Here is a 127802-nt window from a genome sequence, read left to right on the forward strand (position 1 = left end):
GCCCAAGATGAGGCAGAACATCGGGGCAGAAGGGCGTGATGGAGAAAGGCTGCTCAGGACATAGCAATTGGGAAGCAGAGGGAGCTCCACTCCCCAGGATCAAAATGCAGACCCCAGAGGCGTGCCCCCAGGGATGCACCTCCTCCAGCCACCCTCCACCTGCCTGCAGTCACCACCGGGTAAATCCATATCGGGGGTTAGTCCTGTGATTAGGTTACACCTGACAATCAGATCTCTTTACTCTGAACATTCCTGCATTAACTCATACATAAGGTTGTGGGTGATACCTCATGTCTAAAAAACAACAGTTGCTCTGTTGCTGAGCTTTCTTTGCCCACCCTGGGTTTCTCCTCAATCTCCTCTCCAGACTGGAAACTGGCCAAACACAAGCAGAATAATCCTATGCATTCTATATGTACAAACTCCTTGAATCTTCCCCACGACCTTTGGAGAACAAAACCATGCATATTCTCCCTTGAACAATGCGCAACTGAGGCTCACAGAGGTCTTTGCCCCCCTGACCAGCCACCAGGAAGAGCTGCCCCACACGCTGCACCCAGCCCTGAACCAAGGCTCACCACCACATCCTCAGATGATATTCTTGGCTTCCCCAAGTTGTAGATGGGGAGTTCGAGGCTCCAGAGGGCTTGCTGACTTCCCCGGCTCCTCAGTGATTGGCGTGAGGCATTTGGCATCAGCCCTGGGACTCCATGCTCCTAGCCATTCTGCCTCCCCTTGTCATGGACGTGCAGGATTCTCACTTTAAAGTAAGGACCTAGTAAGTGGCTAGCAGATCTCTCTATCACGCTGCATTGGCACCATGGCAGCCAAGGCTGTGGGAGGGCAGCTCTGCCCTGAAAAGAGGCTCCGCCTTGTTCCCTGGGGCTCCTGGGGAGTCAGCTCCCTCTGATGCTGGGAAAGCATCCCTGGATATGGCAGCCAGCCCTGTGGGCTCCGCCGAGCTGGAGCTGTAGGTGCTTTGGTGGGAGTGGGACAATGCTGGACAGTGCTGGTTGGACACTGGATAGGGTCACAGTGTGGGACTCTGGTGGCTGCTGCCTCTGGTGCCTCAGGTAGCTTCTCAGCAGGTGAGTCGAAAGTCATGACTTCCATGAAGCAGCTGCCTGGTGGGGACGCTGGGTCCTAGCTCTCCCTCCCTAGTGAGATGTGGGCCGGGGCGTCTGAGGAGGGAGCACCGAGGCTCCAACTTGATGGCTCCTGTGATCTCCAGGTTCCTGGCATTTTCCTCCTGGTGCCCATTGGCCTCAGCCAGGCTTGGCCCAGGCCCTGCTTGCACAGCCCCCTCTGGCTGTCCTCTGGCCACAGGAGACGTCCACAGTGAAGACTGGGGGCCAAGGTGGTGGACCTTCTGGATCCAGTGCACACAGCTTCTAGAAAATTCTGCAGAGACTTGGGGTCCCAGAACTCCCTGCCCAAACAGCCTTGCTCTGCTTCCAGAGTTCCTCCCAGGACCCCATCACCATGGGGAGGATCTCGAGCTCCTGCAGCCGGGCTGGTGAGAGGTGGCAGCCTGCAGGAAGACGACTGCCCCTGCAGGGGGAGGGGGCAGGCGACTGGGAGGTGAAACTCAAGCCAGGCCCTAATGGAGCCATTTATTCCTCCTCATCCAACCCCAGAAGGGACCTTCCATGTCCCCAGGTCAGAGACACCAGGGCCAGGAGCCTCACCAGAGAACACACATGGCCCACAGAATTTGTGTGCGGTCTGCCTGACCCCAAAGACCATTTCCTAGTCATTTCACAGTGAGGTTAGAAAAATGCTTCTAGATGCCATAAATCTGTAAGACTTGCTAGTGAACTAATTTGTGAAGCAAGAAAAGAAGAAAAATTAAAATGAAACCTGAAAAATCATTCGATGTACAAAAATATGAGTGTGAAGACTAAGTGCAGTCATCTGATCCCAGACACAGGCGCTAAAAACATACAATGGGGAAAAGACAGCTTTTTAAACAAACATTCCTGGGAAAACAGGATGTGTATGTAGAAGATTGGAACTAGCTATCCCCCACCCTGCACAGAAGTCAGATCAAAGTGGATCAAGACTTAGGAATCAGACTGTAATACTGCAGCTGCCAGGAGAGCCGTAGGGCCAACACTCCCAGGTCTTGGAGCAAGATCCCTAGAGCTCACGAATGAAACCAGGAGTCAGTAGGTGGTGGCGTCAAATCAAAGAGCTTCTGTACAGCAAACGACTAAAAGTATGAAGAAAGAGCCTACAGAGTGGGAGGAAAGTCCGTGCAGCTAGTTTCATGTCAAGGAGCACATACAGAACAAAAAACTCAACCAAAAAAGAATCAATAAATGGACAAAAGAAATAGACATTTCCCAAAAGAAGAAATGCAAATGACCAATGAATACCTTTAAAAAAATGTTCAAAATCCTTAACAATGAGGGAAATGCAAATTAGCACTACACTGAGGTTTCATCTCAGATCAGTTGGAAGGGCAGTCATCAGGAATACAAATAATAACAGATGCTGGCGAGGGTGTGGGGGGAAGACACACTTGGATACTGTTGGTAGAACTGCAAAGGAATACAACCTTTCTGAAAAGCAGTCTAGAGATTCATCAAAAGACTAAGAACAGGGCCTCTGCATGACAGGGCAGCTCTTCCGCCCTCGGTATTATCCAAATAACTAAAATCAGTGCACTACAGTGATATATGCATAGCCATGTTTATAGCAGCACAATTCACAATAGCCAAGTAATGGAACCAGTCTAGGTGCCCATCACCAAATGAGTGGATGAAGAAAATGTGGGCATGTGTTCACAATGGAGTTTTACTTAGCCATAAAAAAGAATGAAATTATGTCAGTGGCTGGTAAAAGGATGGGACATCATGTTGAATGAAATAAGCCAGACTCGAAAGTCAAGGGTCAAACGTCATTGTTCTTATGAAGAAGCAAGGGAGAGAGAAAAATATGTAAATCAAAGTGGGATCTCACGAAAATCGAAGAGAAAGTGGAAGAAGATGATTGAGAGAGAGGGAGGAGGGAGTACCATAGTACCACGGGAAAGTAGCCGGGAACGAAACCTGCCACATTGTGCCACGCCCTGCTTACATAATTACAATGCATTAACTGAAATAATAATAACCGAAGGGAGATCAGTAGAGTAGAACAAGCTGACGTGGGAGGGAGGATGGTAGGGAAAAGGAAGGTACTGGGGAAGGGAATCAATCAAACTGCGCGCTGTATGAATATGCACCCTGAAGCCCACTATTACGTGTAAGTATAATGCACCAACAAAATGTGCTTTAAAAGTTAAAGTACCAAAGTGGGAGGTTTCTTGGAGGGTCCTTGGGGGGGAAATATCATCTTCTCAGCACTAGGCAGAAGGACTTCATGACGAAGAGGAGCCAGGACAGACCATCCACAGGGACGCTACACGTCTCCACGGTTCAGGAAGTGATGTGAATTCAGGACCAGGGAGAGTGTTGGGAGCAGCACAGTCAAGTCATGGGCAGCCCAGGGCAGGGTCTGGGAGACAAAGGGAGATTAAGGAAGAGGAGGGGTCCACAGTGCCAAGGGCCTCAGGGGTCAGTACAATTTAAAAAGAACATCCTCAGTTTTGTTCCCAGCGTGCTCTCTGTCTGCACTGTCCCTCAGCCAACAGGCTCACCCCACAGCACCCCGTTTTCTGAATAGGGGTAGACTCTGAGATGTACTTCCGAACAACAGAGTATGGAAGGGGGAAAGTGGGTGCACAAGAGCTCCAGCACACCCCTTGCCTGTGCCCCTGTCTTTGGGGAGGTTTCTTCCCACAGGTGAGCCAAACAGGGCCCACGCTTGGTAGGCAGGCTGAGGCCACCTGCCTTTCACGTGGGAACCTGCTGGAGTGCTTCATGCCTTCCAAAGAGAGAGCATCCCAGAACCAGGGGTCTCCTCCGCGTACCCATCAGCCCCCCGGAGACTGACAGACAGAGCCATGTAGCCAGAGCGCAGTCTCACTGAACTAAGACCAACCAAACAAGCACATGCCAATGAAAACACAGATGGTCAGAAAGCAGCGCTCGGCTGCCGGCACGTTCCCAGACAGGGAACCAGACCAGATAAGGAGTCTTGGCAGCCTCCCGGCATGCAAAGAAATCCCATCTCCTGCTGTACCAGAACATCCCTCCCTGCCGCGGTCCACTGCAGCCACGTCAGAAAACAGTAACAGATGGTCCCGGCGCCCTCACTCACTGCAGAATTGCCAGCTGTTTGCTGAATGGGGGTTCAACTCTGCCGTTCTGGCGACCTTAAACCAATGGCTTTGGGATACCTCCTCTGGGGCAGAGCTGAGTCCTTCCTTTCTGAGCGCTCCACAACATTTGTGCATGTCAAGAGGTAAGTCACAAAAGACTTCTTGGCCTGCTTCTCGCGGGCCTTCCGTGTTTCTCCTTGCATGAGAGAGTGAGACCTGAAGAGAGATCTCGGGCAAGTAGAAGACGCTGGCATGGAGTCAGCAAGCCCTGGGTGGAGTCTTGCGTGCTCTCCACAGCCTGACTTGGGTCAGTGGTGCCATAAGAGCACATACTTTTCTGAGGCCATTCCCTCACCTGGGAGCAAATACGGGAAATGACACCTTGCGCTTGCAGCTCTCCCCACATCCATGGGACGTGGCAGAATCCAGCAGAGACTCTGCCACACACCATGCCTAGTCCCAGCGGCCACAGGAAGGGAAGAAGTTGTGCAAACCAAGCTAGAGGCTGGAAGACTTGGCAACGGCCTCCAGACCCAGGGCAGGAGGCCGGTGTGCAGCGACCTCTGAGGTTCTAAGTGTCTGGCTAGTCACCTTGTTCATTCAAACAACCATTTTCTAGGCTTGTCTGTCACGAAAATCACCTGGGAAGTCTATGAATTCTGGACTCCAGGCTGTGGTTCAGTCCTCTGGCATCACCAGAGACCTTGAGACTGCACGACTTTGGACAGCTAAGTGTGGCCTTGTATCTGCAGCCGTGACTGGCATGCTGAAGATCGGTACTGCAGACCTCGCTGCTGTGGCTGAAGATGTTTGTCCCTCCAAAACTCAGGTTGGAGTTTATCTGCCATGGGCTCAGGGTTAAGTGTGGGGCCTCTGAGAGGGACCAGGCCGAGAGAATTCTGCCCTTGTGGATGGATTAATGCTGCCATGGGGGCATGGTTTCGGTGTAAAAGGGCAGGTGAGGCCTCTCCCTTTCCTTCTCCTCCCTCCTCTCTCCCCTTCCTGCTTCCCACCACGTGAAGAAGCTGTAAGAAAGCTGTCACTGGGTGCAGGTGCCTTGGTCTTGAAGCCCAAGTCCAGAAGAGAGAAAGTGCTGTCTTCTTATGAATCACCGTCTGTGGCGCTCTGTTGTCACGTACAGAATGGACCAAATGTTCCCTGAGGCCTAGCTCCACCTGTCATTGTGGCTGACCTTGAATAGGTATAAAACGCACCTATCTGGAGTACAGAATAGAACCTACCACCTGCTCCTGGCGTTCATGTGTACGAGATCCTGTGTGGCCCTGTGCTGGGCTGCCCCCAGCATCCAGAGAACCTGGAGCCAGGTGTGGCGATGAAGGCGTGGCCAAGATGGAGAAGAACCAGACCAGGTGTATGGGGCCCAGGAAAGGAGCTTGCGGCCCCCGGGCCACAGCTAGACCCTCCCACAGCATAGGCCCGCCCTTCCTTCCTTCCTTCCTTCCTCCCTCCCTCCCTCCCTCCCTCCCTCTCTCCCTTCCTTCCCACAGGACTGTTCTCCTGCAAAGGATGGTCCAGTAGGATCAATGGAACTACCTCTGTTTGATCATTCTGATTCATTCAGAGAATACACACCACATTCCCCTCTGCCCTAGACTCTACCAGATACAGGAGAAGCACAGGGAGCAGAATATCCATCATGCTTGGCCCACGGAGTTCTGCTCCATCAGGAGGGACACTCACTGGACGACCCTTGTGCACTCACTTGATATGACACAACAGCAGGAGGGGACAGGAGAAGCTGCCCAGTCCTGATTCAGGAGTCTCCAAGCCCCAGCGTGAAGCTGAGGGGTGGGGAGCAGGCAGGGAGTGGGGAGGGCTGGAGCCTTCCTGGCAGGAAGACCGCATTGGGAAGTCTCCAGTGGACATCCATTGTCCAGACTAAACGTCGCACACTGATATTAAAAGTTTGTACGCAGCGTCAGTGAAATCTGCTTTGTGGTTCTCTTCCTCTTCCCACAGTAACTCAAAGCCTTTGGAATCTCAGTGTCTGGGTTTTGCAGAGCTAAGAGCCCAATCCAGAGGATGTCTGAGTCTGGCCCTCTCTTGTCACCCCTCTGCCAGATTCTTAATGAAGACTTTTCTCATTGTCAAAAATGTAGAAAACACAAACAAACCAAGAAAACTTAAAATTAAAATTAAAGCTAGCCATTGCTGATAAGTGCTGAGTCTGGCCTTGAGGGTTTCCCACACATTATCTCATTTTGTCCTCTCATTAGTTCTGTGGAACAGAGAGGTCAAAGAACTTGCCCAGGGCTGCACAACTGGAAAGTAACCAGGCCAGTATGGACCAGGCTGCAGCACTGGGCTCTGCCTTTCTGCTCCCCAGATTTGGTCCTACCTCCTAGACAGAACCGCCATCAGCACGTCACATGCAGACACTCTTCAGCCTTCTCTGTGGGGTGTCCACATGTGTTCAACGAAAATGGGGTCTCACGTAGGCGCTTCAAAACATGTTTGAGGTGACACTCGCATAGTAAACTTGATGGTTTTAAGGTGAATGTTCCATGGCATTTATACACTCCAGGCTGCTGCCACCTCCATCTCCTTCCAAAGCACTTCCATCATTCAGTCCCAATAAGTCCCTTCGCCATCAAGCGGTTCCTTACCGTCCATCCCCCAGGCTTCTGCAGCTGCGGCCTGGGCTCTGTCTCCAGGGATCCACCCAGCCCGACTCGTCCGCGAGAGTGCAGTCGTCAGCATCACGTGACCCTTGGCGTCAGTCTTCCCTCACTGGATAACCTTTCCTAGGCTCAGCGATGCTGTGTCCTGGGCTGGAGCTTCATTCCATTCTGCAGTTTCGTGACACAGCATCGTGTGCATCTTCCACCGTCTCTCTGTCCATCTGTTGATGGGCATTTGGGCTGTCTCCATCTTCTGGCTATTGCTCATGTACTCTTGGCTTTGACCATGGACTTGTTGAGTACTTGTTTTCAATTCCTTTGAGTATTTACCTAGAAGGGTAATTGCCAGGTTATATGGTTATTCCAGCTGCAGCTTTTGGAGGAGCTGCCAAGCTGATCTCAACAGGGGCTGAATCAGATTTTCTTCCAGTCATTGGTGTGCAAGTGTTCCAGCGTCTCCACATCTTCCCCAACACTTGTTATTTTCCTTTATGAAATTAATTTTAACACTACCTAGGCATCTCATTGTGATCTCGATTTGCATTCCCTGATGAACAAGGATGCTGAACACCTCTTCATGTGCTTTTATGGACATCCGTATGTCTTATTTAGAGTAATGCCCATCTTTTAGTTTATCTGTCCTCTGCTGTTGAGTTTGAAGTGTTTTTATGTGTTCTGGACACTAGGTTCTCCTCAGACAGGTGACATACGAATATCGCCTTCCACTCTGCACATTGCCTTTGCCCTCATTCAAGATGTCCTTCGATGTTTTAATTTTGGAGAAGACTGGCCTATTTTTTTCTTTGGCTCTTACTTCTGGTACGTGTCTGAGAATCCACTGCCAAGTCCAAGGTTCTGGAGATTCGCCCCGTGCTTTCCTTTAATGGCTTTATGGCTTTAGCTTTGGCGTTCAGGTTGCTCATCCGTTTTGCATTAGTTTTGCACAGGCTGTGAGGTAGGGCCCTACTTCATTCTTCTACGCATGGATGCTGCTGTCCCAGCACCACGTATTGGCAAGATTACTAATTCCACATCCAGTGGCGTTGGCACCCTTTTGAAAATCAGTTAACCACAAACATACGGGGTTGCTTCTGGACTCCCAGTCCTACTTCATTGGCCATGTGTCTAGATTTTTGCATTTTTGATCGCTGTGGCTGCACACATTCGTTCTAAACCTTTTTGGTTTGACATAATAAATGGAAGAACTTCTGTATGACTTGATATCACAATAAGTCATACTGCTCTGTTTAGTTTTTTCATATTCCTTTATTATCGAGACCACCATTGTACACATACTTGTGGCTTAATGAATGAGCTGGCCCACAGGTAATTCCTCGGGATATCACCTGGAGCTGTGAACATCAGGTCCAAGAATACAAAATTCCTAGGCTTTTGTAGCTATTACCCAACCCCCTCCAGAGGAGCTCTGTTGGTTTGTCCTCTGTCCAGCCTGAAAGACCTGCTCTGCTCCTGCTGTCCACTCCCTTCTCACCCCTGAAGATGATTATCCCCTTCCTCTGTCATCAATTTGTTGAGTGCCAACTCTCCTTTTTACAGCTTTAAAATTAATCACAAATTAGAAATTTCAATGCTCCCATTTTCTTTCTTTGGTTCAAAGGTTTAAAAGACCAGATTTCTTAAAAAGATCAGAAATCCCTGTTCCTGATGTCATGGTCCATCGGGACTATGGTACGTGTCATATGTGCCTCCTGGCTGTTAACCAAGTCCTACTGAGAGGCAACGGTGCCCTTAGTAATCAATCTCTCAGTAGTTATCCCAGAATAGACATGATGTGGGAGTGAAGAACAGTGGAACCCATTCAGCATTAGTGAAGTTACGAGTCTCCAAGATGAACCAGGTTGGTAAGCAAAGTCCTGCCTAGCCCCCTGGGTAAGGGACACCAGGGAGAGCCGATGCCTCCTTAGAGATAGGAAGCAGTCCTTTCTCTCTGTGCTCCTGCGGAGAAGCCATTCAGGAAATCCCTCCACCAAAACCTCAGGGGCTGTGAAGTTTCACTGAGGTGTGACCAGCTCCCTCTGCCAATGAGCTCCCAGTGGTGAATAAGACCATAAACTCTCTCAGCTTTCATCATTGCCCTGTGTACATGTATGATTACACAGATGGTATGAATCTGCATTGTGCACAACCATAGAAACGAAATTATGTACCCCATTTGTGTACAACGAATCAAAATGCAGTCTGTAAAAAATTAAAAGCCAAATAAAAATAATTTTAAAAAAATACAAAAAAAAAAAAAATCTCTCAGCTTTAAATGGCTGCTCCTGGGCTGCTGACGCTTGGGGTTGACCAACAAAGCTTCCTCACCCAGGTCTTTTCACAGAATGAGAGCACTCGAAACTACTTCTCTCTTGAGCATTAAAGCACAAAAGTGTAAAAATTAAATAACTTCGAAGAAGAACCAACAGAGCTGGCTGAGCAGGGAGCCTGGAATTCAGGGGTGCCTGCCATTACACCCCACCAGCCCTTGGGCAGAAGGAGCCATCCACAGGCAGATGCCTTTGTGCTGAACCAGCGCTTTCCCACAGTGCTCCAGGGCGCCAGCTGCCTTTCTGAGTGGATGGAAAGGCAGCCCAGTGGGCCAGGCTAGGCTAAATGCTGCCCTCTGCAGGCCAGAAGGAATGAACTGCTCTTTTTACTCCTCTTGACTTTTCCAGGAAGGAAGATACGAGAATGAGAGGAAAGAAGATAGGTGGGACATCTCGGTGTATTTTCTGGGCACAATTCCCCCGCTAGGAACAGAGCAGGAGACTAGAGAGGACATTCTCCCATTTAGAAGGAATGCATTTCCCTCTCGTAGAGCAAGGTGGACACTTTTGCTCCAGAAGTCTTGGTTAGAGCCAGGACGTCAGCATCAGGGACACTTTGGGGGAGGACTCTGGAGTTGGCGTGTACTTCCATGTTACATGACAGCATACTGAACATGTGAGACTGGAAATGAGGGGAAATGGGAAGATTCTAGGATGGGACAAAGAAAGCCTGCTAGAGAGAGAGGGCCTGTTTCCCCCTGTGGAGCAGCTTGACGAAGCTCGAGAACTATCAGCTCATACTGTGACCAGCCTCTCGGTGCCCAGATGGAGCGGTACTGGGCCCACACAGAGAGCATCACACCTGGCACAGCATCCCTCTGCAGGTAGCCCTCTTGGACCTGCAATTCATCTGTTCCCTGTTCCCATCGAGGCCAGGCACAGAGGTCCGAAGGTAATGAGCCCGTCTTATTCTGTCTGACCCAGGGGTTCTCGGGCAGGGATGATGTTGCCTCTCCAGGGCACATCTGGCATGTCTGCAGAGACATCAGGACTGGACAGAGCCACAGCAGTGCTGTTAGCATCTGGTGTGTGGAGGCCAGGGGTGCTGCTAACAGCCTGGGGTGCACAGGACGGCCCTGGGGATTCCTGTCAGGCCAAGCGTCCTCCAGCAGAGGTCGGGAAGCCAGATGGGGATAATCAGCTATTCTGTGCCGCCTCTGACGCAGGAACTCCTTGCCACTCCTGAGGTCTGCCTGCTTTCCCAGCAGCAGGATTCCAGCATGCACGGAGTACAGGAGGCCGGGTGAGGCAGGCTTGCTGTTGCCAGTGCATCGAGTCACCATCTTCACAGTCAAGACCCTGCCAGTGGATAAGTCAGCCATGGGCACGATGGTGCGGGGCGCAGGACTGTTCCAGAACTCCATGGAGGCGGTAAAGATGGAGACGGTTGGCAAGTCACCGGAGAAGTCCGCTTTATTACAAGATGAGGCTTACATATATACTCTTGGGGCTTCCGGGTTAAGGGAGAAAGTGACGTGTGGGTTTCTGATTGGTCCGACTTGCCGCCGGCGGGAAAATAGGTGGCGGGAAGCCGAGACTTATGGGAAGAAGAAGCCGCTCAGGGGCCATCTTTGGTGTGGATCGAACTGCATATGGAACCTTACATTCCCCCCTCTTTGGTTTATGGGAATTCGGGACGTTGATTTTCAATCTGGCTGCTTCCTGCTGATCAGGGGCGTCGTCAAGGGGCCCGGGGCAGGGGGGTTGGTTGTGAGGGGAGAACAAAGCGTTGGCTATTATATTGCATAATAAGCCATGTCAGATCAGAGTAATATATTACTTTGTCCCCCGTAAAGTCCATAAAACTCCCTTGGAGCCATAAGTCCTCAATTTGGTCTAGGAATTCATTGTAGTCATTAGTCGGGTGGAGGAGCCATGCATCAGTGTCCAAGGTCCGTAGAAAGGATATTAGCCTTGGAAGAAGTTGGGGGAAGTCCATCATAGCAGGACGTCACCAGGCGTTGTTCCCAGTAGGTAGCAGTTGATAGTTCCTGAGGAGAAGCTGGTTAAAGGCTTGGTTAGAAATGTTTTGTACTTGGTCTCTAACAAACCTTATGAGACAGGGGAGGAAGAAAATGATGCAAAGAACTCCAATAAGTGGACCTAATAGAGGGAGGGACAGGTGGACCAAATCCAGCTAGGGTCAGGGAAAAGAAGGGGAAAAAAGCAGAAAGGTAGGAAGTTATCATTCCTCCTAAAAGGGTGAGAGGCGCGAGAGACGGAGTTTCAAAGGATTAGAGGGATCCACGGAACTGGTGTAGATGTTCGGCTTGCCCGTATTTATAGGGTCAGGATCCAGAGGAGTAGGAGGTGAGTCTCCTTGGTCAGCTGGGCAGGGTTTTAACCTGGAAATATGGATCCAAGGAGTGGTCTCGTTAGAAGGCAGGATGAGTTTAGCTGCGGTGGGGGTACTAAGGATTACTGGGTATGGTCCCAGCCATTTAGGAGATAAGGGTTCAGATGTGGTTGGTGGAGTATAATAGGCAAGATCCCCTGGGTTCAAGGAGGGAGGAGGGGAGGTTGCAAGAGGACGGGGAAGTAACCAGTCTTGATGTTTCCAAAGTTCAGCTCTAAGGTGAGAAAGGAGAGGGAGGCTGAGGGTATTTGGGATGTTTAGGGAGGTAGGAACGATTCCGGGGGGTACAGGAGATCTTCCATACATCACCTCAAAAGGGGACAAATTGGTAGGTTTCTTTGGAAGTAAGCGTAGTTTAAAAAGTGCCAGAGGGAGGAGGCGAATCCAGTCTAAGTGGAGTTCTAGGGAAAGTTTGGTGAGAGTCTCCTTTATGGATCGATTTGCTCTTTCAACCTTACCTGAGGCCTGGGGACGATATGGGCAGTGTAGATGCCAGGGTAAGGCTAGAGATTGAGAGAGAGATTGGATTACTTGAGCTGTGAATTCCGGTCCGTTGTCCGATTGAAGGGAGGTAGGCATCCCAAAGCGTGGGATGATGGAGGTAAGGAGGTGATTGGCGACAGTGGAGGCCCTTTTGTTGGTAGTAGGAAATGCCTCAATCCAGCCACCAAAGGTATCTAGGAAAACTAGGAGGTACCGGTGTCGGCGAACAGGAGGCATGTGTGTGAAATCAACTTGCCAGTCTGCCGCCGGAATGGAACCGCGGGCTTGATGTGAGGGATATGGGTAAGGAACTGTAGTGGTGTTAGGGTTGGTTCTTTGGCATATAACACAAGTTTGAGAAAGTTGTTTTAGCATTTCTCTATCTTGGGATGTGAGAGGAAAGAAGGATTGTAAGAAACGAGACAGGCTTTGAGGACTGGAGTGAAACAGGTCATGCAGCATTTGAAAGAGAAGTTTCTTGTCTGGGATTGGACTGGGAGAGGACACGTGAAGAATGGGGGGTGGGGTCTCAGATGACTTGCTAAATGCTGCGTTCTTGGCAGCAGCATCAGCTAATCGGTTTCCTTGTGTAGAAGGAGAGTTGTCCTTCTTATGGGCTTTACAGTGGATAATTCCGAGCCGCGTGGGTAGTTGGGACGCTTGTAATAGCTTGTGAATTAGGTCAGAATTGGTAATGGTGTTCCCACGAGTTGTCATAAATCCTTTCTCTTTCCATATTGCCGAATGGGAGAGGAGTGTGTGGAACACATATTTAGAGTCGGTGTATAAGTTTAGGGTTTTCCCTTCGGCCAGAATGCATGCTCGGGTTGCCGCGATAAGTTCAGCTTGCTGATTGGTGGTACCCGGAGGGAGAGGTTGGGCTTCTATAGTGGCTGTTAGGGAGACTATGGCATAACCAGCTTTGGGGGCTGTTGGACTTATATGAGGATCCATCCGTGAACCAATTGTGATCCGCATGGGGTAAGGGGCCCTCGACAATGGTAGAGGGAGAATGAGTTAAGGATTGTAATGTTTCTAGACAGTTGTGAAGTGGAGGCTCTGGGGTAGGGTGAACAGGAAGAAGAGTGGCTGGGTTGAGAGGAGAACAGGATTGGAAGGATATAGAAGGGTTTTCTAAAAAGGAAGTAATTAGGGCTAAAACTCATGAGGGGGGTAAAGTATGCAGGGACTTGTAAGCTAGGAGATCCTTTAGATGGTGTGGAGAGCATATAGTTAAGGGGGCTCCAAAAGTAAGTTTAAAAGTTTCCTGCTGTAGTTTTTGGACAGCTGCAAGGACCCTGAGACAAGGGGCCCATCCCCTTACTGTGGGGTCAAGTTGTTTTGATAAATAGGCTACTGGGGCAAATGTGGGGCCCTGCATTTGTCCCAGTACCCCTAGGGCCTGTCCCTGATTTTCATGAACATAGAGAAGAAAGGACCTTGTTAAATCTGGTAAGAGTAATGCAGGGGCGGATAGGAGTTTGAGACGTAGGTTATTAAAAGGCGTTTTAGGGGAGGAGGGGAGTGGTTCATTTGGGTCTCCTTTAGAGAGATCGTAAAGGGGTTTGGCTAAAAGAGAAAAGTTAGGGATCCAAGCACGGAAATACCCTGCTAAGCCCAAAAAAGAGAGAATTTCAGCCTTGGTTTTAGGTACGGGCCAGGACGAAAGGGCTTGTTTCCTGTCAGTTGTAATGGATTTATGTTGTGGTGTGAGTAAGAACCCTAGGTAAGTGACTTGGGAGGCTGAGATTTGAGCTTTAGAAGGTGTCACTTTGTATCCATGTTGGGCCAAAAAGTTAAGCAAGGCAGCCGTGTCCCGTTGAGAGATATCCCAAGAAGGGCTACAGAGAAGGAGATCATCAACATACTGCAAAAGTGTGGAAAGAGGACAAGTGGGGTAGAAATTTTTGAGGTCATGGGAGAGGGTCTGTCCAAATAGATGTGGGCTGTCCCTAAAACCCTGAGGAAGAACCGTCCAAGTGAGCTGTTCGGAGTGTCGTGTGTGGGGGTCGGTCCATGTGAAGGCAAAAAGGTCCTGTGAGGAAGGGTCTAGAGGTACGGAAAAGAAGGCATCCTTCAAGTCCAGAACTGAGAAGTGAGTGGAAGAAGCTGGGGTGAGAGAGAGTAGAGTGTAGGGATTGGGAACAAGAGGGTGGATGGGTATGACAGCGGCATTTATGGAGCGGAGGTCCTGTACCAAACGGTAGGAACCATTGGGTTTTTTTATACCCAGAATGGGGGTGTTATAGGGGGACTGAGTGGGACGTAGATATCCTTTGCGAAGAAGGTCAGAAATAATGGGAGAAAGTCCGAGAAGGGTAGAGGTGGTTAAGGGATACTGAGGCTGATGAATAAATTTGGTAGGGTCCCGTCATTGGATGGAGACTGGGGGGCACTGAGCTATGGAGGGATTGTCCGTGTCCCAAACTGAGGGGTTAACAGGGTGGGAGATACGTGGATGTGAGGAGGTAGGATCCTGCAATAGGGCCATAAAAAAGGAAGTGGAGGCATCGAAAAGTGGGAAGGAAATAGACGCCTTGAATTGGGAAAGAATGTCCCGTCCCAACAAGGGAATTGGGCATTGAGGCATGACTAAAAAGGAGTGGATACAATGTGAAGAGGAATTCTTAAGGCGACACAGAAGTGGGGGAGTTCTGAGTGGATGTATGCGTTTCCCTCCTACCCCGACAATAGGAGTGGAACCAGGAGTGGTGGCACCATGGAACTCTGTCAAAAGTGAGAAGGTTGCTCCTGTATCTAATAAAAAGGTGACAGACCGGCCATCCACTACAAGGGTTACCCTAGGCTCGCGAGTGGGGATATTGAGGGTCGGGTCTGGCCCAGGGCTCCGTCAGTCCTCTTCAGCCAATCCCACTATCGGAGGACAAGAGGGGGGCATTCTAGCGATTGGCCCTTCACCCCTTCGGGAGAAGGGGCAATCGGAGCCCCAATGTCCTGTTTGTTTACATTTGGGACAGGGTTTATTGGGGGGCCGCGGCTGAGGACAGGAGCGTGACCAACGACCCTCTTTTCCACATTTAAAGCAAGCTCCAGGAGGGGCCCTTGTAGGGATCGGGAATTTCTGTGAATGGGGAACAGGATGAGGAGTCCCCCTGATCATTTGAGCAACCATTAGTAAATCAGTTTGCCTGGCCTTATGCCTTAGGTGTTCTTTTTCGTCATCTCGTCCATGGAAAACCTTAAAGGCCAGCGACAGAATCTCACTTTGAGGAGTTGCCAGTCCATGTTCCAATTTTTTTAATTTGGCCTTAATGTCGGGGTAGGACTGAGCTAGGAAACTGGTCATAAGGATATGACGGCCCTCATCTGTATCCGGGTCCAGTGTGGTATATTGCCTGAGGGCCTGAGTAAGCCTCTCTAGAAACTCAGTGGGGGTTTCATCCTTTTTTTGGATAATTTCCTGGACCTTCTGAAAATTAACTACTTTGTGGGCTGCCTTCTTTAGGCCCACAACGAGACACGAGGCAAACCTATCTCGGGCTTGTATGCCTTGATTTGTATTGTAGTCCCATTGTGGATCGATTTCTGGGACTGCTTCAGGCCCTAGAGGGAAAGTAGGGTCTATGTGATGTGTTTCATTCGCATGAGTTTGAGCTGCATCCCAAACTCGTCGCCGTTCCTCGGTCAGGAGGGTGTTGGCGAGGAGCATAAATATATCTTTAAAAGTTAAGCTGTAGGCTTGTAAAATCCATTGGAATTCCTTTATGTAAGTGGTAGGATCGGAGGAATAGGAGCCCAATTTGCGCTCCATCTGAGATAAATCAGCCAGGGAGAAGGGGACATGGACACGGACAATACCTTCAGCTCCAGCTACCTCCCTTAATGGGGCCATAAAAGTGGGAGGGGCCGGAGGGGGTCCATGGGAGCGCGGGAGCGGCGGGCTGAAGGAAATAGGCGGAGCGGTGGGTGTAGGAGCTATGGGCGCCGGAGCCAAGGCGGCGGGGGGGAGAGAGGGGAGGAAGGTGGCTCCAGGAGTATAGGGTTGAGAGGAGGGGCCCTATAAGGGGGAGGCTCATCGGCCGGGTCAAAAGAATCAAGAGAGGAGGATGGGGGAGGGGAGGACAATGGGGAAGCAATCTTACATGCCAGAAGAGCCTGGGAGGGCGAGCAAGTAGTGCAAAGTGAGGGGTTTTGGGATAGTAACCTAAAAGCTTCGACATAAGGGATCTCCTTCCACTTGTTCAGGCGCTGGCAATAGTTGAAAAGGTCCCTTAAAAGATTTGGATCTAAAGAGCCTTCAGGGGGCCATTTGTTCTGGTTATCTAGAGGGTAATGGGGCCAATCCTGAGTGCAGAATTTTGTCAATAATTTGGGTTTGATGTCAGGCTTAAGGGAAAGAGGTCCTAAATTTTTGAGGAGACACTGGAGGGGCGTGTCTGCCACCGGGGAAGATGGGGAGGTCCCCATGGTTAGAGGGAAGAAGGGTGTAGGGAGCGGAAGACCTCGGGCGAGGAGGGAGCAGTCTGCGAGGTAAAGGGCGTCCCCAATGCCTCGAGAGAGACCCGGAGGGGGATCAATCTACAAGGTAAAGGGCGTCCCCAATGCCTTGAGAAGGATCCGGAGGTTCCGGAGACAGAACGGAAGGGAAAGCGCGATGGAGATCGTCACCTCGATCGCAATTCCCAAAGGGGTAAGGAACCCGGATGGCCACGAGGTTACCAGTACTGGATTTAGGCAGTTGGAGAGGAAAGGTGACTGGGGTTCCCCGGGGGTAGATTAAGCTCCTCACTCCTCATAAAGTGTCTTCTATTGGCCTCTTTTGTGTTCTGATGGAAGGGCACAGGGGTCCACTGTGACCATGAAGGTCGTGGTGGGAGGTTGTCCCCCCTTAACTCAGCATCGGGAGGCTACGGGACGGTCACGGCTAGTACTCCCGCGTATAGCTGAGGTAAGGTGTGCTCTTCCAGGGGGAAACTTACGAATTTTCGAAGCCGGTGTTGAGTGTCGAGAGCTAGTGCCAGAGCAAGAGGACGAGGGTGGCCTGCCAACAGAAGAACGGAGTGCCGTTGAAGGCTAACTCTGTCCCGGGTTTCGGCACCAATAAAGATGGAGACGGTTGGCAAGTCACCGGAGAAGTCCGCTTTATTACAAGATGAGGCTTACATATATACTCTTGGGGCTTCCGGGTTAAGGGAGAAAGTGACGTGTGGGTTTCTGATTGGTCCGGCTTGCCGCCGGCGGGAAAATAGGTGGCGGGAAGCCGAGACTTATGGGAAGAAGAAGCCGCTCAGGGGCCATCTTTGGTGTGGATCGGACTGCATATGGAACCTTACAGGCGGGGGAAGGTAAACGGCAAGAGAACATGAGCAGAGTGTCCCAAGCCAGCTTCCACCCAGGAATTCAGGAGACCTGCCCTCTTGCACGTCTCGTTTGATGCTTGACTGACAGACGTTGGAGGCTTTCTGGCTAATTTTTCCTTTCAGTACAGGATCTAGTCAAAAAGGACCCTAGAAAATTAAAGGTCATTCTGTAATCCTGAACAAGAGCCTACAGAGAAAGTGGACCCTGTTCTATGCTTAGCAAAGGGAGCTTTATATTTTTAAAATTTTGTGGCAAAAATCACCAAAAAATAAAAGCGTTTATAAAAGTAGATAGATCCCAATGGACCAAAGGTGGAGACGACCAAGTGTTCCTCAACCAATGATCGGATAAACAAAATGAGGTCCAACCACATACGGGATATGATTTGGCTACAGCAAGGGATGAAGCACTGGTAGGTGCTGCGCCGTGAGCAAAACCTGACATTATGCGAAGGAAGGAAGCAGACACGAAGGAGCGGCTATGGTTTGGACGTGTGGAGTCCCCCAAAGCTCACATGTGACCAACACCAGAATGTTCGGGGGTGATGATCAGATTCTGAACTGGATTAATTGGGTGCTAAGTGCAGGCTGGGGTGTGACTGGAGGAAGTAAGTCACTGGGCACGTTACCTAGGCGACTGTATTTTGTCTCTGGCCAGCAGGGCTTCCTCTCTGTTGCCTGGCTGCTTCTGCACGCCCTTCTGCCATGATGTTCTTCCTTCTCAGGCCCAGGGTGATGGAGTCAGCCGAGCATGGACTGAACCTCTGCAACCATGAACCAAAATAAGCTTTTCCTCCCCTACACGGCTCTTCTCAGGTCTTCTGGCCACAGTAACTAGACAGGTGTCTGAAGCAGAAGTGGCTGCGGAGAGGCACAGGGTTTGACATCAGTGATGGAATGTTGTGGGACTAAGCCACTAGGATTGCAGGTGTGTGCGCTCATGCCCAACTACAACTATCTCTTAGTAAGTGGCTCCCTTTTCTCCTTCCCCCGCAGTGCTGGGTGTGGAACCAGGGCTTCTTTACCATGGAGCTACATTTGCAGCCCTTTTTATTTTTTATGTTGAGATGAGTTGCCCAGGCTGGCTTTGAACGTGCCATCCTCCTGCCTCAGCCTCTCGAGTTACGGGAATTATGGGCGTATGCCACAACTCCAGATCTAGCCATTCTGAAAAGCAGGTGGTTTTAAACCAAAGGAGCACAGGAATAGACTTGGGCATTTCCAAACAGAGGTGGTAGAATCCCAGGACCAGTTCACATCTGTTCACAAGCCCTGCCTGGAGATTTCCACTCAGCCTGCCCAGTCCTCCATCACCATGTGACATGAACCGAACTTTGTCTACACCAGTATCTCCCTTCTTTTCAGATGCCACCAGGAAGGGCAGATTCCAGGCTTCCAGAATGTTCCAGCTACATGCCAACCCTGCAATCACTTAAGAGGGTGAGGGCAGTGCAGAGATGTGAGCACACTCTCTTCACAAGAAGACAGGCCTGTCCGGGAAGTCCACCTAAAGTAGCCTCTCTGCTGTGGTGAGGTTGGATCGCCTGTAGGTGTTCCTGGCTCTTGGCAGGCGGAGCTGCTTTCTTCTTTGTTTTGAGGCAGAACATAAAACTCACTGTGGCCAAGTCAAAGCTATCCAACCATGAGGAAAAACCAATTCACCTCTTAAGGTCTTAGCTACTTGGATAGATTGGGTTTTCCAGGTTCAAACACAACAAGAAAACAAACCAATAGGTAAAGTTCCAAGTAACATAAATGGCGTCCCAGGCTTCTCTGGCACACAGCCACATACTTATGTGGAGCAGCAGGCAGCCCACAGAGGGACAGCACGTGGCCCAGGCTGTGGGTGGTCACAGTGCCACACACAGAGACAGCTGGCTTGTGGAAACCTGGCCCTGCCCTTAAGGGAACACAGCAAGAGGGCCCATGCATTGCACACACCCTCCCGCTGATCATGCTGGGGCGAAATCCCTCCCCAGGGCCCTCACTTCCTCCTTAGGAACCTGAACTGCTCTTACGACTGGGGACATACATTAGATTCTTAACTGATGGACGGATGGTCAGAGGGTCTTCACGAGGCCTCGGACGGCACAACCTCACAAGCAGGTCCTCGATGGGGTGTGAGCCTCTCCTACCAGTGCTCTCACTGCAGAAGGTACGGGAGGATGGAAAGCAGGCAGAGGGCGAAAGCTGGTCTCCTCCAGTGAGACACGAAGGAGAGAGAGAGGGGTCAGGTGGAGGCTGGGCCGGGCACTGATCCCAGACTGCTCTGGGCCTACCAAGAGGAGACCTCCTTCTGTCACTGAGGACGGTGGATACACATGAGCCCAGGTGAGGAGGGACGCGTCTCGTCTTGCTCAAAAGAACACTCAGGAGACTCAGGTTGGGGGAATTGGAGCTGGACCGCAGTGGACTTGGATGCCCGGCTGGTTCTCCCACATCCAAGTGTGACGTCTTTCTTCCATTTGTCTTTGTCAGCTGCATCCAAAGGCCAAGGACAGCTGAATGAAAAGCAAGTTCTTTTTATTATGGTCTGAAAAGCCACCGCAGGGGTGCCTGGAACCCTTCCTGGTTGGAAAGCCAGATGGAGGTCCCTCTGCCTCCACCGCCAATCTTAAAGTGTGCTCCTCCCCGCAGCGTTCCTGTGTGCACGGTAAGCGTTCATCCTGAGGAAGGTGTTATGGTCCGATGTGACTCGTCCCCCAAAGCTTACAATGCAGGAAGGTTCAGAGGGAAAATGATCGGTTGTGAGAGTCTTAACCCAGTCAGGGAACTAATCCGAGAGGGATTAATTGGAGTGGTGGGTGTGGCTGGAGGAGGTGGGAATTGGGGCGTGGCTATGGGGTGTGGATTTGTATCTGGTCTCTCTCTCTCTCTCTCTCTCTCTCTGCTTCCTGAGGATGCCAGCTGCTTCCCTCTGCCACTCTCTTCTTCGATGATGTTCTACCTCACTTGAGCCCCGAGGAATGGAGCCCAACTTCTGTGGACTAAGGCCTCTGAAACCCCGAGTCCTCAGATAAACCTTTCCTCCTCTATAATTGTGCTGTTCGGGTCATTTAGTCACAGCTGTGAAATAGCCGACTAAGAAGTAAGCACACGCCAGCTCAGGAACAAGGGGTAGAGAGGCCAGAACGCCAAGGGGGGAACCAGACCCATCCCACCTCCTGTTTTTAAATGAGGATTTTAAAAATAGTACTATTAAATTAATTATTTTTAAACCAACAGATAATACTGTACGTGACCCTGTTCAGTTGCTTACACACTGTGAGCAGTCTGCTTTCCCACAGCTGTGCTGGGCAGTTCGAGGGGACTGTGGTCTGCAAGCCCTGACCGACTCACTACCTGACCTCGGCAGCTCAGCCCGGGTCCTGGATGGAGGAGTGATGCGGGAGGCCTGTGCCATTACACGTGGAAATTGGCGGGAATGAGCTGCGCTCGCCAGGTCTCAGAGCTGGTGTGGGTTTCTTAAAGCACTTGAGCTTAATTTCACATCCTCTAAGCAAGTATAACAACACTTACTTCTTTGGTTTTTACGAAAAGGACATGCAGTAGTCAATACCACAGTGCAGCCCACTAGGCCAGTTGTCACTGGGCACGGCTTCTGCGTGGGTTTGTCACTGTGACTAAAGTACCTGATGTGGACAACTGAGAGGAGGACACATTTACTTTGGCTTACACTTTCAGAGGTCTCAGGTGTGGCCAGGCAGAGCCATTGCTCTAGGCCTGAGTTGAAGCAAAGGTCATGGCAGAAGGGCTGGTCGAGGGGAGTTCCTCAGTTCATGGCAGCCAGGAAATGGAGTGGGAGAGAAGGGAAGGGTCCAGGTGTGAGATATAGTCCCCGAGGGCAGGCCCCAGGGACCCACTCCCTTCAACATGGGCCCACCTCCCAGAGCCTGCACCAGCTCCCAGGGTCCACCCAACACGAGGGAGTCCATGCACTGACGAGGTGAGAGTCTTACAGATCCAATCACCTCCCGAAGCCCCACCTCTGGGCACTGCTGTATTGGAGGCCAAGCCTTCAACATGGACTTCTGGGAAACATTCCAGATCCAAACCACAACAGCATCCAATATTAATTAGCTTTCTTTATCTAGGGGCCTTTCCTCCGTTCTAAGAATTCTCCAAGTTCAAAGTTCTAATGGAATTTTGTTCATGGGTGACTCATACTAGTAATTCATCTATAGACAGCTATTTTTCCAATAATGACTTTATTGTATCAAAATTAGAGTTAAGCACGGCATGACATAAATGATAAATTGTGCTTTTTCTTTTGCTATTATTAACTATTTAGGACTAAGTGCTAAAATTTTAAACATCATTTAGTGCTACGCCTTTAAACCATCAGTGAGCCTATGACTCAGAGCCAGGCTGGTCGGCACAACCAACCCTGGCTTTCCGTACCACCTGTGACAGGCGCCACATCTGTGGCATGGCCTGTCTGTGCTCCTGGAGATCCCAGAAGAACTTCCACAGATCCCAGGCCCTGCTCTCTGATCACTCCACAGCTGTAGACAGCTCCCATCAGCCAGGAGTCTCCGAGCACCTGCTCACAGCCCACAGGCCTTCACAGAGAAAGCCCCCTCCAGAGAAGCACTGGATGCAAATGAAGTCAGAGCTGGGCCTCTGTTTTCCTGGGTGTAAATGGGAGGGAATATGCCAGAACTCACCTCCTTCTACTTGAAGTCCATGGTTCCAAGAGTGCTGAGGTGTCTTCCAGATCACCTCAGAAGCCATGATAGTGCACAATACACTTGTAAATCATCCATACAGCATTTTTGACTATTTGAAAGTAATATTGGATGCTGGTATTTTGCAAAACTGTTCCAGTGGTTACTAGTGAGCTATTAGAATATGAAACAGAAAGTATGTTCTGCCCAGATGTTTCCCCAGAACACAATCTGCACCTGCTGTGTGTCTGCAAAGGCTTGGGGTCAAGTCCTTAATCTAATCAGATTGTTATGGTGGAGTCTGGAATGTCCCGCACAACCCTGGATGTGGAAGCTTGGTCCTGAGTCTAGTAAGGTCCAGAGCTGGGGCTCTGGGGAAGTGGTTGCATCGTGAGACTCTGAACTCACCAGTTGGTTAATACATGGACAGATAACTGGACCACTGGGGGTGGTGAAACTGGGCAGGCGGGGCTTGGTGGAGGAAGCAGGTCAACAGGACTGTGGCCGTGAGGACCCCCTTGTCCGTCGTTGCTTCCTCTCTTTTGCTCTGTCTCTGCTTTCCTGGCTGTCTTGTGCTGAAGAGTTGTCCTTGCCACACCGTTCCACCATGATGCTCTGCCTCACCTCAGGTTCAAAGCAATGGAGTCAGCCGACCATGGACTGAGACCTCTGAAACTGCGAGCCCACATAAATCTTTCCTGCTCTAAGTTGTGAGGTACTTTATCCACGGCAAGGAAAAGCTGACACATACACAGGTAAAACAGCTATTCGTACATTGTATATGTGTGTGTGTGTGTGTGTGTGTGTGTATACAGAGAGAGACAAAGGTCAAGGCCGACTGTCAGAATTGACTCAGTCAGAGACTGGTGTGTCTGGCACCCGCGGGGTAGGCTGGCAGGATGCAGCCCAAGCTGATGCTGCTCTCGAGTCCATTTGATGTCTGCAGAATCCCTTCTTCCTCAGGAAACATGTCTTACTTTTTAAGACCTTCAACGGATTGAATGAGGACCAATTGCATTAAAAAAGTCATCTGCTACTCAATATTTACTGATTTAATTCTAATATAATTCCAATTTATAAATCACAATTGATATATTTATGGATTGTGTGTGTATTTGTGTGTATGCATATAAATGTGGAATGATTAGATGGAACTAATATACCCACTGCCTCTTTTACTTATCATTTTTTAATTAATTTTTTCTAATTAGTTATACATGACAATAGAATGCATTTATGCATTTTGGTAAATCATTCATAAATGAAGTGTGATTTTTCATTCTTCTGATTGTACGTGCTGTAGGCTCACATGGGTCATGCAGTCATACATGTACATGAGGTCATAATGTCTGTCTCACTCTACTGTCCTCCCTACCCCATACCCCTTCTCCTCCCTTCACTCCCCTCTACCTAATATAAAGTAACTCTATTCTTCCCTAGCGCCCCATCGCCACTGCCACTTACAGTGAATTAGCATCCACATATCAGAGAAAACATTGGGTTTTCTTTGTTTTTTTAGGGTTTGGCTTATTTCACTCAGCATGATATTCTCTGACTCCATCCATTTACCAGCAAATCATATACAATGTGATACTACTCAGCTTTAAAGAAGAATGAAATTATGGCATTTGCTGGTGAATGAATGGAGTTGGAAAATATCATACTTATCTTTTTTATGGTAAGATGTGTGATTTACTTGTGGCTATTTTTTATATACTATATATTACTGTTGGCAGTAGTCACCCTGCTGGGCAATTGATCCCAAGAACCTATTACTCCAGCCTAACAGAAAGTGTGCCCTGTTTGACTGACATCTCCCCTTCCATGAGCTCCACCTTTTCTCCACCTTGGGAAACCACTGTTCTACTCTCCTTCTGTGAGTTCAGCTTTCTCAGATTCCACATTCAGAACAGATCATGCAGTATATGTCTTCCTGGACTGTTTTGCTTAGTATACTATTCACCAGTTTCATCTATGGCATTCCAAATGACAGAATTTCTTTCTTTTCCAAGGGTAAATAGTGTTCCATTATCTATATAATACTGTATTTTCCTTATCCATTCATCTGTCAATAAACACTTATTTTGATTTCATGCTATGGCTATTGTGAGTAGTACTAAAATAAGCACTGGAGCCGAGACGTCTCAGACTTACTGTTTTCAATTCCTTTGACTATGTACCCAGAAGTAGAATTGCTGGCTTACATAATAGTTCTGCTTGTAACTTCTTGAGGAACCTGCATGCTATTCTCAATGATGGTGACACTAATTCACATCCCACCAACAGTGAGCCAGGATTCCCTTTTCTCTACATTCTCACCATGCTTCCTTCTTTCCTTTCTTTCTCTTTCTTTCTCTTTCTTTCTCTTTCTTTCTCTTTCTTTCTTTCTCTTTCTTTCTTTCTTTCTTTCTTTCTTTCTTTCTTTCTTTCTTTCTTTCTTTCTTTCTTTCTTTCTTTCTTTCTTTCTTTCTTTTTTTGATGATAGTTAATCTGATAGTTATGAGATGAAGTCTCATTGTGGTTTAATCTGAATTTCCCTAATGACTAGTAATGCCGAATACTTTTTCATGGACATATTGGCCATCTGTATGTCTTTCTTGAGAAACATCTATGTAGGACTTTTGCTCACTTTGTTGAGCTATTTCCTCAGTATTGTTTGCGTTCTTATGTCGTCTGTGGATCAACCCCTCACCAGAACGTGCTTCACAGACATTCTCTCCTGTGATGTCTACCATCTCTCTAAGTTACTCGCTGTTCCCTTTGCTGTGCAGAAGCTTTTCAGTTTGATTCAGTACCACTTGTCTCTTTTTACTTTATGACCTCTGCTTTTGGGGTGAGACTCAACAATTCATTGCCTGGACCAATTTCATGAAGATTTTCCAAGATTTTTATGCTTTATGGTTTCAAATGTATTGATTAAATATTAATCACATATAAAATAGAGCTTCACAGTCACTTATCGACTGGTGTTTGACTAAACTCTGGACACCCTGGCTTAGCCAAGTTGACACATAGAATTGACCATCACATATATACATGAAGACAGAGGAAAAAATTATCTAGGTAGTGTGAATCCCTCCTTCTAGGCAAAAGAACCCACCAAGCAAAAGAAAAACATAGTAAAGAAAGTCTGTGAAAGGTACTGCTTATCTCCCTGTGAGTGACAATATATTTGATTTCTTCCACTGAAGTTCTATTAAACTTAAAAATAAGAGATTTGCTGACGCGCTTCATCTCCTCATGCGTGGGACTGAATCCTTCCTTGTGCCTAAGCTGCCTTTTCTGGAGACCGGGGAGATTCTCTTTGCACAGATTGTAGGCAAAGCAGTGGTGCACGGCTCAGAAGCACAGGGGTTGGAGACGCCCACCTGGGTTCACACCTGGCCACCCAGGGGCTCCCTGTGTGACCTGGGGAACCCAGTCCCTCTCCTTGAGCCGTCTCCTCACCTGCAACGCGGGCGTAGAGACCTGAAATTGCCCACTGAGCAATTGAGGGGAGCAATTGAGGCTAAACGGAGAGTGTTTAATGACAGTCAGGCGCACCTCAGTGGCCCTCAGGTGACGGATGTGCCAGTGAACCAGGAAGGTTTCAAATCACGCTCTGCTGCACAAACTGTAAGAAAGGTGGACTCTGGTGGGCACCACGATGACCCTGAGCAATGAAAGCCAGCTTCCAGGAGGAGGGGGCCAGGGCACAGGGTGTCCTGGGCAGGCGGGGACACGAGGAGAGCAGCCAGGTGGCCTGGCACAGGTCAAGGGGGCCAGTCTCCATGCCGACCTCACAGGCCACTACTGTTAGACACCCATCAAGGCAGAGGCAGGTCTAGGTGCCACGGACATTTCAGAGAAGAGGACGGCAGTCCTGACCTGAGAGCTGTCTCTGTTGGCGTGATGGCAGCCGTCAGGGAGAGCCAGGCTGAGCCTCAGTGAGCGGGGGCCCAGTTCCGTCCTGTGCGCTGCGAACAGTGTGGTACTGAGGAAGATTCGTGTGATAGGTGGTTAAGACATTGCTATGCAGATGAGTTCCAGCCCCCGCTGATGACAGACTGGTCTCCCCAGTGCGAACAAGAAAGTATTGTTTGAATGTGTTCAAAGTTGTCAACTTAAAAAAAAAATCAGAGAACAAATATTTGAGAGAAAAGTAAAAATCAGAGACCCAAGTCTGGCATCTGGGCCCATTTCATGCCTGAAATCTTCTCCCTTTTCTGAAGCAAAGTGCAGAGGTAAAGATGAGCAAAGCCTTTGACAGTCCACCAGACGGGGTCGGAGACTGGAAGTCAGGGCACCGCCTGTATGGAGGGTGGCTCGGGAACGTCAAAGGTTACAACCTAGGTATTCCTGGAGTGAGTAGAAATACATCGACCCTCCGGGAAAAACAGTGCCAATCCTGAGGAGTCCAAGGAAGCCCCACATTCAAGCTCCCCTAACCGGGTTACCACCAGAGCCAGCAGACGCCCTCTGTGGGGGAGGCAGCGTGTCCAGAGCCTCGGGTCATCTCTGCAGTACGTCTGTGCCTAGTCTGAGATTCTCATGCCATTCCCAACGAAGGCAAGGCTGATCTCAGAGTTGGAGGTCACCGGCGGATTCTGATATGAGTGGTTCACAGTAGATTCTGTCTGTGGCTCCTGAGCTCGGTGTTCTAAAAGAAAAAGCAAAAACAACTATGAAACAAGTAAGTGAAACTTTGAGCAGAGACAGTATTGCTGTTTGGAGGGAGTAGAAGAACAGGCTGCTGGAGGGCCCTGCTTGAAGTCGCTCACCACAGGCCTGCGCACCTTGATCAGGGACAGGCGTGTCTTTTGATCCAGAAACTAGCACTGGTAAGAGGATCCTAGATGCTTCAGAAATTTGGATTCTCTCTTGGCCTCTGCTGGAAAAGGACCATGTTGATTGATGCACACACACACACACACACACACACACACACACACACACTCACACACACACTCTCACACACTCTCACACACTCTCACACACACGCACACTCACACACACACTCTCTCACACACACACTCACACACTCACACACACACTCACACACTCACACACACTCTCACACACACACACTCACACACCACACTACACACACTCACACACACTCACTCACACACTCACACACACTCTCACACACACTCACACACACTCACACACACTCACACACTCTCACACACACACTCACACACACACACACTCACACACACTCTCACACACACTCTCACACTCACACACACACTCACACACTCTCATACACACACACTCACACACACCACACTACACACACACTCACACACACACTCACTCACACTCACACACACATGAAACTTCCATGTAGTACGCAAATTAAAAAGACCACAGTTTAGACCCAATACAACTATTAAATTGTTATTTTAGCAGTGATTTTAATCTGCAAGATAAAAAATAGAGACTTTATCCTCAAAAGCATGAAATGTTATAGTTACAGGGCTTTATTTTTATAAATGTAATGAAATATAGATGGTTTATGATGAGAATTTCCACTGGAGATGGAAGTGGATGGATCATAAAAAGCAAGGATCTGGTGAGAGATCAGGAGGGCCCAGCTCTGCCCAGGGCGTTGCTGCAGATCAGGCATCTCTGCAATCTCAGGACGGAGGCCTGCAGAGACACAGCAGGAGGCCCGGGGCCTCCCTCAGCTCCAGGTTCTGAGAATGAGCGTGCAGGGCTGTCGTGCTGAGGGTACTGCAGAGCTTAGTCGAGCTTGGGCCTCTTTCTCCCTGGCCTGTCAGGAGAAGCTCTGCCCAGTGCAAGAAACAGTGGCATTGTGGTCCACAGTCATTTTCCTGCCCCCATTCACATTCAAAGCCACCTTACTCTGAAAGGCATAGGCACTGCGGTGCTTCTAGTGAAGGTTCTGGCATTAAGTCTGTCTCAACCTCCGCCCCTGGAAAGGTCGTGGCATAGGGAGAGTATCTTGACTTCAACGCCACACATGCAGGGACAGGTCCACAGCAGGGAGGACCCTCCTAAGAGGACATATAATGGTTTTTCCAAAACAGTTGTCTCAATAAGGAGATTCCACCAAGGAGATTCACCAAGTCTGTGAAATCGGGCCAATAATAGTAACTATATCTCAGGACTTGAAGCTGAAACTAGAGTGGGCACCTGAGAGAGTGAGCTCTCCAAGTGTTAGCCATGACCACTGCCACCATCACCACCTTCACCATCGTCACCTTCACCACCATCACCTTCACCACCACCATCACCTTCACCATCACCACCTTCACCACCACCACCACCTTCACCACCACCATCACCTTCACCATCACCACCTTCACCATCGTCACCTTCACCACCATCACCTTCACCATCACCACCTTCACCACCACCACCACCTTCACCACCATCACCTTCACCATCACCACCGTCACCTTCACTATCACCACCTTCACCACCACCACCACCTTCACCACCATCATCTTCACCATCACCACCTTCACCTTCACCATCACCACCGTCACCTTCACCATCACCACCATCATCTTCACCATCACCACCTTCACCACCACCACCACCTTCACCACCATAACCTTCACCATCACCACCTTCACCTTCACTATCACCACCTTTACCACCATCACCACCTTCACCACCATCACCTTCACCATCACCACCTTCACCACCACCACCACCTTCACCACCGTCACCTTCACCATCACCACCGTCACCTTCACTATCACCACCTTCACCACCACCACCACCTTCACCACCATCATCTTCACCATCACCACCTTCACCTTCACCATCACCACCGTCACCTTCACCATCACCACCATCATCTTCACCATCACCACCTTCACCACCACCACCACCTTCACCACCATAACCTTCACCATCACCACCTTCACCTTCACTATCACCACCTTTACCACCATCACCACCTTCACCACCATCACCTTCACCATCACCACCTTCACCACCACCACCACCTTCACCACCGTCACCTTCACCATCACCACCTTCACCTTCACCATCACCACCGTCACCTTCACCATCACCACCATCATCTTCACCATCACCACCTTCACCACCACCACCACCTTCACCACCATAACCTTCACCATCACCACCTTCACCTTCACTATCACCACCTTTACCACCATCACCACCTTCACCACCATCACCTTCACCATCACCACCTTCACCACCACCACCACCTTCACCACCATCATCTTCACCATCACCACCTTCACCTTCACCATCACCACCGTCACCTTCACCATCACCACCATCATCTTCACCATCACCACCTTCACCACCACCACCACCTTCACCACCATAACCTTCACCATCACCACCTTCACCTTCACTATCACCACCTTTACCACCATCACCACCTTCACCACCATCACCTTCACCATCACCACCTTCACCACCACCACCACCTTCACCACCGTCACCTTCACCATCACCAGCACCATCATCACCTTCACCACCACCACCATCACCATCACCACCATCCCTGAACTACTGTCATCATCACTGGCACCATCAGCAGCTCCATCACCCTCAGCATCAACACCACCATCATTAATCATCAACATCATTCTGAAATTCGTAGATTGCTTCTATGTTTTTATTTTTATTTTTTGGTTTGGTTTTAGTGTCATTCCTACACCACTGAGTACTCCACTTGGGACATCAGGATCTGAATGTACTAACCATGCCCACCACAGAGGTACTGGTAAAGTGACTATTCTCCTCATCCAAAGGAAGATGGCAGGGACACACACTGACAGTGAACTGTGCACAACATGAGTCAGACACGTTTGGACAAACCTGGATGCCTGTCTATGGGCTCGATAGATGCAGAGCAAGAGGGCTTCCAACCCCAGGAGGCATCTGACCAAGTGGATGAGAATTAAGATGAGAAGAAGCTGCCCGCCTGTGATCTTGAAAGTGCAACCGCTTGCTGTGGCAGGAGCCTTTCGGAGACTTGCCTTCATGCTCAGAATGAAGCTCATTGTGATGCCTGCCTGTTCTGCTTATTGACAGTGACGAGTGAGATGAAGCCCAGGTGAGTTCTTTGGCAGCAGGGAATGCTGCTGTTTTTAATCAAAGCAAACAAAAGACAATCTTTTTATTGAAAAGCTGTATCCTCAAGGCCTTTTACAGGCTGCAGATGTATGCCTCTTCATCTTACATTCCTTTGAACACTCTTGAAAAGCAATCTATATGTTCCTAATTTCACAATAAAATACTTGAATAGTTTTGAGTTCACAGAGAAGAGAAAGGTCATAACTAAGCCTCTGTGCACAGGAACCCACCATTCCGTGGGATAAAAGACCCTGGAAGGTGAAGTCAGGGATAGTGCATCCAAGGTCACCAAGCCTTAAGGCTGGCAAGGGGTAAACTTGGTTATGCAATATGGACGTTAGAAGTCAAGACGACTGCAAGACAGGAAGACAAAAGAATGAGTGGAATAGGAAACTGTGTCTGAGGAGGCCATTACTGCAGATTTACCTTCTGCTCTAAATGGCTTCCTGCCCCCTTGGAGACTAAGTCACACACCACCAAGTGTATCCTACTCACAAACAATGCAAGCTAGAGGGAAATAGATGGTGCTGGAAAGGCACTGGGAAGCACCCACCCCATGACCTCAGCAGGGGCCTGAGAAGACAAAAGCTTCCTCTGGGAGCAGTGGACAAGAGCCAGCTCATTCCTCCTACCAAGCAGGAGAGGGGTTAGCATTTGGTGACATTGCTACAGAAAGATAGCCAAGATTTTTAAATACCCAGGTTTCATGACTTGATAGAAGACAAAGAGTGCATACAAAATAGATATTGGCAAGGGTTTGTAACATGATTTCTCCACCCAACTATCACAGAAAAAATAAACCATATTTCCAAGTTACCAATTGTTCAGGTATTACTTAATTTTCTCAAGACTGGTGTGTGAGGTGCAGCTATAACTTGGTTATTTTATTACTTGCATGACTTGCATGACTCTTTCCATGAGATCCATTAATACCTTGGGAAATCTTCACTGTAAGACAGATGAGGGACAAAATGAGCAGAGCGAGGGGCAGTGGGACGCGGAGCGTGCACTTGCCAATGTCCCCAGAAGATCTCTCCTAGACTGAGGCATGTCTCTCGCAAATCCATGTCCATCCTGAACCTCTGAACATGACCTTATTTGAAAACAGGGACTCTGAAGATGCAATTAGTTAAATGAGTTCACACTAGATTCGACTGGGTTCTAACCCAATGACTGAAGTCCTGATAAAAAGAAAATAGAGACGCAGAGAGGAACGAGGAAAAGAGACGTGGAGACAGAGGCAGAGCCACGTGCCTGCCACCCCAGTGTGCTAAGAACAGCCAGTGACCTGCAAAGATAGAGAGGCAAAGAGGGATTCCGAAATGACTCGTGGGACTTCCGATCTCCAGGACGGTAAGAGAACAAATGTCTGAGGTGTTAAACCCGCGAGTCTGTGGAACTTGGTTAAAGCAGTCCTAGAAACGCCACAAGGTCCCTTGGTCCTCTCGAGACCAGATTCCATGGATAAGCACCCTTCATGAGTCTGCAGCCCCTGGGCATCCGAGTGCCTTTGAGAGCTGAGGAGGGCAGAATCCGTTGCAGTCGCCGATGTGAGTAAGGACTCCAGAGCCGCCCCAGAGGGAGCCTGTCCTTCTGCACATGCCACCAGGACTTCCGTTAATGCCTGTGCTGCTCCGTCGTTTTATTCTTGGTCAGCCTCATGGAAAACTAGTCCTCTTCAATCATGTAACTTGACATTTTCAAAGGCCTCGCTGGCTTTTTGGATGATAAATGGTATGTAGCTGAAGTCCGGGGATTTTGATCCTGTCGTTGAGGCCAGCCCTGCTCTGGTTATTTGCTCTGTGCCCATCCTTTCTTCTCCTCTGTCTTCTTTCCTGCTGGCTCTGTCCCCTCAGTCTGACATGTGCTGACAGATCATCATGGCATGGGTGGCTTCCTTGGCTGTTGGTATCTTCCTCCTTCCTGACCCTCTCCTTGTACTTCATGGCCAGGGGCTCTAGTGTCTCAGGGTGTCTGGGACAAAGCTCCACAGATGGGGGTGTAGACCCCAGATGGTACTCTGAGTTCTGGAGCACTGAAGTCTGAGAGCATGGCATGTGCAGAGGCCCAGGCCCTGGGGAAGAACCCTAACCTCTCCCTGGTGTCCAGTCCTCCCAGCTGCCGGCTGGGACTTGGCTAGAAGCTGCCCTGTGCTGGCCTCCATCTGTGCGTCCTCCCCTCTTGTTCATCTCTGTGTTTCTCTCCTTACAAGGACACCAGTCGTGGGATTGAGACCACCCTGAACCAGGGTGACCTCATCTTAACTTGATCGAACCTCAAAGACCAGATTTCCAAACAAGGTCAAATTCACACAGGACTGGGGGCTAGGACTCGAACAGATCTCCCTGACAGAACCATGTCCCTGAGGCAGTGGGAGGGACACTGGATGGTCTGCCTTTCCTCTCGCACAGTCTCGCCTTGGACTGGGCTCTGCATCCCCCATGCAGGGCTCTGGCCCAGGTCCGCCTGCTGGGCCTGGTTCTGCCTTTCCCACGTTCCCGCCTTGGCTGGGGTACTGAGGGTTGCTCGGTCCCCGCTCCCCCAGTTGCAGCTGGAGGCTCTCTCACACAGAGTTCTCCTTGCAGCCCCGTCTGCTCATGGTCTGCACTGACCTCTGCGGAGAGGAGAAAGCCCAGGAATTGGAGTCTGACCCTCCGCCTGAGCCCTGACCCTTCCCGCTCAATCCCCCTGCTCGATCCACTCCTAGTCCAGGACAGAGTGATGGATGGGTTCAGTTGCACATTTCATTTGGTGCAGTTCTTTCTCTCTGTGGGGAGCTGGTGCCTTAGTTCTCTGTCCCCTCTCCATTTCTGGTTAATGTCATCATCGTTGAAGACTGAGTACTAGGCTGGTCCTCAGGAAGGAAGCCTCTCTTCACTCCGCCCAGGCCTGGCCAGGCCTGGCCAGGCTGCTCACTGCCCCTGGGTCCCCAGGACCTTGTGCCCCCTCCTTGTGGCCACGCACCATTCAGGGCAGGGTTTGCCGGCACACCCAGCCTCACAGGGCCTCCTCACTCTGTGTGCACCGCTGACCCCTCTCTGGGCCCCAGCCTCTTTATGCATGAAATGAAGAGGTGAGGTGGTGTCAGGTTTAGGGACATTGTGGTTGCATTAGGTTTTTAACAGTACAACAGCCTTACTGTAAGGTCCGTAGCTTAACATCTGTGCAAACATTTTAAGTCCTTATTGCCATTTTATAAGGTAAGTTTCATCTTCCTGCCATCCAGAGGTACTCCCAAAGAAAACAAAAGTTAGCAGGTAGCTTCTCATCCAAATTTTGCTTTCTTGCCTTAGAGAGGCGTTTGCAGAGAAAACAAAAGTTAGCAGATGGCCCCTTGTCCCCTCATCACTGTTAACCAGCTTAGCTGAAGCCTCCCCTTGTCCTCCTCGGAGCTACCGCAAGACTTGACACATGAACCTCATACGAGGAACAGCTCACCGCAGGCTCCACACGGGTGGTTCCTGGGAATTGCACACCTGGAGCTGTTAGGAAAAGACCACCGCCGGGCTTCACGTGGACAGCTCATGCAAGCCTACGCAAACAACCCTGTAAAATGCCCCAGAGTGAGATTTTCCCTGCCCCCTCTCATCTGTGATGGCCTTTGTCAGACTTTGCCTGGCAGATGAACTTTCTGCGTGTGGATCTCTGCCTGGTTTCTGAGTTGCCTGCGTTTCACTTTCCTTTCACTTACGACCAAAGCAGGCTTGTTTCCAGTGGAAAGACAGATGGGAGCCAGGCACAGAGTCCACGGCCAGCTGCAGTCACTGCACAGCCTGGGGAGGGATGCAGGGCCTTTGTTCCGACAGGAGAGCTGAGTTCCCCTGAGGGCACGGGCTGGTACCCACAGCCTCAGCTTGGGTCAGGTCCCTTTCCCTTGGCCACTGGTTTCTAGAAGGTGGACCCTTGGCCACCCACTGTGGATCATCCCCTGGGGTGAGAAGCACAGCAGGCCTGGGGATCAGGTGTCCACACTTAACAGCCTGGGTTTATTTCACTTCTCCGTGTGTGAACTTGACTCTGGAGTGGCAGCTCTGGACAGTGCATGGAGCAGGGAGGCGGGAGGGGAAGAAACTCTCCAGCTGCGGGGCTTTGTAGCCTCTTCCCTCACCGCCGGGCACTCCCTGGGCCCAGTGCAGTCCCGGCACAGTGGAGAGCCAGTCTTCAGTCACCCAGAGAAAGGTCGTGGGGGGCTCTCCATGCCAGTGGGAAAGGCAGGTAACAAAGGGCATGAACCATGGAAACCATCCATGTTCTACAGGAGAGACGGACACCGGAGGTTGGGGAATTCTCTGCTGGGGAGGGCCAGTGGATGCGCGGCAACCCAGGGAGAGTGTCCTGGGCACAGCTGAGCTGAGCAAAGGTCCCCAGCCTGGTAGGGAGGCTGGTGTGGCTGGCGGAGAGCCAGGCCAGGAAACCCAGGAGGGCACAGGCGCAGTGCTGAGGAGCGAGCAGCCCAGCTGAGGGACGTCTGCTTTCCCTGCAAGGGCAGCGAGAGTCGCCAGGAGTTGGTCCACAGAGGAAGGCCGCAGCGGGGTCCTGGGGTCCAGGTTGCTGCTCTGAAAGTGTGTGGGCAGCAGGAGCCACAGAGACGTCAGAGGGCACTGCTGCACACTGTGGTGGGAAAGAAGCTGTTCTGACCAGGCCAGTTGGCTGAGATCCGAGGGGCGCAGCAGGACTTGGGACATGTAGAAAGGACACGGCCATCCGGATGTGCTAAAGGGGGGACACCGAGGACAAGAGGAAGCGGAGAGCAGCCCCCAGACCTGAGGCTGGCGGTGGGAGGATGCAGCTCCCACACTGTGCCAAAAGGAGCAGGGCCGCATCGCAAGGCCAGGGTCAGGTTCTGGACATGCTGCAGGTCAGGTGCCAGTGAGGCTTCAGTCGTGCTGATCTAGAGTTGAGGACATTGCCTTGGCCAGAGATGCAGCTGGGAACCTCCTGGGAACCTGTGATATTCAAACCGAGAGAGAAGAGAGGGTGTCAGGAGGCAGACCAAGTTCTGCAGGGCAGGGGACGGGTGCACCGCAGAGGGGACCTAGGGAGCACCCGGCGGCAGGAAAGCCCGCTGTGTTCCGGAGCAGACCTCACAGAGGTGCAGGAGGGTTTCTCAGGAAGGAGCACCAGCTGAGAGCACTGCTCAGAGAGGAACCTCGGAACTAACCCCTGGCTGCGGCCCTGGGGCCATCGCCTGTGACGGTGACCAGAGACCCCTGCAGCAGCGGGGCCAAGGCCTGATCTGAGTCACGTCGAGAGCCGCTGCTGCTGGAGGGAAAGGTGTTTGAGCGGTGCCAGAATTACAGTGTGCCCTCGTGCTGACCGAAATGACCCATCGGGTAGTGCAAAGCTCATTGCAAGGGATTGTCCTGGAGAGCCAGAAGGGGATGGGTCCTAAGTGACAGGTGATGCAGGAGGTGGGCTGCGCATCGGAGGTGCACCAGGACTGAGCAAATCCGCGGTGACCCTCTCTGGTCACTCCCACTGTCGCCGACTCTAAAGAAGCCACGAAATCAGCTGAAATAACAAGGGAGAAAGAGCCGGTGCAGCCTGCAGTGGAGACAGGGTTAGGGCGAGACGTGGGTGCGTGTAAGGCCAGGCAGCTTTGGGACTGCCTCAAGTCCACAGCCGTGGGCCTCATGGGGAAGAGGCTGCACAATTGTGCTTTCTCCAGCCTCATTCTGCTGCATTCTGGGAAAGAGGTGCAGGAAGAGAAGAGCGAGGGAATTCACTGGGTAAGTATTATTCTTTCCTTAAAACAATAAAATGAGGTCAGTGAGTTGCCCAAGGTCACTAGTAGTGAGAAACTCCCTTGTGATTTAAATCCAGGTCTAGGTGACTTGAAAATTCTTGGGCTTTCCACCACTCTGCTCTCTCCCTACTTGACAGAGAATCCCATGGTGGTTACAGCCGTCCACTCTGGGGCCTGCTCTGGATTCTCTGCCCTTTGCCTCATTCATGCCACGTTGCCCACATTATTTTCTTATCATTCAGTATTGCTTCTTTCTTTTCCAGAGTTCTTTACAATTTTCACATTTAACTCTAGTGTGGCAGAAAGGAAAATCAGGGTCGAGAGGCGTCCAGCTCGGTGAGTATCACAAAGCGATGACTATCGATGAGCTTCTGTGCCTCTGGATGGCTGTCTTTCGCTGGCCTGGGGTCATTCTCAGCCCTCTGCCTCTTGAGTCTGCCCGATCCCTTCTGCCTTCTCGCCTTCGAGGGCACTCATTCTGAGGGTCAGAACTTTCGGCCAACACTCTCCTTTCTCTTTGCTGTATTTTCCATCATTTATTCTTCTGTGATACATTATGGATTTTTTTTGCCTATTCTCTGGTTGTCTGGTGAGATTCCTCGACTCGACTTTTACTTCTGGAACACGAGCGTCCCTGTCGTTTCCGAGTCTGGTCCGGTCAAGGCCTGGGTGCTTGTCCCGTTTCCTGTCTTCCTCCTTGCTTTGGTGCGCTCTCACTTGTTTTCATCTCTGTCACGTAACCGCATCTGGGAGCCCGTCTGAGCTCCTGGGGTGCATTGCTGCTCTGCAGGAAGGGCTTCCTGGGGTGCACGGGCATTCAGGGCAGGGCTAGACCTTACTCCAGTGCAGGATGGCACTGACTTGCAGCTCCATCTGTGACTGACCCTCCCTCTTGGGAGTTACCCTAGGAGATGGCACCTCTCCTTGCTGCTGGTCCAAGACCTCTGGTCATATCCTCCTGGGCTGGGATGCTGCTCAGGTTCTCAGACCGGGGGCTACTACAGGTTTCCCCAGGGGAAAAGGGGGTGCCTGGCGTGAGGGCTTCTCCAAGGCTGCCCCCTTTCCCAGGGTCCTGGTCACGGGGCCCCGGCTGCCTCAGCAGCACTGGGATGTCGGATGTCGTGCTCCTTGTCCAGGGTTCAGTTTATCCTTAAAAGGCGGTCTGCGTTATCTAGTTTTGCGTCAGTGGTGGTGGGATCAGAAGTCTCTTCACTGCTTACGGCGACTTGGGGGGATTCCTCTGCACGCGCTCACAGCTGTCAGTGGCAGACACCCGCCAGAAACCAGAAGGACACCCTTCATGCGGTGCCCACAGATTCAGGGACATGTGGCTTGGCACAGGGCATTGTTAGTACTTTGCTCTTCTTTCAGGTGGTTTCCCTAACAATACGCCTCCCCTCCCCTCCCCCTCCCCCCTCTTTCCCCTCCCCTTCTCCTCCCTCCTCTTTCCCCTCCTCCTCCCCTCTTTCCTCTCCTCTTCCCCCTTCCTCCTCTTTCCCCTCCCCCTCCCCCTCCCCCCTCTTCCCCCTCTTTCCCCTCCCCCTCCCCTCTCTCTTTTCCCTCCTCCCCCCTTTCCCCTCCTCCTCCCCTCCCCCCTCTTTCCCCTCCTCCTGCCCCCTGGCCCCCCCACCTCCCCCCCCCCCCTCTTTCCCCTCCCCCCCCTATCCCCCCCTTTCCCCTCCCCTCCCCCTCCCCCCTCTTTCCCCTCCTCCTCCCCCTCCTCCTCATGTTCCTCCCTCTCCCCCTCCCTCCTCTTTCCCCTCCACCTCCCTATCCCCCTCTCTCTGCCCCTCCCCCCATTCCTCCCCCTGCACCTCCTTCTCTTGTCAGAAGGGACCTGAAGGGTTACTTTCTATTTAACTGGGAAGCCTCTCAAAGGACCAAGTCACATTATGGTCTTAGGAAATTTGCTGGGTTACTTAATTATAAGTTTCCAAGTAGTGGTTGGGGCCGAGTAAAGAGTTTCACCATGTACAACTGAACCTCGAACCTAAGAATATGTTTTCAGGGGGAAGAAGGAACTTTAATTAAGAAAGCGAAACGACAGATGAGAGAAGTGTAATCAAGCAAGTCAGCCTTACAGCTCCTTACTATCCATTTCCTCCTGAGCCCCTGTCCACACGCCCCACTCAGGTGACACCCACCGTCTGGACCCTGTCCACTTGCCAGAATGACAGGGCTTCATGTTCAGGACTGTGGAATGGAGGCCAGAGAGGCCGGGCCTCCCTGCAGTGCTCACAGAGGTGCCCAGGGAAGAGGAGCCCCATACTCTCCTCTGACCAGGGTTTAGCTCCATCCCGTGGGCTCTCTCTCCTGTCTCTGGAAAAGCATGTGTTCTAAGACAAAGTCAAGTCATCTGCCAAATCTGATCGCTGGGCACCGTGTTCAGAAAGTCGCTCAGTCTGAATCTGAGTCAGGGAGAGAGGGCGCTGACAAGTGGCATCAGCCACAGGCTTGGGGCCTGTCTGGCCTTTAGCTCCTCATTAGAGCACTGTACCGTCAGAATCATCCCACCTGTTCCGGGCAGCCAAGGCACATCGCCATTTCCTCACTGGCTTCTCAAACAACCCCGTGACGCAGGCAAGAGCGATAGTGTGAACGCCATTTCATAGCTAAGAAAATGGCAGCAGGGACATGACAGGGTCCGAGCACACTGTCCAAAACACAATGACTACTCCCTACAGAATAGTAAGTGATTTTGTCCACTCCTGTTAAAAAATTAAACACCTAACTCAAGATATTTTTATAAGAAAAATATAAACATGATGAATAAGCAGGCATAAAGACTTATTTCACACTAGCAATGAAATAATGTAAGTAGTTAAGGTTGCAGCATTTAAGGAGGTAGAAAAGATGCCTCCACGATTGAAAACTTTACCAGTAGTCACTCTGAATACCCAACAAGGCAGGACAAAAGCCACTCAATTCATCTACACACATATTTACTTGGGCCAGATGCCAACTGCATAGAATGTAATCCATGAGCAGATGTCCTGGCACAATCTAGCAGGGCTAGGTGAGTGCCTGTGTAATGTACTCCAAGGCAAGGTGTGATAGTGCCATTGGAGAGACACAAAGGGATTTTTGTGAGAGATTTGGAAATTGCCGTTCAGAAGGATAACTGAAGGAAAATAATTTTCATGTCTTAAATATTTAGAATTTATTCACAATTTTTAAATATTTGTTTTAAGTATTTAAAATTCACTCATGAAGAAAGATAGTGGAAGGGGGACCCTCTTCCATATCTGTGGCTTCCAAATCTGTGGATTCAATCAAGGTTCAAAATATTTGGAAAAAACATTGCATCTGTACTAAACATGCATAGATATTTTTTTTCTTATTATTTCCTAAAATGAGACCGTTAAACAATTTACATAGTGTTTACATTGCATCAGGCATCACAGGTACTCTAGGGAAGATTTAAAGAGTGCAGGAGGATGTGCGTAGCTTCTATGCAAATGTCTCTTATGGAAAGGACTTGAGCAGGCACACATTCCAGAACCTGCCGGAGTCCCGGAACCCAGCCTCCCAGGAGCCGGACAACCGCACTTCTTCCAGTGCTGTGTACTGACTGTCATCCTGCTTGTCACTTTCCCCTGAAAGCCTCAGACGGATTGAGCACATCCTGTATAGAAGGCACAGAGTCCATTTCCTGGAACCTTTCTAGGATCCATATTCTGAGCCTTGACGGTAAATCAGTCCATCTCAGGCTCCTGGTGTGGATTTTAATTTCTGCTTATAAATCCTCAAAGATTAGGAAAAGGGCAAGGTCCATCGCGGCCCTGTAGCTCACACAGGGTCTGGGGCGCTCACTGCTGGAATTCTCAGAACACAGCACCCTGAAGCGAGGAGCCCAGAGCCAAGGAGAGGCCACGTGTAGGCACCTGCTCCACCGCCCCAGCGGGGCCTGCCTTCTGGCCATCCCAGCCACAGCGCCCACAGCGTGTCTGCGCAAAGACACTTCCTGATGGTTCTGGTCATGAGCCCAGGACACACGCAACTTGAGTCTTTCTGAATGAGACCCAGACCTCCCTCTGTGCCCGGGACAACCTCCCGATCCGCAGAGGGTGTGAGCACAGCGAAGCCAGGCTGCCTCCGCTGCTGAGGTGAACACTGGTGCAGCGCTCAATCACCACGGCGCTCAGGCACACCCAGGGGCCCACGGCTGGGCCTCCACCCGCCCTGCCGCCTCGGTCCTCAGCAAACTGTCCGTCTCGCCACTCCTCTACTCCAAACTAATATTTTCTCACTGGAATATTTTCTTTTCGTGTATTTCCTTCCATTTTCAAAACCACGTCTTTATTATTGGACTGTTATGGGACATTTAGGTTCTTTTCCACATGGGGCGATTATGAATAATGCTGTCTTTCATATCTGTAGGCGTATTTCTGTGCTCAAGTTTGGGCTTCATTTTATGGGGTAGACTTCAGAAGTTCAATTACTGGGTTAAAGAGGATTAATGACTTGAGCCTCTGAGGATCTTTGCCACATTCATTTCCAGAGGTGTAGGAATTCAAGTGACACCAATAACAGATGAGCATGCCTGACTCGCTGCAGCCTCTCCAGCTAAATTTAGTTTTGTAATTAAGAAACTATTACTTCAGAGCATAAAACTCAGAGTTTGATTTATCTCACAAACACATGTAGAAAGACACGGACACATATAGCAAGGGCCAGGAACAGATGAAGGACGACCTGAAGAGGAGAGAAATCAGAAAGAGTGATTGTCAAGCCCGGGAGAGAGGAAGAGCAGGCAGAGTGGAAGGGCGACCCGGCATCTCCGCGCAGCCCGGAGACAGGGCAAAGCCCACAGCGTTGAGGCCTGTACCACGGTGCTGAGGCGGCGGTGGGCGGACCCCTGGTGGGTTGGGGGTGAGGCTGGGTGTCTAGGGATTAGATCAGGGCATGGGACACCAGACAAGGGTTGCTCAGCAGCAGGGGATCATCTCCACTGGCGTGTTGCTGTGACAGAATTCCCATCTGTTTGACACCCTGCTTCCTGAGCGCATCCTGGACCAGAACACAGGCTTCAGGTAAACAGCATTAGAAAAACAACAATCACAGAAAAATTGGAATGGGGTGAATTTTGCTAATTTTGGTGAGTGTCAAAAACACTCAACAGTATTTTCCACAATATCTAACACTCCAGCTTCTCTTAGGTAAGTGAAGTTCCTAGAACGAAGAAACTTACGGGAAAATTCAAGACAGCCATTGAAAATGTAGTTGTTTATTTATTTGCTTTTAGTTCTCACTGTGCTGTGGCCTCCATGCTACACTGTCCTGTATTTCCCCCCGAGGCTGGTGAGAGACACACCTGGTGTGAGTGAGTGCTGGCTCTGCCATTAGCCCACTATGTGAACATCTGTTTTAAAATGCTTCACACAGTTGAAACTGATCTGATCGGCCACACAGTTTTTCCAAGAACAATGTGGGATAAACCACCAATTAAGCCTTCTGAACACGAGGACAAGAGAACAACAGATAAAATAGCAGGCTTCGCTGGGGAACCTAGGAAATTCAGGATGCCTATGGATGCCTAGAAAGAAATCCATTTTCCCCAGGATTCTCCCACCTATGAATTCAAGTTTTATGTTCTTCTTGAAAAGGAAATGACAAACTAAGAATTACAGAGTGTGGAATAAAGAGTGCTGAGGTGTTGGCTGTGGGCTCCTGTCCCCACCGTCACTGTATCTGTAACTGACCTACGAGGTCACGGTGGTTCCCATTTCTCATCCTCTCTTGTTGGTATAGTCATTCTGACCAAAGGGATGGCTACTCCACGGGTCAGAACTCTGGCTGTGGTGTCCACCAACTGGCTTGCACGAGGATGTCCCATGATGGAGAGCGAGATCAAGGCTCTATGAAGCAATGGGGACTCTTTGAGGCCACATTCTGCCACTGTCAGTGGCCCACAGTGCAGGGCCACACCCCACCTCACATCCTGCTCCCACCTGGTGGTTCTCTGCCATTGCAAGAACAGACCCCAGAGCAGCCCGAGGGTCACCGCTCTTGCCAAAGCACACTCCTCAAATGTCCCTTTAAATTCTATCACCATAGTCCCCAGAGGACATCCAACACAGGCTTTGAAGAAGGTGCATTTGGGTCCTCTGCACCCCTTGCTGCAGTGTTTCCTCTTGCTCACGTGGGCATGTGCGCACTGGAGAGTGGCCCCTCTCCAGTGGTCAGGAGCTTCTGCAGATTGCTGTGTTCTTCAACCTGCTCTGTGCAAAGTCCGACATGCCCCATTTGGGAAACATGGATTTCTGTTGTGGGCCTCAGGAAAGAGCTGAAAATACGATGGGGCTGTGACACCATTTGGCTAGACCGGGGGAAGAGGCTGGCTTGGGGCTAGCCTGGCTGGCTCCACCTGAGGCCTGGTTCTCAGCTCCTGCTCTGCACGTCAGATTTCCCTCGAGGATGAGAAGAAACATGAATGGGAATGGAAGGGGCAGCTGGGCAGAGGAGAAAGCTGCCAGCAGTTCCTTCCAGAGTCCTCACTGGGGATTGGACAGTCTGCCCCAGGCCCTGCTTTCAGGGTGCAAAGGGTAGTGTCCAGCAGGCAAATGCATCTCCTGGGCTGCTGTCCCATGTGCAGACCTGCTCCCAGTGCATGATGCTGTGCAGAGGTCTGAGTCATATTGCATCACAGGTGAGGAGGGGAAGTGGGGAGGTAAGGGCAGATTCTGCGCAGGTGTGGCCCCAGCACAGCCCTTTCTTAATGACAGCTTTCACAGTCTGCAGAGAAAGCACAGGCCCGTGCAGGAGAGAAGAGCAGAGGATGGCCCCTTGTCCCTCCCTCTGCTGTGGGGCCCAGATGGAAAGTTGGCTGTCCTCTGCAGCAGACGTCTGCACGTGCTGAACCCCAAGTGTGCTCTTCCAGCTACCATGCCACCTTTCCCCTGGTGTCCCCAGGAAGCCCTTTGGCACACTTGGGACTGAAGTGTAAAACAAAAACAGAGGGGACTGTAGACATGTGACCTGGATTAATCCACAAGATCCCTAAGAATGCACAAGCGCCACCCAGTCAAGATGTTTTCTTGGGAGATGGTGGCATTTCTGAAACCACTTGCCACTTATTGAGTTCATTACAGCACAGAGGAGTTATGCAACTTTATAGTATTTTGTTCTGACTTACCGATTCTGCAAGCGACTTCCCCATCTTGGAAAAACGAGTCCTGTGTTTACGGAGGGGTCAAGTGGCACTGGAGTTTCAAAGCCCCTTGCATCTCTTCTTCATGTGTTCGTGGCAGCACAGGGGCTGCTGGCCAGGCCACGGCTCCAACCCCTTTCCTTCCAGCCAGAGAGGAAATCAGAATTGCTCCTACAAAGTTCTCCATCCTGTGCTATTTCCAGTCAATTTGGGATTGTTACTGGAGACAGGGAGGTGGACAATGGCTGTGGTTTGGATTTTGTCACCCAGAGGTTCATGTGCTGCAGACTCTGTCCCCAGGATGGCAGTGTGGACAGGGGCAGGGCCTTTCAGATGTGGGGCCAGGTGGGAGGCTGGGGGTGCTGCTGTTGGGAGGGATGTACGTTGTTCTCATGGGACCCTGGTTAGTTTCTCAGTGAGCTAATTGCTACCAGATGGGTGTCTGATCCCTGAACCTTCCCGTCTCACATGTGATCTCTATGCACACATTGCCACCATTGTGATGTCACCCACCATAGGGCCCTCACCAGAAGTCAAACTGAGGAGGCTGCCTGATCTTGAACTCCAGCCTCTACAACTATGAGCTAAATAAACCTCCTTTGTTTATAAAGCCACTGAACCTCAGGTATTTTGTTCTAACGACAAAAAATAACTAATACAAGCAACATATGTTGTTCTTGGGCAAAGGCCCAGCACAGCAGCACTCCAGTCGATAGAACCCTGGGAGTGACAGAAGGAAGCACATGGGGCTTCATGTAGCATGGAGGGGCAAAGCAGGGGTCCTGGGGTGGTGGGAGACTGGGGCAGCTCTCTCTAGGGAAGGGCAGGAGGAAAGGTGACAAGAAAGTGGCCATGTTGGGGAAGCTTAGAACTTGTCCAGGTGAATGAGAGGATGGAATCCCTGAGGATGGCATGTGAGCACCACCTGGAGGACGGAGTGGCCCGGTGTGGGAGGGGAACTGGACCGGCAGTGGTGAGTGTCAACGCCGGTGGAGGCGAGGCAGGAGACGTGCAATCAAGAGAAGGTGGTCGTCCCCACAGGCCAGCCAGAGTGGGAGGGGGTTGCCCAGACAGTGAGCACAGCGCGCGGGACCAGCAGAGACCCGGCCAGAGGCGGGAGAAGGAAGGCTGCTGTGTGTGCGTGGGATTGGGGAGAGGGGCGCAGGGAGCAGGCCCCCTGGGCCCTCCGGCTCCTCATCCTCCCTGCCTCTGACAAGGGAAGGAGTGAGGGGGAGGGCGAGGGCCAGTGCCGCCATCCTGGCCTGCAGCAGGTAACTGAGGTCCTGGGGTGGCAGGGTCTCTCCGCCTGCCCTCTGCCTGGGGGCTGTGGCCCGTCTCAGGTTGAAGTGTCCCCTTCGGCTGCGTGCTGATGGCAGTCCCATAGTCTGCCCGCCATCACTGCGCTGCAGCTGGAGCCCTGTGGGCTTCCACCCCGGGCAGCACTCTGGGGGACAGCAAGCCTCAAGGTGGCAAGAGTGGCTGCTGGAAGGAACTTCTGAGTGAGGCCAGCAGACGACTTTGCAGCAGGAGGCCCTGTGCACACGATGGCGCTGGCCTGGACCTGGGGGGCCGTCCAACGGGGGCACAAAGTTCCCAGTTCCCTCTGGGGCTCCAGTCACATCCAAGGAGTCAATCCAGAAGTGACCGTGAGAAGCTGACCTTCACCCAGTTGTTGGGTTCACGGTCTGACAGTCAACAACATAATTGTCCTCTGGGAGAAAGAACACCTGCGATTAAGAAGCCCACAAACCCTGAGACGGAGAGATTAGATCTTAACTATTTGCCACTTACCACTATTTTTCATGGAGGAAGTAATGAACAGGTACATCATGAAGAATTATGTGATGAGCAGCACAACACCCCATTTTAGGAAGTCTGAATTCAGAAATATGAATCAAATATGTCCCTGTCCCCAAAAATGCCAGCTGGAAGACACCATCATCAATCACTTCAGGAACATTTCCTTCCAAATAAATGACCTTTTGCACTGGGCCACCTGCTTCCTCTGAATCCGGATGCTGTGCTGGTGCAGAGGGAAAGACAGTTGGTGTATATTAGACAGGGGTCTCCAGGGACACACAACCAATAGGGTACAATGGCACAGGGCAGTCCTGTGCCCTGGAGGACCCGGCTAACGTAGGAAAAATGAGAGGCAGATAGGTAGAAAGAGATGATAGATAGATAGACAGATAGATAGATAAATGATAAACAGATGGTAGATAGGTAGATGATAGATGATAGTAGATGATAGACATGAATGGATGATAGATACTAAATAGACAAGATGATAGCTTATAGACCCCTGTGGGGACAGAGATGTTAAGGAATCGTCTCACATGGGTGTGAAGGCTGACAAGAGTGAAATCTGAGGGCAGGCTGCAGACTCCAGGATTCAGGCAACAGTTGATGTTACCTTCTGGGGTCTGATTACACCGGGCAACAGGCTGGAAAGTCAGGCCAGGCTCTCGTGTTGCCATCTTGGGGCAACCTCAGGGTTTGCTCTGAAGGCTCTGATTGATGGGACGAGACCCATCCACAGAGTGAAGACAATCTTCAAAGAGAACTGACCCTACATATTAATCACTTGTAGAAAATACCTTCACAGCAACATGCCTGGCCTGGCAATTGACACCTAGAATGAACCACTGCAGGTGATATGTATCCTTTTTTCTACAACGTGGGACGGTTATCTTTCCTCAAAGAGCAACCAGGCAGCTGGGTCACTACCTGCTGCCCAGAAGTCAGAAGAGCTTCTTGTGAGGACAAAGAGAGAGAGGTGGTCCAAGGGAGCAGGCAAGCCAGTGATTCTTGGGCTACACCCAAATTCAGCTCCTTTTCACTTAGAAATGTCCTCATTAAGCAACCTCCAGCGCCTCTTTAGTTTCAGATCTGCTCTTTCACCCTCAGGGTTGACAAATTATGCAAATTCACACCACAATAAATTTATCTCAATGTAATTTTCACACTTAGGTGCTCAAACCTCAAGTGTGCTGCCCATCAAGTCCTTGAGTCCCTGTGGTATCTGGGGGACTTGCACATCACAAAATGCCCAGTCCTCTCCTGGCCCAGCCTCCTTTCCAGGCAAGCTCTGGTCTGCTGTCAACCACCACAGTCTCCTCTGCTTCCTGTGCAAGTTCTCATGGGCTGAATCATAACCAAGTGCTGCTCTGGTTGGGCATATTAAGTGCTCATCTTTGAGACAGGCATGTTGTGTGGCAGCAGCTCACCCCTTTTACTACTGAGAAATCCCCAAGGGTATGCACAAAGCACAGAGGGTCCATTCTGTTCACCAGCAGCCCAGCTACGACTAGTATAAAACTGATAAAGGACTTTCTAGGGATGCATGTATTTGTTCTGGACAAATGCCTCACAGTGGGATCATGGGGGTTGCACGATGGGAGTATATTCAATGTTTGGAGGAACTCAGGTGGTTTGTCAAAGTGGCTGTAGCACTGGACCCTGGGACCAGCAGCACCTGAGTGTGCTGGTGGATAAGTGTCTCAGCATTGACCACGTTCGACTGGCAGATGTGGCAGGGAGCAGCCTCTCCCTGGCCTTTCCCGTGCACCATCCTGACGGCTAACTAGATGGAGCAGTTTTCTGTGCACTTACTGAGTGTTGGGTGAAGGGCCTGTTTGTTGCCAGGGCTGCACTGTCCTATCACCAGCTCCAGGTCTTCACCGGCTCTTGGTATGAATTCATCATCTTGTAAAGGCATTCTCAGCCTGTGCCTTGGTTATGTCTTTCATTGATAATGTCTTGTGATGAAGAATTTCTTAATCTGGATGAAGTTCAAATTGATCATTTCTTTAAGAGCACAACTTTTGTCTCTGATATCTTTGCTTGTCCAAGATTGCAGACACAATTTTCTGCTTCCTTCCAGAAGTTTCTTGCTGTTTTGTCTTTACCTTGAGGTCTGTGAACCATCTCAAATTGATTTTGTATAGAGGACATTACTGATCAGGGCTCTTTTTTTAATGGATCTCACATAAGGCATATTGAAAATCAGAAGCATTAGTCCAGAGCGACAGTACCACTTTCTTATGGGGCTGTTAACACAGGCTGTGTAAACGGGCTCGGTAGGCCAGGGTGCTGTAGCAGCTCAAGGAACAACCTCTTCTTGCTTCCCCAGCTTCTCCCCGGGGCCACTCTGACCCAGAACAGCTGTTTACCACTGTGGAGAGCAGGCTATGCCCTACTCTGAATTATTCTTTAATATATTCAACAGTAGCTTTCAGGCTGTGCATAAACCTGACTTACTGCAGCTTATAAAGCCGTATTTTGCCACAAGAGCCTCCATTTTCAGTACAAGTGCCAAGGTAACACGACTGACTCCAAACTTTGTACAAGTAAACCACCATCATCTGCCCCGCACCACATAAGGCACTAATTGACTGGTTATCAAACCAAGTCAAGGAGCACCTGGACATGTATTCATCCCAAATCGCAACAGAAACACAAGACATGAGAACTCATCAACCCCACCATACAAGAACCCCTCTGCAGAAATCCATAGAGGAGGACACCCCTGAGACTCAACTCAGTGGCACCCTGACACCTCATCACTCATCATGAATCTTGCCCAGGAAGATCACCACAGTACAAACCTCCAACTTCCTGTGCCCATCAGGCTTCAGCAGAGTGTGGTCTCTCCTGCCTGTGAGGACCACCTGCAGCCCACTGCAAGCTGACACCTCCAGTTGACACTGTGCAACTGAAGCCGCTGTCCTTCCTGGCCCTCTGCTTTGACAACGCTGCAGAACTGGTTCCTTAAAACCCTCATCTGAATACCCAGTGACTCCAGCCCCGCACTCACACACTCACATCTCTGCCTGTGCTCTCAGCTCAGGGTCCTGTACTCTGCAGCTACTTTAACCCTTTCTGTGACCTAGTCATATATCACTGTGTGAAGTATGTGTGACTTGGGTCTTTAGATATTAGAAATTAAGACTGGACTAAAAGAACTTGTGTTTTCCTGGCTTATGGCTGCCAGGTGACCTACAAGTATTCATGAACTAGCACTGCTGAAAGGGGATAGCCTGCGAGTTTATTTTTATTCAGTGAATTCTGACATTGTGGGAAGACACAGATGTGTTTGTTCTAGTTTAATGACAACACGCTCATGACAATCACTCAGGCTCCTTGCTGTCACATGTTCTTCTCATCCCTCCTTTGTGTGGCTTAGTCCGTGACAGGCATTCTCCTGATGGTGTGACCTCCCGTGATTTTTTAAATTGTGAAATTTGCCATTCATAGGTAAATAAGTACAGTTTAAAGAATAATACCCCCTCTTGCTCTTTCTTTCTCACACTGATAAGTTTTTTTTTTTAATCTTTATATAAATATGTACCCTATTTTTCTTCTCTTTATTGCTTCCAACAGATTCAGGGTTGGATCAGATATAATTTTTCTTCAGCCTATGGAAATTCTGATTAGTATTTCTGGCAGAGAAATGATGAAGAAACATTTTCATAGCTCTTACCTTTTTGAAAATATGTTTATTGTAGCTGCATTGCATAAATTAACCTTTTGCATTTGAGATAATAATGCAGACGCATGCAGTCAGAGACCCCATTTATCCTTTACTTAGATTCCTGCAATGGTGACATCTTGCAGAGTTACAGCAGCACTGCCTGGATGCAGTAAGGAACGGAGCAGTTCTGTCACTATGAGGCTCTCTCACCATCCCTCTTCCAAAGGTACCTGATCCTTTCCTCCCACATCCACCCCTGACCTCCAGTAACAGATCATCTCCCATTTCTGTAATTATGTCATTTCACCAGTGAGATGACACTGCAGGTTCTCTTTGAGGACTGGCTCACCTTCATCCTGAAGGCTGTCTTTGCAGGATGCGGGAGCCAGGTGGATAGCTGAGCGTGTGCACACGTATGCTCTCTCCTGCATCCTCGAGGACTTTAAAGACAGTTTCTCACTGTTCTCTGGCCACTAGTATGTCTGGGGAGAAGTCAGTGGTCACACTTGCCATTCTTCTCCTATACATGATATGCCCCTTTCCTTTGGCTCATTTTAGTAACTGCTTTTCAATTTTGTTTTTTAGCCCTTCCATGTGATGTGTCTAGGTACTTCATTTTTCCTGATTCGTAATTTTCATGTTTGAATTTCTGAGATGTCATTCATCAATTTTAGACTATTCTCAGTAGATACTTCATTTTATATTTATTCTTCCTCATTTTCTTGTGTCCTTCTTGGCCTCAATTATACACGTTGGACCACTGGATATTGCCTGACAAATTAAGATGTTCTCGTCTATTCTGATTTTTGCTTTAGTTTTATTTTTTCTCTCCTTGCATTTCAGTTTTAACACTTTATATGAATCTGTCTTCAAGTTCACTGATTAATTTCTTTGCTGAGTCACTCATTGAGCCCAAAAAATATATATTTACTTCTGATATTTTATTTATTTCTAGCACTCTTTTAAAAATAGTTTTCATATCTGTGTGAAATTCACTGTCTCCTCATAGATACTTAGAGTTTTTCCAATAGATCACTTTGCACATTTCTAGTTAATTTAAAACCCTGTCAAATAATTGCAATGCCTGGGCCACGTAGCAGTATACTTCTGCCAACCCTTTCCTTTCTTTGCTATGAGACAGCAGAACTGCCGAGACTGGAGTAGCTGGCATTTCCTTTGGCAATGGACACCCTTCCTCTTGCATCAGGCCACTGGTTACCAAGACAGAATAAACTAGGTCTGTAGTTAAGCTGGGTCAGTGTTTTGGCAATAGCTAGCTTCAATTCATTACTAGTTTCAAATACTTTGCAAATGGGCTGATTTTTCCATTCTGCAATTCTCGGGTTCTGAGCAAACGTTCTTCATGTATCACCAGTGTCCCCAACTACCAGGTGACCCACAAGTATTCACTGAACTGTGCTGCAGACAGTGGTATAACCTGTGAATTTTTTGTCATTCAGTCACTCCTGACATTGTACTCTTGGCTCAGCATCCTATAACCCTGCACCAATTTAGTGCTTTCCAGTCTTTCAGTGACCTATTTATGCACCATTGAATGAAGCAAGAGTGAAGGCTCTCGCTGATTCACAATGGGATGGGCACTCAGAACACCCCGGCACGGTTCCCTCTTCTGGCCAGCTTTGGGGTTCTGCAGAGTTCCTGCTGCATCTGGAACGCTAGGGCAGGTTTCTTTCCCCTCTCCTGTCCACCTGCAGCTACTGTCAGTGGGAAGTCCGAGAGCTTGGGGGAGGAGAGGGGTACTTCAGGTCTCCGGCTTATTCTCAGCACTTGAAGCTAAAAACCCAATGCCTCAGACTGGTTTAGTAGGTAGTGGCTTTGGCCTTGGAGAAGCTCCTTTGAACAACAGGGCCCCTCTTAGCCTTCCATCTGCCCCAGTCTCTGGCACCCTGGGCCTCACACTTATTGAAGGCCTATGAGAAAGACTTGCTGGACACTAGGTGCTGAGATCTAAAGTCAGCTGTATGCGCCAGTCCTGCAGGTTGCTGAGCCAAGCCAGTGTCCCCATCCTTACCTCCAGCAGCTTCACTTTCTCTTGTCTCTATAGCAAGAATGAGAACAGTGTGGGACCCCTCTCTCTTCTCTGAAAAATCATTTTCTAGAGTTGAGTTCACTTATGTTTAAAATTTTTTTCTTTCATCTCAGCTCAAGGTTAGTTCAGAAAGGTGGTGATTCTGTGGTTTACACATCTTGCTTGAGCTGCTGAGCAACAGCCTCATCATTTTCTGCATCCTACAAACAGAAGAGACATCTCTAGTGCCTCTTCCCTTCTATTGTCTATCATTTTGTCGCTCTCAGCTGCTTTTTTTCCTTTCAGAGCAATCTTAAACAAGTGCACTCATCATTTGTAACTAATCAGATTTTATCCTGTTCCTTGATTTAAACTCTGAAGTGTGTGTTTTTGTAGAAGTTTCATTTTTTTTTTTTCCAAATCTATTCATTTTCATCCTTTCTTTTGTCACACTTTCATGGTCCCTGTTAATTCTTTAATCATATGAAACAACTCATATTCTAACTGATAAACAAAGCATGTACAGGTATACACATCTGCCAAGTTCTGAACATTCTCTCCCGGTGTTTCGAAACTGTCCATATGTTTAGAAATTGCGAGTGAGCATGAATTTATGATGCCTGGAACTGTATCTTTGAGAATTCTTTTAGGAATGGGTTAACGCCTCCATTCAGCAAGGATCTGCATTTGCCTTTCTGGGCACTGGGTACCACTTGACTGGACAGAAACTGGGCCAGGTGGTGTGCACTCCTGCCCTGAGGTCACAGGAGCAGGACTCAGCTCACAACGAGGGAGCAGGCAGGTTGGTGTCCTCTCCTTCCTCTCTGGGTCTCTTAGGGTTTACTCCAGAGTCCGCCTCCTTCCCGTCCTGGCTTGATGAGGTGGGGCTGTTGCTGGCATGGCATCACCTTATTCTGGTCTTGTCCCCTTGGCTCTCCGGGCGGCCTGTTGCCTTAGATCTGCTGTGTTCCCAGCACTGCTCCCTGCCAGGCAAGTGGTTCCTGCACTCCTGCCCTACAGATTTAAACTTTCCTGTCTTTTCTCACCTTCAGGAGATTCCCTTGTTTTCTGCCAGCTCAGTCGCACATTAAGAGTGCTTCTAAAACACATTACTCAGCATTTTCAGTCGTGCTTAGTCTGTGTCTCTGCAGCAATTCCCACTCCACCTACTTCCACTGGCTCTGCTGACGTGAGGAGCCTGACTTGCCAGCTGCCCACAGGGGCCACACTTGGGTGCATGCTGAGGAACTGGGTAAGAGGGGGATGCTTATCCTGGATAAGGCAGCCACAGTCACCTGGATGTCCATCATGCAGGGGTCAGATGGGAAGGTCTTGCTTCCTCCAAGGCCCCTGGTCCATTGCAACTTAAAAATAGTGTGTTAAAATGACTTTTATAAAAGCTTTTATTTTGGTAATGGTACATGTTGAAGTGCATGTGACATGGCCATGTTTACAAGTAAGTGTATTTTCCTGCAAATACACTTTCACCCAAATTAAATCTCCAAAAGCCCTTATGATAAAAATGCTCAATAATAATTTCTAACTTTAATCATTAGGCAGAAATGATGTTCTTACAAGATGGCTAGAAATTATGCTAATTTTCCTTTAAGCATGGGTGAGTTCATGTTTTGGTGGAATAAATCTGCTTACCTTTAATCACTTAGGAGAAAAGTGCACAATCTCATCTGGAATTGCACAAGCGGCTGACACAATTGGGTGGGAAATCCATCCCATGAGGCAGTCACCCTGAGCTCTTTGAATGCTTCTTCCTTCCTATGTGCTGGGAGGGGCCACGACAGTGGCAGGCCAGGAGGAACAGGTGGTTCCAGAGTGAAGTGGAAAAGACCTGTGCAGTCCTCCATGCCCCCGCCCAGCTCTTCTGCCTGAGTGCCTGCGCTGTGGTTGGCCGTGGCGCAGGGATGCCGGGAAGACCGAGGGTGCCTGGGTCTGCAGGAGGCAGGGCAGCAGTGCTCTGGCTTCCGGGGGCATGTTAGCCCCTGTCCTGCACCACTGGCCAGCCTAAACCAGCATTCTTTTCCTTCCCCATGAAGAGCGAAAGCTATAAGCCAAGTCTGACCTTCCCACTGTCTTCCTTGAAGCTCTGCTCTGTCTAAAGTACCATGCAGGGTCTGCAGGACCACATTCCGTCTTTGGCTGTCAATACTTCATGAGGATGTCAGAAACAGCAAGTGGGTTTAGGCAATTCTACTTTACAAGTCTCTATCTTCACTGATGTTAAAGTCCCTCAGTTTGCCTGCACCTCAGCTTTAGAAGCAGGAATAGTGATACTAATATCTGCTTTCAGATGCTCTAAGGAAGACAGGTGTGATAGTACTTGATTTAAAAAAAAAAATCAAGCAAAATCTTTAAAAGTTAATTAACTAAAATTAGTAGCAATGGGCATGGTGTTTTATACTTGTAATTCCAGAGACTTCAAAGGCTGAAGCAGGAGGATGGCAAGATTAAGTCCAGTCTCAGAGACTTAGTGAGACCCTGTTTCAAAAACTAAAAAAGGTCTGGGGGTATATAGCTCAGTGGTGGAGCACCTCTGGGTTCAGTCCCCAATAACATTCACACACACAAAGGAAAAAAGAAAATTAAATGAGTAGCATGTGACTTCAATAGTTAAGAAATACTGAGATTATCTGTGCATAAACTTGAACATGAAATGCAAATCCCACTCACTTCCAACCCCACAAAACCAGAAACAAAATGCAGATCTCTGCTTATTCCCAGTCCCCAAACCAGGAAAAAAAAAAAAAAAAAAAACACAGAAAATAAAAGCCAAAGAAAGTAATCAAAATCATACCATTCCATTGGTGAAAGTTGACTAATTCTGTGAACTAACCACCTGCCAGGACCCTGCCAGAATAACTGGATGTAAAGAAGTATCCCCTAAACTGAAATATCTTAGGAGGTCAGGCCCTTCTAAGTTTAAGCGATGTTCCTCAGGGGCACTGTGTTTTCTACAGTAAAGAAGTTTAAGTGCCCTCCAAAAAATTAGGTGACTCTTATAAAAATATTATTTATGGTTTACTTGCCTTGTTTCATCATTGTGACACTAAGAAAAAAGGAAAAAGTCTCAGGACTTCAAAGAGCCCAGCAAAGGAACACATACACGTTCTCTCCATTTAACCTTGATGTGAGACACACAAGTGCACCAACCCTGCTCTGAGAATCCCAGAGCAGCTGCACTGAGGTCATTTTTAAACAAGTGTCCAGTTTCTCAAGGCTGCCTCTTAAGTCCTGTACCCAGCTGCTCCGAGCTCTTCAGAATTGCTGCCACCATCTGCTGACGCAGCCTTTGCTCCTGGAGAAATTTATCCCGTTAAGCACACAGCAGTACATGTTTCAAGTTGGACTGATCTGAAACCCAGGTTGGATTTTTCCTTTCCTAAACCTGTTTGCATGTGGTGCAGGACACCCTCAGTAGGGGTGGGCAAGGCTGAGTGTCATCCCTGACCCAAGTGCAGAGTGCCCCCTGCTGGAAGGTTGGGTGACTACAGGCCCCAGCTGGAAGCGGAGCAGGGCTGTTGCACTGAAAGCACTTGTGAGGAATTTATAATTATTATTAAAAAATCAGCCTGGGGAGCTTGGCACAGAAGTCTTCAGGATTTGTCTTCCTGACTCCTTTCTGCTTGCTCAGCTCATATTGTGGAATTTAACTGTAAAGGAACGTCAGGTAAAGGACAAGATATGAAGTTCAACCTGTGAATAAATACAAAGCATTCACAGTAACACTGAAATGCATTTTAAGCAGGGATGTAAAGCTAAGAAAGCTGTGGGGTGGGGGCAGATCAAAGTCACCTTACAAGTTCTGGAAATGTGTTCATCTTGCTCTTGTTTTTGTTTCGTCTTTTCTCCAATGCCAATGTTTCTACATAAAAATTAAAGTCATACCAAACTGCATGAAAATCCAGAAAATATATTTCCTCATCATCAAAAAGTAGGACTCACAAACAGAATGATGCACTTAAAATATTATTCTGGATGGTTATCAATGTGATAAGGGTTGAATTTCATTCTCTTTAAAAATACAAAATAGAAAAGGTCAGGAGGGAATGCTTTAAAAATTCTATTTTCTGCTCCAGTGCAGATCTAACAAACAGATTTTCAACATGCAAATAAGGGATGGCCCTCACTCACAGAAAATCAGAATGGGAGGACACCAGGCACCTTAAGTTCCATTTTCTTTCTCCAGTGAAGTTGTAGCAGCCACGGTGCAGCTGGCTCTCAGTGCAGCATATCAGTCTCTTGGTTCTTAAGCAGGAAGAATAACCACGTGAAAGGCATTCTGAAAAGTTACCCGCACAAGAGGTGTGTGAAGTTTTCTAAGTTTCTTTGGTCATATTTGTTTTTTTCAAGGGATCTCACCTTGGTGACCACATGTCTACTAGGAAAGAAGGACATTACTCTGAAGGGCAACACCTGCTGTCATTATGAAACCCAATTCTGCTTTTCCAGATTTTTTTTCTTAATAATTTTAAAATTCAAATTATTTTTAGCTAATATACAAAACCATCAAAAGGTACCATGTGATACTTGGATAATGCCTAAATCAGGTTAAAAATTGTCTCCCAAACCTGTGTCATTTACTTATGGTGAAAACCTTCAAAATCCTTTCTTCCAGCTTTTTGAATGCACTGCACATTACCTGCAGAGGCCCAGCTGTGCAACTGCACACCGAGACCACCCATCTAACCATCGGTACCCAAGGCCTCCCCCTCTCCCTCTCCTCCCGCCTGCTCTCCTAAACCTCTAGGAACCGCCATTCCACTCTCAACTTTAAGAAACCAACTTGACATTCCACTTGAGTGAGATCTCCTGGCCTGCATCACTCAACATAATTTATCCCGTCCGTGTCATCACAATGACAGCATGCTGTTCTTCCTGCGGGGTGCAGTCTGTCCTTGTGCATCTGTACCCCATTCATGCCCTCAGCAGCACGTGGACACTCGGCTGTTTCCACCTCTCAGCTGTGGACAGGGCTGCAAGAGAAGGCAGCACAAACACAGCTGCAGCCGGAGGCCTCCGGGGCACCCCGACGTCCACCTGCAGCAGGGCTGGCTCACACCGCGCTCTATTTCCGGTTGCTGGAGGACCTGCGTCACGGCAGGACACTCCCATTCCCTGTTCATCGTGGATGCCCGCCTGCAGCCTCGTTCGTTGGGCTGCTGTCAGGTTTTCACAACTGGGTGATACTTGCTCACAGAATGAGTCTGGAAGAATTCCTTCCTCTCCAAATATTTTTGGGATTCTCCAAGAATCCTTGTTCTTCGAATGTTTGCTGGAAGGCTGCAGTGGAGCCATCTGGTCTGAGGCTTTCCTAACGAGAGTCTCATCATAGGTGACTGGCCAGTTCAAGTTTCCTGTTTCTTCATGACTTAATCTTGGCAGGGTGTGTATGTCCAGGGATTTGCCTGTTTCTTCTAGATCATCAAGTATTTTTCTTGTATAGCTGTTCATAATAACCTCCAACGAGCCTCTGTATTTCTGTGGTGTCAGTGGTAATGTCTCCTCCTTCACTTCTGATATAATTGAGTCTTTCTCCTTAGTCTGGCTAAGGATTTGTCAGTTTTCTCTCAAGCAGCCAGCTATTTGTTTCATTGACCTTTTTATTGTTTCTGTTGTTGGCGTTATTTGTTTCTATTTCACTTTTTTCCTGCTGCAATCTTTAGTCTTTCCTCTTATTAATTTTGTTTTTCTAGTTTCTTGATGTGTGGCAATAGGTGGAGATTCTTCTACTTTTTCAATGTGATTGGTATAAACTTCCCTCTTGGTACGGATTTCCTTCTCAGAAGTTTTGGTTTGTTGTGTATTCATTTTCACTTATTTCAAAGAAATATTTTCTTTCTTGATCCATTGGTTGTTCTGAAGTAAGTCATTTAATTTCTATGTATTTGTATGGTTTCCAAAGTTCTTATTATTGATTCTTGGTTTTATTGCCTTGTAGTTGGAAAAGCCAATCAATATGATGTAAATTTTTAAAGATTTGTTGAGACTTGTTTTGTGGCCTAATGTGGATCTTTCTGGAGAAAGTTCCCTGTGCTGTTGAGAAAAATGAATTGATATTCTGCAACTGCTGGAATGTTCTCTAGATGTCATGTGGTGTAGAGTGCAGTTTAACTCTGCTATTCGTTTGTTGATTTTCTGTCTGGTGGGCATTTCTGAAAGTGGAGTGTTAAAATTCCTACTATTGTTATACTGGAGTCCATCTCTCCAATAGGCCTACGGATATTTGCTTTATGTATTTGGGTGTTCTGATAGTGGTATTTCCTCTTGCTGAGTTAATCCTTTATCAACATATAATTTCCTTGTCTTTTACTGCTTTTGATTTAAAGTCCATTTTAGATGGTCCATTTTTATGATTATTCTCTCTGGATTCCATCCGCATGGAATACCATATTTAATCCCTTCAGTTTCAGTTTCTGTGTCCTCAGAGGTGAGTTTCTTGTAAGCAACGTAGTCAGGTCTTGTTTTTTATTTTTATCTTTTTATTAATCTATTTGTCCTAATTAGTTGTACATGACAGTAGAATGCACTTATATATTTTGATAGATCATACATAAATGGAGTGTAATTTCTCATTCTTCTGATTGTACATGCAGTAGAATCACATGGGTCATGCAGTCATATAGGTACATGAGGTCATAATGTCTGTTTCACTGTACTATCCTTCCTACCCCATACCCCTTCTCTACCCTTCACTCCCCTCTACCTAATATAAAGTAACTCTATTCTTCCCTAGTGTCTCCCTCATGGTGAATTGGCATTCGCCTATCAGAGAAAACATTCGGCCTTTGGTTTTTTGGGTTTGGTTTAGTTCACTTAGCATGATATTCTCCAACTCCATCCATTTACCAGCAAATGCCATCATTTCATTCTTTAAAGCTGAGTAATAGTCCATTGTGTATATATACACATTTTCTTGATCCACTCATCTGTTGAAGGACACCTACGTTGGTTCCATAGTTTAGCTATTGTGAGTTCAGCTGCTATAAACATTGGTGTGGTTTAAGGTTTGTTTTTGAAATCTTTTCTGTCAGTGTCCTTTAATTGGGGCATTTGATCCGTTCCGTTTGAGGTGGTCATTTTGTAACTTGCTTTCTGGTTTACTGCAGGGAGCTTTCTTTCCCCCTCTCACCAACTTCCTTTGTGATTAAATGTCTTATGCTGTTAGTGAGTTTTGATTCCTTATTATTTTTTGTTTTGCTGTTATAATTTTTGCTTTGAGGTAACCAAGAGGCTTTATGAGAAGACTCTTTTCCTTATTTTTTTTCTTTTTATTTACTTTTGAGACAGGGTCTTGCTGTTTTTCCAGATGGCCTGGTATTCACAATTATTTTGCCTTAGAGTCCTGAGTGTTTGGGATTATAGGCACACAAGAAAATAAATTTAGAATATAATAAGCTATTTTGAAATGAAAGCAATATGACTATAAATGACTATATAAATGACTGACTTTATAATGTGAATATGAAGATAAAATACAAAAGATAAAATATATTAATTAAAAAACCTCTGTTTATACTCAATTCCTCTCATTTTGAACTTTTCATGTTCTACTTTATATCTGTGTTGTCTTTTTAAATGTATTAACATAGTTACTTTTAAACTGGTGTTATTTTTAATACTAAACATATGAATGGTTTAAGCATCACGTTTAGAACATGAGAACATTCTGAATTTGTATTGTTACTTTTACTAGTGAGTTTTATACTTTCTGATCTTTCCTTCCTACTCACTAACATTTCTTTCAGTTTGAACAACTCCTTTATAACATCTCCTACAGGATAGGACTAGTAGGGATATGTTCCCTCAGCTTCTGTTTATGTGGCAATGATTTTATTTCTGCTTCATTTCTAAAGAATGAAAATCTCATACCAGTCTCTTCTGATCTGAGAAGTACCTGTCAGTAGAATTGGGATACCTCTGCTTGCTATTCTTTCTTTTGGCTTGGGAATCTTCTCTTTATCATTGGACTCCAAGATGTTCATTATAAGATGTCTTGGGGTAGTCTTGGTTGAGTCTGACTGTTCACCTTGGACCTTTCTGTACCTCTATCTTGTATTCTAAGTTTGGGAAGTTTTCTGTCTTTTAAAATAAGCTTCCTATACCCTTCGCATTCTAAACTCCCTCTCCTTCAGTGCTGTCTCCAGGGGTGATGTGGAACTAGAGGCTGTATCGTGAGCAGCCTCTGAAGCACTGACGTGAGCTTCCCAAAATGACCAGTGGGCTCAGGATCACGCGCTCCACAGGCACGGGTCTATTCTCCTTCTCTGCCTGCTTCAGGTACTGGGGCTGACAGAGGCTCCATTTAGCAACAGAAACTTCCATGGGTTGAATGTCTTTACAAAGGACTCTCAGAAACTTACTTTTCCCTCAAGGGGAAGTACTGGTCTAAAACGCAGGGACACAAGTCCACCTAAATGCAGAGCTCAAGCACACAAGCTGTCTTGGGGTAGAGGCTGGGTGAGGGGACAGACACATGCTCCTCTAAGCTTTGTCCAAAGCACAGCCACTCTGCCAGGCTGGCCTTCTGGGGACAGCAGAATCCCTGGCAAATGCTCGGGAGCCCAGAGCTCCTGACTTCAGTCTGTGCACTGCCCTCCTCCTTTCCTTCAAGTTGGAAGTGGAAGCTCCTGCCTCCAAAAACCAAGAGCACGCAGTCCACAGCCTTGACTTCCAGCACCCTTAGCTTTTCAGGGCTACTAGCTCCTGCAAATAACCAGCAGCTCTCCCCCAGCTACCCAAGGGGAGACCACCCCAAAAACCCTAAGGAGTCACTTCCCAGGTGGAGACAAAAGAACACAGGCCAGAACGTAGCAGGGGGACCACATGAGGCACTTCACATTTTTACTACCCTCCAGGATCAGAAATATACAGAATGGACAAGTGGTGTGACATGACAGGGTCTATGCTAGATGACGATATGCTTGGTCTGGCACAGCCTGAGGCCAACAGTGCTGCCTCTGCAGGGCCTGGGTGATGTGGGTACAGCACCCAGCACATGGCTACTACACACATACGATAGCACAAATTCACATGAGTTGATCAACTAGAACTCAAGGCATCACTCAAGGTATTAAAGTGAATACCGAAATCAACACACACACACAAATGACAGCTTTGAGGGGCAGTTTCTGGCTTAGAGACATAGTGGCTCATGTTTTCAGTCTTTCATTGTTCCTTTTGAGTTTTGTCAGTCATCCACTCAGGATTTAGGGTGAATTCTCAAAGAAGCAACTTATAAAAAAAATTCTTAAAAATGTCAGCAAAAGAAGCTGGGTATAGTGGTACATTCCTGTAATCCCACTGGCTCAGGAAGTTTAGGCAGGAGGATTGTGAATTCGAAGCCAACCTCAGCAACTTAGCAAGGCCCCAAGTAACTCAGTGAGACCCTGTCTCTAAATATAATATATAAAAAAAAGACTGGGGATGTGGCTCAGTGGTTAAGTACCCCTGGATTCATTCCCCAGTACCTGCCCTCCCCCTGCCCCCCCCCCAAAAAAAAAAAAAAAAAAAAAAAACAGAAAAAGAAATCCCTCTAGCAACTGGATTCAGTTGAATGGATTTGGTTCAAGATGCTTACCCTGTCGTCTTCTCAAATTTCCACTGAGGTAGATCAAGAGCGGGAACAAGAAAAGCCATGGGGAGACCAGAGACAAGGCCTTCTCAAGGTAGAAAGCGAGGGACAGGTGTGGGCAGACATCCAGAGCAGGGCTGGGCAGGTGGGAGCAGTATTAGGGGCACTTAAAGGGGAGTGCTGCTGGAGTGCCCCAGAGTTTCAAATTCAGGGGGTCTGGATGAGGTTCTAGAATCTGCATTTCTAAGGAGCCATGCACTTGAGAGCTGCTGGTCTAGGGAGTGGCCACCCACCTCCTTCTCTCACACTGTGCAGAGGCCCAGGAAGGTGCTGGGCAGCTCGACCCATTCCAAGCAGGAAAACCAAGGACAGCCTGGATGAGGGCTCAGCCCACATCCTGCACCCAGGGGAGGCGCACCCGTGCATGACCTGAATGGAGCCTGCCCAAGTCTTGACGTCCTTCACACCACAAAGCCCTTCCTACATTTTTTTTTTTTTTTTTTTTGCGGTGCTGGGGATTGAATCCAGGACCTTGTGCTTGTGAGGCAAGCATTCTACCAACTGAGCTATCTCCCCAGCCCCTCACAGAGCTCTTTCTAAAGTGAACATGCTCATTGGTATAAAACTGAATCCTACCATCATTCCTTCACTCTTCACTCACAACTACCTCTGCCTCACACTGACCGCAGAACAGTGATGGTCCGACTCACAAACATTTCCAAGTATATTAAGATGGAAATGTCATGAGAGGAGACAGTCCTTAAAGTTCTGTTCAGAGGGGCAGGAAAATGAACTTCCAGTGTGGCTCACGACTGCACACCCTGAATTTCTTTGAGAAAATGTCAGGTAAATGGGAGGAAGCAGGAACGGTTGACAAGTTGATGGCTCTGACTTTAGAAATGTCCCTACAATTCGAGAACATGCCTCACTGAAACCTTTGTTGCAGTTTCAGTCTTGGTGAGACGGGTAGGTTAGATTTACATTTGTGACTTCAATTCATATAACTCCTTCCTAACGTGGTTCTACAGAAGGTGCTAGGGGTCACCTGACAGGCAGTGAGCATGCTCACCGTGGGTAGGATGATTAACTCACTGTGTGTGGCTGGAGTCAGTTGAAGTGTCAGGTCTGATCACCCATCCTCCCTATCACTGCCAACAACCCACAGGAAACATGCGGAGAACCTGCTGCTTTTGATCCTCTTTTGAAATAGGCTCTCGAGTGACACTGGCTTCACACTGACTCCTGGAACTACTACTGGGCCTAGGCAGTGAGACTAGCGCCCAATATAAATGACGAGCTTTCCCTGAGGACAGGCTGGGAGCACAGCCTTTCACACCGAAGCAGACTCCCATGAGGGTGCCTGCTCGCCTCTGGCTTCACTCACGGGAAAGTCTGCAGCGTCCTCTGGTGGCCGCAGTGCAGTCCTTTCTGTTCACATGGTACACATTTTGGTTTCATGTTCTTTTCTGATTAAACTTGCTGAATTCCATGGGCACATCAGATCTTAAAAAACAAGCTAAACAATGTGACTGAGCATCCTATGTGCAAAATCATGACCTGGAGTGTCATTAGCCAGCACACTGGGCTGATTCTGAACTTAGAATGCAAAGCCAGGGATTGCACAAAGGTACATAGCAATTGAGGGCCAGCTGACTGTAGGGTCACTGAGATTACTCTGCCCTCTGTTCACACCCCTTCTCGTCCTCTAGCTCCTTGGACTTCCTGCACCATGATCACTGCCCAGATACAACAGGAAGTGCTGCTAGTGGAGCAGCCCAGTCCACTGAGTCGCTTCCATCAGCTCTGCACTGGAAGGCTTATTAAGGTGCAGAGGACCCAGCTTGATCAAGCTGTCCAGCATCTGTGCACTTCTGCAGACCTCCAATGACAGCCTACAGCCCCCCCAACTCCAGATTTATTTGTTTGCTGTTTGGTTCAAATCATAAAACACTACAGCAATACTCTGCTTGGGTTCTAGAAATTAACAGTTTAAATTCTTTCAACCTTGGAGGGGCATGCAGCATGGCTGGCAACTTACGATCAGCTCACAACATGGAGCAGATCCTGACAAGTGAACATGGGGGAACACAGAGGTCGAAGTGCAGCAACCAGGAGTTGGCCTGGTGCTGCTCAGCAGCAGATGACAACAATGTGCCTGTTCTCCTTGAATTAAACACAACACTGTGGCGGTTAAAACACCGGATCCACCTGACATATCCATTCAGGGAAAACCTCACAGCTGTCAGCAGACTGCTCCTGTGTCTCCTCCTTACCTCCTACTCACAGTAGGCCCAGCATCCTGTGGGAAATGCTCATCGAGGTCACTCTCATCCACTGATGCCCCACACCTGGTCTGGAAGCTCCCTGCAAGGGCAAAATCCATCACCCAGGTACCCCCAAGCGCCCCGCCTGCCTTTTGTTTCCTCCTCCACCCTCCCCCATACCACTGCAAATTCTACGCTAGCCAGGGTTAGTTATTCTTCTCCCTATACCGAGCTGTGAACAGCCTCCATATGCTGCCAACTTCCAAACCTGTGCCTTGGTTCCTTTGGCAGAACCTCACTGGTGAAGGTTACTTTATTGACACCTGCATGGCTCAGGGCTCCCATGTCAAACGGAAAGCACGGCACTTGTCACTCTGATTACCAAACCTGTGCCCCTGAGCCCCACTCCAGGTGCCCAACTCAGTAACCTGGGACTATTCTTCGATTCCTTCCTGCTCCTCACCCCCACTTAATGGATATAGATCAATTCCACCCACGTGATAGATTTTATTTATTTTTGCTTTTGCATGGTGGGGATGGAGGCCAGGGGCCTCCTGTATGGGAGGCAAGTGCTCTACCTCTGAGTTACATCCCAGCCCGCCTGGAAGGCTTACAGCTATCGACCTGGGTTGTCTGCACTGTCACTGCTCCAAGTCCCCTTCTGGGTCTTTCTGGCTCACTTCTCAGTCCTTGCACATCCCTTCATCTTAGAGGAGACAGTGAACTACAACCTCATGTGACATCTCTGCTCAAATTTCCTTGGAGCCTTGGATTCCACTCAGTGTGAATGTATGTCCGGCTAGGGTCAGCTGTTCAGGTCCAAAGTGAATGGCAGGTTCCCAACACAATCTCATGGTCACTTGTCCTGGGTTGTGGCCATGGCAACCGCCTTCTCATACACAGCTTCTTCCCGCACAGGGCCACCTTCAACCATACACAGGGCGCTCCTGTGTGCTAATGCTGGCTCCTCATCCAGGTCTCTGATGCACCGGCTCCTCCTAGCAGGAAGAGAAGAGGGGCGTCCCTGCTCTTCGCCACTCCATGCTCCCTTCTTTCTTAATACGGCACCTTTCCAGAAGGTGACGTTGCATTTACTAGGTGGTTCCTTAGGGATTTCTCTACCTACAGGTCATAGCGGTCATAGCTCTTCAGGTACCTGATTCTCAACTGCCCTGACCAACTGCTCCGGGTAGACACATGCCCAATGCACACTGGTGGTGGTGGTGGACAGAATGGCCACACGAACGAACAACTTCCAGAGCTTCACATTGTGTCTGCGATACTTAGGAAAAGAGGTGGGAGGATTAGCAGAAGCTGTCAGATGCAGCTTTTTAAAAGGGCAGCAATTTAAAAAAAAATATCAAATCGTTGCGACTCATTCAGCAATTCACCTGGCTTCACCAGGGAGCAGCTAGCTCAGTGAGTGCCCAACTAGCTCACACGGGCAGTGCCACACCTGCAGGGCAGGAGGTAAGGCTCCTGAGGGACCGCTGCTGCCTTCTGCCTTGGCTACAGTATTTTCTTCATCTTTGGTAGAGAAATGCCAAGTGTCACACTTTAATAATCCTAACAACAATGTGCATGGCTTACTTTTATTTTTTATTATAAAAAACACATACAAGAGTTTTAAGAAATGATGAATATAAGACAAATCAGAATCACGGTGAGTTATTAAACCCATTTTCTATATACAAATACTAAAATTCCCAAAGTGGAATATCATCCAATGTGAGACACATCATAGCACTGTCCGTATGTACACAGCACACAGAGCTCTGCTGCGGCCACCACTGAGTCACTCAGACACATGTTCTGATACAAAAACCTGCAGTGGGACATCTGGGGTTCACTTCCTTTCCTGACACAGAGTTAGATATTCTTAAGAAACTTGAGAGATGTGAAGAAGATGCATTAATGTGAGTTTCTACCGACGGCTCTCAGTGTTCTACTGTGGTCAGTTAAGCACTACCTCTCGAGAGAAACTTCTGTAGCTCATTTCCAGCTAAGAGAGCGGAAGACTCTTTTAATTCTTTTTTAGCCAATTTGTTTCTTCCTAGTCACTCATATGAGCATCAAGTCCAAAATAGCTCAGGAACCAAATCATGTTTTTATATTGTTAAATTCATTATAAAATGCCACTCAACTTTTAAAAGCCACTAAAAGGACACTTTCTGCAGCAAAAAAAGGGCTAGGTTCAAGTGTTTGTTGTTTGACCAAGACACAATAACACAACCCATTATGTCACATGATCACAACAGCCAAAGTGAAATGCATGTGGCTAGGAAAGAACAATCATGCAGCCGCCTGCTCCTCCCTGCCACAGCTGGGGAGAGCTGCTGCCACTCCACCTACTTCCGTCCTCTGCGTTGGGACCTCACATGGTATTCCTAAAGCTGAGTAGCGTACGGACAGCGGATGTGTCAAGGCACTTCTCCAGCCGCAGCGGCCCCTGCCTTTAGCTGAGCCCCTCTGCGCTCAGGGAGCCGACTTCTTCCAGGCAGCTGACGACTGCAGATGGGATGCTGTTGGAGGTCTGTCTCCGCCAGGCTTCCAGGATCTTGGATATTTCTGCTGGGTTGCTGGGACTCAAGTCACAAAGAGCATACACGGCTGCTAACTGTATACCCCATGGTATATCTGAAAAGAATTTTCAAAGCAAAACATAAGGCAGTATTTCAATATCATAATCTACAGGAGTGTGTTCAGATATAGAATTTCTTCTGCCAGCAATGAAAATTAAACGTAAAAGAAAGGTCCCACAGTAAAAAAAAATTCATTTAAGAACTGTTCACAGTGAAAAAGAAAAACAACCTGCCCCTCGCTCCTGGAACTCCTGGCACTGGCTGGGTGCTGAACTGTGATGTGAGGGAAGGGGGAGAGACCCAGAACTTCTCCACCCACAGCAGTTCCAGAAAGCACTCACATATGAAGTTTAAGAAGACAAGGAGCCCCTACTGTCTGTCCAATATGAATATATTCAAGATCCACTGAAAGTGTTCATAAATGGACTTTGGATGTGAAAAAATGCAATGAGATGAGACAAAATGAGAATCTGTTCTTGTGGCACACTTTAATATGCTAGATACAGTGCAGAATATAGATATGATAGAGCATATCTAACTTACAAACTATAGTATAATATTACAGTTCTTTTTTAGCAGTTTAGGAGTTGTTTAAAATTAAATTTAGTTAAAATTTATTTAAATTTAGTTTAAATACTTTTAGGAGTTAGTTGAAATTTACTATTAACTATGTGTTTCATTCAGTCTCTGGGAGTGACACACGAGCCAAAAGAGCTGGCTTGCAACTCGTACTGTGCACCTTATCTGAAATGCTTGGAAGAGAAGTGCTTCAGATTGTTGTGGATTTTGAAATACATGCATATAAATAATGGGATATCTCAGGGATAGAACTCAGGTCTAAACACAATATTCATTTACACCTTATACACATAGCCAAAAGGTAATTTTATACAATATTTTAATAATTTTGTGCATGAAATGTTTCATGGTTTGAAATTTTCTTCTTGTGGTATCATATCCTGGATTTATGGATTAAGAATGCTCAACTTTTATTTAAAATCAACAACACAAACATGCCACACATTCAAACCTTAATGTTTAAGATACAGGTAGAACCAGTGCTTCCCACCCCTACCCTACCTACGAGCACTGAGAGAAGCACAGAGCAGGGCATAGAGAAGGGCCAGGACTCAAATTAAAATGCCAAATGAGAGAAAGACAAGCAGCTGAAAAAAGGACTTTATGTAAAGGCAGGTATGTGGTGCTGTTTGAAGAGCGTGGCTCTGGAGTCGTGTGGACCTAGGTAATCAGGGCTGGCAAGGCACCTGCTCCTTACCGTGACCGTACCTTAGCTTCTCCCTGCCTAGCGTATGCAGTAAGGATGTGGGTGTGGCTGGGGCAGTGCACCGCAGCACCTCACTGCCACAGCCCACAGCAGCTCCGGCCTCCTCATGGGGAGGGCTGCTGGATTTCTACGTTACTGCCTCCCATCCCCAGCAATGGGGCAAGTCTGCATTTACTGGCAATATGACGGTCTGGGGCTCCCCTTGGCTAGGATCCGTTCCGTCAGCATGCTGAGAGTGAGAGGGAGGAATGCTCTTGCGGAAGGAAAGCACCACCCGGTAGCCGCCCTGAAGTCAACAGGTGCTTAGGGAGCCACCTTCAGGCTGTGCTCCACCAGCTCAGCACCCCGAGCCTCTCCCTGAAAGCTCAAGACAAAGCGCTATCGTATTAAGGTGACCTGGAGTGTCATGCAGTATTTAAGATGTCACTAGTGTCTTTCTGATGAACAGTTGTTTAACTACATTATTTCTTGATGGCACACACTCAAAATAGAAACTAGATACATCACTTGTAAGGGTTACTTTGAAATAAGCTTTTCCCACAAAAGAGTAAGACATAAAATTATATGCTATGTAATATGTGAATGAAAACGGAAATCCCATCTCACAGGATTTCCAGCTGTTTAACCTTCTTCTGACGCTAAGCACACAACAGTGGGGGGTCCCTCACTGTGCAGCACTGCCTCACATGGGACTTCAGCTGGTCAGGACACAGCTCCAGCAGGAGGCCTTGCAGAGGGCCAAGGTTGAAGCCCAGGGCTCGGACAGTGTCTGAGGCAGAAAGAGAGAGAGCACCTTCTTCTTACAGGAGCACTGCCCAGCAGGGTCAGCTACTGCCAAAGAACAGACCATACCACATACCTCACATGCACAAGCAGCAACACTGAGTGTCCAGCTCATATTCCCTATGTACAAGTGCAGAGCAAGGTACACAGTAGAGACTCAAACAAAAAAAGGTCTAAGAGAAACTCAAGCCATATAAAAGCAATTTTAATAAACAAGTTTACCTTCATCCTGAGCATGTTGTATGAACATACCAATAACTGAACTAATATTTTTCACAGCAGTTGGAAATCCTTCCTTCAAACCCAATTGTCCTAAGCGACCTAAGGAAAACAAGACAAAACACAGAGAACCTGGTGAGATACTGATCACTCTTCATATACATTCTTATTTCTTTGCTTTTCCTTGACCTTAATGCTCTAAGCCTAAGAATGCTGAACGGAAGTTGTAAAGGTGCCTGCTCTTAAGTGTAGACAGGAACAGCCGGGCATCGAGACGTCATGGGCATTGTATCTTCCAGGAGTGTGAGGAACAGACACTTCCAGAAGAAGAAATACCACTGATCAACGAACAGGTGAGAAGTGTTCATCATCTCTAGCCATTAGAGAAATGCAAATCAAAACTAAATTTCATCTCACTCCAATTAGAATGGCAATTATCTAAAATACAAGCAAAACAACAATAAATATTGGCGAGGATGTGGGGAAAAGGCACACTCATACATTGCTGGTGGGAATGCAAATTGGTGCAACCATTATGGAAAGCAGTATGGAGAGTTCTCAGAAAACTTGGAATGGAACCACCATTTGACCCAGTTATCCCACTCCTCAGTTTATATCCAAAGGGCTTAAAATCAGCATACTACAGTGACACAGCCACATCAATGTTTATAGCAGCTCATTTCACAATAGCTGAACTATGGAACCAGCCTAGGTGCTCTTCAACAGATGAATGGATAAAGAAACTGTGGTATATAAATAGAATGGAATATTATTCAACCATAAAGAAGAATAAAATTATGGCATTTGCAGGTAAATGGATGGAACTGGAGAATATCACACTAAGTGAAATAAGCCAATCCCAAAAAACCAAAGGTTGAATATTTTCCATGATAAGTGGATGATGATATGTAATGGGGGTGGGGAGTAAGAGAAGAATGGAGGAACTTTAGATTACATAGAGGGAAATGAGAGAGGGGAGGGGGCAGGGGTATGAAAGATGGTGGAATGAGACAGACACCATGACCCTATGTACATATATGATTACACGAATGGTGTGGATCTACATCGTGCACAACCATAGAAAGGAAAAGTTGTACCCCATTTGTGTACATTGAATCAAAATGCAGTCTGTAAAAATAATAATAAAAAAGAAGGAAAAAAAAAGAAAAGAAGAAAAAAGAAAAAAAAAGGCCAATTGTCTCTTCTTTTACCCTGACAGGACAACAATGCGCAGCTTTCTCAGTTCAGCTACAACCTAAGAAACAGAATCCGACATAGTAGAGAGAATGCTGCAGCAGGTCACGTGTCAATGGCTGACTTTCATTAGGTTAACAGGTCCAATTAAGACGGTGGTCCCATCCAAACACATGCTTTTGGTCTAACTGCTGTCACAGTACAGAGCAGCAATTTAGTGGGGCTGCAGGTTCCTTGGAGCCTCAAAGTCAGAACCCTAGGAAGGGTCACCAGCCCTCGGAAGCTCTGTGTCTCCAGTCCAGTGCTGGGACTGGGACGGACCATAGTACACAGACAGCAGCAGACCATCTTCAACTGCAGCGAGCCTGGATCAGGGCAGTGGCCCCCCTGCTGGATGCCACCATTCCTTATCACCAGCTGCCTGCAGCCAGAAAACTCGCTGTCATTTAAGAAAAGCCCTTGGTGAAGTTACCAGCATTCTCAACAGATCTGGACCACAAAGCACCCAATCTGAAGAAAAGCACGCAGGTCTCCGTGGAGTGCAGTGAGGCAGCTTTCCCGGGCAAGGCCAGCTTCAGCTGAACCCTAACAGCCAACGGTAGGAGCAAGAACCGTGAGCTGTAACTCCAAGGAAAGGTTTTCTTGTGTAGATGACAACACTGGAGCCTTTAAGCATGATTAGAATTTTGGGAAAATTTCTGTCAGTCACTCTGAACCTGACAGCTTTCATATAATCTAGGAGAACACTGGTGATATGATACGTGGGGGTTTGGGAGTGAGTATGTTTTTGTATTGTTGACACCTAAAAGATGTGAACGAATCAATTATTTTCCAAGTGAACAATGGAAGACACAGCATCAATGGGCAAATGGAGCCCTCCACTGGCAAGCACGGTCACTGGATGGTGGTGAAAGAGTATCAGAAGTTCACTGATAAGATCTCAGACTGCAGGCTGGGGCGGGGCTCAATGGTAGAGCACCTGCCTACAAGCGTGAGGCCCTGGGTTCAATCCTCAGCACCACATAAAAAAAATCAATCAAATAAAGGTCAGATTCTTCAGGGAAAAAAAAAAGACCTCATACTGCATACTGCAAAATGACTTGTAAATGGCTGCTTCAAAGGGGCGACAGCAAGACTCTCATCTCCAAAAAAAAAAAAAAGGGCACTGCTATTTGCTGAGTCTCACTGTAGCATCCAGGAGAAGCATTTAGAACCTAAGATCATCCAAATATCTGAAAGGCTTTTAAAATACTCTTCCTTTTAATCAAATACACATCTACATGAGTGGATTTACTTCACACAGGGAACCAGAAGAGCATACTGCACCCAACTCAGTGCAGAGCAGACAATGAGAAAACGGCTACCTCTGACCACGCGGGCAGCAGGAGAGCGCCGAGGCAGTGCAGCCAGCCTCTCCTGCTGCATTGAGAACACGGTATTCAAGATCTTAACATGTCACTTATGTTAATGAGCTTATTACTGTGACTTTAAATGAATAACTAAATATTTTGAAAATTTCTCAGTCAAATTTCTAATAAATACTGACAAATATAATCTGGGGTAACGAAAGTTCTTTGGAGTTCTAAATAAATACTAACGGTACCATAGGGGTCCTGAGACTCAAAGTTGTAAAAATCCATGATCCGGGCCATAGGTCAAGCCAATCAATGAAGAACAACATCATTTATGGAGTTCCCAAACACCTGAATCCTTCCTTTATTCCAGAGGGTTTCCTATAGTGCAAGTTTGCTCCAAGACAAAATCCTGTTTCCTCCAGCAAGCAAGGCCTTCACTTTCATTTCACTGTTTCCTTTACAGAAGATTCTGGAAGATATCTTGGATGTACTTCTATAAGAACACTACATTGAATGCTTGTCTGATGGTCAGGTTATCCCTCACTACTATCAACATTACCCAGGTCGCTCTGTGAATCCAGTAAGTGAACTTCATTTGTTTTGAATATGGAGAAACTGAGGAAATGTACACCTACAGGAATCAAGCCTAGCGCTTGCTACGTGCACCTGGAGTCCTGTGACACACAGCAGATCTTCAGTAAATATCCACTGATCTGAGAATATCTGGATACTTCCTAGTCCAAGATGACAACTGCAAATATCCAGATAATTTCTTACATAGCCTTTTTATGAAGTTGAAAAGTTATGTACCTCAGAGATCACAAATTTCAGGTTGTTGTTATCACTTTTAAATACCTCCTTGCAATTAGATCAAACCACTCATTGTATGCTGGTGTACTAAATGCATAACTGGTAGCAGAGAGGGACATATGCCTAATGCAGCAATGGGATATAAGTTCCCAGATAATGATACACCACCATGTTTTACAGTGACTCCCTTTGTTCAATTCAACATACTAAATGAAATTGTGTTTCATACATGTCTTAAATGAATGGAGCCATCAGAATAAAATAAAATAAATCATGAGTCTGAGGTAGATAGTTTTGGGAAAAAAGACCCAAGTATATGATGGCTTGACAAAGATGACAGGTAAATCTGCCCAACAGATGGGAAGAAAAGCCCCCACAGAAGCAATGTGAGGGGTCCAGGGCCATTTGACTCTAAGAGAATACAAACAGAAGTGTGGAGCTAACTTCATTGTCAAAGACTACCTACTCCACAGCATGCCAAGGCCACTGAGGAGAGAGATGGCTGTGGGCAAAGTGAGTCTCCTGGTGGACCGGGAGTCATGATGAAGACAAGGCTCTGGCCTCAGGTATGCTAAGGAAATTCCAAAGGACAGCCGAAAACTGACAGAGAATGAAGAGAAAGCATCAAGTCATGGCTATTTCTGACCTGCACAAACTTGACAAGTGACAGTGTTTTCCTAGAGTGTAGGTTCCAATTAATGTAGGTGGGCCACTTATTCACAATTCAATGAGCTCTTGGGGGCAGAGACACAGCACTACACAACTTTAAATTCCACTGAATCTAGTATAGGCAACTTTCTGCCACGGCTCTGCCACCTTCCCTGCGTGACCTCCGTCCAGGGTTTTACTTCCTAGGTCTCATCTGTACCAAGAAACAAGGAGCGCTAAAGGTAGATATGGTCCTGTCACTCTTCCACGTCTCTGAGTCGAGAGCCAGTTAGACACTCCACAGAAAGTTTTGGACACATTGTTTTTAGAAAAGGTCAAAGTAAACCCCAGTCAGGAATCGCATATGACAACTGGCTAATAGCATATTATACACTATCACCATAATAAAAATTATATCAATTTTATAAGTGTACATATATTACACTAAATAATACAAATTAAATATGGCATAAGTTATTTGGCTATCATTCAAAAGGCAGAATTTTAAAGATTTAAAGAATGAACTAGCTTTAATTAGACATAAATACAAATTGAGTTTTCTTTTTACATACTCCCTCTTGGATAAACTATTAACAAATTCTTTTCAATTCACACACAGACTATGTTTTACACTACACACTTACGTATTTTGTATCATTTATTTGGAAGAGTTTTGTGACATCTAAACCAGTGTATTGCTTTTTTTTTTTTTTTTTGTACTGCAAACTGCACCTAAGGGTACTTAACCACTGAGGCACATCCCCAGCCCTTTTTATTTTGAGACAGAGTCTTGCTGAGTTGCTGAGGGCCTCTCTTAAGTTGAGAATGGCCTCAAACTTGTGATCCTCCTGCATCAGCCTCTCAAGCCACTGGGATTACAGGTGTGCACTGCCATACCTTGCAATGTATTGCTTTATTGAGGCAACTTCATTCCAAGCCCACGTTATCAGAGGCTTCCATGAAAGGTACTGAAGACCATCTCTACACTGGACCATCAGAGAGAGCCCTGGGTGGGGACCTGAGAATGAGCATCCTAAATATAGCTTCTCAGGCAATTTGGACAACCAGCCAAAGTTCATAACCCCAGGGAAAAAACCTAATTAAAAAAGTTCCTATGCAAGTGAGAGAGGAGCTACCTGTATGGGTGACTCTCCTGAACTCAAGACAGAGGCTGCTTCCACTGAGCACTGGACACACCATCTTCAACCCCACTTCCCCTCTTACTGCCAAAAATAAATATAGAATCACAACCATGGCAACAAGAACAGGAGAAGTCATATTTTAAAGTGTGGTTTCAAAAAAAAAAACAAAAAAATCAAAATTCTTTCAAAAATTCCATAGATACTTCCTCTGAGCCAACATGTATTAACAGACTTATAATATCTCTCCTAATTTTTCAAATTCTCAAAAAAGATTTTACCATTTAGAAAGAGTTAGTCCACAGTATGAACATTTTTCCTGAATTCATAAGAGAAACTGCCACTGAAATCAGAATTTCCAGAAACGCAGGTGTCACTTGATGGTTGGATTTGTTACCACTGGCCCTTCTGTGTTCCTTACTGCTTCATATCTAGGAATGGAAATCGTTGTTGAACCAAGGAATTCAGCAAAACAGTTTTGAGACTATGCCCAACTGAGTACATTTTACTCATTTCCACTTCTGTGCTGTTTATATTTTGATACAACTCTTCTGAATTCCTATATTGTTTAGCAACCTCTGGTCCCCACATTCCTTTGTTGGGTAACTTAACTCCAAATATATTTTGGTTGTTTCCATCTAAATGTGTAGCAAGCAAGAAGTCCTTGCACTGCCTGTGCAGTGCATGTGGAACATGAATGCCCAGCTGCTGGCGTGGAGCCAAAGCGGCAAGGGTATTATGACATGTCCTACTGAGACACAAAGCTCACTTATGTTCTCAAAAGCAAACTTACTTCAAATGGTGTTGTATCTTAGTTCTAATTAGCTAAAATCCAAATGTCAAAGTCACATGGACCATCTTATAGTATCTGAAGGACCACAGTACAGCAACCAAAGGACTTTGGTTTGTGTTCCCCTGGGGGTCAAAGAAGACATGCCACTGACAGATGAGTTCAAAGCTAGCACAGTCTTTTAATAGTCAGAACTTGTCCCTGACAATTCTGCAGGGCTTGAACAGTTTGTCACAGATGAAACAAAGGGGAAAAAAAAAAGAAACTGGGCTTAATGGAAGGAATATAACCAAATGGCCCCTGAGGTCCTCTTTAGATCTGAGGGTAAGGAGTATCTAGGTCTCATTTAAAACACTTTTATACGGTGAATTTTATTTCTGTATTCCCTTACTTTCTTGCCTTATTAGGCAAATATAAAAAACTGTGGTGGGTTTTGTGAAGACATTCTGATTTTAGAAACCCAGTGAGACTAGAGTGTAATTTATAGCAATTTATGTACCCTGGTGTGCATGTGTATTAATATTAGAATCTAGAAGCAAGAGCTCAATCATTTGTCAAATGTACTAACATGGGGCTGGGGAGATAGCTCAGTTGGTAGAGTGCTTGCCTTGTAAGCACGAGGCTCTGGGTTCAATCCCCAGCACTGCAAAAAAAAAAAAAAAAATGTACTAACATGAAGACTCTTAATCCCTGAGAAAGATGAACCTAACACTAGTTTTTATAAGGCAAGAGCATGAGTAAGGAGGATGAATTAAACATCAAATTCTTCTGAAGGTTGTTATGGCGAGGTTTCAAAGTCAACTATAATAGTAGTACTTTTTCTCCCATTAAGATATTGACAATAACAAGGAAAAAGAAAGCAATAAAACAGACAACTCACCAATCAGTCTTAGTATGGATGCTATGATAACATCGGGAGTATATGCCACATTTGCATGTCCTTTCCTGTACTTTATCCACTTATCCATGACGGGCCACAGCTCCTTGCTAGAAAACAGTAGCACAAAGAATCTGAGTCCATCATCACTCGAACAATAGCTGGTCTTAAACATGATCCACATTCAAGGAGGAAAGACCAGTTAAGTGCAGAGGGAAGTGCGGAGGGGCTCACCTGTCGACCTGAGTGAGAGCAAACACTGAAGCTCACACCTTGTCTAACTCCTCAGGGTATCTGTGCCCACACTGGCTTATTAGGGGCTACAGATACTCATCTGTGCGGGCCACCTTCTTCTGTTTTCATTCTTGACAGCAATCTCAAAGTCACAGGACTAGGAGGAGGTGGTGGAGTCTGGATTTTCCAATGGCCCCTCCAAGCGCTCAGGCAGCCGGGTTCCAGGAGCCCATAAATAAGCCACAGTGTGAACAGAGCTAAGCCTAAGGGACACTAACGCCAAACATCAAAGCACACTTCAGATGGATAAAGGGAACCTTCCACAGACTGAAAACAGTGCAACTCCTCCTCCTTTTCTTTTCAAAAAGGTATTTAAGTAGACAAACAAAAGAAAAATGGAAAATAAAAAGGACTCCAAAAATCCAAGTCGCACATAGTCATTATTCTTCTAATTCTGGCTTTTCTTTCCAGACGCTTCTCCATGTGAATGTAAGCAATGCAGTGGGAGCCCCCAGAACGCTGAGGTAGGGTCTAGAGCCCCTCAATCACAAGTCCTGAGAGGCCGGACTGCCCTCACTGACGGTGGGACTGTGGACAAAGTGCCCTTGTCAGATGCCCTCCCCAGCCCCTTGTCCCTAACTGGGGACAGAGGTTTTTCTGCCTCCTGGGCTGATGTGAAGAACAGGGACTGGGGGCCTGCACAGGCCCTCATGTCACCACACGTGGGCACTGGACACACGGCTCTGCCACCTTCCCATTTAGTGACTGACTGTGAACTATTTTCTGTGTCAACACACTAAAACCTATTCATAGCTATATGTTTTAATACAGCTGAATCTCCTCCTACAGATGGACCAGGATTCAATCCCTACTGTTCACATTTAGATGTCTAGTCCTCCTTTGTGTCGGAGGAGTGACAACATCCTTGACACAGATGGGTCCTCGCATAAGTCACTTCACCGAACATATTCTTCAAGTATTTCAAGGACGTGGGTTACCTGTGGTGAATGCTTTTTAGTATCATAAACTGCCTTGATCCAGTCTTTCCCATCCACAATGCTACAAGAAAATTAAGGCCTACAGGAAATTATATGAGTGACGATTTTCTCCATTCTCCCAGAGGTGGTACAGAGTTAGTGCCAGAATGACAGGCATGGAGAAAAAAACTAACTTACTGGACATGATGGCTGCCTGAAGCATCAGGCTCAATTCTCTCCCACATGAAAAGTTGCTATTTTTGAATACTTCTGTTCCCTGAGAATTTTCCAAAGTATCTGTATGTTCTGTGAATAATCGCGACACATTATTCAACACATATTTGCTGGGTGCTTCCCTTGTATAGGCACTAATCTACATGCTGAGGGCACAACCGTGAACTAGAAACTACTCGCTTTCTGAGAGTCATTTCTCCTGGTGAGAAATAACAACAGGAAGTAGTGAGATGTAATGAAGAAAAATAAAGCAAAGGAATGTGATGATAACAGATATTTTAAGAGTTGTTTTATTAACTTTCATTTCAGTAAAAATGTTGTCATTTGTAAACATTGCCTTATATATTAAAAAAAAGACCAAAAACCCCCTACAATTTAGTATTCAACACACTAATATACAGTTAAAACAAGCTACATTTAAGTTAGCAAAATAGCTAACCTTATGATATTATCATGTGTCCAAATCCATTTCTTATGACAGCATAGCAGATCAATGGCAAAAATGTATTCCCAAATATTATCACTTAAGTCTTCACCAAACTTCTCACTGGACTGAAATTCTGTTTTTGGACATAGCTGTATGGTCAAAAGCAGCTTAGAAACCATGATGCCAACATCTACAGGTGCATTCTAACAAATAAAAACATAAGTGAATTAAAAAATAAAATGGGAGTCTCAAATACAGTAAACCTTAAATGTATAATTAGCAATCTCAAACATTAAAACATGCATCAGATGACTATCATTTTATCTTAAAAAACAACTTTTTCAATCACATTTTGAATAACAAACTGTTTCTGTAGTCATAATGCTTAGCATAAAATGATTACAGAATGGTAGTTGATAGGACAGGTTTAAAAAAAAAAAATCTACAAGGCAGGATGCAGAATTCAATCAGGTAGAAAAGAGTTTAGGTGTATGTAATTCAGACAGGAACACACTTTTCCACCAACTCAAATCAGAGAATTAAAGTTATAACATCAGTTAATAAACACACAAACAAAAAAAAAACAAAAAAACCCAAAATGAGCTTTAAAAACATCTTTAAATTCTGTTCATATGATACTGGAGTCCAGTCTGCCTTTTTCAGAAATCTACAAAACTGAATGTGACAATACTGGACAATTACATTTGGCTTCCTTCACGTTTCTTTATGATGCTTTTTGATATTTATCCATATTGCTGCAAGTATTAGTACTTTGAACATTTCTTTTTATCGCTGAGAAGCAATCGTCATATGGACTTACCACTACTTGATAGTCAACTCACCTGCTGATAGACATCGGGGTTAAGGCCAGCTTTTGGGTTTTTAAAATTTTGTTCTAATTTGTTGTACATGACAGCAGAAGGCATTTATACATTTTGATAGATCTTAAATAAATGGAATGTAATCTCTCATTTTTCAGATTGTACATGTTGTAGGATCACATCAGCCATGCAGTCATATATGTACATGAGGTAATAATGTCTGTTTCACTCTATGAATGATATTTTTGTGAGCATTAATGTGCACATCTTTGTGGATATAACTTCACTTCTCTCTAGCAATACCTAGGAGAACTGCTGGGCCCTTTTTAAGAATACACTTCACTCTATAAGAAGCTGCCTGCCTAGTTTCCAAAGCACTTGTACCATCTTTGGACATTTCCATAAGCACTGCATACAAGTTCTAATAAAAACCAATACATATGTAAATCACACATACTCTCCATACAACACAAAACCTGGGCTCAAAAAGTTTTGGTTTGGGAGCACTTTGAATTTGGATTTCAGATTAGGGATATTCACAGTGTAAAGTCTATGAAAGTATTTAAAAATCCACAACACTATGAAACCTGAAACATTTCTGGTTACCAGCACTGTGAATTAGGGATACTCCTTCTGGAGGGGGATGCCTTTGTGACTGGGGTGTCCTCTGGTGGGAGTCAGGAGAGAGGTTTCATCTTTTTTTTTGTCTTGACTGAGGATGGAACCCAAAACCTTGTGCATGGTACACAAGCATGCTCTTTAACTGAGCTAAACCCTAGCATGTGAGGTCATCTCTTAAATGACCCACTGGAATTTGTGACAGTACCTAATGTGAATGCACTTTGGTTAGTCTAGACAGATTGCTGAAGAGGTGATTACAGACTTGCTGCTTCTTTTTTTTTGACACAGGAGATTTAACTCAGGGGCACTTAACCACTGAGCCACATCCCCAGTCCTTTTTTATTTTGAGACAGGACCTTGCTAAGTTGCTGAGGCTGGTTTGGAACTCTTGGTCTTCCTGACTCAGCCTCCTGAGTTGCTGGAATTACAGGTGTGCACCACCATACCCAGTCAGACTTGCTTTTTAATATTCACCTAACTTGGAACTGCCAGTAACCCTTCCGTTTCCGTTTTTATAAAAAATAAAAGCTTAATGAACACTGACATCAACAAGTACTTAAGAAAAGCAAAATGTGTAAAATTAAATTCCAAACATAAGTCATTTGAGTTTTTAAAAGATAAAAGTAACATATGCTCATTAAAAAGAGAAAAGCAGATAAAAATTCACCCCTCTGATTTCATTTAAACTAAATAAAAAGTATCTCTACTTATACTGCACTATTATCAACTGGATCCCATTAAATAAAATCTATAAACAAAAAAATACTAATACACAAATGCCAACACACTAAATGCAAATACATGTTAATAGCCAAAGAAAAACAAAACTAATGAAAGGTAATATAAGAACCACCTATTCAGAACAAATACAAATTCTACTAAGAAAGAAAAATATTAAGATTCAGAAAAAGCCTTACAAAAGGAAATTTAAGTATCAGCTTTTCCACCTCTCTAAGCACCTATTGTACAACCAAATATTTTGCAGAATATGTTACAGAACCAAATACATATATGTGTATGAATTTCATCATTCATAAAACAAACTCTGTAATGTAATCTGGGTTGGTGTATAAAACCAACTGTTAAAATAACAATCTATAGTTCTACAATTATTCCTGGACTGTCTTGTGAACACTTAATGAAAAAAATGCATAAGGTGAGGATAAAATGATATTTTAAAGGATCTAATACGAAGATGCCTATGAACTTAAATGCCTACGAACTAATGAAAAACTAAATAAAAAGCCAGATAATAACACCTATGTAAAGTTTACATGAACAGTATTGTAAGAAATAAAAACAGCTCACCTTTTCCCAATTGAGAAAGGCTCTCAAACAGTTCAGAACCTCTCCCTTGGCACGCTGCCTGGCAACCAACTGCATGGCTGTACTCATTACCGAGGGAGAAAGAAATACATCATGCCACATGTTGGCAATAAACAGAGTCAACTTCTCAGACTCTGGAAAATCTACAAGAAAGAAAATAATACAATAAACCTCTGTGATCAAGTGAATAAATTAAAATACAAGAATAATTTTACTTATTTCACTGGTGCCTGGTAACACTGCATCCTGAAGCTGAAGAGAGTACAGACGGAGGGCCAAGAGAAAGCTCTGGTCTTGGGAGCTATTTTAGCATCTATTCCTTTTTTCCTCCGCGTTGGCTCCTTTTCTTTAGTTACACTTTAAACATAGTGCACAAAAGTACAGCACTGTATGAAAAAGGACAAATAAGCCCAAAACTTGAAAACAAAGAAAATTCACCAAGAACCTTCTCTCCAAATTTCCAGACTCAGATTCTTCTTTTGATAGGTGTTTAATGTAAATTTAATGCATTTACAATGGCTGAGCTTATGTGCAGGACACAAAGTTTCTGATTTGAAGAGTTTTCTTCTAATGAATAATGAGTGGCAAGATTTCTCCTGCAAATACTTTCTTTGACACTGTCTCTCTTTTTAAATTAATTGAAGTACAGTTTATATATAAAAAAATACTTTTAGTACACAGTTTGATGACTTTCAACAAATAGGTATAAGTCCATGTAACCACCAGCCATAATCAATACCCACCTTCTCCAAACTGCTGACTCCAATCCCTAAGTCCCCTCACCCCCAAATTCAGAACCTCTGACCTGCTTCCTGCTACAATAAATCAGTGTCTTTCCTCAATTATTTATTCATGGATTTGTGTAATGTGTACTCTTTTCCTGACTCAGCATGAGGTTTGCACTCCATCATGTGGCTATTGCCCATTAGCAGGCTGTTCCAGTCCCACCAAGCAGTACTCAGTTGCTTGGAAGATCACAATTTGTTCTCATTCGCCTGCTAATGGATACTGTTTCCAGTTATGGGCTATTATGAATCACTTCTAGTATAATATTTGTACCAGAGTCTATGTGAGGATATGTCTCTATTTTTGTTGTACTGTACCTAGGAATGAAATGCCTGGGTCATATAATAAGTGAATATCAATTTTATTTCTTTAAAAAAAGTTTTCCAATGTGGTTATACGGATTTTTATACTGTTTGTCCTAAAGGCACATCTTTTTCATTTCCTCTGTTCTTATCTATAAAAATTTTAAAACAGTGGGCAGCTCAGGGCATAAATTCAATACACTATTTCAATCTGTTAATTAAGTCCTATGCTTATCTGATGGAATTTCTTCCTGTCACTGGACTTCACAAGTGCTCTCTGCCTAGAATTCTCTTCTTCACTCTCTACTTATATACTTCTTGTACATCTATACATCTCAAATTCAAAAGTTAAATAGACTGAGAAAACTTCCCTGACTCCTTCTGCCAGGTGCAGTGGCACACACTGAAAATTCCAGTTCCTAAGGAGTTACAAGTTCAAAGCCAGCCTCAGCAACTCATCAAGGCCTTAAGCAACTTAGCAAGATTGTCTCAAAATAAAAAAAAAAAAAAAAAATTTAAAAGGGATGGAGATGCTCCTGGGTTAAATCCCTGGTACAAAAATAAACAACAACAAAAAATTTTCCTGACTCCTCAGACTATGAAATTCACCTTCCACAGTATAAATCATTCATTTAACAGATGGTTAATGAGTGCTAACAATCTGGGGTAAGAACAGACTGTAAATGAGACAAATTATGTCCTTTCAGATTATACATTCTAGTGGGGGAGAGAGATGGCAAACAAAAAGATGTATGAGACAATGATTAAATGATATGAAGGCAAACAGAGGAGAATAAGGCTATGATAGAGAATGACTAAGGAAGAATGTGAACTGTGAGTGAGCCCTAGTAGAGCTGAGGGAAACCAAGAGAAATCTGTGAGAACAAAAGCCTGGTGAGAATGAGTTTGTTGTGGCTGAGGAAGAACAAGCAAGCCATTACAGCCGTGGGCTAAGCCCACATCCCTCTCCTCTGAAGCACCCATCACTGCTAAAACCAAAGAGTGTTCATGTGATGTTACTTGGTCTTTGATTACCAGTCGACAGTCACACCTGCGTCTGATTTTGGTCATTGCAGAACCCCTAAGTGTTTGCAAGCACCTCGTCAAGGTTTGCTGAACAAATGAAAGAAAGAGTAAATGCAGATATAAAGGGGGCAGAACTTAAGCAGAGTTTCTGATATACTACTAAGTCCTACTTGTGTATCTTTTCCCTATTTAAAAACACTGCTGACGTGATGCAAGGAAGAAAGATTCCTAAGTAATTCCTGAGTAGGAACTAAAGAATCAGTAGCAAAGGGAAAAGGTGATCTTAAAACAACCCTCAGCCTCATGCCTTTTCCTCTCTCTCCCCGACACACTTCCTTCATGAGCTTAGAAATCCATCTTTCATGTGCTACCCCTTCCAGCTCCTGGCACAGCAGTGTGGGCTGCTACATATGGTCCTAAAGCAGCAACAAAGGAATAAAATGCACAAAACACATCATCTTAAAACGTGATAGTCAGCTGAAAAACAAAGATCTGTGCATAAGGTAAAAGAGCAACAGCATTTTTCTCATACAAAAATGTCACCATCTAAACATACCTTCCTTAAGCAGACTGTAGCAGAACAAGCGAGCTCTTTCCAGGTCTCCCAGTTGCCGGCAGATGCCCACATACACTCTGCACAGGGCATGGATGTAACTGTGGTCCCTAGATGTCTTCTGAACTTTTAGCTCCGAGAGAATGGAGTGAAGCAAGCAGTCTGCCAAATGCTAAAATGGAAAAAATAAATGAAAAGGTAATGTACATTTTGTATTTCTACTTAGCCCACCTAAAATAGCAAAAATAAAACTGGAAAAATAAAAGTTGCACAATATTAGCAGCTAGTCACAGTTAATAAAACTTCCCTAACACAGAAAGCCCAAGTAGGGTCCAGGGTAAGAAATCCCCTCGCTTGCCTCTTCCTATGGTAGGTAACACTAAGATACCAGAGAGCAGCACGGACATCTCTGGATATCTAGTTTCACTCCCACAACTCAAATCCTAACTTCCCAGTGTTGCTCAAACGTCTCTGTGCGTGCACGGACATATTAAACCAGTTGAACTCTATCCCCCTCCTTGTGTTCTAAACTCTGATATACTCTGTGTGTTTAGATCTAAAAGTACTAGGTGACATTTTTCTTGCTCAGAAAGAGCAGCATGAAATGACAACTGGAAATACTCATTCACTTGAAAATAAATACCCTTTCAAAGATACTTATAGTGCTCTTTATGCTCTCTGAAAGTAAGCAATCAAATCCAAATCAACAAAATATTTATGCCACAAGGGCTCTGAGGATGTACACATAACCACTGAAGTATGAACCACTGAGTCCTGAAAGTCACCTAAGTCACCTATAGGAGGCATCACTGGATACTTAGAAAACATACAAGTATCAAAGTCCTAATAAGCTACATGTATAAATCTGCACAATCCCTTTCCTCCACTTTTGAAACAAAGCATTTGCTCCTGTCTGATTTGTGACATCCATTACTGAAGAGTCTTTCTGTAAAACTCTCAAGCACTTAAAAGTGTATATACTGGTGTTCAAGGAAAAAAAGGGTCTATTATATGACAATCTGATGTGCTGAAGGAAATCACTTTAAGCCTTTAAACATGACAAGATCAAGAGGAAATATGCAATCTTAGTTCTGACAGATTGTTTTTCTCTAAAATTTTAAGTTGTTTAATTAATATAAATTATCAAATCTCTAGTGTCTTATTTCAAATTTATAAAATGTTGGCTAGAAATAAAAATTTGTCCTAACGATTACACGGATAACACTCAACCTGTGAAATAAAATTTGTGCTCAGGGTTATCTACACTCTGTGACAGAAGACAACTGCCGTGAGGAACTGTAATTCCCTTAGAGAAAAGCATCCACATACCTTCTTGGCTGTGCTAAACTCATAAACGACTTCTTTCTCCTGGTCTCTCATTACTGGCTTTTTGGAGATGTTTCCCACGTACACATGACTACGAATGACAGGTAACAGGTCAAAAGAAGACTCAGCGACTTTCTTGAGAGCATGAGCTATGGCCGTGCCATGCAAGTCCACGGCTGCTTCAGGGCTGACAGAGAACCGTGACACTGAACTGCCAGCTGGGACCGAACCCTCCTCTGCCATGACAGCTTCAGCCTGAGGGAGGCTTTCTGGGAGGCTCTGGTGGACTTCTTCTGTAGGGGCTCCCCTGGACTCTGGTTCTGGGGACTCACTGTCCAGGCGCAATCTCTTAGCACTCTGCAGTGTGGAAGCTGACAGCGCTCTTTTCCCACCTGACTCCTGCTGAGCCCCCATCTCTCTCGACCTACCTTGGCCAGCACCACTGGCAGAGCTGCCCCCTGTTTTGATGAAAGCAGTTGATTTTGAAGTGATGGCTTTGAAGCCAATCAGAGCACTGACAGGCCCTGTTGAGGCCTTACAGTCTGCAGAGGAACCTCGGGAGAGCTGGATGTTCCCCTTGAGGATGTTGAGGGTCCGTGCCCTGGCAGATAACTCTGGGTACATGGTATCAAGGATTTTGACAGAATTCTCCTGTGGCCCTCCTCCAGCAGTGTGGCCAGGAGCACCAGGTGGGAGTCTGCCGGGCACAGGAAGTGCATGCTTTGGTGTGGCTGCACAGAACTGCAAAGGAGAGGACACTATCCTGCCACTGGTCACTGCAGCAGATGGAGAGGGAGAGGGCCCTGGAGAGGTCCGCTGGGGGTCTTCTGGCCAGGGGGACAACACAGGAGGCACTGGAGTTTCACAGGAAGGAGAAATCTGGCCAGCAGGAGAGGCAGGTGGGGAGGGACTAGAACTTGATACCAGAGGAGAGAGTGGCTGTGAGGTCCTTGGAGGGGTAGCTATCAGAGGAGCAAGCAGAGGAGGCAGAGGGGGGCCCACCTCTTGCCGTATCTTGCTCAGTGTGTCGGGAGAACAGTCGGTGGGAGTAGAGGTATCTGCATTTGCCAGAATGGGCTGAGTTTGACTTCTTTGAGTTTTTGTGTTACCTCTTTCACCTGAAGGCAACTGAGGAACCTCACTCTGATGAGTTTCACCTTTTCCTGATGCTAAAGTCTTTACTGGTTTGTTTGATTGATCTTTGTTTGACATCTTTGACCGATTCTTATTTTTGCCAGATGGCTCCAGTTTTGAGTTATAATATGTGTGATCAGATGCAACATTCTGAGTCTCAAATGATTGATCGTATATCTGAGAACTGATCCATATGCTGGGCTTAACAGGTCTGTTCCGCAAGCGACTTTTATCAAAGTTGGTACTCTGACCACTGTTTGAAACATCCTCTTGAACACCTGAAAGATTACTGCCACAAGGAGGCCCCTGAAAGGGAGGGTCTGTGTGACTGGTCTCTGGGGACTTTTCCACAGAAGTCACTGAAACAAACCCAGCTTCTAGCCCTCCCTGATCCTGAGAAACAGCTACGTCCCCAGGGGCGTCACACAGTATAACCTGGTCCACATCTGGGGAGACAGACACACCGCTGATGATTGTCCAATTGTCCCCCTTTTCAATGACAAGATTCTGATCCTTATTGATAAGTACGTTGATAACTTCTGAGGTCACTGTGGATATCTGACACTGAAACGTCGCCTCTGCCTCCCCACCAGAACTGTGCTCCACCCTTGGCTGCTCTGTGGAGTCAGGGCACAGGGCCAACGGCCCCCCACTCTCTGGCAGGCCCTGCTCCCTGCTGTCAGGGGTCTTGGCTGCATCCTCGTGTGTGTCCCCAGGACGAGATCCATCACTCACAGGAGAGCCACTTCTACTGTCCCCAGCGGTGGTAAGTGGGGGCAGTTCAGGGGTGTGGGCTGTGGAACTACTTGTTGGCTGACATGGGGCTTTTTCTTTCAATTCTTCAGTTGTCAGACTGTTAGGTATATCTACAAGAATTAAATTACCATTATCCTTACCACTGCAGTCCTCGCAGTTTGTCTGCAGTTCTTGCCCAATCTTGGTAAGAACCTCAGATAGTGTTTCCAAAGAACACTGAGGAAGTTGGCTTGGATCTTTTAAAGAACAGTTATCTTCTTCAGATTCAACCCACTCTTCAGGGGTCTCAAGTGTTTCTTCTTCACAGTGTTGCTCCTTACATTTTTCTCCAGAGTTTCCACTTTGCTTTAACTCTTTGTTCATTTCTCTGTTTAGGGTTTCTTTACTAGAACATTCTGAAACAGAGTTCCCTGAACTAAAATCCTTTAGCTGACAACTTTCAAGAAACATTACAACTTCTGATGTAGAAAGTCTGTCTATGTCAGTGAAAGTACTTATGTTAAAATCTTGCAGAGCTGAGGTCAGATAAGCCATCTCTAGGGAAGGTCCAGTTGCACCAGCCCCTGGACCTCCCAAATCTTCCCCCAAGTCGCTGGTGGCACACTGCTGTTCGCTTCCCAGCATGGACTCAGCCTCATGCTCACCCTCACTGCAGCTGAAGGCCTCACTCCCCTCCACTTCGGTCTCCTCCTCCCCTCCTCCCCGGATGCCTGTGTAGCAGTATGAGGTGCCAGGAAGACTGCTTGGGGAGAGAGCTGGTGCCTCCTCATCTTTTCTGCAAGACACTGAAGAAAACGCAGCATCTGTGGTGACAATGCCTTCTGGAAAGGGGCCACTAGGCATTCCAGATGCCAGCTGTGAAAGCTCGGGCACATCCTGTGGTGAGCTAGAAGGGCTTGCAGCAGTCAGGGCCTCAGTGACAGGTCTTGCTGTGACTCCACCAGGCACTTCAACAGGACAACTTCCCAACACCCTTGCTTCAGCCGGAAGCAGCTGACTGCCCTCCACCCCACAGGGGTCTGAATTTGTGGTGTGAGGAGAGGTCCTGGGCTTCCTCACCTCTCCCTGCACTGAAGCTTTCCTTACAAGGTCTTGACTTTGGATGAAGATGTTTTCAGGTGAGAAAGACAATTTACTATTTGTGGTACAATCAAAATTTTCTGCTGGTAAAGATCCACTTGGAGAACTAAAATCTAGTTTTCTACAAGAGGCAGAAACCTCTGGTGAAGTGCTTTTCACGGCAGCCACTTCCTGGAAGTCTGATGTCACCTCGTTCTCTTTTCCACATTTCGCTGCAGAAGAACCATCATCAGCTTCGTTACCACAGTTTTCTGCTGCTGAAGTGGGCTCATTCTCAGGAAGTCTCACGTGTTCCAAGTGAGCACTTTCAATCTTTTCAGGTCTTATCTGCTTTGTGATAACTGACACTTGATTAGACAGCAATGAAGCAGTGGCCTTGAATTCTACTGGACAGTCATCTTCTCTGGGAGATTCAAGCACGGCTGCTGAACCTCTATTCTGTAGCGCTGGCACTGGCTTTTCTAGCTGCTGATTAGTCTTCTGTTCATGTTCTGAGGAAGCTCTCAGACTCTCTTCACCACCTCTCCTTAGCAAATCACTATGGTGCCAGGAAGTGCTTTTAACAAGACTAGAGCCACTCCTGACCAAGCCAGCCCGAGGATCCACTAGTGAGGTCAACTCTGACTTCCGCAGTGTGAGCTCAACTGTTGGATCTTGAGTCTTACACTGCCCCTCTTTTGTGACCTTCCTAAACACCGACTGAGAAAGTGAGTAGACTTCGGGCCTTCCTTTTACAATGCTTGTATGTTCTCTCTCCCAGCAATTCTGCTCTTCAAAATGAGATGCTCCCAATTCAGGGCTCGAAGCACCCAAGGTGTTCTTCTTCAGGTTGCTTTCTAGTACAGAACACTCTGCTGGCTCAGACTGCACAAGTAAGGTGTTCAGAGTTTTTGTTGGTACCTTTTGTTCTGAATGATGTAGTTCAGTTGGGATTCCTTGAGTTGGAATATCTGCGTCATTAACATACTTTAACCGTGAAGATTGGGAATGACTGCAGACAGACCCTGGGACCGAGGTAGAAGAGGAACAGAACCTGGCTTTAGCATCAAGTCCTGCCAAACTCATCACATCCCTTGGATTGTCCTCTTGTGGTTCAAGTGATTCTCCCACAGTGGACCCTTGCACATCTTCTCTTTCCTTCGTCACTTCTCTAGATATTCTCTGAAAACGGCCAGAACTTGCTACACAGTCTGATTCAGAAGTCATTTCATCAGGAAGTGTCCACTTAGTGAATTCTGATTTGGGTGACCCTATCACTTTGGATGAAAAGGGTTTTCCTTCACATCTAGTGAGTTCACTTAATGGCCTCTTGCCAATGGGAGAATAACACAAGTCTGACTTCCCAGTGGCCGCCTCCTTCTCTTGTGCTAAGCTGCCCGACAACTTCTCAACCCAGAGACCTCTGGTGGGCTTATGAGATGTCTTCTCCATTTGCACAGACTGAACCAACTCCCTGATCTCCACCTGTCGTTTTGCCTCATTTAAAATGTCTCTTTTTCTATTGCTCGTGAATTCAGATGACGCTGTCCAGTGCTCTTCCCGAGCTAAAGAGGATGTGGTTGTTGAAGGTTCTCTCAGTGTTGCTGTTAAAGTCTCAAATTCAACCGTTGTCACTTTATTTATTCCCAATTTATTTAGAGCCTGGATAGCTTCATGTGATTTGGGCTTCTCCCCCCAGGTACTACTCCCTTTGCTTTTTCTGGATAAGCCAAAATAATCCTGTGATTCAGTTGTATCATCTTCTGAAAGAGAGTCAGTAGAATTTTGTAGCTGGGCTGAGTCATTATCACTGGAATCTGTATACTCTCCAAAGTAGGTTTCCTTAAAATAATATGAATAATACCAGTTAAACTCTCATTCAACAGACTAATCATGATTATCAATACCAATTAAATGTTCTTTAAAAAAAAAAAAAAAAAAAAAAAGAAAAGCACATGCTTCCTGAAGAATTCTTAAAGTCAGCTTGGGAAGAGCTGTCTAGGCTCTGAATCTCTGAGTGGGCAGACTCTTGTTTCTGGAAGGACACTCTCCACTGTCTCCTTAAAAAAGCCTGGCCTTTCCTAGAAACTCCCACCTCACTTTCATGGCTCTCCCAAAACAAACACCCAAGCCCCACTTCACAGGGTCCAGGGTTCTGTGTATTCTTTTAATATTCTTATTTTCAAACTCCGATGGGCTCATCTCTGGTAAAAAAGACGCCTGGACACTGCTGTGTGGGGCTGCCGGCGCTGCAGTGCTCCAGCTCCTTCCCTGCCAGCTGTCAGACCCACTCCCGCAACCCTGCCTATATGCCAAGCCTCACCACGGCTCCTCCTGCTGCTCCCCACACAGCTGTTCTCCCCATCCAGTTCTCCAGCCAGTCAGAAACTGCCTTTGCTCCAGAAAGCCTCCACCCTCCCATCCAGACCCTTTCCACCTGTGTTAACCACTTCTACCCTAGGGCATCCAACACCTGACCTCCATATCAATAAGGGAAGATGGACCAAAGGCACCAGGGCTGACACAAACTTGCGACTACTGCGAAAGTCCTTCCCTGTTTTGAACTCAGACCATCCAGTCTCCTGGCTTTCCACTACACAGCAGTACGGTCTGATCACTCTCCCCTCTGCTTCCCCTCCTCCCTGTGTGGCGTGCCTATGAAATATTCCCTAGGATTCCGACTGGGTCTCCACCTTTTCCCTTCCACACCCATCAGGGGCCAGGTGGCTTCTACTACACTCAGATGCCCACAGGTCCTAAATGTCTAGCTCACTCTTTAAAAACTGGCGTGGGGTCCTATTTCCAGAAGTCCTTGTGTCTCCGCCCCACCAGGCTGGATAAGCTCTGTCCTCTCAGGCAGAGTGTGCTCCAAGAGCTGTGGAGCTCAGTCCAGCAGGGCAAGTGCCTGCTTCTTTATTGGTCCCACCTCCACCTGACAAACCAGGTACCACATCCTGATGCTGCTCTATGCTGCCAAGGCCTGGCTAGTGTCTGGAATATAACAGACATGCCAGATTTTTCCTACAGGAAGCCACACATTTATGTGCTCCTTAAGCTAGAAGGTATGAAATTGTGCTTCAAGAGTGACTTCCTAGGAAATGTACAAAGAAGCTATCACAAAGCATTCTGCAAACACACAAAAAGATGATGAACTTCACTGAAAGTGGGAAACTGCACAGGCCTGGGGGCATGGATGCTACACTGGGGTTTTCCAACCACTGCAAACTCCATGCTGTCACGGTCATGCTTTATTCATCCCAAATCTACTACGCCCAGGCATGAGTGATGAAAATACACATAAGACACAACCATCCAACAGGAAGCTTATAATTTGGTTGTGGTTAGAGATAAGAATGTGACCATAATACACACTAAAAACAGTCATACCATAGCTATGCTAATCCAAAGGGAACCGGCATACCTTAACTTCTCCTTGTCACTTCTTTTTAAAATATGCTAAAATGAAGTCTTCCCTAAGTCATTTTGCCATATTAAGACAGACAACACACCAAGAAGAATTGAGACCAAACTCACAGGTGCGAGTGAAGAAGGTAAGGAGCCCGGTTGATGTGATGACATCAGAGGGGGTGAAGGTACTGGAGACAGAAGAGGAGGAGGGAGTTTGAAGAAGTCAATTGCAGCCTGAAGATCTTCATCGAAAAACTGACCATGGTCAGACAAGTCGGTCCTGTCACCATCATCAGCAATCTGCACCGAGACCTTGGCACTCCCACCCTCACCGGAAACGTGGTCAACAATGTGGCTTGTGCTGCCGGGTCTCTCTCTGTCCACACTTTCACATGAAGCAAAGTCACCCTCCATCTCCAGGGACAGTTTTGTGAGGCATGTCTGCACATCTGAGGCCCTGAGAGGACCACCTTGTGCTGGAGGTAGTGTGCCATCTTCCCCAGATGCTCCAGACCTGGTATCTTCTTTGGCAGGTTTTCCTGTGGGGTGAGGGTGGGATATTTAAAATCGAATATTTAAAATGTCAAGGAAATTAAAAGGAAAAAACGTTATCATCCTAATAGTTCAAAAATGCTTGCAATGGTAACTCCAAGTAAGTAGAAATACTTTTTAGTAGGGAACCAATTTATAAATATTATCCTATGAAAAGTGAGAGAGGAAAATGGATGAACAGATGAGATGAACCCACCCAGCTCAGCAGGACCATGGCAGGGTTATGGCCACACTAACCTACTAAAGCTTTATGACGCTTTCCAAATATACCAGCGGAATTTGGCAGAGCAACAATTCTGTGCATACAGGATGGGACAGACACTAGCTTCTGTTCGAAAAGTGATCTGAAGTCAAGCCATATCAAGCCTACCCATGCCGCAAATGAGACATAACTAGTTCACATGAATGGTTTGTAATGCATCAGAAAAGTTTCTGTAAAAAGTCAGTTATTTTTGGGGTACAGATTGTGAACTTCGTTGTACTGATTACTAGCAAAGACACATGGGTCCAGGAAATCATTACAAATCACTGTAATATCTGAAAGATGTAAAAGTGTTTTACAGAGGATTCAGAGCTCTTTGGAGAAGTGGCTGATTATAGGGCTAGGAAGAGAAAATAAAGTTGAGATCAAAACATCTTTGATGCCAGAAAGCACAGCATTTTAAATAGGATGGAGTATATCTGAAGCACACAGGAATCACTCTGGACGAGTTCCAATGACCAAAGCTGGAACAATTTAAGCAATAATTAAGGATGGAACAGCTCTTCATTTCAAAAGAATTATAAGTAAAAAATGCAGAAAGAATGAGAGAAATAAAAATTTGAGCAAACACCAAAGTAGTAATTGTAGCAGGCAAGATCCATTACTTAGGGAAATTATGTGGATAATGGTTTGATAATCCGTGTCTACATCACCTATCTCCAGCACAATGCCCCGAGCAGATGGAAACATCACCACTGTGGTGTCCACACCACAAATACACACCATCAGTTCACCATGAGAGAACATCAGACACACCAAAAGCATAGGCTTTCTACAAAATCATGCTGTCCAAAAGTGCCAAAGGAAAAACTGAGGAATGGTCAAGATGTAGAGGATTAAAGGAAGATGACTGCTAAAGGCAACGTGGGGGTGTGGGCTGGATCCTGGAAGGGAAAGAGAAATAAGTGAGGAAACTGGTAAAACTCACATGAGGTCTACATTAACAGGACTGTCAAACGTTTCAGTTTTGATAACTGGCAATGAAAAATGATAAAATTGGGAAAATGTGTAAGGTGTCTAAGGTAATTCTTCACACTATTTTTGTAACTGTTCCATATGAAAAGAAAACTTTTTTAAAAAAGATATTATATGGTATATTAAGATTCCAGAGATGCTGTGCTTTCCATTCTCCCTTGGAGAAGTTAAATAAACAATAGACTTAGCCCTAAAATGGTGATTTTAAATGAAAGCATCAGATTAAGTGAAGAACAGTCTTTCAAAAAACAGTTTTAGCAACATTTAAAACCAAGCACTTCGTGTATAACTACTGACTGGCATAGAAGGCTGAAAAAAATCTCCAGACTGCTTCTGCATTAACAGATAAATTCTAAACTGTAGAAACTAATTTAGAAATTACAGGTACCATTTGATTATTATCAATGTTACTATCTAGCAAGTGAACTGAGGGAAAAATTTATTTAGAAAAACCCCATCGAATATGTCTGTTGACACCTGACAAGTTCTGAATCCAGCACAACCAAGAACCAGCATTTGACCATGACTGTTCTTCTGAGGGAACTCTGCTTTCAGAAACCTGTAGGAAAATTAGGTACACATGCTTTTACTGATTTAGATCTTTAATGATCTATGAATTTATAGCAGCTTATCTTAGGAAATGAGTAAAATAGCAAGGAGTTAAATAAGAAGCACTTGAATCTTATCTACGTCTGCTATCTCTCTCCCTTCCACTAGGCATGCCTAATATCAGATTCCCAGATCTGAAATCCTGAGAACATGTGTGTACACAGCAGAATGTCTCCACATCATCATACTGAAAATCAAGGAGTTCAGCCAGCAGAACTGATGAAGTATACAAAACACAAGTTAAACTGCTAGTGAACCAACTGAACACATGAAATGATTTTAAAAAGCTGTGCATCCTCCACTCTTCCACATACACCTGCCAGATATGTCACTGTTTTTTGTCCTTCCAGTTTGACTGCTCTCTGGTGAAAGCTGCTATGAAAATATCAAAAGCTAAATGCACTGGCTAAGATTAGAAGGCACACTGAAGGCAGAGAAGTTTTGTACAATAAGAACTGCCCCCTAGACTTTGGTTCACTCCTCTACTGTTAGATTCAGGAGACGTTAAAAACCACAGGCTGCGGATGCCCATGATAAGTTTTCGACTTTCACATACGAAAGGTACTTCCATAGCTTCTCTCTCACCTGGGACACGTCTGCTGCCTTCACTGGGTAGTCGGTGTGCTGTATTTACACAGAGCCAGAGTTCCTTCAGGAGCAGTTTCACTTTTCCTGTAAAAGAATAAAGCATTAAAACCATGTTATTTAGTTCAAGCATATCTGTGTGAAATCAGGATTTATTAGGGACTCAGAAGACTACATATCCAAATACCTTCCTCAAACTCAACCACTGTGCACAGCTCAGTTAATTATCGATGGAAAGGTCTACAATGCTTTAGGTAGAAATTAAATAGCACAGATTTCTTTATTTTTGGTGTAGGGTTGGCGGTGGGGGGGGACACCCAAAAGTCCCTATCTACTTAGCTGAAGGCTTCCTAACCTTTATCTACACATTGGACAGATGAGTTCTGGGCCCACATACAGTCTCTAGAGAGTGCTATGAGATGGAGAAAGGAGGCCTAGTTAATCAGTATGAAATGAGGGAACAGGGCTGTGTTCCACCAGAACAGCAGAGAAGCATCCGTCAGTTAGATGAGACTATCGGCAAGGTCAACAGCTGACCATGCTGTAACTCACCTGGGGGATGCACGGATCTAGAAAATCCAACAATGATCTTGAGGGGAAGTGGGCTAGAGGCCAAATGTGTGGATGTGAATATGTGGACAAGGAGAAGCACATGCTTTCATAAAGACAGTGACACCTTTGGAATTTTTATATATTTTCTTAGGGTCTAGACTCTAAAAATAGTTAAGAAATGCTGATTCAAGTTGAAAGGCCAAGGAAGTAACCAAGACAGTGCTAATGAAATTCGTAGGAATATTACACTAGGGTTTTAAAGATTTTTAAAATGGTTATATACAAGATTCCAAAAATACCTTCTAAAACAAAAAGTATTCATGAAAATATAAATATGAATAGCTTGTGGTAAAACGTGCATAAAAAACAACCTACATTAGTAAAAATTCCATGAAAACTAGCTTTAACTATTAGTTAATTTCAGTCTACCTCAAAGCTTTATTATAATTTCCTTCAGTTTCTAAATTAACCTTAAACATTTACTGAAATTAGTAAAATCTTTAATCCAGTTCAACAGGATATGAGATGACCAACCCTTTAAACCCAAGTATCTCCAGGAAATCAACCACAGATTTTTAAATAAGGTTAGTTTTATTTAAGAGCAAATTGTGTCATTCTAAAAATGAAGCCCCCAGAAAGGCAACCAGGACAAATCTGGAAGACACAGCCAAAGCAACCTTCTGATTACCACTGTGTGAGGTACATTCACTTCTGAGTTCTAAAATTCTGTGATTGAATAGCTTATCTACATTGTGATTTAACCTACCCAAAAGCCTGCTTCCAAATATTGTAATCCCCTTTGCTTAAATGACCTGACCAGGATCCCTGCTTATTACGTATACCCAAAGCAGCAAACAAGGAACCTTAAAAAAAAAGAAAAAAAGTTACTTTTCCATTCCTATGGAGGCTAATAAACAGAGCTATGCCTATTCTAATTGAGCACGCATTACTTCTCATTGACCGTAAAAAGCTATCCATTCCCAACAAACAGTCTTCAGTGAGGCTTCATTACTCAGTTGTGAAGATAAAATCTCATTAAATTGAACATACACTTGTCCTTAACTCTTTACAATTCTCCCATTACCACAATCTAAGGCTATAGGAGTGTTTCTGGCTTTTGCCATTCCACTGCTTTGTAGTTTTGGTGTCTATACCACACTTCTTTAACATGATAGATAGTAATTACATAGTCATGGTATGATCCTTGCTCAGTTATTTCCTTTTAGAAAATTTTATTATTCTGAACATCTACTCTGGACAAAAGAACACCTGTTCTTTTCCACAGAATGCCGTAATGGGATTTCTAGTGAGACTAGTTATAAATATGTTGAAGGAAGAATCTCGCATATTCATGCTTTTTGAGTTTGCTCATCCAAAACATAACGCTGATTCAGTGTTCACGCCTCTTCAGAAGTCTGCGGTCTTCTCCCAGAGGCACTGCACACTGCTGTTCGGCCTCTCCCAGACATCTGGCAGTCCAGTCGTCACTTAAGAAAGGGTTTTGTATCCCCCTTGGTGCACCGTGAATGTCAATTGTATAAGTCACAACCTGATCAAGTAGTAACAACTACTTTTCCCGCTGAGACCTCTGGGTATTCCACATGGTCATATCATCTGAAATAATGGCAATTTTGACTCTTGCTTAGGAGTATTTGCAGCATTTACTCTGTTTATTTTTCTATGCTGATTAGGGCCTCCAGTACATAAAGAATGGAAGTAACAAAAGCATCCCTGCCTTGTTTCTGACTCTAAGAACTATGCTTTCAATTCTTCACCTTTGTCAAGTTTGAACTTTTTTCCTATTATATACTGAATTGAGATGAACATAATATTCTTTGAACCAGCTGTCATATTCCTGAAATAAATCCTTAGATCATAATTTGTATTCTAAGTAACTAATGGATTTGATGCCTTAAGTTTTTATTTAGTATTTTTACAGTTATGTTATCAAGTAACAGAGTTCTGAGTCTTGAGGGTGCTCATTCTTATCATCTGGTTTTGCTATAGGGGGATGCTAGCTTAAGAAAATAGGAGGGAAACATTCCATATTTTCTACGTTCTAAAACAATAAATTAATAATAAAGACTTTTTTTCACTCAAGGCTTTGGAGAACTCACCTATAAACCATCTGCAGCTATTGTGGAACTAGAACTGAAATTAATTCTTAAAACTTTTTTCTGGATTATTTTCTGTTCAAGTCTACAACTATTCTGAATCAATTTGAAAGCACATTTTCCTAGAAAGTGGTCCATTTCATCGGTTTTTCACATTTGGATATGAAAGTGGGAATGAAGAACTAAATTGTACTTTCACAGCTTCCCAAGTCCTGGTGCAGTGGGTTTTCCTCTTGTTCACACTTGCCACAGCTACTGGTTTCTCCAGCATCGTAATGACTGGTCATCCCCTTCAGTGGTTCCAAGTCAATTGCTGTACTTTATTTCATTAACTTACAGAAATGGGGAGGTATTAATATCTCATATTAAATTGTAGATAGTCTGCTGTGTATTTGCCAACTTTTATAAATGTTTGAGAAGTATTTTAAAGAACTTGGTGTGGTCTGCAGCATATGTAATTATGGTTCCAATTTCATCTCCTGACTGCCCTCACCCTCAATTTCTTTCTTTCTTTCTTTTTTTTTTTTTGAAGAGTAGATTTTTTAAAATTTTTTATTGTAAACAAATGGGGTACAACTTGTTTCTCTGTTTGTACATGAAGTACAGGCATACCATTTGTGTAATCACACATTTACATAGGGTAATGATGTTTGATTCTCAACCTCAATTTCTAAGAAATACACTAAAGTTGCTCATGATGAAGAAAGATGTGGCTATTCCTCCTAGAAGTCCCAAGAGTTCTTTTTCCCATATGGTTTCATGCTCTTAGGTATAGGGTAGTGTCCACTTAATGACTTGTGTTAATCAACTTAAATATTCCCTTTTAATCCATGTGAATCTGTTCTTAAACTTGAAATATTTTCTTATGTTATTCCTTTCCTGTTAGCACTCTTGGAAGACCATTACCTATCACTCTGTAGCCCAACTTTTTTTTTTTTTTCATTTGATTCTAGGTATATACCAAGAACATGTCAGAGGTGGAGTTTATATTAAAAAATCACATTCTACACTGGGGAGACCCTATCACTATAAACATACGGGTATTTTCTGCACAGTGAATTTCTCTTTTATTACTTCTTAATCTCCTTCTCTCCTTATGGTTCTGTTCTCCCCCTGAAAACTTCTAAGAGGTGGATACTGAGACAACTAGCTTTATCCTTCAATTCCTCGTATTTTCTTTAACACCGTTTGTACTCCTTCTTTAGAGACACCTTGGACTTAATCTCTGGGTTCATTAAATCAATCATCTATTAGTCCATTCAACATTAGCCTATTTAGTAGATTTATTTCTGAATTCACATTTTAAATTTCCAAGATCCACAGTGGCAGCTTGTGGATATGCTCTTAGACTTTCTCTAAGAACACTAATTCAGGTTTTAACCCTTACTTCTCATTCACGATTTAGTATTATTTCCTTAGTCTTCCTGAACCGGGCACCTTTCTTTCTTGTTCCTCCCTACATCTGTCAAGGTTTTAGAAGAAGGTGTGGGCAGAACATCTTTGGGAGTGTATTCCTTCATGCATGTTTGTAGTCCTCCTCCTCTGGCAGTAAGTTAAGTTTTGTTCATGACCCTGCCTTGAGGGGCAAGGGTGAGTGGATGCAAACGTGCAGGTTACACAGCGTGCACTAACATCTTACTTCCCAGGAACAGGGGTGACGAACACTCAGAGCAGCAACAACTACTCAATGTTCTGATAGCACTGCCCTCTGGACCTCTCATGGCACAGCTACCATTTCAGAAATTTGCTCTTGGGGCACAGTCTATGGGCAAAGGCCAGACATAGATTTTGAAATGAGAAGGCCGGCCCACCTTCACTCTTTAATTAATTATTTGCAAATGCTAAAGACCTGTTCCTATCTCCACCTGTCCTCCAGCAATCTGGGGAAACTCCAGGCTTCTGCAGTGAAATTTGCGTTTTGCAGGCTGTGATTTTCTCTGCAACTGTTACCCTCTGCTTTCCATTTTCCTCATTAATTTACCCTATTGATGGTAAAATTCTCAACTATCTAGGAAAACTATTTTTCACTTGGGTTATTTTTACTGGAATTTGAAAGGAAGGAAAGGCAAAGTACCACTCAAGAATCCTTTTTGTAAAGGGAAGCCAACTCAATATTCTTTAGTGTTCAATTTGCTAAAGTATTCCAGCAGTCAAATATTCAGTATTAATACAGAAAAGTGCATAAGGACTGGGAAAAAACACCCACACAAAAATAAGGTAGAAAGTAAGGATAGAGAACTGTAAGGAGTGGGTAAAAGGGGCTTGACTGAACAGGAAGGCCTAAACAGACCTGGGAGTCCAGAAGGGAACACAATCAGATTCAACCGCTGACTGTCGGCTGGGAAAGCAGAATGCAATGCCTTTGGTCTTTGAGCGCTCTCAGCAACACCCTTCGCTCCATCTCAGGAGAGCAAGGGCACAGGAACTGCGTGTATGTGATACCAGTGCCCAGGCAACTGAAGGTGTGAAGAGTTAATAGACTTAAACCAAGGAAAACGTGAGCTTGTTCTCCAAGAAGGGGACAAGGGTAAAGGTGACTTCTCAAGAGACATTGCTTAGCTGCACACTAAAATTTAAAGGTTTTTAATTATTTCCATTTGGAAGTTTTAATAAAAAACCCATATTGGCATGATGAAAATGCCAACATGTGCCTAACAAACATGATTTCAACTCCACAAAAACTTACAAAAGCGCAAATTCAAATTCATAACCTCTACTTTTAAAAGGGAGAAAAAAGGGAAGTAAATGCCAAGGGACAAACAATAAACAGAAGTATTAAGGTGAAAACTCCCAAATTCTCACTTTCAAGTTATTATACCTTCTCTTCTACACACAAGGCACTCAGTAAAAACGTGCAGGGACACATCTGGATTTCCCCTGCAACAATTCCACGGCTGCCACTATTTTACTTTTCTTCCTTAAACTCTTGTGCCCTTAGAAAACACACTGCAAGGCTTTGACACTATGGTTTTCCTGCCTGACTTTAACAATGTTTATATACTTGGCACCTAGGCTATTTAATATATTAATCTGATGAGCTGCAATCTGTGAGAACCTCATTATTCACACCTGTAAATTATAATCTAGTGAATACCTAATTATTGAGAACTATAGAAACTATACATATTAAACATTTTCCTTTCCCAAACAACATTCTTCATTGTATCTCTCAATCACTATATTATATTTTAAGATAATAAATTGGTTAGAAATCTATATTGATCTAAAGCCCACCCCATATATATGGCTTCTTCTAACACAGAACATATATTTAGCCTGGACACTTTTACAACTATATGTTAGAGTAACATGGAATCTTCCAAACCACTAAAATTAATACACAAAATTAAAGCAAAAATTGCAGTATACTCACTTTTATCTATACTTCCATATGAATCACTTGAAATTTGTGTTCCAATATGTCTCAATTCTAAAAAAATGTGGGGAAAAACAATTTAAAAATATTGCATATCACTACAGAAATTTGAAGTAGACATTGACTGAATACTCACCCTTCTCATTTTTCTGTTTAGAAAATTCATCGAGTCTTTCCTGTGAAAACAAAACACGAACAGTGTTCATGCTGGATGAGAGGTGCAAGTCTGCTAGTTCAACCCTAACAGGCAAGTGTGCTGCAGTCACTAGGTGGACTCTGCCTGGCTGGTACATCTGTCAAAACAGACGCACCATAGAAGTCCCAAAACCAGGAACTTCCAGTTGAATGCACTGTTTAATACAGTACCTGTGTCTTCTTAAATTCCTTTTCAAGTATTTTCTTTTCATTTCTTAGTTGTTTGAAGTCTTGAGTTTGCTTGACAGCAGCCTCTGTATTTTAAAATTACAAAAAAGAAACAAAAATAATTTACTAACTTTACTACTAAAGTTAATAAATTACTCAAAATCTGATCTATTGTAAGCTTTTCTCATTTCTTAAAGTTTTCAAGTACTTTGTCAGGGCTAACTGCAGGACTTTTTCTTTTTCCAGCTATTTATAAAATTATAAAATTGATGCAGGGTTTAAGAATATTTTCCAAGCCCTTCTAGGAAGGGCCACAATCTACTATTTTAGGGAGATGCCATGGTATCCCTGCAGTCTACTCATTTCAATAATTAAAATCTTAGAGATTTTAAAATTGTGATCTTATCTCAGAATTACTACCATTTTATCTGGTGCAGGAAAAAAGGGGAAGCTTTCTTGATATTTGCAGAGATAGTTATTCTTTTCTGGAATTCCCTTTCTTTCCCCACATTACTTTATTGCTGCATTATAGTTGTACATAATGGTGAGACTTATTGTTACATATGCATATATGCACATAATAATATAATTTGGCTAATATCACTTACTAGAATTCCCTTTAACAGGTTAACTAATCCTAACTCCAAATACCTTTGTTAGTGATCTACGCTTTAGGAATTTTTATAGTTCTCTAGATCTTTAGCAAATCCTTCATTCCAGATCTTGGTTCTGAAATACCAAATATTCCACACACTATTAAAAATCTGAACAGTACTGATTTTACATGGATGTGCTCACACATAATTGCTAAGAAAAGCAAAATTCCTAAAACAACAAGGTAACAATACTCCAACAAGCTTGAATATTTTTTCCCTCAATAATCTTCATTATGTCATACCATTTACTAAGGGGAAAGTGGTTTTTGACATGAAAAAGGCTGAATTTTGGCTCACAACTATATATGGAGTCTCAAAGTCTCTTTCAGGTCTCTCAAAATATTTCCTTAGACACTTACCCTACACACTACCAAGAGAAGAAGACTTAGAAACACAGCAGTGTCCTTACTGTCAACTGTCAACGTTTGTACACCAATCAAATCTGAGGAACATGTTATCAAAACATATAGAGTAAGTCTAAAACATTTGGCTCAATCTAGATAAAGTCATGACTGGGACTACTAAATTTAAACTATCACTTCACACACTAAATGAAACGAAAATGCACCATCACTGGAGCAGGGCACTGTCATTGCAATGGCAGGAAATCCCCAGCAGATCAGATGGCTGCTGAAGCCCACACTGGAACTGAAGGAAGACCACATGCAGGGACAGAGGCAGCAGAAGCTGCTTCTGTTTCTCTCTAGTGTGCAAGAGGTCCACACCCCAGCCACCCAATGCAGCGGGGGAAAGAAAGAAAGAAAAAAAAAAGGACCTTGAGTTTCATTCCTGATTTTTGAAGTTGTCAGCTGAAACATGAGGACCTAAGAGATTACACTCTGCGTTTTCTTTGTGAACTAAAAGCGCCTAGCAACAGTGGAGTGTGCAGAGTACAAGATGTAAACTGGACAATCCCTAATGAGTTTCAACAGAAATCTTTCCAGTTGTGCCATAAACACATCAGTTTCTTGATATTAAAAGCAGTATGTGTTGTAGTATCACTAGGGAAAAATAAGAAAGCCCAAGATTCAACTTTCAAAATTCAATTGTTTCATTAATTGTTACTTTTTACAATAAAAGTGCAGGGTGCTATTATTTTGAGTATAATAAACATTCAGGGATTGGCACATTCTATCTCCACATTCTGATCCGATTACTGGAAGAAAGAACAGGCCCCTGCTTCATTTACCCTGGGATGACCCAGAGAGGTATCAACCAAGTTCACAACAACTCAACCATTTGATCAAGTTCTTCAACCTGTTACCAGGGATCTGAAATAGCTGCCAAGTGGTACATTAGTGCCACTTACCTTCCAGCTTCTTCACCTTAGCTTCGAGTTTCTTCTTCCTAATAATAAAATATCGTAAGTTAGAAAGTGAAAAACAGTACGACAGAAAATAAACTGCACAGCTTATGACATTTTTTAAATTACTGAGATTTGTATAACAGATTATTTCAGTCACAACTAGTATTAAGTTATCAACAAGTGAAATTACCATCAATTGTTCTGATAATAGAACCTATGGAAGAACAGTATACCATTAATGTGCAATATTTATAAAATGGATTTTTTTTTAAAAAAAATCTATTCTTTTCCATACGAAACACAAGCTGGGGACCTACTCGGGCTCTGCCACATGCACATCTGGGACTGCCCCTAAAGGGAGTGACCAAATCTAGAGCTGATGGTCTCATTCAGATGGTCTCCAAGAGTCAGTCTAGCACTAATCAATTTTACTTTTGGGAAGCATGTGTGGTGATTGTGTGTACACAGCAACCTTACAGGAGGCAGAGGCTGGAGACTCTCCCCAATTCTAAGATGGATTCTTAAGAGCCAAGAAGGAAGGTAACTCCCTGAGAAAGAATCTCAAGTCACTGCTGAATCACATCCACATAAACCACTGTCTCTACAGTTCACATGACTACTTTGTGTAGTACCGAAAGTCAAAATAATCAAGGGATATTTTTAACAGCACTTTTCACTAATGGTAATAAAGATGCCCATTCCATTTGATACCTGTTGAAGTATCAGCACAAAAAAAGAAATCAATAGCTATGTTTATATACACAGAGATACACATGCATTTGTATAGAATAAAAAACTTTTATGTACTCCTTTTTGTAGCCCTTTAACATTGGACCTTCTAAACCTCCTTGTAACTGCTCAAACTAGATAAAACTCCCATTTTACAGAGGTAGAAATCAAAGCTGGGAAATTAACTACTTCAAGATCACACTGCTAATTATGGCCAACAAATCCAAAGGCAGAAAAAGGAGAAATACTACTGATTTATGGATTGTCTACTTTCAAACACAAAAACCCCATTTCTGCAGTAATCTTAAAACTACTTACTGTGCATCACTTTTCAAGCATTCCTCTTTTACACGAGCATATTCCTGGTGAGTGTCCTGATACAACTTTAGAGAACTCTAAAAAAGAAACAAAAATATTGTCCAAATAAAAGAAACTGACCATAGGTCTTTACTTGTTTTGACCTGGATAAGCCAAATTGTCATCCTTTCACAGTATAAAATTAATCAAAAGAACAGATACATTCAGCAGGAAATCAAAGTACAATTCACTGAATATTTTAATGAGTATAACCAGATTCTTAATACAAGTAATATAATTGATAGTATAATCCAATAAAAGTTACAAAACATAAAATCATAAACTTATTTTAAGACAATTCCAAATCTTTACAATTGGTTTAAATATCAAACAGCTAATATTTTTGTCTCAACCAATAAAATTCAATACACCATGAAGAAATTTAGAGTTCAGTAAATATTAGTTATCAGTACTACTGTAGAAAAATACAAAATAAATCACTCAACTTAATGACAACTGGGAAAAAATGTATGAACTCTAGTAAATACACCCTGATGGCCCTATGGACTAGGAAAGACACTGTAATTGAGGGTCATATTGCAGTGTGACATTTATATATATGTCTCTCATCTCAATGGCTCTAGAGGCTTTTTACAAATGAGTCCGATTTATTTTTTCAAAGTCAAAGGGAATGAGTTTTATCATTGAGGTATGACTCCAAGGTTCATATTTCCTCTCAGATACAGATTATATAATCACCAATAGACATAACTGAACACTGTAATTGCTTCTGTTTAACTTTTTCTGCATAGTTAAACAGTAAGGAATTTTTACATAAAATAGTAAATAAATATGTATCATTCAAGTATCTAAGATCTCATATAGTTACATGTCTGCAGTGAAATAGCACAATGTAAGAAAGACCAGGGAGGCACAAATACTCTCATACAAGAGCCAGACAATGGGTTGGGAAGGGAGAATCATTCCACGGTAGAGACAATCTGTCTCATGCAAGCCATAGAATTTTGCAGATTTCCAATTATTTTTATGTGTAGTGCCATGAGCCCTCTTTTTAAGGATAGCCAAAATTTATATAGAAAATTACCCTAAGTTTATGGTATTAAAAAAAAATGTCTCCCAGGAACTTCCATTTTGAAAAGGAAAATAAACTCCACAAAAGGATAAACCTAACAACTTTTTTTTTTAATCTAAAATAGGTGTCTTCTTCCAAGGTGTCATCATAGCATAAATAGTATCAGATTCTTTCAAAGAGGAAGTAGCCTCTAACCTGAACACTTACCTATGACAGCAGGTGATATATTAGTGAAATACTCTCATTTTATGCACTGCTCACAGACGATGAGAAATCACAAAGAACCAAACATAATCACAAGAAAGAACAGAGTTCTTAAATCTTGACCAAACCAAGCCAGCCAGGCAATACTGGTAGAAGGATATACAGATAGTGCTTAATACATTGACTAGTTCATGCATCACGAGATGGAGTTCTCTATAAGACATCTTCACTCATACCCTGAGTCTCACCCTGGGCTGGTCAGCACTGCTGGAAGAAACCAAATTCTTTCCCACCCTCTTAGTCACACACAATGATTCCACTATATTTAAGTGTGAATTTTTGCACATTTTTCAAACTTAGGGAAAAAATATGAATTAGTGCAGGACACATAAAAAAAATAAAAAATTCTCAGTTCTAAGTTTTCTCTATTGATGCTCTCAAAAAGCAAAAGGAACTAACATAGTATGGTAGAGCTAGTAATCATGCAAAGCCATTAGTCGATTAGCTCAAGGTTCTCTAAGACTATGATACTTAAAATTTATTTCCTTTGTTAACACATTAAAAGTCTCCTTTTACCAATTATAGTGAGAGAATTAATTTACTGACAATAAGCCTTCGTAGGAAATGACTTTAGGTACCTTTTTCTCTTCTAGCTCTGCTTTTAAAGATCCCAATTCTTCCTGACACTTCTGCAGAGGAGAAATTTTCTGAAGCATCTGCTCCACTTGGTGATGTAGAGTACTATTTTCTCTAAAAATGGACAATGCAATAACAGCATTACGTGAGAGAATCTGCATTGAATACTAAGTACCTACATTGATGATCTGAAATTTCAAATTGGAACCAAAACAAAAAAGGAGAATAATCTTTTAAATACATTTCTTCTATTTACTTCTACTTACACTGATATGATATTCATGTTGCTTTTCACTTCTTAGAATTATAGTCTATTTTTGATAAAAATATATCAAAAAACAACTTGAGAAACAAGTAAAAAGAGACCTCCCCGGAAGTCTCTCTCTGCTGGAGAATGTGCTCAAGAACTGTCTGCAAACGTGGCACTTCCAATCTTGAACACATTCCTATTTATTCAAATTAAGTGATAGGCAATTTTGTAATTTGGTTTGAAATCACAGTTTGCCTTTTTCTAAAGGATAACTGTAAACAAAACATGAAATACTGCTAAAATTTTAAGTAGGTCTATTTAAACTAAAATAACACTAGTTAAACAACCATGTTAAACAGAGCAACTCATGTAGACAAAAGTAATTGAGAACAATAAACTTCATGTCAGTTGCAATGTAGTCAGCAACAGTTATTAAAAAGTTGAAACACCGGGCTGCACCTTAAGACCTAAGTAAATTCATTTGAATGATTTGATAGGAAAACCAAATCTTTTGTTATGAGCAATAAAGCAACATATACTACATTAAGGATCAGTCCTAGGTATGTTTTGTTAGACTTTGTTTAAAATCTGGCCTACGAATTCCAAATTAAACAATCAAACAAGTGGTATCATCAACTATGAAAACAGGTTGGCTTACCTTCTTGCAAACTGCAGCTGTAAAACTTATTAAAGAAAATTCTGAGAATTTTATCTTCTGATACTTTTACAATTATCTTTAATAATCTGTATTCAATGTGTATACAAGCAAGATCATAAACCCTGGAAAATAATATTTAAGTTTCTATAACATAGTAATGTCTTTTTGCTGAGTTATTCCTATTTACCAAAATATCTATTTCTCTAAATAAAAATGGTCCTGTGAAGACATGATTGATGAGAGTTAAATGACAGGAATAGAGGTCAAGCATTATACTAGTAAATAGAAAATATCTTGAATTCTATATGTATCTGAATTCCCAATAACTTGCCCTTCATTTCTCAAATACTCCAGAGAATAACTGCAACAGACAAGAGTTATGTACTTAACAAAAATCACATATAACTACACTTAATGAGTAAATAGAAAAGAAATACAAGAACATAAAATCCACAAAAGATAGAGATCATATCTACATAGGCCTTCACTCTTACAATTCAGACAAATTGATAACCCCATTTCCATTTTATTGGTAAATACTCTAAGACAGCCAAGAGCAATTCTTTGAAGTTTCACCTCCTAGCATCCTGTATTCACTCACAGCGCAGCAAAGCACGTTTGTTCATAAAAGCACATCTGCAGCTTCTGCTGTCATCACCAAGTTTCTGAAGCCTGACATATACTTTATTCTTTCTAAATTACAGCAGTCTTTGAAAAAGTTCAAAAAAATAAGTCATGAAAATAATGTATTTCCTGCCCTTTGAAAACAGGCAATTATAAACAACAAAATGGTCAGAATTAAACAAAAAAGTAAAGCACTAATATAATGATGATTTTAACAGAGTACACGTATTGAAAAAATAACTTTCTAATTTTGAAAAGAGGAATTCTGTTGCTATTTTAGTAGCACAAAGAAGCAAATTATATAAGAAAGTCATAATAAACATGTGACATTGGGTCTTCAAGTTGTAGAGCAAACTACTGCATTTTTAAGGTATAACAAAAACATATTTGGGGCAAATGCAAAATGTGTTTTTAAAAAATTCAATATGTGAAGCTCTCAGGCTGAAGTCAAATATCACTTCACACAGTAAGCTTCTGGCAATCAAGAACTTATAAAGATTTATGCTGATAATTCTTATTTAAACACTTTTATAAACAAACTTTAGAAGAGTAAGTCAGTAATTTCCTTGGTACATTACCCATGACCTTAAAAAGTTCACAGCACTTCTCCAAAACCAAAACAATGAATACTACTCCAGTCTGCATATAGATGTCCCTGTATTATCAGCTTGTGTATTAAACAAGGTAGCAACATTTAAAAGTGAAATGATTTCATTATGAGAGCTGTAACCTCACCAGTGGACAGATCCTTAACCCCTTCCTCCCTACCATCCTTCTGGGCTTCCAGGTTGCCAAGAGCTGAGCAGCTTTTCTCCACCACTCTCCTGGGTCATCTTATTCTTCCTCACCTCCAGCCCAGAACAATGGAGTTGACTGACCAAGAGCTGAGATCTCTGAATCCATGAACCCAAAGTAAACTTATTCTCCTTTAAGTTGTTCTTGTCAGGTATTTTGGTCACAGCAATAAAAAGCTGATTAACATAAACACATTAAGAAGCTGCTCATCTATTCTCCTATTTAGCTATCTAGAAATAGTTGTAATAATTGTTTCTGTGCCACTCTTAAAATCAAACATGTTACTCTTGCAATAATATGCATTTGTAATTAAATGAATTAATAGTTTTACAAAATGATGCATGAGAAATTTTTCAATGACCTCCAATTTTTAATGTAATAAAAATTCCAACACTAAAAATAAATCTAAATATTAACATCTTGATTATATTGCTATAATTATACAAATTAGATATCATGATATAAATACAAATAATTGGTGACCACAATTAAGTGATCTATGCCAGAAATAATATTGAAGCAGGTCTCAAATTGCTTTCAAAGGAACTTGGGATTCAATAGTTGTGATGGCAGAAATCTGTCCCAACATTAAAAATAAAGCTGAACTACCAAGATCTCCATAGGCACATGCATGTTTATTTTCATGGGAGAAATTTTGTATTTTTATGGGAGAGACATAAATCAAGGCAAGTATTATCATCAAAAGATATGGAAAGATCAAGTAATATAGACCTTTCTCTGGGTGCTAAGAAAATACTTAACCAGAGCTAACTAAATTACAGGTGCTCTGTAAATTATTTATTGAACAAACTGAACCCAATAATTTACTTATGAATATAAAATCATATTATTTTATATGGTTTTTGATACACACTAACTCACTACAAATCACAACATAAGTAACAAGTCAATTTCCCATTTTGAATGTTCTTGTTGTATACTTTTTGCAGATTCAAAGGAAAATTCAGAAAGTTATTCCAAGTGTCAAGAACATGTCCTAAGATGCCACATCCTCAGTACAAATGACTTTATTATAAAGTTTATGAGACCTTAAGAAAATTCAAGTAATAGAAACACAAATAGCTTGATCTCATCTTAGAACCTATAATTAAATATGCATTAAAAGTAAAAGGATTAGCTGTCAACTAAGCCCATGAGAAACACTTTCTAATTGAGTCTATAAATAACTGCCTTCCAAAAGATGACAACAAAAATCCTCACATCTCTATTATACATAAATCCAAAAAATTCAAAAGAAAAAAACAGTAAAAGGATATCATCACATTTCTTCTGATATTCTGTTAGCAAATTACTGTAACAAAGAAAAGAATTAGATTATTTTTTTATTTAGAAAATATGCTATGTTGCAAATCATACAAAGCAGCCTCACCTCTGGGTTTCCAGAAACAATGTATGCTAATATGTATTACGTTAAATACCTCAAAAGCATTGCACTAACATGAGCTTTTAGTTCAAAGTCCCTTTGATCAAAGTAGCATTGTGGCCTAAATTTCATTAAGACTATTATAGTATTAAAAAATTAAATTTCAAATCATGGCTATAAAATATTGTGAGAAAATTTTACATTTCAGCATAAAGCTAAAATGATTTTGAAGACACAAAACAGCTTTTAAACAATTCCAATTCAGCAAAAGTAACGTCCTACTAACCCAGGAGCTTTGTTTAAAAGACCTGTGAGCCACTAACCAAGGTTTACGTTGCTGACAGAACTCACAGGCGTGTTACCAGAATCATCACCATGTAGATCAACCCTCAGGGCCCAAAACCACCAGGTACTTCAGTTTGTCAGGCTTACAAAATTCTACCAAACGCATGCAAATATACTTACTCTGTATTGATAATTTTTTGTTTCAAGGTAATCAATGCATCAACATATTCATTTAAGTTCTGAAAGGAAAAAGCTATAATCAGCTACTTAAGTTTCCATCACACGTTAACTACTTTGAATGTCTATGATATTTATTATAAAATACAAATGTTTGGTTTAATATTACACGAACTTATAAATGTAAGCCTATTGTTTATATTTTGTATAAACACACACATTTCCAGCCCATGCTCTCCCTCAAACCTCTTTATCAAAATCCTACCACTCCTTTTAACAATAAAGTAGTTGTAAAGATGCTTTCATGGTGTGTACAGGATCACAGTTCAATAAAACATTATTTTAGGTCACTGACTATTAATCATCATTCTTTACCCTACATAGCTTATGAAAGGATTTAAGACTACCCCAAAAGATGTTCAATTCTTTTAAAAATGGCAGAATAACAAAAAGTAATATGGAGGAGACAAGTCAGACAATTACAGTGCTTCCAAGAGTAAGTGAAAACATTTATTCCATAAGGATCCACGTTAGAACTTACAGACCAGTAACTAATCTGGCTCTAAGTCACTGCTATAAACTTAAAAATATTTTTACCCTGTTAAATGAACACTTGGATAATAACATATTCTAAAATATAACCATGCTAGCTTTTCCATATTCCATACAAGTAATAATCCCATAGTATTTTCTTACCTTTCCAAGTGGTTGCGGCACATATGAACACACTTGGATGCCCCCAATTTACCAAGTCTCTGTAAAAGACATTTAATACTTTCCAGTCTTTCCTAATAGCATGCAGCAGATTTCCTTGCCCATTCTTTTATGACTTTTCTGTTTTTAAGGATGAAGTCCAAACAATGCATTGCTAGACCAGACTGTTTTTACATGCTTAACAGCAAGCCACCCTCCAGAGGTGAGCTATCCCCATCCATCGTTCTTGCTTCCAGAAGCCTTACCAGCTGGGTGACAACTGTGATTTTTTTCATAGTAATGAAATTCTCTTGTATGCTCTTGTGAATAGTTACAACATTCATATTGATGGTTTTACCCTTCCTTCAATTCATGATTATGTTTTGTTTCTTGCCCTGGTCTTCCTGAACTAATTCCTCAACACGTGGCTGAATAGTGAAGAGTAGAGAAGAATACTATGCGTCCTTGTCTTAAATTAGAATTGTTTGCTCTACTCCATGTTTTTCATTGATATACTTCGATCATGTCATATAACTTGTGCTGAAAGATTTTATCATGTCTGAGTATTAACAGTAAATGAATTTATGCATCTATTTAGTTTAAACGTGCATATTTTTCTCCTTTTACATGTAACTAGTAGATTAATTAAAACAACAGTTTCTAATATTGAAGTACCTTATTCTTCTGGAATAAAAGCAACAGGATACTCCACTGACTGTAACTATCCTGATGAGTTCGATGTGCCACCCCAGTTAGGTTGTGTGTTCTTTTTGTTTTCATTTATGTTCAAGAATGATAATGTCTAGACTTTTTTTTGCACTATGTCCTGTATTCCTAATGTTATGTGTACTCATAATATTACTTAGATACCTTTTTCTTATTCAAAAAGTGTGAAGAGGAGGTAAATCATGAGTATTTCTCGTGAAGGAAAAATATCTTTCTAAGTAGAGAACTGTCAGTCACCATCTGAGAGTCGTTGAATGCTCCACCCCCAAAACACATGCTGAAGTGCAGCCCTCCCTGCCTATCTCAGAATGGCCTAATTTGGAAACAGGGTCTTGGCAGCTCTAATCAGAGTAAACTGGATCAGGGTGGGCTTTTATTCAGATTTTTGGACAGAAAGGGTAGATACATTCTCCTGCTTTTATTTCCTCCTTTTATTGTCAAAGGACCCCCGCCCCCCCCCCCCCCCACACACACACAAAGGTAAAATCAACAAGGCTGAGAAGATAAAAGAAAAGTGGAAACTGGAAAGCAGATCTGGAACCAAGAAAGCCAGCCGTGTAGAGCAGTTAGCTCCATCTGTACTGCGAACTCCAACACGCTCGGAAATCACTGACACACGTCATTCTGAAGGAACGTAAGGAAGCTGAAATAAAATGAGAACTGCTTGCAAGCTTTTTGTTAAGCATTGTATCCCGATCCCCAATCCCCAACATGCCTCAGGAAACAGCTCCTCCACCACTCAGCAGCAAGCTTGCTTTCAGAAGCAGATCTCTGACTGGGACACCAGAACACTTGGGTCAGGGGTACCACACCAAAAGCAGAGGCATTAAATAAACCTAAGCACGCTGATCTGAGACTGGTCACTAGTTTCTCACTATTAAGCTCTGGAACAGAGGCAAACAGTCCTTCTGTCCTCCAGAGAGAAGGAAGCACTTTCCCTGAGAAAAGATCTGCAGGTATTAGCACTAGCTATTCCTCCATCAATAGATGGCCAAGAACACTATTCTGCAAAGCTGTGCAGGGTCCAAAAGCCTCACACACTCAATTTACAGCCAGCCTATCAGGAACCACTCATGAATAACTGAGGATTTCTGAACACAAATCACAGGACTACCATTAAGAAAGAGAGAGACCAAAACAAGCAAAAGCAGTGTGAAGTAAATGAGACCTGGGAAGAAAACTCTAATGTTATTTATTAATATAAGCAGAACTTGTGAAATTATAAGCTATTTTTAAAGGACATTGAGAATTCTTAGAAAGTGGGGAGGAGCTCTTAAAATCAAACACGAACACCCGCTAAATATGGCTAAAGTTTGAAAAAGGATATTAACAAATGTTGGTAAAGACATGGAGAAACTAGAACTTTCAAACATTGCTGATGGGAATGTAATATAGTTTAGCTGCTATGGGAAAGTTTGGCAGTTCCCTACATTAAACAATCACCACAGGATTTAGAAGTCATACTCCTGGATACACACTCAAGAGAACTAAAAATACATGTTCGCATCAAACTTGTACACTAATATTCATAGTAGCATCATTCACACTAGTCAAAATGTAAACATAAACTTAAACACCCATCAAGGGATAAATGGATAAACAAATGTTATAGATAAGATAGCCATATAATGAAATACCACTGGACAATGAAAAGGAATGAATGGTACATGCTAAAACAGTGATGAATCTTTAAAACATTATGCTAAGTTAAAAAAGCAAGTCAGAAAAGGCCATCTATTCTAAGATTCCATTTACATGAATTATCCATAACAGACAAATCCAGTAAACTGGTGGCTGCCAGGAGCTGGAGAAAGGAAGGAGGCAATGGATGCCAGTTGGTAGTTTTTCTTTTAGAGAGCAGACGAAAACATTTTACAATTAGTAGTGATGACTGCACAATTCTGTAAATATACTTAAAACCATTCACTGCTCACATTAAAAGGGTATATCTTATGATAACTTGTATTTTAACAATGCTATCATTGCTCAATTAAAACCAGGAAAGCAAAAATTAAAGCCTCAGAAAGCTCTGACCATAAAGTTGAACAAAAGATCCCAGAACATAAAGCAAAAACAATGACATGAGAAAAGAAAAAGAATTAACCAGTGTCATAAAAGTGTCCCATATGTCCAACAAGAGTTACAGATAGATAATTTTAAAAAGTCAAAGAAACACCAAGGAAATACTGATATTAAGAAAAATTTCCAGAACTGAAGCCAGATGTCTTCAAATTGAAATGACCAGGCACATGGATTCAAATAAGATCCAAACCACAAAATGTCAACACTGAATGTCAAGCCATTACAGAGAAAGCAATGAGCCTCTAAGAATCCCAAAGAAAAGAGAAGCAAGTCACACACCAGGAATCTGGCACTGTGGGCTTCAGCTTTCACAGAAACACTGGACCCAGTGTTGGGGCTAGAAAGTGAGCCCATACTTTTGAAGCAAAATTTAAAATGCTGTACAATAAATATTTGGGTATTCAAACAGTCTCCACAAACTTACTTTCCAGAGACATCCTTCCTCAGGGAGGTACTTAAAGATGTGAACATGTTCCACCAAAAGAATGGAAGAAGCCAAGGGAGAGGCTCAGCTCATACAGCAGACAGAGATGCAGAGAAGCCCTAGGAAGGCAGCTGTGCCCCAGATTAGAACAGGAAAGAAGTTTCTCCCCGGGAAGAAAATGCCAGTGGGCGCAAAAGTATTAAAGGGCATTCATACCAGACTACCACAGAACTGTGCGTGAATGTCGTTATTTTGAGTGAGGTATATAAATCATTATTTTTCTGAACAGAAGTGACTCTGCCTTCTTTCCCCACATTCTCTTTTGAATTCTTTGCTATTCTATCTCATCTTTCCCACCTTGCTTCCAGATGCCATTAAGTAATGTCAGTACTAAGCTAGAAACATCAAAGAAATGTCTGGCATTAGAGTCACACACATATGGATTCAAATTCCTCTTTCATGACCATTTTCTGGCTGAGTGACTTTCGACAAATTTACTTAACCTCTCCCTGCCTTAGCACTATTTACAATTTTGCAGAGGGAGAAGCTGAAATACAGAGGTTAAATGGTTGGCATGCTATCAGGATTAAATAGGATGAGACATATAAAATATTCACTCTAGTCCCTGGTGCAAAATAAGGATGCATTAATATTTTCAAAATAAAAAGCTGAACTGAGGATGTGACTATTAGAGAAAACAGGAAAAGTAATAATGTACACCAGAGCTTAGCTCTGAATTAACATGTAATCATAAAAATGTCAAAACCAAATACTGATCTGAAACCTAAGTACATTGAGAGAATGGGGAGCGGGATATGTCTAGGCACGCATCTTCCAAAGTCAGAAATCCAACAGATGTGCCCAAAACTGAAAAAACAAGAAGTAGCAATACAAACGTACTAATAAGAAAGTTCACCATAAAACATACACAGTGCAAGCAATTAAGAATGGTGTCTCCTGGAAAGGAGAAATGGGTGGAACTGGGGCTTGCAGACTATCTTAAGGAATCTTGTGTATCTAGTTGTCTTTCTAAACTGTATTAATGCATAACTCTCATAGAAGTAAAAACAACACAAAACACAGCATTCTATGGTGGGGGGCCTTCTTAGTTAACCTCCAGCATTCTAGTCCCTAACATTATTTCCTAAGACCTTGTTTCAAGTCTGTTTGATTTTGGTCAGATACTTCTTAACCTAGTAAGACACTCTTTTCGTTCTCCCCTCTTGTAATAAGAACCAAATATCATTTATATTGGTTGAAACAAAAGTTTCAATACAATGAGCCTTAGATCCATGAGAATTTAGCAGGGTAAGCCTGGGTGGAGGGCTTGCAGGTTCCCTCCTCACTCATCCATGCAGCTGGAACTCACTACTGCCCGCGCTCCACAGAAGGAGGTGAAGGTTCAAGTGTTCTTCTCTTCCAGAAAACATGAAGGGGCTGTCTGTGATTACTGTTTTCCTCTCAGACTCCTGTTCTCCTCTTCTGAAGCTCCTACACACTGAGGATGCCTTACCCAAAATGCTTGAGATCAAAAGTGTTTCAGATTTCAAATTTTTCTGATTTTTGAAATATTTGCATAGACTTTACAGGCTGAGCATTCCTAATTCAAAAATTCAAAATATGAAATATTCCAAAATCTTAGATTTAAGATTCTGAGTTGAGCAATGCTCAACATGTATTATGTTGTCTATAGGAAAGTTCTGAATTATTCTTAATTCTGTCTTTTATTTTCTGATAACTAATGACTTATTTTTCTTTGATTTCTGGGTGATTCCCTCAAGCTATAAGGCAGTTATTTACTAAAATAATTTCCAGAGCACTTCATTGTCTTAAAAAAAAACAAAAAAACTTTTTTTTTTCTTTATTGGCTCCTTTTCTATAGCAGACTGTTTTAATCTCATCCATGCAACACCCTCCTGCATGTCACTGTGTATACTGCTGCCATAATCCCTCCTTCCCTTGGGAAAGTGAAATCAGTGCAGTGGCTGAACACACTGTGAGGAGGGTTTGGCAGGACAGCCCTGGAGAGGAGCAAGTCAGCAGGAGGAGATGAGCAGGTACACAGAAGAGATGGCCAGTACAGCTGGAAAAAAGTTACACTAGGCAAAAAAGTAACTTATACAGATAATAAGTAAATTCATAAATAAAAATGGGATAAGTAGATTGCTTGGAAAATTATATAAATATAGTTGGCCCTCTATATCCATGCATTCAATCAACCACAGAAAATATCTGGGGGAAAAAAATGCATCTATACTGAACATGTACAGACTTTTCCTTATCATTATCCCCTAAATAATATAGTTCAACAACTACTTACATTATATTAAGCATCATAAATAATCTAGATAGGATTCAAATACAAGAGGATGTGTGTGTGTGACATGCAAAATAGTGTACTATGCCATTTTACATGAAGGATGTGAACACAGGATTCTGGTATCCAGAGGGGTCTGGGAACCAATCCCCTACATGGAACCAGGGGGCAAGAGTATAGTGAGGAGAGAGGAGAGTTTCTGTCTCAGTATTAATGACATTTTGGACTGAAGACATGCTTGCAGCGCCCCAGGCCTCCGCAAGTGGGCCACAGCACTCCCCTGGTCTCAAAATGGGTGTGCAGCTGTTAACACAGTAGGCCTAAGAGTCCTCTCTTTAGAAAGGCCTGCTCACAAGGTAGGTCCAGACTGACATTTGGAAGCTTGGATTTCTGGAAGGTTCCCTCCCCCTATTCACCAAACTAATCAGATTGGTTCACTGGGCCTAACCTATGTAACGTGGTTTGTGCTGAACACCTGCATTCCTTCTGCAAGTCTGGAATTTAGGTTATGTGCTAGGCAGAATGTGCCTACATGATCAGTCCCCAGTAAAAAACCTTGGACGCTGTCAGGCAACACTTTACAAATGTCGTCCCAACACACTGCTGGAGAAATTATGTCCTATTTGACTCTGCTGGGAAAGATTTCTAGAAGCTCACACCTGACTTCCCCATACTTTACCTGCCACCCCAATACCTTCTCCTTTTGCTAATTCTGCTTTGTCTATGTGCCCTGAAATAATCCACATCCATAAGTCTAACTATCTGCTGGTGCCTGTGAGTACTGCTAGCCAATCATTGAAACACGGCAGGGTCTCAGGCCTTGCCAACTTCCAGAGCAATGTAAGTTCAAACTATGACAAACATGAAAGAGGAAAACTAAATGAAGGAGGGTAAAGAGCCATGACAATGAAATACAACATTCCTGACAGGAGCATGAACCAGAAAGGAAAAAGGTCTCTCGAACCAGTCATCAAAATCTGAATGGGGCTGCGGACTGCATGGGACTGCTGCACTGATGGCGATGCCAGCTGTGGAGGCTCAGAGAATCGTCTTTTGAGGAGATCACCAGGCACCTTTGGCTAGTGCTCCATCTAGCACGCACTACTTTCTCCCTTTCAACCTTTCGTTTGAACGACTTTTTGCACAACTTGTTCCTTCTGCCACAAGACTCTCCCTCCATCTCTTCCTTCTTAGTTAACTGCAAACCATCTTTCAGACCCTAATTTGGATTCACTTACTCTAATGAAGCCTTGAGAAGTCACGTAAGTCCTAAGAATTGGCCTTCTTCCGTGATCCCATTTCCACTCAAACTTACACTATATTTATAATGAGGTTGCTTTTTGTCTCAACTACAATCTTAAATAGAATAAGCTTCATATTTGTTCTACTCATGAATCGTAGTCCATAGTACATGCCAGGGTAAAGACATTAATGGTGGTAAATGAATGAATTATAATTTCGTGAGTTTTCCTTACATAGGATGATTTGTAAATCAACCTGTCTGGGGAAAATGTTTCAGATTCTAAACAATGAAGTTCAAACTTCTGGAAATTACCAATGGGAGTTCAACAATAAGTTTATATATAAGATCAGTTTTGTCTCTTGAACAACTAGCCGACTAAATCTCATCTAGTCTCATGAACTGAACATATTCAAACTCTCATCTGAATTCCCAAGACAGCCCAATTACTTTGTTTTGCAGTGAAGTAAGACAAAAAGGGGCTCTCCTCTACCAAAATAAAGTGACTTATGGCAGTTAATTAGCCTGACTTAAAACCATGTGACTTAAGACTTGTGTAATTTAGTTAGAAAGTGGTGCACACCTGTAATCCCAGCAATTCAGGAGGATAGCAGGATGACATTAAGTTCTAGGCCAGTCATAGCAACATAAAGACCCTGTCTCAAAATTTAAAAATAAAAAATAAAAAGGCTTAACAGTGTAGCTTAGAGGTAGTGAGCCCCTGAATTCAATCCCTAGTACCACTGGAAAAAGTAAAAGAGACTTGCTTAATTTACATGTCACTGCATTGGTTTCTATGACTGCAAACCACCAGGATATTGACATTGGGCTCCAGATCAGTAACAAACCATTAAAATCAATGATGGTGAGAAAATAGAGATGAGGTGATTTATGAGACTGGAAAAAAAAAATCTGCATAATAAGTAACTATCTCTTCAACTTCTAGAGAAAATAAAGAAAATGAAGAGAGAAGAAAATAAAGGATGGTTTAAGACATGAAACAAGATTTCCTGTGCAGCAAACAACTGCTCAATTCAGGAGAGATTTGTTAGCTTAATGTTACAGATCAGAATGAAGCCACAGCATGATTACTGATGGGTTACTCCTAAAGGAGGATTCCTATATTTTGCTTGCAAACTTTCCGTAGGATAAAGAGTTTCAATGTGTTAAAACTATAGAGCAGGATATCTTCTCTCTGCATCTTTAGTTTCTTTCTCATGCAAAAGTTTAATCCAAGTATGCTTGCTCTAACATGCAGCAAATCAGAAATGTCTCCTAAAAGCTGCTCGTACACCTCCCGACTGACCAATGCAATTGCTTCTCTTCAGTTCTCATTCCTTCCCATCTCAATTCCCTATAGGACACACTATTTAATTCTCTAATCCTCTTTATCTGTCTCATTTCTCATCATTCCATGCTCACCTCATCAAAGGCTACTCAGCAGTCAGCTAGGTTGTTTTTTTTTTTTTTCCACTGACCTCAGGGGCTTTCGGTTTTGTTTTGTTCTTTGAAGTGACAGAACATACTCCCCCAGTCTCCCATCCCTACTCCACCTCCAAAATGCTTACAATGAACTCAGTGCCCAATTAACAGGCTCTCTTTCCTTGTTAGCATATTAGAGTACCTCTGCTTCACAAACAACAAATCTGACAAGGGCTGAAAATCACCACCTGATGATTTTTGAAAACTTCAGTCTCACACTTCCAACATCCCTCCCATCTTGGTTTCCTCTACCACAGTTCTCATGTCATTCAAGATTTTAGTTTCTGAACCTTCCATTCTTCTGATATGAGAGGTATTTTCTTTTCACTTTCTCATATTCAGAATCTTTTTCTTTTGTACTCTTATTCCTAGAACACTTCGATTAACTTAGGTTTTTATTATCAATAGTACACATTAGTAAAATAATTCACCTTACTATGCCTTTCCCATTCATTCTACACATCACTACCTGTATTCTGTATTTCTACTACAAGTCCTGCTCTGGTGTGATAACCAGGCAAAAACCTTCAAGAGTCCATAATGCTGACAGAAATCAGTACAAAATTTTAAAGTGGTCATCACTCAAGGTTCTCTATGATCTGCCAGGAATCTCATTTTCCAGCCTCATTTTACAAAATTAAAGAATTATTCCAGAGACACAACTCAAACTGATCACACTTCTCCCCTAAAAAGGTATTCCAATTCCAGGTAACAGATTATCAAAAGTAGTACAGTGTCCTGATGCAGAGAAGAGGTCTGCAAACCAAGGCTCTCCCCTTGTTTTTTAAAGTTTCAATGGAACACAGCCACATCTATTCTTTTATATTTTGTCTTTGGCTGCTTTTGTACCTCAAGGTAGAGTTGAGCAACTGTGAACTAGCCAAGGCATAATAATTTATGATTTTTGACCTTAGAGGGAAGTATCTAGGTCTAGTTGCCTAGATACTCACCAGGACTCTTCTATTGCTGTTCTGGGAACCAACAGTGGCATGGAGTGAAGGAGAAATCCTTAAGAGACTAATAAATAAACTCTAGGTCACAAATGAGAGTGTTTCCCACCAGGGTGGAAGCACTGAAGATGGTGAAAAGTGGATGGATAATGACCCAGAAGCACAGATGATGGAGTGGATGAAGGCTGAGAGGAAAGAGGGGCACCAAGGAAGACACTGAGCTTCTGGCCTAAGCAGCAGAAGAACACAACTTCCACTTTAAACAAGGTAGGGGCTACTGTGGAAAAACAGGTGACGGAAGATCAGATTCATGACTGAGAAGCATAGCTCACACCACTCTTCTGTGCAAACACCGCCAGTGCCTCTACTTTATTCAGAGAAGCTCAAACCCTTACAGTGGTCTACCCAACCCACACAATCAGGTCTTTCCCTTCCCTTTCTGATCTCATCAGACTCTGGCATTCAGACCACTCCAGCCTCACTAGCCTTCAAGCTTTCCCCAAGCATACCACGAAAGCCCCTGCTCCAGACCTCCAGACCTCAGACTTCCACTCAGATGTTTTTCTCCCTCGGTATCAACAAACCTCATTCTCTCACCTCTTTGCTCAAATATAATATTCCAAGACTCCCTAAATTCTTTGCCCGCTTCTGGCTCACTTATTCACTCCCCTTGTCAGTTCATTTATCACCAATGTATTTATTACTTTTTTAACCTAACTTTCTTGTCCTGCCCCCATCCTACAATGGTTAAGCATGGCTTTTAAGTGAGACTCTCACATCTGGCAGTTAGGAGGGTAGCTGGAAATTATTTGGGACTATTTCCGCTAATCCCATGACCAGGAGCCAGATTATGGCAACTCAGTGTGGAGCACAGTTCATGATCGCTGTTAGAAACTTACAGTCTCTATATGCCTTTAATTGATCACTCTGAAAACTGAAACGTTGCTGACTTAATTGATTACTTGATTAGTTTTAACAACAAACTAGGGATGACATACGATAGACTGAAATATGGTCCCAAAACCTTTGTCTAATGATCCAGACACGACACATGTCACATAAGATGTACTTCCAAGCACCAAATTCTTAGCAGGGGTCAGAAGAACAAACACAGGTCTTACTCTGCGACGTCAATGCCCTCAGCATTTCACCTGTCACTCAAGGTGAAAGCCCGCCCTGGGAAGCCCCTAGGCTGGGCATGCCCTCCAGAACTCCGCACTCCGCCCCCGCCACCACTACAGCCCGGTAAGTGAATCCTGGTTTGCAAGTACGAACAAAGCAAAGCAAAAGGTCCCCAAATCATTCGAGAGCGGGAGCGGGAGGAGGCCCTAGGGGGAGCTCCCGCCGAGGAGCCGGAGAGCCGGCTGACACGCAGCCCGCGCCCTCCGCCCGGGGAGGCGCCGCACCTGCTGCAAGGAAGCACAGCCCTGACACCGCGAGAGGTCCGCCGCCGTCCCGGGCGCCGCCGAGTGGGTCTCGCCAGGCATCATGGTGCCGCCGCCGGGCCCGGTGGGCACGCACGCCTCAGGGACCCGCGGCCTCGGCCCTGTCCTGCCCCTGCTGATGCCGCCTGGGCCGCCGCCTGCCAGGCCGCTTCCCGCCGGGTCCGGGCGGGTCCATCCGTGCACAGAGGTTCCCGTGGAGCTGGCTAAGGGCTCTCCGAACCAGAGCCGCCTCAGGCACTGGAGAGAAACGGTACCCGGCGCGGCCCCCGAGCGCGACGCAGCCCAGCCAGGACCCCGCCCCGCCCTGGCCCGCCCCGCCCTCTCCGTGGCGCGGGGCTGCCCGATAGGTTGCCTGAGAAAAGTCTGGAGAGGGCCCGCGCGACGCGGCGCCAAATATGCCCATAAAGTCAAAGCCAAGGAGAGCAGAGGCATAAGAGATGCAGTCCTTTCACTGTTAAGGGTTAAAGCCTTACTGTCAGCATGTCGCACAACAGGCGTTCCATAGACACCTAAAGTCAGCGGCCATGGAGGAGGTGACCCGCCGATGACGTAACTCCAGGCGCCGGCTGTTGCTAAGGACCTGCGTCCAGTACAGGAAAGTGCGCGATTTGTAACCCGAGGGCTTCGCGCAGTCCCTGAGCCCAGGTGGCTGGAGGGCGGACTACGACGTGCTCCGGGCGGAGGGCCCGCCAGTCCTGTTGGCCACACCGGTGCGCTTCAGCATCGGGACGCGGCCTTCGCCTCCAGTGGCCGCTCCCCTTGGCAGGCAGTCATCCCCTGTGCTCCGGCCTCTCCACCACGCCCGGGCGGCGCAGCTCGACGCTCAAGTGGCGGCTTTCTGGGTGGCCACTGCCAGGGGCCATAAGCGGCGCCAGCCCGAATCCTCCTGGGCGACCCGTTTCGCCCGTCTGCGTCATTTCGCAACCACTCTCATGTTTTGTCATTTTTACTTCTAAAGAGAGGGAAAAGCAGGAGAAATCCTCACCCTGGGCGCAAGTACGAGGTGAACTGAGGCCCTGAACCTCTCCCGGATCGAGGTTTCTTTTCATCTTTCATCACAGCCTGTTGCGAACAGTGTCTTTGCCCGGAAGCCTCTGGCTTCTCATCTTCTGGTTACGATGTCCACAGTTTTCTTATTCAGCCTTGCATGTGTAAAATACACATGACAACGGTCTGGTGCAGATAGGGAGTGGGTCCTTGTTCCCCAGTGTTGAAGAACAAACATTGGAGAGACACAAAGGCAAGCAAAGAGCTGGTTTTATTAAAGAAAGTGATGGAGACAAATTCCGAAGAGACGTGGTGTCTTGGAGCGGACACTCGTGGGAGGGGGTGCGACTTGCTTTCATGTAGACCCCAGAAGCCTCTTTGATTCCTCTCCATGTATGTGACTGGGAGCAGGGGCGCAGAGGTTCACTGTTAGCAATCCAGAGTGCCTGGATGAGCCCAATCATTTAAGTTAACCAGTTGCTCTCCGGTAACCAGGAGTCAGCCTCAACCCCCATCATTCGTGAGTTTGGCCCCTGACTCAGTTTGCTGAAGAATGTGACATACCCTGTCCACTTAGGCTAGGCAGGGCTACAGAAGAATGGCTTTTTGGCAAAGAAAGCTTGTGGAGATTAGCATGTGGGTCCAATTTATAGAATTATTCTCTTAACCTCCTGTTTCTACCAGCCTCATCTGTCTGTCCCCTAACACACATCCAGACCTCACTAATCTCGTCCCAGCTCCCTAGATGGTAAACACAGCTGAAAAACATAAGTCAACTGGGTGTTTCTATGAGTTTTCGCCAAATCTCACAACCCTGCCCTTGCTTGCACGCTCTGGACCACTGGCAGTGCAAGGCAAGAACCAGATTTATCTCAACAGCTAGATTTCCCATCAATGAAACCCAAGCAAGACAGGCCTGCACCTAACTGAAATAGTGCCCTGGGGAGGGCACAGCTGTGTGGAAGTCAGGACCTCTCCTCCCAGACAGGTGGCAGAAAATAAGAGTGGGGGTCAAAGAAGCAGAGGAAGTGTGCAAATGGCACGGGAGAAGCAACTGTACCTTGAAGACAGACCATGTGGCTCACTGGAGTAAGATGAGACCTGGCAAGTTGCTAGGTTCCATACAGATCCCTGACATTTATCTCCATTTTTCCCAAATGAGTATTTTTTCTAAAGTATCTGGAGGAGGAACCAGCATTATTTCCCTCTGGAGAGATAATTTTCATTCACAGCAGAAACCACTACACATGAAACAGTCACCCCTATTCCTAATGAAAAACATAAGCACCCCCTAAGATTCAGGGAATAAAACAGAAGGGAATGTGACAGCCAAACTTGTTCAACCTTACAGGGTTTGCAGAAGTGCTAGACTTAAGACTTAATTGAAAAGGTCAAGTCTCCAAGACTATTAATTAAGACTATGTACCTGGAGGTGGGAGACTGGGAAATCAGCTCAATGTTTGAGACCACATGTTCAGAAATGCCAAAAATGGGTGTGAATCAGAAAGTTCTTTCTAATTGGTTCCATTGGGACAGGACAATGGTCTGCACTTTAGAAATAATATTGGAGATTCTCAGATGATAAGAAGTAGATTCCAGATGGTGAAGAACAAGTGCATGTGTAGAATAGTCACTGAAGCTGGGGGCGGTGGTTCACACCTATAATCCGGTGGTTCAGGAGGCTGAGGAAGGAGGATCACTAGTTGAAAGCTAGCCTCAGCAACTTAGCAAGGCCTTAAGCAACTTAGTAAGACCCTTTCTCTAAATAAATTTTAAGAAGTTGGGGGCGGGGAGCTGGAGATGTGACTCATTGGTTAAGTACCTCTGGGTTCAGTCCCTAGTATCCAAAAAAATAATCTCTGACTTAACAAACAGCTTTACCTTAGCAAAGCACACGCCCCTAAGACTTAAAATGATAAAGAGACATGCCATATGTGCAGAAGCACGATGAAGAATGAGGCACATACACTAAAATCCCTCCTGTATGTTTGATGACCTCAGGAGGCTGGGATCCTGCTCACCCTGCAGGTCCTATAAAAGCTGCGTGTTTTGTCCTTTGCTCAAGCTAGTCACATACTCCATCAGTGCAGTTTCCTTTCTGGCTCAAGCAGACAGCACCCCCTACACACAACAAAGCCTTGCCCCTGCTGGACCCTTGCCTGAGCCTAGTTTCATTTCCATGGTCTCTAGACCCAAGGACCCAGATTCGGTACCCTTAGCATTGTGGGAAATGAACTGCTGCCTTGACGGGGATGATAATGGTTTTTATGATTCAGAGGTGAGTCTAAGTTTTAAATGCTAAAAGTGCTGCATATTGTGGGCACTAAATAAATGTTGAAGTGAATTAAATTCACTGCAACTAATTGAAACTTTTAAAAAGTAATTTCCCTTCAAAAATGAAAATTGCATTTTTTTTCACCTTTTTCAAAGCCAGTTCTCAAAGGCATTAAAAAAAAAAAAAAAATCAAGTCCTGTTTGTGAAAGACCAGGGTCTACAAACTTTCTGTAAACTGCCACTGGGTAAATATTTTAGACTTTGCAGGTCACCCAGGTTTATGACACCTGTTAGTCTTTGTTTTGTTTTGTTTTGTTTTTTATGAAGCTTACTTAAAATGTAAAAATCATTCCTCACATGCAGGCTTGTTGAAAACTAGGGTGATTAAAGGTCATTGTGGAAATTGACCACTAATAGAATAATTCTTAAAGTGACATTTTTCCTTCCTCATGATACGCCATACCTTTTTCATCCTTGTAAAGGAAACAATTGTCTACACTGCAGAAAGCAGTGATCAATGGTTTTGGAGCCATACCTGTTTTGAAATTCTCAAGCAAGTGACCTACCAGAGCTCATGTTTCCTCACTAGCTATATAAGTTGGAAGTGACAAGGATGAGGCTGAGTCCTCAGGATGTGCTATGCAGAGAGTAGTTGTTAATAAATTGTTGATGGCATTATCCATCTCGGAAAGTTGATAAATATGTTCTGCTATGGTTTGAATATGGTTTGTCTCTTCCAAACTCTTACTGGAAATTAGTTTCTATTGTGTGCCATTAAAGGTGGAAAACTTAGTCGAACTATATATGGTGTCTAGAGGTAGGACTTTTGGGAGGTGATTAGGAGTAGATTAAATCAGCAGGCTTTACATGAGATAGAGGTGGGGGTGGTGGTGGGAGGGAGAAAGAAAGGGAAAACAAGAGACCAGAGGAGACATGAATATGTTTGCGTCTTCTGGCTCTTGCCTTGTGATGCCCTACCCAGGACTCTGCCAGTAATTAGGGCATCACCAGAGGGTCCCCTCAGTCTTCATTGTCCAAATCCATAATCAAACCTCTTTTCTTTAAAGTTTATGCAGTCTGTGATATTGTGTTATTAGAAAACAGAATAAAGCACAACTGATACCAGGAGTGGGGTTTCTGCTAGTAATAAATACCTTGAAACAAACATGGAAGTAGCTTTGGAACTGGCTGGCAAGCAGAGATTGGAGGAGTGTGGAGAAACGGGCTGAAAAACCCTAGAATGCTATAGGCAGAGCATTAGAGACGAGTCTGGCCAGAGCTCAGAAGATCAGGAGACTGAAGAAACTACAGGTCATCCTTGTTACACTGTTGTGAATAACTTGGATGCGTTCTGTTCCTGCCCTACGTGGTCCAGTGATGGACCAGTTCACGTGACAGAGCATTCACTGTGGCATGGCTACTTTTAGTCGGATTTACAGTGAGACTTGGGGGTAAAAATAAATAAATAAATAACAGGAAAGATTTGGAAAACTTGCAACGTGGCCAAAGAAAGAGTGAAAAAGTGTGTTTTGGAGAACAAGAGGACAGTGCAGTCAGTAACAGGTGGTGTGGCAGAGCCACTGAGTCTACCCGTCCCTTTGCCGGCTGGGGTGCCTTCTGAGGAAGAAGTTTTTCAGGGACCAAACCTTAACTGGGTTCACTGCTCAGAGTCATCTCAGGATTTGTTTTCCTGCTTTCAGCCAACAGAGCATGCACAGCAACTACAACAGGGTCCACACAGGCTCAGATGGGGCTGGCATGGGTGGGAGACCTCAGTATCCACGTGGAGCTGATTCTGCAGGCATGCCAAAAGCAAAAGTGCTGGCTCAAGGGAACTCCATTGAGATTTTGGAGGAAAGCCTTCGAGGCCAGGCAGAAATTTGCCTATAGGATCAGAAACGCTATAGAGAACTCCCAGTGGCACATGCCTAGTGGAACCAAAGTAGGGATCCCAGGAAGGTACAGCTTGCAAAGGTACTACCTGCAACTCGCAATGGCCCCCAGAAAAAGCTGCAGGCAACAGGCAAAGGAAGCCTGAGAGAGTAACTGTGGCCTGTGAGCAGCACCCTGCGGGGTAGTGCTGCCTACTATCTGGGGAGCCCACCTCACCTGGGTGCCAGGGTGCTGGACATGGCACTGTAGGATTTACAGCCCACTGGACTGGATTTTGGCCTTGGACAGATTACTCCTTTAAACTTGCCTATTTCTACCTTCTGAAATAGGAATGTTTATCCCTGTCTTTCCATTGTATCTTGGAATTGTGTAACTTTCACATTTTTTTGTAAGGGCTAATATCTGCAAGAGTTTAGCATAAGTCTCAAGTGAGTCTTAGTACTTTTGAATTAGTGCAGGAACTAGTTAGGATTTGGGGACTGTTTGGGTGGAATGGTTGTATGTTGTGTGTGAGAAGGACACAATTTCCAGGACACTGGGGTAGAATGCTAGGATTTGGATATGGCTTGTCCCCTCCAAAACTCATGTTGTAGTTTAGTCCCTGTGCAAACTAGTAAGAGAGTAGAAATCTGATCTCTCTGTTGTTAGAGGTGGGGTGTGTGTGGGGGGGGATCACGATTAGCTAAAGTCATCAGAGCGAATCCCCCATGACGAATATCTGTGGCTTTGGAAGGTCAAGGAGGAGGAGGAAGGCTGCCCCTTCCTTGCCCAGGGACGCCCTGCACTGCCTTAGGACTCTGCAGCAAGAAGACCACCACCAGCTGTGGCGCCTTGGCCTTGGGCCTCCAGAACCATGAGCCCAAATACATCTTTAAAAAATCACCCAGTTGGTGGATATTGTGTTACTAGAAAGAAAACAACCTGCTCATAGGAAGAATAGGAATTTTTTTTAAAAAGCATTTTTCTTGTCAGATTTCCAGGAAACCTGGTGCTGTGCTGTCAGAGCACCCCACACCCTGCAGGGCTGTATGCAGACCAGCCTTTGGTGTCCCCCGCACCCATCGAGTCGCCATGGTGCCCAGAGTACCTGCCTGCAGCAGTCTGTCTCGCCTGCTCCCTTGCTGCCCCCAGACACTTAGCACTCCACAAACCAAGCCTTCAAATGTAGCATAATTTAGAGGCAACCAGTGATTTATTTTAGTCACATGTTTTTTCCTCTGAGATAGCTAATAGATTTGGTCTAGAAAACAAAGAAAACAAAATGGAAAGCTATTTTTCTTTGGTATTCTTATGTTTGTCTTTATGAAAAGAGTTACTGGTAAGTGTTGCATTTACTTGTAGGAAAAGTGAACTATAACATTCTTCTTTATTTTGAAAACCCTAGACATATTTTATGGAGATTTTCACTACATTATCTGATTAGATTGTGTAGATTTCCTATTGTATGAGGTAATGCTGACACATGACCACCAGATGTCCATCTTTCTCCGTGTGTGTTTTGAACAGAAATGGAATTTCCAACCGTTCTCAGACATATCCCCTCTTAGGGAAGAGACGTGTCCTCTAGGAGATCCTAGGTTGGATTGTCATTTTCCCAGGCACAGTCCACCCTGCTTGGTCCTAAGTGGTTTTGCTCTATTTCTCCTTCCTATTCCAGGTTTTGGGAGTGGTGTTTGAACTGTCCCCAGGTAGCAGCAATTTGCTCAGGTCTTTCCCTGAAAGTGATATGAAGACAGAGGTGTAAACATGTTGCTTCTTCCTGCATCACTAATACTCAGAAACCAGGGTCGTGGGCCCCTCTGTTTTAAAGCAGTCCTGGTTTAGAATAGAGGCAAAACTGACAAGGTGTTAAAGATGAACCAAAACTTCAAAGGGTGCTCACACTGCCACAGCACTCTGCAAGGAGAGCAGGTCCAGTCTGCCTTCAGAGTTCCTCCACTCTGGTGGAGCTTCTGGCATGAGAAACTCCTGCGGCCTCAGGTGGAGAACCACCGTGGTGCTCAGAGATGTCAGGGCTGAGGAGGAGGCTGTGGAGGAGATCCTGTACAGGGGCAAAGTGCCAAGGTGTGCCCACCCTCCCCAAGAAGATGACAGGAGAGGAGGGACATGTCTCCCTGTGGCCAGTGAGGGCCATGGAGGAATGCAACATGTGCCCTGTAGCACTCCCAGGGACCCCGGGGTGCCCATAGGAGCTCAGGGGGAGGTGCCCAGGGCTGTGGGCAGTGGGTACACATGCACAGGGAACCCCGTTTTCCTAGTGGAGGTCTGGGGCAGCAGGGGAGGGTTCTGGGTGTTAGATGCAGCGGGCCTCCCAGTGGGAGCTGGGCGTGGACCCAAGAGGAAAAGGAAGAGGGAGAAAAGAAGACCATGGGTGTTCTGCAGGATGCCCAGGCCAAGGCCATGTGGCAGAGAAGCCAGAAGTAAAACTGCTTCTTCATGCCTCGTCCCAAGAACCACAGCTGGATGTCTGCAGCTTTGACTGAGCCTTACCCACAAGGCACCAGCAGTCTACCCTGCCAATGCCAGCAACTCACCAAAGATGACAGCTTCTTGGACATCCAGAAATTTCCCTGTCCTCTTGAGCCTAACATGTAATTAAGTTCCACTAGCTAAACATCAGCAGGAGGGTCCTGGCCCAGAGCATTCTTCTGTGCACTTTGTCATTTTCTGCTGACCGGCAGAGATGAACCCCAGTGCCCTGAGTCGGGGGCTGAGCTGCTATCTCCCACCCCAAACCTTCCCTTTGGTGCTCTGCCTTGTGATGCCAGACAAGGGGGCTGTGCAGCTGCCTCACCTGGCCATTCCAGCAGACCACAACAGGTGACCAGAAGAGGCAGTGGGAGGGCCACACCTGCTCCTCCATCCCGTGGACTCCTGGCCCGGCCAGCATCCCTGCATCCTCTTTCTTGCTCAGGGCAGCGGTAGCTCAACACGCAGCAGCCTCTGAGTCCTGCCTGCAGTTTCTCTGCCACTTTGAGAGCTAGCCTCGCGATATCTCCTGCAAGGTGGGGACACAGAGTGCTGGGACAGAGTGAGGGCAGGCTCCCCGCTCCACAGGCCCTGCTCCTAGTGGGGGTCTGAACTGGAGATCGGCACTGCTTCTCCAAGCTGCTGCATCCTCCTCATCCCTTCTTCCTTTGCTTCATCCAGCCTGGGCACAGTGGCGGCAGTCGCTTCCTGCAAGATATCTTTGTGACACCTTGTGATCTGGGGCTCCTGCCTTGAGATACTGTGATAGACAGAAGGACCCTTCCGGGCTGTGGAGGGGGCGTGCCTCCCGACAGCTCTCTGGCCTTGGGCTGCAGTTGGAGCACTTCCAGAGCCAGCAGTGAAATGAAGGAGCTGTGGACGCCACGCCTCTGTATCCCTCTCCTCCCAGCCCAACCCCAGAGGACACACAGCCAGCTGGTGAGCCTGGGCACTATGGGGCAAAGGCCAGCCTGCCCCCCAGCCCACCATTCCCTTGAGTGTGTAAAAGACCCCAGCTCGGTGGGTTGGGAGCGGGAGAAGCTTTAACTTGTAGCTGGGAGAAACGCGATCAAGAAACTGGACAGGACGTGGTGATGTGTCAGAGGACTTTAAAAGCCAGGGTCCATGGCCGAGGTGTCAACTAGGGTAAGAGAGAGTCCATCAGGCAAAACCCCCAGAGTGCTGTTTCTAAATGGATGAGCCGTGCAAGGCTTTACCATCTGCCCTGCTCAGCACTGCCCTTCCCGAGCCACAGATGCGTCATGCATGTCCACCCCTCTTCCCTCTGACCCTTTCAGTGTACCTCTCAGTGGACAGTAGTCCTTCCTGTCTGCGGGGTCACTG

The 127802-nt window shown here is 45.0% G+C and overlaps 1 protein-coding gene across 2 annotated transcripts; it reads right to left on the reverse strand.

Annotated features, from left to right (window-relative positions):
* Positions 1-63899: 63899 nt before the first annotated feature.
* ICE1 (interactor of little elongation complex ELL subunit 1) lies at positions 63900-119120 on the reverse strand. 2 transcript variants are annotated; one of them, XM_079144917.1, is made up of 19 exons: positions 118796-119119; positions 107479-107537; positions 106913-106941; positions 104211-104235; positions 103305-103416; positions 101391-101467; positions 100347-100384; positions 98385-98467; positions 98155-98194; positions 98016-98072; positions 91977-92063; positions 89120-89532; positions 82640-87427; positions 81314-81482; positions 78626-78786; positions 75888-76078; positions 74007-74113; positions 67194-67292; positions 63900-64958 (listed from the first exon to the last, which is right to left on the reverse strand). In XM_079144917.1, the coding sequence occupies exons 1-19, from the start codon at positions 118877-118879 to the stop codon at positions 64777-64779; spliced, it is 6801 nt and encodes a 2266-aa protein (XP_079001043.1). In that variant the 5' UTR covers positions 118880-119119; the 3' UTR covers positions 63900-64776. The 2 variants fall into 2 exon arrangements, 1 of the variants encoding a protein (XP_079001043.1); XR_013764662.1 differs by lacking the exon at positions 63900-64958 and adding an exon at positions 72618-72767 and having other exon boundaries at positions 67188-67292; positions 118796-119120.
* Positions 119121-127802: the final 8682 nt, after the last annotated feature.

Source organism: Sciurus vulgaris (genome assembly GCF_902686455.1).
Source record: "Sciurus vulgaris genome assembly, chromosome: 6".
In the NCBI taxonomy this organism is placed as follows: Eukaryota; Metazoa; Chordata; class Mammalia; order Rodentia; family Sciuridae; genus Sciurus; species Sciurus vulgaris.

What these genes read in the sequence shown, in the direction of transcription:
- ICE1 (XM_079144917.1), bottom strand. Translation starts at nt 118,879, where the DNA reads ATGATGCCTGGCGAGACCCACTCGGCGGCGCCCGGGACGGCGGCGGAC. An exon ending in TACCTTCTTCACTCGCACCT is followed by an intron (nt 87,428 to 89,119) that starts GTGAGTTTGGTC and finishes TATTATTTTAAG; the next exon opens with GAAACCTACTTTGGAGAGTA. An exon ending in CTACAGTCTGCTTAAGGAAG is followed by an intron (nt 78,787 to 81,313) that starts GTATGTTTAGAT and finishes TCTTTCTTGTAG; the next exon opens with ATTTTCCAGAGTCTGAGAAG.